Consider the following 144179-nt stretch of genomic DNA (forward strand, 5'->3'; position numbering starts at 1 on the left):
CTTGGAACCAGTAGGTTTGCTCGATCATATTCATGGATTCCTCGTGTGTAAAAGTTGTGGAATTAATTCAAAAAGGTCCGAATACGGACACACCTCAATTGTTTCGATCTCCACCTGAACAAATAGCAGGTGAATAGCACTCTATTCTCATGCTTAAATTCAAGCTCAGAATGTGCAGAGAGAGAACAGTGGGAATTAAGAAGGGAATTACTTTCCATTCACATTCACTTAACTCTGGTCAGAACTGGGCCCCTATTGGTTCAGCTTAGACGGGTGCTGCTCAGTTGTATGAACTATTTGACACATGTACAACATGCATTTGAAGAGCATTTTATTAGATATCTTTCAAATTGGGACATACAGCTGCATTTAATAGAACTCAGGAGCATCTGGGCCATAGTTCACCTATGAAAAGAAATCACCACAGAGATGCAGGTGACCGCTGGTTTGCTATATTTACAACAACAAAAAAAGCAAAACCTCAAGTGAGTGGTATGATACATAAGATGTCAAATGAAATACATTTTAGATGCATGTCAGAGCATTCTTCTGAAGCCATATTTATAGCAATTGAAAAAGGTATACATGGCAGAAAGCCCTCTAAATGGAACCAGCTCACATTCATCTGACTTGGAAAATCTCTTCTAGCAACCGACTCAACTTTGATTGTTGTCAAAGTGGCCAGAGGAGAGGGGCTATAGATAGCGTGGTTTTAGTGTTGTCATGAAATGCCTATGTGTCTTGCAATTGACATTAGCATTGAATTATGATATTCATTCTGTATTTCTGCTTAACTTGAGGCAGAGAAGGTGCCAGTGCTGTGCACACACTCAATCAACTCACTTGTTAAAGTCTTGGTTCCTTGCACACACACACACACACACACACACACACACACACACACACACACACACACGATGCTATTACTGTATTTAAGGAAAGTTACACCCCAAAACTATCTTTCGGTATTTGTTTCATGAGCCCATTGTTGATATAGTACCAACATGAAACAAATACCAATATAGGTTGGGTGGAGTTAACATTTTTACACAGTAATAGCAAATAAATATCTACCCTATGGGCACTTCTCACTGTAGGCATCGCTTCATGCATCTCCAGACACACCTAATTCATGTCCTATAATGCTGAACTTCATTTGAATAGCATATTTGTTGGACCAGGCCGTCATCAAACCATCCAGCCTTTCAGTGCCTCTCGCAGCATTTTCATTTACAACCCAGTCAGCTGGCTTCTTTCACCACACACCTGGGGCTCTATTCTATAGCATGACCGAAAAGTAAAAGGCAATGTCCCAGCTTTAGCGGAGATTGAGCCGACATGCACAGCGCGAATGCCAATCGGAAATGACCTTTTGCATTTCTATTGGGGAATCTACGGATTGAATGGAGCCCTTAAATACAGACAGTCTTTTAAAAGCAGAGTTAGGCATCACCCTATGTCCATACCTTGTTAAACATTTGAGAACTTTCAAAAACACAACACAGATGAACAGACCTAACATTGCAGATACACTTTCGGGTCTACTCCAATCTTATCCATCTAGCCCCCCCCGTAAAAATATATACAGTACCAGTCAAAAGTTTGGACACATACTCATTCAAGGGTTTTTCTTTAGTTTGACTATTTTCTACATTGTAGAATAATAGTGAAGACATCAAAACTATGAAATAACACATATGGAATCACGTAGTAACCTAAATTGTTAAACAAATCAAAATATATTTTATTTGAGATTCTTCAAAGTAGCTACCATTAGCCTTGACGACAGCTTTGCACCCTCTTGGCATTCTGTCAACCAGCTTCACCTGGAAATTCCAAATCTTTCGACTGGTACGGAGTATATATAAAGAAGCTTGAAGAGCATGAAACAAAAAAAAAGACAAGGAATGCCATTTTTTCTTTTTACATCTGTCAAGCTACAATGTAGACTTCAACTGCCAGTCAAAACAGAACCTCTATGGAGTCCGTGCAGGAGGTAAGACTGAATATTAATTTGTAATAACAGGCTGAGAATGCAGACAAATACTTTTTAACTCTTTTTTTTTTGAACACACCACGCTATTAAAGAAGGCACACATTAACACATACAAATCAAAGTTTGGCTAGTATTCTTCCACAGTTGCCTTTATTTACACCAATATCCACAATGTTAATAGCAATATGGTAAACATAAGTACTGACTATTACAGTTATTAAGGGCTTGTCCATAAGGGGGCGCTATATGCCCGTGAGTGATTTCTCGGGACCCTGCTTTTAAGACACTTGAATAGCCTGAATGATTACGCCTCACCGTGGAACCAATTCTCACCAAGGATGAAACAAACGTGTTTTTGAGGTTGCAATGCACTGCGCCCCTATACTCTTCTTCAACGACAGTCATATTGGGGGCAAGTTCAATTCCTCTGGAGTTATCATAGCACTACCAGGTCAAGGATTCTCCTAACTCATCAGGCCCCGAGGCGGCCGCCACCTGTCACGGTGCAGCAGAGCCCCCCGTCATTATATTAGGTATCATGACAATGAACCCCCACCCCCCACCCCCCCACGTGACAAACATAATGGCAAATCTGTGATGCATGTTGGGTCGATACTGACGCGCATGTCTCGTTCTGCAGCATCATTCCATTAACACAGAATGAATCACTTGAAGCATTATCAAAGGAGTCATTTCACAAGGTATGCTGCATGAAGTAAAGTACCTACCCTTTTACCTCAAGGGGTCCAGTTGACACTTAGCTGCACAACGGTAAGTTATTGCTAAATCCCATGCGTCGAGGGATGTAATACCGAACGTGTCTACTGAGTGGGGCCTCCATGTCGTAGAGGGTCTAGAAACGGCTAGGAGTTGAGTCTCACCACAGTTCGTGTAGCTGCTTCATGGGGACGCCATGTGTGTATCTTCACGTGCAGTGCATATGCCTGTACACACACACATACAGTATACACATATTACAGGCAGGGTGTTCGTTCGTGTCGTGAGGTGCTCTCTTAGGTTGAGGGCTTGGGTCCAAGCTAGAACAGGCGTTGTCCATAGCGTCGGTGGTCGACTTGCGATCTGTCCTTTACATTGAGTTCTGGGGCTCCTGTTAATGTATTCTTTGGCCTTACTGAAGGGTATAGAACCGCCCCCCCCCCTCAAAATAATACCACCACATTTTCTATATCCTGTGAATCCATCACCCTTCTGTGATCAAGGAGCATTGCAATAATACCAATATGGTACAAAGACATTCATCAGGTGCGGAGTCTATTCTCGGGCGTCTTGCCAAAAGGTGTGTCAGTCCCAGTAGTTGCCCCCTTTGAGCTCCACTTTCCCTAACTCAGAGGAGTGCGGTTACATCGCCTGTCGTTTCTGAGCCTCTAGGTCCGACTCCTTAGCGCTCAGTAGTTGTACTTGCCTTGCTCATTTACGGGCGAAGTGGCAGGCAGGAAGAGGGGCTTGGGGGCACTTGGGGCTTGAGGGAGGCCGTGCGGCGTACGATGGCTGCGCGGTGAAGGTGGGGTGGTTCGCTGTAGCTGTGCTGCCGTGTCAGGCAGGCACTGGGGATGAGCGGCTGGTGGACCTCACAGCCGACCCCTCCCCCGCCACCACCTGACGAGTTCATCCGGGTGAGCAGTTGGTGGGGCGGTGGCCCACCCCCGTCCTGTCTGAAGCTGTGTTGGCGCGGGACGGCTCCTCCGTTGCCCATCTTGATCATTAAGTGCCTCTGGGATTGGTGGCGAGTCACTGCGCTTCGCTCGGGGATGGACTGCTGCTGCAGTGGGGTGGCGCCGGCCGAGGAGGAGGCGGCGGCGTCCGGGGGCACGTCCAGGCGGCGGGTCAGACTGTCCCTGGGCAGGGTGGAGGAGCTGTAGTACGTGGCTGACTCCGTCTCGGGGATCTGGGGCTGGGATCTGAAGCTGCTGTGGTTATGGCTGGAACAGGAGCTACCCGGTAGGGGGGCACACGGTGAGGTCAGCACAGTGATGCTGCGGCTGCCCGAGGCGCTGACCTCGTAGATGTGCTTGAGGAGCTCGTCCAGGGCCGCCACGTCCACCACCGTCTGCGGGCAGCAGGAGTGGGAGGCCGAAGCCCCCTGCGCACGCTCATCGTTGGGGATCTTCCTCTCCTCAGGCAGGTGCCCCAGGGCTTGGCCGTTGGTCAGGCTGTGAGAGAAGGGGAACACCTGCTGGGTGACGGACCTTGACGAACCCAGGCTGAAGCCAGTGCCGGGGGGTGCCTTGGACTCCTTGGCGTTGTTGCAGTTCTGGTTCCTCTCCCACTGGTTCCGGAAGGCCTTCATGTTCTTGATGGGCAGCTCCGGGGTGGAGTCTGGGGTGGGCAGGCCCGAGAGGTTCTCCCCTTGGGAGAGGTTAAGGTCCGGGTCTCCCAGGGACATCCCATGCCTCTCTGGAGTGTGCTCCTTCCCACTGGGAATGAAGGAGCTGTACATCTTGGGCGTTAACACGTCCAGCTTCTCCTCTTTGGGTTGGCCGTCCAGCAGGCCGTTTAGCTTGGCCAGGCTGCGCAACGAAAGGGCGGGGTGGATGGACGCCTCAGGGTCCTTGCCAAGCCGGTGGGCACGGCGGGCGTTGTGACTGCAGTAGCATGACACCAAGAAGCCAGAGAGGATGGCGCCGAGGAAGAAGGCCACCAGAACGCAGGCGATCAGGAGGGTATAGTGGACGCTGGGGCTGGACTTCTCCATGTCAGGGAGCCTTCGGACACCTAAAGGAGAAAAAGCAAGAACAAAAGAAAGAAAAATACGTCATGACTTAGCCCGTACGAAAATAAAAACCTTCCTTGTCAGGTCCTGTCATGACATCAAAAGGCTTTCACATTCTCTCTCTCCCCCCCCCGCCACATTGTGGCTGTAACAACGGAAACATTGCAGTGTCTGCAAAAACGGAAACATTGCTTTTAAAAATTTCAAATCAAGCTACAACGCGCATCTTAGGCTATACTTCCGCAATACGGATTGAATCCAGCCCCCCAAGTCATTCATTCTTCCCTCCATCAAACACAGAGAGCTATCCTGCCAAGCACTCTGCTACCACTGTCTCAGGAGGCCACAACAGAGAAGCCTCCAGACAGTCTACTCGTTCATCATAACAAACACCCAAATCAGCCCAGACTCTAAACACAGAGCACACAAAGCTTAGGAGGACCCTGGGAGGAAAGCCATGTTTTTTTCTCCCCCTCTGCAGAGTTGATTTGAGTTCATACTTCACTGCAGGTGCACCTGGCTCCTCGCACTGGCCAAGATCAACACTCCCGATATCCAGAAGCTTATCGGGGCTCGAACAGGCACGCTGCAGCCACGGATTTGCAGCTCGGTTATGGCGAGGCTAAATGAGAATGGTGCCCGAGCCTATCCAGCAGAGCAGCAGCTGGGGTTGGGTTTAGCCCAGCAGAGATAATGGTGTCTGTGTCCTCTGGGGAGCTCCATTAAAATGTCATGAAGGTCTAACAGTGAGATCAGGAAGAGTGGATGAGCATGCTGGACCGGGGTAACTCATGAAGCTCTAACAGAGGGATCAGGAAGAGTGGATGAGCATTCTGGACCGGGGTAACTCATGAAGCTCTAACAGAGGGATCAGGAAGAGTGGATGAGCATGCTGGACCGGGGTAACTCATGAAGCTCTAACAGAGGGATCAGGAAGAGTGGATGAGCATGCTGGACCGGGGTAACTCATGAAGCTCTAACAGAGGGATCAGGAAGAGTGGATGAGCATGCTGGACCGGGGTAACTCATGAAGCTCTAACAGAGGGATCAGGAAGAGTGGATGAGCATGCTGGACCGGGGTAACTCATGAAGCTCTAACAGAGGGATCAGGAAGAGTGGATGAGCATGCTGGACCGGGGTAACTCATGAAGCTCTAACAGAGGGATCAGGAAGAGTGGATGAGCATGCTGGACCGGGGTAACTAAAAGAAAGCGTCGCTTGTCACTTCCTGGGAAAAAAAAAAAATAAAATCATATTTTTCATTACAAAGGCTACCATGTATATAGTTTCATAAGATGTTGATATCTTGGGAGTAATTGTTAAAGTGTGAAGTGTGAAACAGCGCTTGGCCCCGTGGTCTTGCAATCAGAACAGATTTCTAGAACTAAACGTTGGAGGTAGAAGAATACACAATAATGACATCCTTTATGCAAAAGGATACCGAAACAAAACACACACATCCCGCCCACCACTAATAGCATCTCCCCCTGGTGAGCACCAACACTCTGACTTTCATCTCATCGTTGTCTCTTTTTTTTCCCTCCAAAAGTTAAAAATAGGACAGGGCGAGAGAGAGACAGATATGGTAATTAGACTCAACCAAAACGAATGTCTTTCTCTCGAAAGCCCCGTCGAGCAAAGCCCTTCCCGTGTGGTTCTCATATAGACTCTTATGTAGGTCACATATTTCCAGAAAGAGTGATGTTCTCAGAGGATTCCTCGCCTCTAATGGGAACCAAATGCATGATAAGCCTCGGATTTCAGCACCGGTTTGAGATCCCGTGCACCGAGCGATATGCTGGCACGGCCTGCCAACCATCTTTAGAGTAGCATTCAAGGGTTAAAACCTAGGGATCTGCTTAGAGAGTCATGGCTTCTGTTGTTGTCAAAACAGTGTTGAATGTGTGAGGTATCTACCAACTCCAGTAAACAGTTATGACACAGAAAATGGATTGGCTTGGATATGCTCCAGCTATCGTTTGACGACAAAGAAAAGTTAATATACTGTATAACAACATCTTCCTTTTGTCATAGAGTACAAATGAATTCAATTAGAAACCAAGCTATCGCACAATCAAAGACATTTTATGACAGGGGCAAGAACAGAGAAAGGAATATTCAGGGTCTGAGTACGTCGGTAGGTACAGGGACTCCAGCACTGGCATTAGATTCTACTCACAGGCCGATGCAGTGGCATTCCCGCGGCGCGAGACAAGGTTTGTTGATGTTGCCTTTGTTGCAGCACACACTGTCCATTGATAGTGTTGCTTAAAAAGGTCACAAACTGCTGACCAATATTAGAAACCCTGTTACCTTTGGCCTAAGAGAGTGTGGCGCACGCACACACACACACACACACAAACTGTTGTCTCTCGTTTCATTCAGCGACCAAATGGTCTTGGCCATTAGTCAAGTCTGATAGATACACAGTCCCAAGTAACCTGCACTTTATTTTGCCTTCCTACTACACCTGCATTGCTTGCTGTTTGGGGTTTTAGTCTGGGTTTCTGAATAGCACTTTGTGACATCTGCTGAGGGCTTTATAAATACATTTGATAACTTTCCATGACACTTCTGGCAATGTCAAGCACAGACCGGTTAATATATCAGCCAATCAAAATGGGACTGTTTGATACTTCACAGCAGTGCTACTTCTGTTGGCAGGACAGCAATGCTACTGTACGTGAAGACAGATAATGAGATGTTGACGAAGCATTCATCTTGGCGTAATTTTGACACGATACGGCGCAGTGTAAGCATTATAGCCCGTGCTAATAAAAGGGTGTGATCGTGCCTCTTTATTTGGCTTCAATGAACAGGACATATGGATATCTGCTGGGAGTGTGAGGTATCCAGATTTCTCTGCTTAGTGCCAATGGAGGCTAGACCAGGCCTCAGGACTTGGCAGGATGTGCCTTTTGAAGGATTACGGAACTGCCGGTGAGAAAAACAAGCATCAGAAACTCTACCCTGCCTTGAGGTGATATTCTGAACAAACGTCCTCTGGTAGATATAGGCAACTGCCAAAATAATGGGTAAGAGGGATGCAAAGTATATTGAAAGCAGGTGCTTCTACAAAAGAGTGGTTTGTGAGTTAGTTAAGCAATCGACATCCCATCATGCTTAGGGTCATGTATAAAAATGCTGGGCAGTCCATTATTTTGTCTGTCATGGCTATAGGATGACAATGCCCCCCTCCATCTACAGGGCACGAGTGATCACTGAATGGTTTTAATGAGCATAAAGACAAATGTAAACCATATGCCATGGCAGTCTCAGTCACCAGATCTCAACCCAATTGAACGCTTCTAGGAGATTCTGGAGCGGCGCCCGAGACGGCAACACACCAAATGATGGAATTTCTTGTGGAAGAAGGGTGTCGCATCCCTCCAATAGAGTTCCAGACACTGTAGAATCTATGTCAAGGTGCATTGAAGCAGATCTGGCTTCATTCATGGTGGCACAAAATTATATTCAGACACTTTGTTGGTGTTCCTTTCATTTGGGCAGTTTACCTGCATATATGTAGTTTGTAGGCCATTTTGTATAAATCCCAATCAAAAAAAAAAAAAAAAATGTGTGCATTTTGTTCTCGGTCATAAATGGTAATTTAACAGTAGAACAGATAAGAGATAATTCTGACAGATGAATATAACATTTAGCACTTAGTGGTGGAATTGGAGTGCCCAGTGAACGCTCCGGTAACTGAAATCCAGATAACACTCAGAATAGTACTATTATGAGTGTGTATATGCACGTTACCTTAACACATGTAAGGCTTTTTGGGATTAGTGGTTGAGGGGAAAGGCATTATGACTAGAGCCCGCCAGGGAACAGAATCGGAGTTGTCAAACAGTTTGCATAATATAATATGTTTCCTAGTTGTACAACTAGAAAATGGTGCATTTTCACGTATCCAATTGAATGGGGGAGCATCTGGTATTTTCAGCAGGTCTTTAAGTTCAGCAGAGCTCCACTTCAGGTTGCTGGGTAATGTATTTCTGCTTGAGTTTATAGTCACACATGTACGTTCTGAACCTGAGCACTCTTGAGCCAGGACAATGGGAATGTTAGGTTTAAGTAATAGGTGAAATGATGTATGCTGGAGAGGCTTGTGATTGGTTAAAATAATCTAACCGGCTTCAAAACCGGCTTATATTTAGTAAAAACGGCTTCGCTCAATTTCTGGTTGGTCACTGTGTGAGAGGTCTAACAGTTAATAAATCTTCTACAAACACTGATCAGTAAAGCCTTTTACTCAGAATTATGAAAAGCTTTAGTCATTCATTGCCATAACATTTTAATTTATTTATTACCATATCTATATGGTACGGGCTCCCGAGTGGCACAGCGGTCTAAGGCACTGCATCTCAGTGCAAGAGACGTCACTACAGTCCCCGGTTCGAATCCAGGCTGTATCACATCCGGCCGTGATTGGGAGTCCTATAGGGAGACGCACAATTGGCCCAGCGTCGATCAGGTTTGACCGTGGTAGGCCGTCATTGTAAATAAGAATTTGTTCTTAACTGATTTGCCTAGTTAAATAAAAGGTGAAAGGTCAGGCACACCTTTTCACCAGCCAAAGAAAGGAAACAATTGGCCCAGCGTCGATCAGGTTTGACCGTGGTAGGCCGTCATTGTAAATAAGAATTTGTTCTTAACTGACTTGCCTAGTTAAATAAAAGGTGAAAGGTCAGGCACACCTTTTCACCAGCCAAAGAAAGGAAAATATTTTCAGTTAAAATCTTCCCCACCCCATCATTAAAGTGAATTCACCACCAGTCCAGCAAATTTCAATTTGTGAGTTTCAAACTCTCTGCTTCCGACCATTAAATGTACTGTACAAGTATGACACATTGCTGTTAGGCCTGTACAACGCCTTGCCTATCTCCAGGATAGATGCCACTGGAATCATTGGCTTTCCCATATGCACACGTCGCTCAACGGGCAATAAATTCATTATCTTGTTTTGCTCGTTTCAGGCGGAGCACCCTCGTCACCACTGTAATGGATGCTGCCAAGCCTAACATGACAGCGCTTCCCTTCAGGATTGATGTTTCCTGCATGAATGTGCCTGGGAAATCACTGCGTCAACAAGTAAAGCCACTAGGCACCCCCAAGAGAAGCTGAATACATGAAAACCTGAGCATGATAACCGGCTCCAGTGACTCACTCTCAGGGTATAATAGAGGTTGGTGGTGTTCTCAGTGGTGAGAGAAATTATATTCAGCCCGGTCTCAAAAGACCAATCTTCCCTTTGTCGGACTCAATCTGAACGTCAATACCAACTGACGATTCAATCGTTTCCCCAGCCTCTTCATTTATTTACACATAGGCGTTTCAATACGGCGTTACACCTGCCACAGTATATGACTCTCTTTATGCCAAGGATTTCCACTAGGTGAAGACGTGCGTGTCGTGTACATTTGTTAATGATACGGCCCGGGCCGCGGCTCCGCGTGGTGCATACTGCTACAAGGTGATAAACCGCGGACGGCTATAGGAAATACGTTAAACTGCCGTAAAAGTAATTAGGAGGTCGGCCTACCACGCGGACGTCCACATAACGCATGCAAATGAGACAATCTGATGTGATTTCTGCTCCGTCTCGGCCCCATAATTGCATACCTCCACCCGAGCTGACGACCCACCGCAGAGTTCCTAAAGTGTTTTTTAATGAGTTGAGGCACTTACAAATGAAGTGTCTCTGTGTTATCTTCCTTGTATTAAAAGGGAAGGTCTATAGCATCAGTTACTGCCAAATAAGTCATAAATTGCCGGTAATTATGATCATTTGCACAGCGTTCGCCCGCAAGACCTTTTTCGAAAGGGGCTCTTGTTCTTTTTAAAGGACCTTGTAGAGCTTTCGGAACAAACCAAGGCCAATTTTTGGACCGGATTGTTCGAGCCAGCTGGCACAACACAGGTCTGTCCAATGTTCTACAGCCGCAGGACCAATCTCTTAGAACACTGCGGACCACTTAGGCTTTGTGGAGTAATCAATAGATGGGCACAAGGCCACTGTAATTTACTATATGAGATGCAGTTCAATAACCAACTGCATTCCCTATGTCCTATTGATATATCTCTAAATTATGTATAAAGTATCCACTTTAGAACTAAAGTTAATGTGTCAGATTTGGGCAGGATTTATGGACAAAGTTCATCCTAACTGGCTTACGGGTATATCAATAATCATTGTATGTAAAGCCACGATAAAGATAATATATTCCAAGTGCAGTGGTAAGTTCTCATGTTATATTTCCATCCTCTCGTTTTAACCAGGATCAGTAAAGCACTGCCTTCATTAAATTGATTTGTTTCATAGGCATTCAGAAATGACAAACAGTCACTCTGACCATTACCTGGCTAAACTTTGGCATGCTCCCTACGCCTAGTCCATCATTGGAGTCAGGACGTTTTCTGCATAGCCATCAAGACCGTTTCAAGGTCTTTGGCATTGCCAGTGTTTCTGGGGGGTTTCAGTGATTGAAAACCACCTTCGCTGTGTTCCCGGTGCTCGTGGAGGGCCACCTTGAACCCTGTGTGCTGCTGCATGATGGGATTGACTGCTAATGAGGCGATACCGCCATGATTTTATACACAGATTGCACCTGGGGGCCAGTCAAAGTTCACTCAAAATAGCATTCTTTTTTAAAAACAGACTCCAGTCAGAATTGGACTTCCCCCAATCGAGAAATCACTTCTCTGACAGACATTCACGCTTGGCTGAGCCACGCCAGGGCCAGGAGGTTAAAGCCCAACGTGCCTGTTGGCAGCCGAGGCTAGTCTCTCCATTAGCCTCTAATAGCGTCGTTCACTCCTTGGGTTAATCACAGTGAATGGCAAAGGCTGGGCTTCTATTACATCACGAGGGTCTTCTCTGGTGTGAGGCTCGCTCTGTGAATTACAATGACCACGCTCAAGTAATATTAGACCTACCAGAGGGGTTTATTGACTTAGGCCATGCCGAGTTATGAATTGCGAGATTGAAAGTACATTATCTATCGGCTACCCAAGGAGATCCTCTTGGTTTAAAAAGTGTATCTGATGTTACTCCTCAGCCTCCAATTTCCAGCAGCAGCAACACGTGTTTAATCTTCTCTACAAGATGTGGAACTAGAGCAATGTTTGTAGCCCTGTGAAGGAGCAAACTGAACCAAACATTACTTTTGAATTTCGAGTCAAATAAAAAGCTATAATGGTCTCCAAGTCAAAAGGTTTAACAGACACGGAAAAGCTTGGGGTACTCTTTCATTTTCAAGTCGTCTAGTGAGAAGCCTTAAAGGGAAAAGACACTTAAACTGTTTAAAAAAAAAATGGTTTCATTAGTCCCACTATTGATACAGTCCCAAAATGTTTGCAAGTTTTCAAGATATTAGACATACAAGAAGCAAAGGGTCAGCGTTCACATCGTCATGGTGTGAAACTACTAATTGCCAATAGTTATAGCAAACTCATTGCATGTCACTCAATTCAAAAGTGTTTATGCTCAGTCATACTACAATAAAACGAATTGGAAAGCAACACAGGGAGAAAGAAAGGGCGAGAGACTGGGAGAAATGGAAACTGACCGTAGGCCGAGTCTGCGGCGGAGTTCTGGTTTCGTGTGGTCGCCAGCACATCTGTTGATGGGAGCAAAACAAAGCGTTAATATGGAGAGAGAAAAGACGGAGTGAATTACATACCGCTCACAAAGACATAAGAAAATAAATGGGGTTTCCCCGACGGCGTGACGTGAAATACAAGTAGTAGGTTCCAAAATGTGACCCAATTGTGGATTCAAAAAATAATGTGCCATTTTCTCCCCTACCATACTTTTCTCTTCATATTCTTGTACTTTTAGTCTGCCTTGTATAAACATGCAGTGTAGCATGTAAATGTGTCTGCAGTATGTAGCCTTGTTGATAGAACTTCCGTGTGTATCTAAGAACATACTTTAAAAAAATATATATTTGTAGGTATTTTCTTAAAACCGCATTGTTGGTTAAGGGCTTGTAAGTAAGCATTTCACTGTAAGGTCTACACCTATTGAATTCGGGGCATGTGACAAATACAATTTGATTTGATACTGTACCACTTCAATGTTAGCTGGCAGATTGACAGGTAGCAAATTCAATTGCCACATCATCAATTAAATCCATAACAAAAGGGGAGGAGGTATTTGATATAACACCATGGAAGCCTGTGAAACCCATTCTTCCATGAAGGAATAGACCCTCTTCTTACAGGGCTAATGTTTAGGTGAGTGGCCTGTTGCCATGGGGACGTTGATGATAGCTCACCGTGGCAGTTTTCAGGGTACAGTGAGTGGTCTCCCTCGATGTCCTGGTCAAAGCCAGCCCTGGGGAGAGAGAGAGAGAGAGAGTAAAAATGGAGGCTCATCACCTGTTTTCCTGTTTGCTGCCACATATCCAACTGTAATTGGGACCTGTGTCATTCACTCCAGGCTGGAAGCCCATTTAGCGCCATCCTGACACAGAGAACTTGCCCGACCTGCCAGTCGTGGAGGAGAGAAGAATTCCTGTAGCCCGTACACTGTGTCAGAGAGACATCCTGCATATGCCTATGACTTCACCATCCACAGACAAGGTGGGTGAATCAGGAGAATGGCACGAACGGAGAGAACATCCATTTTTGCTGTCCAATTAGAAGCCAGCGCCACGACTGATAAAGGTCAGATGACAATAACTCTTCCTATCAGGTGACAGGGGGAGCAGATGTCGCCGGGCCTCATTTGGCAAGGACAGCCTGCATCAGTCAGGAGAAAAAAGGCAGCTATGACTAAAGCCAAGGTCATAATCCAGACCCTATTCAAACAAAATATGTAGCCAGACACAGTGTCTTGCCTGTGCATATTCCAGCACACTTTTGAGGGATGTGAAACACACGAGTGCGGGTTTGAACTATTAAGCGCTGTATTTGGGGCCACTCTCCCCTCCTGCCCACGGAGTGTTCATTCTCATTAGGATTTTTTCAATCAGTGCATGCCGCTTGCACTGATAGCCATCAATAGATTTAGCGTGCTTGTGAATGAGAGAAAAGGTCCACCCACAACCAGATACATTTAGAGTGGCTGGAAGCTAATGGAATGTGCGGTTTGAAGGCAGCACACAAGTGTCCATTATGGGAAGGGGAATGAATAGGATTAGGTTGGATCCTACTTCTGACACCAACGGGCGCACATTCTCTTTCACCCTCCAGCCCTTTCCATCTCGGAGCTACGGAGTCCTTGCTTTGTGTTCATTTGTTTGTTTTTGCTTTTCCCCCTCCTCTCTCGCTCTCGTTCACTCGCTCTCTATGTATCCATTCTCAAAAAAAGTGTGGGATGCATGAGCGAGAGAGCGCTATTCATTTCCCTCGCTGACACTTTAAAGCTCTATTTACTTGTAATGAAGGAGGGCAAAGGACTAGGAGACATACATATGAATAGATGCAAATTCTCAGAAAAAAAGACTGACAACGCATACATGCAAACAACAACCTACCAGAGATGCATACAGACACAGTGATTGAAGTAGATATAAGTAGATATTTACAGTGGTGTAAAGTACTTAAGTAAAAATACTTTCAAGTACGACTTAAGTCGTTTTTTTGGTATCTGTACTTGATTCTTTTTTTTTTCTTTTTTAAAAAACTTTTACTTCACTACATTCCTAAAGAAAATAATGTACTTTTTACTCCATACATTTTCACTGACAGCCAAAAGTACTCGCTCAATTTTGAATGCTTAGCAGGACAGGAAAATGGTCCAATTCATGCACTCATCAAGAGAACATCCCTGGTCATCCATACTTTGATCAATTACATTTACTTTTGATACTTAAGTACATTTAAAACCAAATACTTTTACTCAAGTACTGTTTTACTGGTTGACTTTCACTTTTATTCAAGTTATTTTCTATCAACGCATATCTTTACTTTTACTCAAGTATGACAATTGGGTACTTTTTCCACCACTGGATATTTATACAAATGTTTGCCAATAAAACATATAAAACCGTCACAGGTAGGGACACCCACTCACAACCAAATACAGAGGATTCAGTTTTGGAGTTGGCCTAAATAGAAGTTTAAGTTTAGGAGAACAAGCAACATATTTTAAACCGTGGCGGGCCAGGCTGCAGAGTTCCTTCAGGACCGACTCCTGCTCCATTTAGTTTTTTCCCGGGTTGCCTCACTTGGGAGCTCTTTGGAGCGTTTTGCAAAGACGGCCTGGTCTGCCAAAGCAGCTGTCACATTCACCTCTGGATCAACCCAATTAGTCTCCAGGGAAACCACTGACTCGCTGCCACGACAACAAGGCCCATCTGCTGCTCATCTTAGGGAAGTGGCGGAACCACAGTGTCCTGGATGAGGTGTTTCCAGAACTCTGAAAACTTTCCTCGTCCCACTGAACTCCAACTCTCTATCCAAAATTGTGATCGATACTTTTGAGTGGAACTTCATGGAACTTGCAATAGTCTCAAGTTTGATGAAACCTCATCTTAAACCGCCAATTCCTGTGCTGCTGGAATGAGGAATGTCACGAAACGTTTTCCCATAAATCCCAATATTAGATTACAGTGTGCGGTATTGAATTCATGTTGGTGCACTACGACATTTAAGAAAGCTAAATGACCTTTTTTCAGCATCTAAAAGATTCAATCTAGGCTAAACCGCCAACCCTGGAAGTGCCATGTCGAAACTCAATTCTTCGGCAGTCAAACCAGGCAGACTGCTTTCCGCTCTTCTACTCGGTCCCACACATCTAAAATCTTCACTTTTTACTGACCAAGTAACAAAACAAACAAAAAAGACAAATCTACACTGGGATATTTAAGGGGATCGTCTCATATCAGCGAAACAAAGTGTTGGCAATTTGTTTGATTAGTTGAAATCGGGTGTGATGGCACTAGGTCAGGACAGAAACCAGGATCACTGCTAGGGAATGGGTGGGGTTGTGGAACAAGGTTAACTGGTGGCATGGCCAAGTGAATCACCATAATCGCCCTTTTACACAGCAGCTTTTTCGATAGCACTGGAGCTCAACGATTATGAGTCACAGTGTCAAATGACCCCTCTTCGGTTCATGAGAACTGATCGATGGCAACCCATCAGTTGTTCAGTCATTTCTTATGTTCCAGATAATTAGAGAGACTATTTTCATTTTCAGGAGGTCCGGGGTGAAAACATGTTTTATTCCTGACGATTGCAGTATCGTTCAGCTCATAAATAAATCAATGAACTCAAGCCATTGTGGCTCAAGCGGTTGAGCATTCCTTTCACTTAAAGTGCATTGCACAAGTGGAAACTGGCCCAAGGCCAGCAGATATAATGAAACAAATGAATGCATATTAGCATACGGTGCACCAGAGTATATAACTTGCTGGTATAAAGAAACTGACTAGCGCAAGAAAATGCATCTTTGAAGAGCGGCCCTTATCTGCAGTACAATGATGTCACTCACTCAATACATTCTTCTTTAATATGACTTCCACAGGGTTAGAGATTTATTTGCCTCATATCTTCTACTCTCTAATCTCCTCTCCTTTTATGGGGCCCAATACCGATGATAGATATACGATCACACTCTCAAACCTTTATTACCTTTCAGATTGACGGCTTTCAGCCCGACAGGAAGGAAAGTGACACTTACTTGAACCCTGGCGCCATGTTGGCACAGCTCCCAGTCCGGAGCCAGATGCAGTACGGGTCGCGGGACGACAGACAACTCCTAGAAAAATGACGAGGCAAGAGGCGGTTTAAATCCCTGTATGATATCGCTCCTTGGCGTGCAGGCGATGGGCGCCCGACTGTGTCTACTTTGACACAGTGACACGCCACACACACACACTTGAGCCAAGGATACTGCTGCGGTCTAGTGGAGCGTATTCTGTTGGGGCTATTCCCCAGCTGGTGCTCTGCAGAGCGAGACTGGCTGGCCTGCGTGTGAACTCGGGAGAGGTGATTGTGTCTGACAGTGTCAGTGTGTGTTTTAGCTCTTTCTCCAAGATGACAAGTCTGCCCGTGACAGACCTTAGAGGACAGGTGTGTGCATCGGTTTCTAAATATTTGTGTGTGCCGTGTCATTACGGGCCGCCTGGACGGGTGAAGCCAGTCATCTTTAGTGACAGGTGTCCTCAGTCTCTCTCCCCCAGCCGTGGTGACACACTGACAGCCAGGGCCACGGGGACTGAGGGGGAGCTCTCGGGGAGGAAGAAGGGAGAGGGGAGTGTCTGTCTTTCACTTGCCTATGGGAGGAGGAGAGAGGGTTGTCTTCTTTGGGTCTCTCACTTGTCACTCAGTTCTCGGTTTCCATGAACCCCTGCCTCCCTCACATCCCGCCAGTAGGAGATGATGCACACGGCATCATTGTGGGCTGACCTACTGTGTTTGTGTGCATGCACGTGCAAGTGTGTGTGTGTGTGACAGACTACGAAGGAGGAAATTCGTTTTGTTGTTGGGTGTTTAAATGTTGAATTATTCCAATGGGAGGATTAGTCAACTATACTGATATTCTTAATGTGGTATTCTGTGCTAATGATATCGCAAACATTTCCCCCAACATTTACAGGCTGTTCAAATATTGATTATATGGGCAATTAAGCCACCCTTTTCAATGTTTTGGTTGTTTGCCAAAATATGCTCTCTGCGCCAAACACATTTGGAGAATTTGGTCATTTCCTCATGCCTTCCCTGTGCTCTTCTTGCGCCATTAATTGGCAAAATGACTAGAACAAATATAAATATTTGTTTGTACTGAAATCACTTGACCACAAATTGACATCTAACGAGCTTGGTATCCAGAGACTAAGTATTTGTTATAACACAGAGCAAACCATTTTGAGCAGTGTAAAAGCAGTACTAAATCCTAACAATACTGCATATCCTCCCCTTTGCACTCTTGCACAATCATCTCTGCCTTGTTGTAACTCACTTTTTGCAGGCGCCGTGCTCGGTGCAGCGGCTGAGTGGTACTCTGATGACACAGCTGGTGAAGGCCACGAACAAGGCATGATGCTCCTTATCCAGCTCCATTCCCAGAATCCTCCTGTCCTCCTGCCCCTGAACGTTGCACCTGTGGCAAAATATGGTCACGTGACACGTGAGAACCCTTACAGCACAGCCATACTAATGGATTAGAGTTAGAACCACAGACACGTGAAACACAGTACTATTCATTAGTCACAGGTCGCCTTTGGCCTCCGGGGCTCCCATTTCTATCTGTGTAATAAATGTTCATTTAGTAAGTTTATATACCATTTGAACACCCAATATAGTGTGGAAAATGCAATTACTCTGCCTGTGAACTACCTTAGTTCATATTTTGATCATTTGGTAGGGGTAATACCATAATAATGTAGGTTACAAGCTTCAAAGGAATACTCCGCTCAAAAACTATTTTTGGTATTTGTTTCATTAGTCCACTGTTAGTATAGTCCCCCAAAAATGTGCATGTCAGAAATCAAGTTTTCAAGACATAGGACTTTCACCGTTTTGCATCCTATTATGCTTTTTGCGTCATTATGATGCCGTGGTCAGTATTTATACCGTATTCCTTTAAATCAGGTATAGACTTATTCATTTGGAGACGGCCCCGGCTGAAATTAGACACGGGTGCTTATATAACAGTCAGGTTCTCATTCCATTACCGAGTTTTGCTTTTACTAAACCCGTTATAGACTGACTTATAGAGGTTCTGTACTGACTTAGAGGGGTTATAGACATCAATGTCCTCCAAGAGTTGGGAGCCAAAGGAGGCGTTAGGATGAGTGCTGGACAACACCTTCAGGACCCTGCCATCCTCAGAGCCCAGAAAGACTACCGTGCGGTCCTTAGACGGCCCGGCAGAGGTGTCCACCGCAATCTGAGTCAGCTTGTACCTGGAGAAGGGGAAAACACAGTTAGCGCTGATTGTACGGCCGGCAACGGTAACTAGTCAGCCATAATGTGTCAGTCATTCAGAACAAGTGCACCGCCATGACTGGCATGGAGATACGGATCAACATAGGGTTAGAAATTATTTAGAATGTGTATTTATTTAACTTGGCAAGTCAGTTAAGAACAAATTCTAATGTACAATGTCGGCCTACCCGGGCCAAAACCAGCCAACGCTGGGCCAATTGTGCGCCGCTCTATGGGACTCCCAATCACAGCCGGTTGTGATAGAGGCTGGATTCGACCCAGGGCGTCTGTAGTGACGCCTCCAGCACTGAGATGCAGTGCTTTAGAACGCTGGGCCACTCGGAAGACTTTCAGTTGGATATGGTTTTTCAACCCTTTGTGCTTTCCTGATTTTAACCCACGTGATTCTGTCATTTTCTGTGCACCAAAAGATGGAGTGGAGAGCACACTCAAATGGGGTAGACAGAAGTACTAGACTGCAGCTGCGTTGAAATTTCACTTCTGCTTTCTGCTACTTTCTGGGTGAAATTTGGCACTTTCCCGAATGGTTACTGTTGGTTGCCTAGCAGGATAACAGCTGTCAAGGAAGGTTTTGTAAATGAACCATGATTGCTTCCAGAATGTGCAGGTTCTTCTCTTTGTGTGTTTGCACGTGCATATCTAACGCCAGTTATCTCAACTGGCTGCTGAAGACTGCATAGCCACTGTATGTCATTTTCAGTTTATTAACATCAACTATGCTATAAAATATGTTATTTCCTCGGGTTCATGAACGCAACACACTCGATGAGAATATCTTATGATTTAAACCCCATTTGATCTCCCAATATTTCCATGACTTCACTAGGACTTCGGGACATTTCACCAGGATGTTTCGTCTCTAGATTTGGGAGCAGTGTGAGATAACACGTTCCCCATGCACCCCTGACTTTTGTTGTCATTTACCAGAGTATCACATCAGCTTCCTGCAGTGAGAAGCAGCAGGCGGGTCACCCAGGGGGTACGGCAGGCAGACTCAAACAGCTCATATCACCTTTGCACCGCCAGTAAATGTCAAACTTTGTGGATGAAGCCACAGTCTCCAGTCAAATACACTAGCAGTAGCTAGGCTGAGGCAATTTCTGGGTTTTTGTTCCTGAGCGAGAACCTCAGTTATCTGGTTTGAGTAAAGTGTCATTCATTGACTAATTAGATTTATGGTTGCACTGAAATACTGATATGTGTTAAATTTGATCAAATGTTATATTACATTGCATTATTGTATATTTGTCTAGGTTTCCATTTGTCCACACAAAGAGAAGTGGTTATATTGTTTGGTACTGCCCTACTGTACCTGCTGGTGGTGCGGGTGAAGCAGGGCCGGTCGTTGACGGAGGGCACCGCCTCGTCCATCAGCGGGTAAGACTTGATGAAGGTCAGCGTGTCGTCGGGGAAGTTGATGGATGACTTGTAGGCTGAGGCCGGGCCATCACCGGCACAGGAACCAGGCCTAAAGCAGAGAATAGAGAAATTACACAGGTGTGTACTGTGCTAGCTGGTCCCAGATCTGTTGGTGCTGTATAGCCAACTCATAGGTTTGTTGTCATGCCTGGTCATATGTATTCTAGTGCCCCTTCAGGACAGTCTCATACCTGGGCTTAGGCACCTGTTCCTCCGGTACTGGGGTCCAGGCTGAGTCACTGGTCTTCTGCTCCTTAAACTTCCCATTGAAGGCCTTCTCTATGTCGTCCATGTAGAAGGCACACACTGCTGAGCCAGGGATACTGACGAGGGAGACAGACGCAAAGAGCGTGTTAAAAAAAAAAAAAAAAGAGCCTCGCGGGATTGAGCTGTTGAAAAGGTTTGTTGAAACATGGTTGGCTGGTCAAACAAGGTGAAAATAAGCGACATGATTTGTATCTGGTGAGTACAGCTCTGTGTATAATTAAAAATCAATATCAAGACGTTTCTGTGGTAAAACTAAAATGGTCCTGGGCTGCGAGGAAGGAGGTCCAGTGTGAGTGAATATCACGCTGTTTTTCCAGTTTTAGTGGTGTTGCATATTCTTGCAGTGGAATACCCATTTCAGATAGAAGATGTGGTATATTCTCAAAAATATACTGTATAAGGCAATGTTTATATGACCCCCTTTCGAACAGCCCCTTATTTACTACTTTCTTGCATGTATCTCTCTTTTATACATAGTGGGCAACCGGCAAATTGTGAAGGGTGGGGGGGTGTAGTTAAACCATGGGGGTAGGGCAGGGCTAAACATTAAATTCCAAATGCCTGTATCACAAGAATCTAGGTTCTTGTTTTTATGAGTGTTCGGTCTTTGGTCTCGCTCCTTCTGTGCTGTGTGCACTATGCACCATCCCACTCGCACAGTACAACAAAAGACAGAGTATCTTCTTCCTCTCTGACAGCAAGCAGTTTAAACTCGCTATTTGCATTTGAGGTTTGGTCCAACAGAATCGGTCATATGGACACCAAAATTATTAGACATGATTTTACTGTAATAGACGAGAAGTGAACCTTTTTTTCTCCCCAATTTCGGGATTTCCAACTGCGATCCAATCTCCCCAACGGGCTCGGGAGAGGCAAAGTTCGTGTCACGCGTCCTCCCGAAACATGACTCGCCAAGCCACGCTGCTTCTTAATGCCTGGAAGCCTGCCGCACCAATGTGTCGGAGGAAACACTGTTCAACTGATCGACTGTCGTCAGCTCGCAGGCTTCGATGAGCCAAGGAAAGCGCCCCTGCCAAACCCTCACTGGGCCAAAGGTGCGCCACCATACGGGACTCCCGGTCACGGCCTGCTGTGACACAGCCTGGGATCGAACCCCAGGCTTGTAGTAACCCCTCAACACTGTGATGCAGTGCCTCAGGCCGCTGCGCCACTCTGGGAGAACTGAACCTTTTTAGCTCTCAGCTCCCAACATGTGAAACAGAGTAGACCCTACGAAAACGAGAGTATCAATGAACATGATTGTGGAAAACGTATTGTGGAAACGGAAAACGTTTGTTGTGCACGGCATAGCAGCATTTTAGCCACATACTGTTATGTGCTAGCTTTCTAGTCTGTGTTTTTTTTAAATGTGCAATTTATAAATGTGCAATGAGCATAAAGAGACACGTTTATATAAGGAATTGGAAACTCGTTCTCGTTCTGTGAAATAAGCCTCTTCTGATCCAGGTAGGCAACTTGATTTCAAATCTGAAAGTGAACAGGCTACGTCATTCAAACAGCTGGACAGGAGGGTGTATTCATAACAGTTCAATTGTTCTACCTTGTTAGCAAGCAAATAGATCCAAGTTGGCTAGACTTGAAATATAAAGATTAGCTGGCTACTCGCTAGCATGTGGGCTTGTGCTTGAGAGATTGTTTATGAGACCTGTGTTCATTTTCTATAATGCCTGCTACAAGAAGTTCGTCACTATGAGTGGACGTGCATATTTCTGGTAAAATTTGTAACAAAAAAAGGTATTTTCTAGGACTAATTGAAAGCCAGATCAGTGATTATTGCAAAGAAAAGCAGGTTCAACTATTTTGAGAAAATAATTAAATTGTTAATGGGTCTCATGCTTGTGGAAGGATTTTCTTTAGCTTAGGTATACTTTCATAAACCCTGAATTCATTAGATTATTACTGACTGTTTGAAATGCTGTTTATTGACCTTTAATTGTGCAAGACTATTTAGAGAAAACATGTTGTATATTGTGAATCGCCGTTAAGTTTGAAAAAAAGATAAACAATTATTTTTAGGCCATTTCGCCCAGCCGTACATGGGGGCTGTTTTTGCATTTCAAATTAGGGAGGTGTTGAACAATGGAAGTGTTAACAAATTTACCTTTAATAAAGCAGAGAACAAATCACACAGACCCGATACCTGTATTTTGGTTACATTACTTGATCATTAGGTGGGTTTTAATTGTCCATGTTTTTTTTTTTTACCCCACGACCCCTTTCAGATATACAAAATAGCAGGTAAAAAGGAGAATCCATAGTAAAACAGTAGGAATTCTGTCTGTATGAAAGGGGTATAGGAAACGTATGGATATTGGCTTTGATGGACTAGCGACCAGTCATTTAACATTCATTCACCACTACTTTCTTGACCGCCCGGCTAACCTGTTAGCTTGCGTAGTGAACACTCCCACCACTGCGGGGCGCTGGTTGATCTGCAGCACGTTGGTGAGTGACTGCAGCACGTCGAAGTAGAAGAAGGAGTCGCCGGGCACCGAGCAGTTGAGCCGCGCCTTCAGGAAGGAGGTCCAGTAGCGCTCCAGCACCCGAGGAGAGCCGCCGTTGTCGTTCTTACACACCCGCGCCACACGAGAGAACACCACCTTGGAGCCAAACCAGAAAATAATTAAATATCACAGAATAGTGCTTTACTATTCTTGGCGCTCTTCTCCTGACACCCTGAGACATGGGACTTGAGAGGCTTGAAGCAGCCACAGTTCTAGCTGTCTGGGGTTAACAAGTGCCTTGCTGAAGGGCACACCGGTAGTAGCGGGTACTTGAGATTCTGTCACCAGCTGTTACCATTTCATTTTCAACCTGCCCTCACCTGGGATTTCAACCAGCAACCCGCTGGTTACACCAGACTAACTCCCACAAATGGATGTTATATTTCCCATTCATGATAGCTCAGTGGATCCGGTCCAGAAGGCTGCAGACCTGTCAATATAGTTAATCTCCTATGTCCGACCATAATGGTGCCTTTATTTTTTCACAATGAATCGATCACCCATCTCAACTAGTCTTGATACATCTGATATGGGAACATAGTACATCCATTCTCACGTCTTGCTCTAATGGACAGAGCTGAAGAACACAGACCATACAGTACAGTCGTGGCCAAAAGTTTTGAGAATGACATAAATATACATTTTCAAAGTTTGCTGCGTCAGTGTCTTTAGATATTTTTGTCAGATGTTACTATGGAATACTGAAGTATAATTACAAGCATTTCATAAGTGTCAAAGGCTTTTATTGACAATTACATGAAGTTGATGCAAAGAGTCAATATCTGCAGTGTTGACCCTTCTTTTTCAAGACCTCTGCAATCCACCCTGGCATGCTGTCAATTAACTTCTGGGCCACATCCTGACTGATGGCAGCCTATTCTTGCATAATCAATGCTTGGAGTTTGTCAGAATGTGTGGGTTTATGTTTGTCCACCCGCCTGTTAAGGATTGACCACAAGTTCTCAATGGGATTAAGGTCTGGTGGGTTTCCTGGCCATGGACTCAAAATATCGATGTTTTGTTCCCTGAGCCACTTAGTTATCACTTTTGCCTTATGGCAAGGTGCTCCATCATGCTGGAAAAGGCATTGTTCGTCACCAAACTCTTCCTGGATGGTTGGGAAAAGTTGCTCTCGGAGGATGTGCTGGTACCATTCTTTATTCATGGCTGTGTTCTTAGGCAAAATTGTGAGTGAGCCCACTCCCTTGGTTGAGAAGCAACCCCACACATGAATGGTCTCAGGATGCTTTACTGTTGGCATGACACAGGACTGATGGTAGCTCTCACCTTGTCTTCTCCGGACAAGCTTTTTTCCAGATGCCCCAAACAATCGGAATGGGGATTCATCAGAGAAAATGACTTTACCCCAGTCCTCAGCAGTCCAATGCCTGTACCTTTTGCAGAATATCAGTCTGTCCCTGATGTTTTTCCTGGAGAGAAGTGGCTCCTTTGCTGCCCTTCTTGACACCAGGCCATCCTCCAAAAGTCTTCGCCTCACTGTGCGTGCAGATGCACTCACACCTGCCTGCTGCCATTCTTGAGCAAGCTCTGTACTGGTGGTGCCCAGATTCCGCAGCTGAATCAACTTTAGGAGACGGTCCTGACGCTTGATGGACTTTCTTGGGCGCCCTGAAGCCTTCTTCACAACAATTGAACCGCTCTCCTTGAAGTTCTTGATGATCCGATAAATGGTTGATTTAGATGCAGTCTTACTGGCAGCAATATCCTTGCCTGTGAAGCCCTTTTGTGCAAAGCAATGATGACGGCACGTGTTTCCTTGCGGTAACCATGGCTGACAGAGGAAGAACAATGATTCCAAGCACCACCCTCCTTTTGAAGCTTCCAGTCTGTTATTCGAACTCAATCAGCATGACAGAGTGATCTCCAGCCTTGTCGTCGTCAACACTCACACCTGTGTTAACAAGAGAATTACTGACATGATGTCAGCTGGTCCTTGTGTGGCAGGGCTGAAATGCAGTGGAAATGTTTTTGGGGGGATTCAGTTCATTTGCATGGCAAAGAGGGACTTGGCAATTAATTGCAATTCATCTGATCACTCTTCATAACATTCTGGAGTATATGCAAATTGCCATCATACAAACTGAGACAGCAGGCTTTGCGAAAATTTATATTTGTGTAATTCTCAGAACTTTTGGCCACGACTGCACATACATTTGTGGTTCTATCACTGACACCCTTTTACCTTGCCCAGGGTGGTGTACTCCACTGCAATCTCACTGAGGAAGAAGTAGACATAATTCCCATACTCGATCGCATGGTGGAAATGGGGCTCTGGGGAGGCAAGCAGACACAACAAGAGGGGAGAAGTGAGAGGTGAGATCGAATGAAAGTCATTATGGGGAGTCATCATTTTCTGGGGAGTATCTGTATCTGCCGGAGATGGAGTCCTTGCTGTTCAGGCATTTGCGCCAACCCTGTACTAACACCAGATCCAACTAATTACATACCCGGCCATCACCTTCGTCTTGAGACGTCTTAAGAAACACTCAATGCCATCTCTCCAGACATGTTATGGGTGTCAAGACATGTCTCAAGACACTAATGTAAAAGATTTAGTCTTTATATAGTCTTCATTTTGGAATGTTTAACATTTCAAATTCATGGAACATTCTACTGACAGTTGATATAAGACTCAAATGGTAGTCTGTCAAACCTGGAAGATTTTTTTTTCAACTTGAGGAAAGCATGCAAAGCATTTTAATATGTAATGTACGTTAGCCAAAATAATATTTCGTCAATATGAAGAAATATGTTAGACATCTTGTTTTGGCACAACCAAATGTGACATTGTGCAGACTCTGGTTAGCGAGCTAACAACTGTCATTAGCTAGCAAGTATAGTCAAATCTCTAAATGCATGTCTCTTTTTTTTCAGTTGCCCAATGGAGTCCATGGGGGAGCACAAAGAGGGAACGGGATCATGTCAAAGGTCTCAACCTCGATGCTCGTTCAGCCATCACCACCGATCACCTTAAGATGTCTCAAGACAAAGTTGACCTACTCTCGTTAACCGGGCGACTAATTCTGGTCTTTCCTGTGCAGTTTTATTAAACAGAGAATACATCTAAATGTTACATTAAATAACATCTCCCAAATAAATGGATAAATGGCTGGTGCATTTATAGATGTTTCTTGTTTTATTGATCAGCCCTGCCAACCTCACGTGCTGCAGAGTAGACTGGACTTATAGTGACCTTCATGCATGGATAGGCTGACGAGGTACGTTATGACGGATGCTTGCATCTGCTTTCTTGTTTTCACATGTGCTTTGGTAGTCATTGTGTAATGGACACGGCCCACGTCTCTTTTGTCAGGATACGAGGATGGAAGACATGTTAGCCACCCAACTAAACGAAGGTAAGCGGTCACCCAGCAAATACAAGTGAGAACACCGCATAGCAACAACAAAAAAGGACCAGGACACATGCAACGGTCACTTCTTCCCATGAGAACAGGAGTGCTTAACTGATTCATTCTATTTTCAGACTGGACATAGACAAAAGCTGGCGTCCTATCTGGTGTCAAACGGTAAGACCTCGCGGACGATGGGGCTTTACGCTTCAGGTGAGCTGTTCATAAATATGGTACGCGAAAATAGCAGGGTACCTAATGATACCTAATTACATTTGATTTTCTTACAGATTAAGGAAGAGGATATCTGAGATCCCCAAACAAGAGAAGACTATCTCTGGTTGTAAAGGCTTGAAGACAGGCGTTGTTTGGAGCTCTATACCACCTTCAGCTACAGTTATTTTGTTGCTTCTGAAATTGTTATTTTTGGTCAAAAAATCTTGATTACTTTGATTTTGTGTCCATCACAATTGGGGCTATGGATGTGCACGAAAGTCGTAGAGTGAGTGATTAGTATTTATAATGAATTTAAAAAATGAAAACAACAAATTATAAAAATGTCTTGATATTTCCCATATGTGTTTATAGAGACGTGTCGTCCTTTGCTAAGACAGGTCTCAAGACATTGTGATGGCTGGGTAGGTAAGGACTTGATGATGCAGTGGTGAGTTAAAATGGGTGTTCTGGTACTGGGCTGAAAAATCGACACACCCCCAACCAGGACACTGACAGACACGACATTCACGTGACCGACCTCGGAGCCACTTGGAGTCGTACTTGACGGTCCGCAGGACGGGGCTGTCGTCGCCAAGACTACGGTAGATGACAGCGTCGCTGGCCAGGAAGTCGGTCATGGTGGCAGAGTAGAAATCACCACCTAGAAAATAAAGTGTGTATAGTAAATATAGCAATTAATAAGTAAGATAGTATAAAAAAGCAAGTCATAGTAAGACAATACAATTAAAATAGTTAAGCTTTATATAAAAGACAAGTCCATGTCATATCTATTTACCAATTCATATATGAAACACTTACATTTATGCTATAAGAATGCTCAGATGTATTATGACTAATCGATTTAGCCATAAAACTAGGCTTCCGTCTTGACCTACCTAAAAGGCCTAACACTTAGGCTTTGGACAAAATTGTATTGCTAATGGACTATGGGCAAAACATTGACATTTCAAACTCTAAATGTATAAATTCAGCCACTCACCAGCAAAGAGGCCCAGGTTGGATTGGCCCGACTCGAAGGGACAGCGCGCCTGACCCAACACCTCTTCGCCAACCTGCTCCAGGGTGGTCATCTGTGTGAGCGAGAGGAAACTTAGTTCTCTGTCGTCATTATGGCCTAGGGCCTGGACTGAAACTAGCACTACACAAACCCCTTAACCCCAATACCTCCTTTGCAACATTAGTGGAATTGCTAGCACGACTGTGATTGCTCAGCCCCTTGCTGGCACGGCTGTGGTTGCTCAGCCCCTTGCTGGCACGGCTGTGGTTGCTGGCACGGCTGTGGTTGCTCCCCTTGCTGGCACGGCTGTGGTTGCTCAGCCCCTTGCTGGCACGGCTGTGGTTGCTCAGCCCCTTGCTGGCACGGCTGTGGTTGCTCAGCCCCTTGCTGGCACGGCTGTGGTTGCTCAGCCCCTTGCTGGCACGGCTGTGGTTGCTCAGCCCCTTGCTGGCACGGCTGTGGTTGGCTGCTGGCACGGCTGTGGTTGCTCAGCCCCTTGCTGGCACGGCTGTTGCTCAGCCCCTTGCTCAGTCCCTTGCTGGCACGACTGTGGTTGCTCAGCCCTTGCTGGCACCCTGTGGTTGCTCAGCCCCTTGCTGGCACGACTGTGGTTGCTCAGCCCCTTGTTGGCACGGCTGTGGTTGCTCAGCCCCTTTCTAGCACGGCTGTGGTTGCTCAGCCCCTTGTTAGCACGGCTGTGGTTGCTCAGCCCCTTGTTGGCACTCATAAATGATCTGGCTGCCCCTCCAGTCCCTCTGGGGACAGTCTCCTATTTGTGGCAAAGCAGGAGCAGGAGTGCGCGCACACACACACACACACACCCACACACAGTGCTAGGGAAAACAAGACAACATCTGTCTGATTGGCTTCACCTCACTGCCTTCAATGAGCTGTAATTACCTCTAGTTTCTAATGCTAAATGACAAGACAAGTCATCTTTCTTGGCTTTTCAACAATCTCACTATGTTATGTATGCCAGTTGTATTTTATGAAAATAAACAGATGAATTCTTACAGCCATATTGTAAAAAGTAGTGAAAAATTAAGCATGGCGCTGACTTTCATTTAAAAAAAAGTAATGAGTGATGAAAACTAAGTCAGTCTACATTGACATCATTTCGAAGTGCAAACCGACTGCCCAGGTAGCAATTATACCTTGTCAATGCAAGAGGACTGAACACACAAAAGGCTTAGCAAAAAAAAAGGGGGTGAACGAAGACTCAAATTGTGGCATTGTGATAATGACTAGCTTCGTTGTCTCTGCATGCCCGCAAATCAGCAATCACAGCCTTCTAATTGGAGTGACATTAACAAACGTCAATCATGGCTCTCTAGAATCTAAAGGTTTGATGAAAGAAAGAAATTAACAGCACACATCCCCACCTAGACACACACACACACACACACACACACACACACACACACACACACACACACACCTTGTAGTTGCGGCAGGTGGGGTTGAAGGCATTAGTGCCGCAAGCAAACAGGGTCTCATCGTTCCGCGGTACCAGCACTTTGACATAGTTGTAGCACTCATCCTGGAAAAGAAAAACACAGGATAGATAGTTAAAATAGCACTCAGGCATTACAGGGTATCACAACAATTCACAAATACAATTATGGAGCCTTGAAACCATCCAATTATGTTATAGGGTTCACTTATGTTGCTAGGGAGAGTTTCTCTCCTGACCTCAAAGTAGACACACAAGGAAGATGGTGATCGATACTCACACTGTTTCTACCCCTCACGGTACACTTGGCCACATCCTTGGACCTCCATGTGAGCTTCTGCAATACAGGAAAGGGGTGGGGACTAAATATGACACCACACCATGCTCTAGAGAACGCCCCACCACACCCAGAGTTAAATGAAAGAGACCGGACGCAATCACAGAATGTGCTCGTGTGGCCATAGCCTGTCAGAGGCCTCTCTGTGACCTTTGGGGTCTGCCCGCTGAGAGCGTCACTCGACTTCGCCGCCCCGTCAACAGCGGGGGATTCTGGGAAGCTGATATGAAAAGGGGCTTCTGGGTATAACTACTGGACCTCTGCCATATTGGGGTTACGCTCGAGGGTTCTCCACTGTGGTCTTTCATGTCAAACAGAGGGGGAGGTAGCTGGGGAAGCAGCCAAGCTGAGGGCCATTGTTTGCAGGCAAGTCCATTAGTGAGGAAAACTCACTAGGGGCCAGGCTGTGGTACTTCTACAAACAAATATTATTGATGTTGCAAATAAATTATGGGTACTTTGTGTTTAGAAGAGAACAAGCAGATCAAATGTGTGCAGTAATAAACCACATGGCCATGTTATTTCCTCTTTAGTTTTTTACGTTGTATTCCATCTTGCATAGCCATGTGAGGTTTGATTGACTGTTTGATTTACGTAACTTACCAGCTGGGGGACGAAGTCGTCATCAGCTGTGGTCAGGTTTACTGCAAAGACATGGTCCCTGCGGGGTAAAGACTAAGATTTAGTGTCAGGGTGTGCTGTTACAGTCTCATAAATATAAGGCCAAACCAAGGGTCGGTTTCCCGGATTCTCCATTGAAAATGCTACAGTGTCCGGGAAACAGACCCGGGACTGGTTAGTCTGGTTGTGATGTTTAATTGGTTGGGATTGTTAACATGTGGACCAGAACGGAGGCAGTGGATTGGCTGACTGACCTGGCAGCAATGTAGAGTATGTGATTGATCCTCAGCATCCTCTGGAAGTCCAGGCCTAGTCTGGCTGTGTCATTGTCCGACACCAGCCCCTGGAACCCTGGGCATAGGTAGGAGTCTACAAAGATCATATAAAGAATAGCTGAATTATCACATACATAAAGATTTTTCCAATTCATGACCCCAACTGCTATGGTATTTACATCTTTAATAATGTAGTATTTGTTGGATTTTCAGTTGCTAGTGGCAATAAACGGATATGGCGTAGCTAAACTAAACCAGTCACTCTCTGGTCAAACTCTTTCCATTCTAGTCATGTCTTATTATTTCTGTGGACTGGATCCAGGTTCAGGAGCCCTGCTTGTTTCTAAAGGTCAGACTGGAGGGAAGGTAATGAACAGAAACCTCTGCTAGTCCCCGCTCTCGCCATTTGTGTCCAGTCCTGAGTCTTGTTCATTAAGGCACGGAACATACATTTTTTTGAAAACATGAGCATTTCTTATTGGACAAATCCCTGTTTTTATTGTCCGTTTTCTTCCGTGTGGTGCCTAATGAACACAACCCTGCTGAAGGGTAGATGAAGGTTTGATAGATCCATAGTTTATTTGGCTCGGGATGAGTGAGCCAAGATAAAGTGTCTGCTACTCTAGTTCTGGCGCAAGTAATTTGCATAAATGGCAATTATTAAAACACATACTGTAGCCGTAAGATTAAACTTCTGTCGAAATGCTTTGTTTGGACAACACAACAGCAAATATGATGACGAGGCAAAAGTGTTCATTAAATGATAAGACTGTTGGCATTTCGTCGATGGCAAAGACGACGCCAACCCGCAACACGCGGGGTGAAGACCAAACAAAATGCCCTTGAGAAGTCCACTCTCACTCCCAGTTTGTGTAGATCGGTCTGATGCTGTCATTTACACTGTCCAATATGTCAGGAGATATATCCGTAGTCAAATCGGTTTCAAGGTGCGTTAGGCTACTACATCCGGCAAATAAGAGCTGATCTCGGTCGGAAATGTTCAGCATTTCTCCTGGACTTTGATTTGTGCATACTGGAAGCGCACTAAACTCCCTCTCTCTTTCCGCGATTTGAAGCTGTTGACCGCGCAAACCAACTCCTTTCTAATGCCACTCTCCCAATGACAGCCCCTCAGCGACACTTTCACCTTCGCCTCTCTTTATCCACCTTTCTCACACCAATAATGTATAGAACCTGTCCGGCTCATTAACTCCCATGTAAACCACACCTCCTGGAGCCGATAGACCCCACGTATAGTTAGAGAACTGTGGGAAAACTATGCCCAACACCCACTCAAAATCCAATGATGGCCATTTTGAGTGCACATCTTTGGTTAATCTAATCTTGTGTTTAATTTGCACAAGACCATCCCTCCACACTCATCTCTCGTGCAGGACAACTCTACAGCCTGAGTTCGGCTCATCAATGTATTAACAAGGTAGCATTAGGGCTCTGAGCCAGCCTTAGGCCACGCAAATAGGGTATCGGTTCCTTGCGTGCTGCTGGTGATAATTATCACAGCAATCTTCCTCCCTTAACTCTGGGGTAGATTTATATGTCACATCATATTAGTGCACTAACCACCAGTCCCGTGCTACTAAATTAATCCCCTTATATCACAGAGGAAAAATATGCAACATGACACCACTTGCCCTTTTAAATCACTCTAAGCCAATCAGGGAGCTGGTGGGGCTACTCACGCTCCCATCCGACAACGTTGATTGGCTCCAGGTCCTTGGGGAAGGGCGTGGCCATGGCGGACAGTAGACAGGAAGTGAGTGCGAGGGCTGCCAGCAGGAGACGCCTCCTCATCCGTTTCGGAGGGACCATCTTGAATGAGGAGAAGGGGGTTGGGTAGCAGCAAAGACGGCTTCAGCAAGTCATGGTGTGGGGCTCCGATCCAAGGGAGCCCTGTCTGCGGAGGGAAATATGGACGGAGAAGAGAGGAATTAAGTTCAGTCAGACGAAAAGGGGTCATAGAACACACACACGTTGTTTGACTATACATGAAAACCTATTTCACAGATCATGCAGCAGAGACGGACATGTCATGCAAAATCTGTAATTGCTCAATTTAGGACCTTTTCTCAATTGGCTAGTGATCTTCGCAAATTAAATCGATTTGATTTAAAGAACATTTATTCAGGAGCCGATGTCTATTAATTGAATGATACAATTTCAGGACAAGAGGCATTTTATGCTTGTATTATCAAAAAAAAAAAGCTACAGTTATGATTCATGATAGCCTGATGGCATCTAATGGCAACACAAATCTGCGAGCATAACAAAATGTATTCTTCATTACAATATTTGAAAGAAATGCACAACAATAAAAATCACACAGGACAATTGTTTCACATGATTGTCTCCATGTTCTGGTCTATCAACACATGACACCGTCAGCAGTCCAGAACTCCTAAAACTAAACGTTAAACACTAATAATCACAAAAACATTTTTTTTCTCTCTCTCCAAGGTCAGACTGACACCAGACAGTTTTGGTCAGAAATATTAATGACCGACTTCAGGCTGTCTGCTTTCGTCAAAACGATATCAATGAGGAACGAACGGTCCGAGCTGGAACCCAGATGGTCTGAACGGCTGCCAACTTCAACATCTGCCTCTTAGAGTACTAACATACAGCGCTAACACACACAGCCAGAGCGATGACAAGAGGGAGCCGCTGGCGGGAAAAGGTCATTCTGTCTGAGATACAATACAGATCAGTCCAATGGACCATAGAGACGTGTCGATCGACATTTTGAACGAGTCAATTAATATAGTTTCATTGAAGTTGTTTGACTCATTTTATAATGTCCCACATTAGCTCACAGGAAACGTTTCACATTGTAAACGGCTGCATCAAGTTGATAAACCAAGTGGATTGGACAGAGCAAGATCTAGATTTACTACAACATCATACATTACTAGGTTAACATTCTAAAATCCTGACCCTCTGGACTCGCTCTGACCCTCTCCACTGACTCGCTAGAGCAGGGTTTCCAACACTCGGTCCTCAGGAACCCAAAGGGGGCATGTTTATTGTTTTTGCCCAAGCACTACACAGCTGATTAAAAAATAATCAAGCCTTGATCATTTGAATCAGCCGTGTAACCAAAACGAGCACTCCTTGGGGTCTTGAGGACCGAGTTTGGGAAACGCTACGTTAGAGACAGGATGTTAGCTTGCCGCGCTAACTAACTGCCCTCCCAAAGTCAACAAACAGGAGCTCTCGCCATCAATATCAATTAGCCTACGCCATCCTAGTTTAGATTCCGTGCAGGTGCTGTGCTTAGCCGCGAGGTCAGCCAGTCATGCCCCCCTATAAATGATAAGGATTAGCATTAGCGTCTAGTCGTGTTTACGTTGTGGCTCGGGGTAGCCTCTACTCTAAAGGATTACACCCACAACCTACTGCTCCTCTACAGTCAGACTGAAGATGCATGAATGAGGCAACCTGTGTTGTCATTCAATCCATGTTTGGAGGAAGTAACATTGGAAAGTCTGAGGTAATTTTTGTGATCATATTACATAAAGAGGGGAAGAGTTCAAAACTTCCCCCACTGACTAGCATAATCAGCACGACACATGAAAAGAGGTAATGTTGTAACTGTACAGTATGGAAGGTTTGTTTCCAGAACAACATAATAGAACAAATGAAACAATGTATATTTTTTTCTGGGAAAACCAAGGTCATATTGTATGACTGTGCGCTAAGGCCCAGCTGCTTTTCAGTCCACCTTCAGCTTACCTCACTAGTGAGTTGAGGAGCTAAAAGTGAGAACATGCATTCCCATCTTCTCCAATAGAGTGGTTGTTACGGCGCTGCTAAGAGCTCCCAGCTGGGAAACAACGACCCCGGAGACAAAAACTCACTCTAGCTCTTCAACTTGTTCTCTATTGTGGTGGCGCCTGCCTGAGTTGTGGTAGTCACAACCGTGGGGGACATTTCCTGTCAAGAGGCAAAAGATCAAAAGTACTGTATGAAACCGCAACAGGAGGCGACTGAAGCCATCTTGGATTGATTTAAGAGGTTTGCCTCCGTTTGCTATGCTAAGTGTTGTAAATGTATAAAGACCAGTCACCAGACATGTAAAAATCCAATCAAATTTTTAGGTTTTGGTCCCATATTCTAGGCACGCAATGACTACATCAACCTTGTGACTCTACAGACTCGTTGGACCCATTTGCAGTTTGTTTTGGGTTGTTTTCTCAATAGTAACTGGCATCCTGGAGTCTGGAGTCATAACTGGAGTCTGTAGAATCACAAGCTTGATGTAGAATATGGGATCAAACACTCAACTTTTGATTACTTTAACACACTAAGTCATTTTGTCCAAATATTTATGACAAAAATGGGGACACTAGATACATAAAGTGGTTTCATTCCTAAAACGGTAAAACAGGTATGTATGAAAATACCCTCAAATAAAATAGTGACATTCTGCACTGCCGCGAGTATAAATGTTGGAGTATAAAGTCACATTGTTAGCTTCACTGTCTAAATACATGAGGGGAGTGTAACTTGAGGTTCTTCTGTTCAAGCAAGAAGTTAGCTCCCCTAAGTGGAAAGGAGAACAACTGCAGGAATGAACTATTCTAGAATGATGTTCAGGCTTTAAAAGAAGAGATCTAGCTCTCCCCCTAAAATTCCACCAGAGGCGTGGGTGTCAGTCACCGTACGGTTCAACTTCTCAACCCTCTCTCTGCGGTCACCGGCGCACGCCTGAGGTTTTGGAGGATCGGGGAAAACCTCACTTCAGCTGAGACTGATTACGGTCCATGAAAATCACTCCACACGCGTCCGCCAGCTTCTACACCACAATTACCTAAACACATAATCTCTGTTATGTACTACATAGTTCCAAAACCTCCCCTGCACATTTGGTTTGTGTCAATGTGGATCCTCAGAGTGCCATTTATATCGAGAGACTAGTCCAACTTTTTCCTCACTCTTATTTTTTATTTTGGACTGTACTCGGGCTCTGTGAGAAAAAGGATCGTTTCCCACAGACTACACCGGTGCCATGGTTGAAAAGGGTTATAATGACCTACGGACAAACAAGAGAGTCTTCAATCTACAGACTACAACACGGGTCGCTGCCCTCATGTTTGTTATTAGATCTAGAGACTTAAGAGTTAAGTGAATTGCTTAATTTCCTCTCATTTGCGTCCCATGTTACTGCGAAGTCTGGGGGTTACCCCTGGTTTGAAGTCAAGGGCAAAAAGTAATTATAGTAGAGGAAGGCATCATTTTTACAACCCTACACGAAGGATTCACAGCATTTGTGAGTCTGTTAGAGAGCGGAAGTGACAAGTTTGAACTATGCATCCGGCAAAAATAAACTTGGTTCGGTACAGGCAGTCTTCCTATTTGACTTGCTTGCCACTGGCGGGTGTGTCATTCCATACTGCATTAGATGACTCCCTGCTAGGACAGCCAACATTCATTTCCCACGTACCTACTTAATCGCTATTCATTCCTCAGCTGCAGTTTTTCTAACGCTACAAACGCTCGAGAACAACCCACGTATCTAAGCTAGCGTAAACACAGCCCCCTCGGGACACGCAATGCTTTCTACACCTAGAGGGTCCACAACGAGTTTCTGTAAGTACACCAAGACTAACTCTTCACTACTTGAGTGGACTTGGGGAAAAAGCATCTTGTAACACAATTTCTGGGAACTCTAGGTTGTAGTGAGCTGAGGGGGTGAAATGTTCTTACAATGCATGAGCAATGGAAGGATAAAGGGGGGGCTTTGCCAATATTGGTTTATAGACCTTGCGGGAAAAACTACATGCGTAAGGTAAATCTTACAGCCGATTTGTGGTGATCAGGGCTTAAGTATGTAATCTTAACTGGGAGAGGGACAGCTAGAGGGTACCGTAAACAGCATACCTGTCACTGGTTGGAAGGACCATCTTGAGGCTTAAAGTAATCATTGGCTTTCAATTGGCTTAATATCATTGCTTTCTGTTCCTTTTTAAACCTCAAATATACTTTTTATTTTTTTTTACATTAAGCTTGACATTGACTTCAACAATCAGTGCGGATAGAGCAGCTTGCTATGAAGCGGGCAAGTTACAAGTGTACAGCTCGGGTTGCAACAAAAAAAATGCGGGTGAGGAGAGCGAGATAGGGCGGAGGAGGCTTAGCTAGCTAACACTCTTTGTGTGTGCAGAGCGGCAACAGAATTAAAAATAATTTTACCTTTTTGTAGTTAATAAATCCAATGTGAAACGTAATAACTATAGTATCCTTAACTAGCATTTAAAAAGTGTATCCATGCAGGTAGCATACAAACACTAGCAAAGATTTCCGGCTGGCAGTTAGACACTGTAACATGTTTGTCGGTGACAGAGGGCTTAGCATAGGCATTTCCTATATATTTTTTTGTGGGACTGTTTAAAAAAAAAAAAAATGCCCGGAGGATAAAACATTTTTAACCGATTCCCATGCTTTTAAAATAACGGTTCTGCTCCAGAACAGTATAGACCACTTTTGTTCCTCAAACAATTTAGTCATTTTCAGTTCTGTTCCAACCACCGATCAAGAAAAAAAAATCACAAAGTAATAGTTGGGATAAAGCGGAAATTCAAATCTGTGTTATGTGACAAGACAACGTAATCTTCTAATACCTACCGGTGGATTTCCCTTGCCTCTAGTTCCTTGTGGTGGGCAGTCCCTGTCCAAGGAAATCTTTCAACAGCCTAAAGGTTCTGTGAAAAGCGGTGGTTGGCCCCTAATGGTGCTGGTGGCCGCTAACATGGCTGAACTTTACGGAACCCTGGCAGACACCGTGGCTCATAGATGATCAGAGACAGGGTGTGTTGAAGGCAAAAAAATGTGCCTTGGAACGGCCAGATCAACTGGCAGAGAGCATGAATGAAGGGACAGGAAGGATAGCAATGGCATGACGATGTTGGCAACAAACTCTTACGGAGTATGTGGACTCTGATGATCTACTACCATTTCATCATCAAATAGGAAATGGAGCTTGACACATAACTAATGCTGTACTTTCAACTTATATTTCCACTATTTGCAGAGTCTGAAGAGGAGTTTAAGTCTGTTCCCAAAGATTTCAAGTAATCTTATCTCGTCCTGTATGTGCGGGCACGTTGAAACATTTCGCTAAATTAGCATAATGCCCTGTGAACGGTTGAGAATATTATCAGTGAAACAATCTGAAGCAAGCACTAACATATCACACTCAGGGCTGATCAAAACACGCACACAGCAAATAAGACCTGTATGTGTGTGTGGAGCTTGGCAACCATTCAAATACACTTTTACAACTGTACTGGGACCTGTAAACTCCAAGTGCACCAAAAAGCAAGTGTGGCATTGATATATTGACTGAAAGATCCTGGCATATAAAAATCAGGTTGAACATTTCTACACTGCATGGGTCCGTTTTACGATGGGTTGAACGAACCTGAGCCTGAAAATGAAACAAATCAAGTGCACATGCCCTCTGATGTCATCTAAATGCACGTCATCAGTTGCGTTACGAGTGGTCATTAAAATAACTGGTGGCATTGCATACGTTTCTACTTACGAGCACGATGTTTGGGCTCAGAGAAATCAATGTTGTCCGTAGCACACATCAATGGCTGCGTGTTCTATGTAAAACAAAACTTCTTTTTTTTCCCACAGGATTACTGATCAGATGGTACTGGCCATTGCTCGTGTTGAACTTGAGTAACCTTTCTGAATGAAGCTTGATCAGTGGCCGTGTATGAATTGATGGAGTTGGCAGCTCAGTATTCAATTGTGTGTGTGTGTCTTGCACTGCTCTTTCCCCGGTCTCTGATGATCCATGGGACACGGCTAGCCCCTTTGCTATGCAAGTCAACTGCCTGCCAATCTCTTCCTAGCCACTCGCCACCCACCCGGCAAAATCCAAGTATCGGCTTTGGCGGCAGAAACTAGATCCGTCACGGAACCCTGGCGCGACCTGGGAATATCCCAGTGGTCAGCGGCTTTGCTGGGCTGCGGCTCATTTTGTGCTCATTCCTCCATTTCCTCTCACAGCCCTCAGGGATCATTAGGAGGCCTTTTGAAGATGAGTGCCAGCGTTTTCCTCTGAGCATCACAGCGTCAGCTCTACCACGCACACCAGGCCCAGACAGGATCGTTTTAGGATAATGTGAGGTCTGTGTCTTGTCTTGTGCGCCTGCTTTGTTTTTCTCCCTTGGTCTCCATTTCTTTGTTTTTCTCAACAGGGCTTTGTTTTTATTTTTTCACCAGGTCTATCGGTTTCTCCAATTCTCTCCCTGTCTCGCCCTGTTTTTCATAAACACTCAAAGCTCAAACAAACACTGAGTGATTGTAAATGCATATTTTCTCAGTTTCTCCCCTCTCAGCCATGCTTCTTGGTGTTTCTCACTTAACAACGGAAGGCTTTTGTGCTTAGCAACAGAGGTATTTGCCTGTTCTGTCACAAAGATGATAATAAATAGCCTTGTTTATCAAAAAATTGGAGACAGTACAAAGAAACCAAATCTAGTAAACATGAGATGAAAGAGGGAAGCCCAGAAAATACATTGTTTCAAAAGACATATTAACTTTTTTGCCACACATTAAAATAGAGAAACGGCCTGACCACTGATCTAACAGAATGATGAGAGCAGGGAGGGTATGGAGGAATCAAAGACCAGCCGTTGCTGAGTCTGGAGTTCTGTATTTCCACAAAGAGGCTTTGGAGAATCCTTTCCTCCAGGGTAAAGCAGAAAGGAGAGGGTTTGGTACAAAGCTGAGCTCACCGCTTCCCGATATCCTCCTGACACAATAGATCGATCACTTCGTACGAGTGATTTTCCATTTTAACCGCAGCCAATGTAAATTCACAGGTTATGAATCAATGGGATCTATCTGTGCACTTTTTAAGCCCTCCATTTTGAATACAGCGCTAGGCACCGTAAAATGCCACAACCTCGTCTACTCGCTTCCTGACGCTTTACGCCACGGTGAAGTACTTAATCATTGTACATGCTCTTACATTGTAATGACACCTTACAGATATTACAGGGTACTGTCTGGCATGTTATTAACCGAAACGCATGGCAAGTCAAAGGCTGTTTATCACAAATGGTTTCTAGGAGAGAGGAAAACCAGGTCAAAATGCCTGTTCCTCAGCAAGATCATCCCTCTGGCTCAATAGGCCTAAAATGGATTTGGTGGAGATCAGCCTACGGATAACACAAATCTCTGTTCAGTTGTCTTGATATACAACAAAGAAATCCACTGTGTGTGAATGCTTGTTCTTAAGAGTCCTTCACAGAGAGAGGTGTTTCCTTTGAAAAAATATTGAATACATTGATGATTTGGCAATATTTATGCAATGCATAAATTCTCCATATGCACAAAAAGCTTATTTCTCTCAAATGTTGTGCACAAATGTGTTTACATCCCTGTTAGTGAGTATTTCTCCTTTGCCAAAATAATCCATCCACCGGACAGGTGTGGCATATCAATAAGCTGATTAAACAGCACGATCATTACACAGGTGCACCTTGTGCTGGGGGACAATAAAAGGCCACTAAAATGTGCAGTTTTGTCATACAACACAATACTACGATGTCTCAAGTTGAGGGAGCGTGCAATTAAAATGCTGACTTACAGAAATGTCTACCAGAGTTGATGCCAGAGAATTTGCCAGTACGTCCAACCCGCCTCACAACCGCAGACCACGTGTAACCACACCAGTCCAGGACCTCCACATCCAGCTTCTTCACCTGTGGGATCGTCTGAGACCAGCCACCCGGACAGCTGACGAAACTGAGTATTTATATCTGTAATTTTGCGGGGGAAAACTCCTGATTGCTCCCCAGTGGGTGGGCCTATGCCCTCCCAGGCCCACCCATGACTGCGCCCCTGCCCAGTCATGTGAAATCCATAGATTAGGGTCCATTTCATTTATTTAAATTGACAGATTTCTTTATATGAACTGTAACTCAGTAAAACCGTTGAAATTGTTGCATTTATATTTTTGTTCAGCATAGAGAGAGTGCCTTGAAACAAGGCACTGGACCGTGAGAGAAAAACTGGGATAAGCTTTCATCATGACAGCTAATCCAGCAGCCATCTTTCATTGCCTGGTGTCATGCTGAAGGACAAACACCAAAAGAGCCTTCTCTCCTAGAAAAGAGACACAGAGGGGAGAATGAGAGGGAGGGAGGGATGGAGAGATGGATGAAATGAGGAAAGAAAGCAGTGCTTTGGAGAGAGACCACAGGAGAAAGAGCGAGAAAGTGTTAATCAACAGTGAGAGTACACTCCCAACCACACACACAAACACATCCACACAGCTGTAGAGAGACGGGGGAGACAAACAGTCCTGTTTGTAGCGGGCGGCTAGCAGGCGTGGTGCTAAGCCTTGGCAGAGGGACCATTAAGTGTGAGCATGTGATAAATGCACTGGGCTCCACAGACCTGAAGTTCTCATTACTCTGTGTGCAGTAGAGAGCTGCAGAGCCATCGCTCATGAAGGATGGGGGATCCATTGGCTGTGTGAATGTATGTGTGTATCGGCGTGCATGCGTATGGTGCGCGCGCGCGTGTCCATCTGTGTGCAACTTGACCAACACAACACTATTCATATCAATCAATGACTCCCATTCATATTCTCTCTCTGGCACGGAGGGCGTAGCCTTTTGGGCAATAGGGTACAGTGAGAGGGGAGGTGGAGTGGTAACATAAGCCCTGTGTTATCAAGCCCCTTAGAAACACACACTTTGGGCTTAACGTCGCATTCCTTTGCCCTCCGCAAACTCTATTTCTGCCCTTCTCGTCTCTCTTGGCCGTCATCTATGGAATTTCCCCAGGCGACTCCAAGGCCAGAACCACTTTGGGAACGGACAGACGGACGGACGGGGGGGAGGGGGTTGCATCAAACGAACAGCTAGCGGAAAGAAAGAGCCAACGTTGCCTGAAGGAAGGAGGTACGTTTATTTTTATTTGATGTTTGATATGTCGAAAGCCTGTGCCAGTTGCCCTCAAGAGGGTCAAGTTAGAGGCATAACTCTAAAGTGTGTTCCATGCAAATGTAAGAACATACAGCTTTAAGAGAGCAGGGCTCAAGAAATGATCAAGTCACTATGATTCAGAGCTCTCATTTTATGATTCTATTAACTTTGTTTGGGGAAGAGACAATTAATTCCACATTGGAAATAAAAGGGGGGGGGTGTACTCTGTTTTCGAATCGCATCAAAGTCATTCTATTCGATTGTCAGTGAGAAAACAGGGGAAGGGCAAGAGGCTGTTATTAAACTGTTTGAAAGAGATTCTCAATTAAATCAAAGATGCTGAACAATGAGCGACGGCGGCTAAAGAAAAGAGGCGAAAGATGAACGTCAGATTAGACAGATGAAGGGGTTTAAAATAGGCCCTCACTCATCTTCAGGGAGAGATCAGAGGCAGGACTGGAGGGTCCCTCGTTCTCCCTCCCTCTTTTTTTCACTTCCTCCCTTCTCTCGCAAATCTTTCTCCATCCCCACTCGCTCTCTCTTCCAATGCTCTTTCTTATGCTTCCCTATCTTCAATCATCACGCTTTCTTATTTGGATCTGTTGGACTCTAATATTCAGTCTGGAACTCAAATCGTCGGTCTGGAACTCAAATTGTCAGTCTGGAACTCAAATCGTACTTCTATTGTTTCTCTCCCCATGCCACTTTGCTTTCTCCCCGCTCATCTCGGCCTACCGCTTTGGTCCACTTCTTTGATCGCCTTGTACTCAGAACAGCATAACACCATGCATGTCGTACAATGTTATACGACCCTGGCTTCTGATCCCAGGACAGTTCCAAACACATTGATCCTCCTCCGAGCAGCCAGCTACTGTACCAGTCTCATCTAGGCCATATGAACTTTGTCAACAAAGAATGACATTGCCTTTCTGTACGCAGCCAAGCTTCTAAAACACTGTTGGTGATAGTAGAGCTATCACAAATAAAACGGATTGACCGTCCTCACAGGTATAAACGCAAGCTCTCATTCTCTTGAAACAACCCGAATCTGCAACCTTCCCGAGAGTCCACGTCTGAGCCTTACTGTGTGTGAGAAAGTGTGTGTGTATCTATTTGTGTCCAGCAAGTGTGTGTTCGTGCGAGCCCATAGATTGCTCTATTTTCCTATTAAGTCTCCTTTCACGGTTTCTCGGCGTGTGTCTGTGAGCCCATAGGGACAGAAGCTGTGGCCCCCTTTCTTCTAAAAATAGGCCAGTCTTTAGTGTCCCTAATACTCGACTGGACCGGCTGACACAGCGATAATTGGGGGATGTTGAAAGCAACAGTGAGACATGGGAGTGATTACCAAGCAAGAGGGCTTTGCATCACAGAAGTGCTTCTCTTTCTGGGCTCTGCTCCCTGGTGGGCATGCCACCTAACAACTAGCCCTGTGAGACTTTAGCAAGGTTTAGAGTGATTGGTGTTCACGGTGTGTGTGTGTGTGTCAGAGCAAGTGGATGTATGCCTTTGTGTGTGTGTGAAGCAATTGGATACCCTCAGTTCCCCTTCTGCGGCACTTTGAGAAAAAGGTCATGTCGCGCCTGTGGTGAGGACATCCCAGAGCTGGGTTTCTGCGGTCACTCATTCCCTGGACAGCCGTCTGCTGGGGAATCGATACTTTGACCTCCAGTGCTGTTCTGTGTCAGCATAGAGGTGCATTATTGGACAGCTCCAGGTGCTAGAGTGTGAGAGCTAAGTGCCTGTTATCACCACCATTGCTGTCCCGAGATCTCATCTAGCCACATGCATCGAAAGCCATCTTTCCCCTTATCGCTATACAGTGCCTTTCCCTCTTTCACACCAAGTCGTCCTCCTCTTTCTCCCATTTGCTCTTTTGCGTTCTCGCCGCTCTCCATGTCTTCATCCTCCCCCTTACACCCTCCCTCCGCTCTTTCTCTTTGGATTTAAATGGAGTTTGACGTTTCTATGGCAACTTGAGTGTTATCGACAGAGCTTATGTCTTCTAACCTTCAGCGGTGGCCTCTCCTCAATAGGTGGGCTGGTGTTTATTCAGAAATCCATAACGCGCCATTTTAAGAGCAGTAAGCGAAACCATGGTCTTTAAGAGCTGGTGTCAGTGTCCTTGGGCATTTCTTGCAAGCGGCAGCAGCGCCTTAGCCACTTATCAAGAAGGCAGGCACTTGTACTGCAGTAGAAAGACATCTTGAGAAATGATCCAAAGCACTCCGTTTACAATCTCCAGATGGAAACCTGGGCAAAAGGCCGGTCCTTTTCATACCGTCTCCTCATTTTCCCTCTACCTGTGCTATTATATGGCCAGCATGAAACAAGTATGAATGAGGATTGATGTTGCAACTCCCCTTGGGTTATTGGGAGGGAACAAAATACATAAAAATTTCACTTAAAGCTATGCAGCAGTCTACAGCAGTAGCGGCTTTGTGAGTATTTTGTCATTAAGCCCAATGGTTGGCCTGTCACCTGGGGATCGATGTGCTAAGACTCCGTGACCGTCTCCTCCTCTGAGGGATATAAGGAGGTGACAGTTCCCATGGTTTCCCCTGCCTGCCTCATCGATCGCAGCCGGGGAAAGGAGGTAGGAACGTCGATTCGTGTCACATTTTTTGCCGTGAAGCTGACTCCGAACCCACCTTTCTTGCTGTAGCTACATTCTGAGGAGGCAACCCAACTGATTGGCTCAAACGCATTAAGGAAATAAATTCCGGAAATTCACTTTTAAAAAGGCACACCTGTTAATTGAAATGCATTCCAGGTGACTACCTCATGAGGCTGGTTGAAAGAATGCCAAGAGTGTGCATAGTTGTTATCAAGGCAAAGGGTGGCTGCTTTGAAGAACCTCAAATATATTTTGATGTGTTTAATACTTTTTTGGTTACTACATGATTCCATATGTGTTATTTCATAGTTTTGATGTATTCACTATTATTCTACAATGTGGAAAATGGTAAAAATAAAGAAACACCCTGGAATGAGTTGGTGTGTCCTAACTTTTGACTGGTACTATATATATGCAAAGAAATATGATTTTACTGACTTACAGTCCATGTAAAGATATCAGTCAATTGAAATATATTAATGAATCCCTAATCTATGGATTTCACATGACTGGGCAGTGGAGCAGGCAAGGGTGGGGCCTGGGAGAACATAGGCCCACCAACTTGGGAGCCAGGCCCAGCCAATCAGATCAGTTTCCTTCCACAAAAGGGCTTTATTACAGATAGAAATACTCCTCAGTTTCACCAGCTGTCAGGGGCGCTGGTCTCAGATGATCCCGCAGGTGAAGAAGCCGGCTGTGGAGGACCTGGGCTGGCGTGGTTACACGTGGTCTGCGGTTGTGAATCTGGTTGGATGTACTGCCAAAATCCCTAAAACGACATTGGTGGTGGCTTGTGGTAGAGAAATTGACATTCAACTGCTCTGGTGGACATTCCTGCATGCCAATTGCACTCTCCCTCAAAACTTGAGACATATGTGGCATTGTGTTGTGTGACCAAAAGAAAACTTTGGAGAGTGCATGTGAAAACCCCATAATCAAACAAACACAATATTCATAAAGTACAAAGTGGACATTCTATACAGGGTCAAAATAATGTCAACGTCCTCCCTTTCTGCTCAAGGTGTGCCCCATTATCAAATGATTTAAAAGTGACCCTATGTTGACCACTCAGCTGGGTGTGAGTGAGGAAAGACTACCCCTGCAATTACATTTGAGAATCATCTCGCATGCTTTTCCATTTAGTCATAAACCGTAAGCCCAGCTGAAAATTCAGGTGAGTCAACATTCTATCCAAATACTGACTAAAAATGAATTGCTGTGGAATAATGACTGACAACTCGTCAACACTCTGGCCCAAAACTAACAGGGTTTCCTCACACCTGGGCTGAATGGTCTACCCGTACCTCTGACTGTTACCATGTCTATTTTCACCTTTACTCTCAGCAACCTTCCCTGCACAAAGCCAACCTCGGCACACCTGACAGCGCAGCAGTCCCATTCAATCCCACACAAAGGATTCTGCCAACATGGCTGATAGGAGTACAAGATCCGCGAGGAGACCCGTCTGTCCGAAACTAGAACCTCTCCACAGCCCGTTTGCTAACCGTTTTCTCATGGCTCTCCTGTCCCTCTGCAGCACACGTACGTTGAGCAATAATGTTTGGAACATCGAGTCGCAATGAATAAATAAAAATCACAGTATCGAATCGCAATACATATCGTATCGGCCCCTAAGTATCGTGATAAAAACGTATTTTGAGGTCCCTGGCAATTCCCAGCCCTAGTGACGAGAGAGAGAGAGAGAGAGACCAGAGTAATATCGTTAGGGCCACACACAATTGACTTGGCTAACCATGTCTCCGGAGCTTATACAAGTGCTGCCAATTCAGATATTGCACCAGTAACTGCATCAATGTTGTGATCGGCATTGCAATAGGGGGATTACAATACTTTGGGACTTTGCTGATCAAGTAAAGTGCATAACGAAATCAAAATCACCAGGCTGAGAGATTCAATCACCCAAGACGCCCTCTCCCATGGTGCCATTGCTTTTACCTACTGCTCCCCTGAGCTCAATGAGAAATCTAACCGTCCTGCAATAGGAGGGAAACTCGTTGATACTCACAGTCTTGAACCTGCGGAGACTGGCAGATGCAGCGTGCAATCAGTCACTGTCGTCGAAGTTCACAGGAAGTGGAAGAAACAATGGTTCAGAAAGAAGAGAGGGAGGTGGGGGTGGACCCCCGCAGAGTGGTCCTCAGCCAAGTCCTGTGATGACAAGAAGAACAACATTTATATCAGAAACGTCAACTTTGCTAAACACACAACAAAATGGCACCGTCTCATTTTCGCTTCACCCCTCTGACCGTCCAATCCAGGGTTTATGATTGTCGTTAGGGAGACAGAGTGGGAGAGAGAGGGCCTCCTAATGTAATCAGCATACAAACATTGACAAATCCATCTGTTTGGGGCGCAATGGAGGGCAAGAGTGGTTGACTCATCTTCAATGGTGACCTCAACATGGTCCCCTATTAGTGGGGAATGGCGGTCAGTGGCATTAGGTTTGACTGACGACATCCACGTAAACAGATCTCGATCATAAAATGACGACACAATCTGTCTGTCTGCAAATTTAACCATTCATTCCCCAAAAATATAAAAAATAACTATCATTAGAATAGCATCCTTCCTTACCGTGCTATTAGATCACTATTAAAACAAAAACAATCATGTTAAAAGTAGCCTATTTCCTGGATTTGGCCATTTTTACTGGAGGGAACGTTTTATTTTTGTTGAATAACCTTTACTAATCAGATTTGTTTGAAACGAAGCCTTGGTCCAATTATAATTTAACTTGACTAACGAGCGTGAGCTCCAGAGTTAAAACACACAGCGGCGCCCCACAGGAGACTGGCTGAGGCACTCTAATCTAATCTTACCAGAGAGGAACATGACCACTGAGGTGAGGCCATAGCGCAAACCTGCTACCGTGGCAACGGCAACCCAGAGAGACCACCTGGCCAATAGGAAGCCGCATAAGAGACGAATGGAAAGGCTCTAGGCCCTCAGGCCTCGTAATGGCCCTATTGTTATGATCCATCATCTGTCTGTATTACCCCGTCGCTGCCTTTTTATCTTGTCCTTTCTCCAACAAAACAATGTTTGAGGGTTTTATCCTGATATGCCGCTTTCCCCCCCCATTTCACCCTCTGATGCCTTTCTCATTCTCAATCTGTCCGTCAGCTCGACTTCCTCCGAGTCAGGATTTGTAATACAGATCATTTTTAGATTCCACAACGAGCCCGGTTGTTGCCTTTCTGTTGATCTACAGTCTCTTTATCCATCACTCTTTTACCCAAAGTACAGCCCCTTCATTCCGCTGGCCCTTTCATTTTAGACAAATGCCTTTGTTTATATCGCTTATTCCACGATAATGGTGTTCACTGTATGGTCTTTTTACACTGCCAATGTTTGATTTTATTTTGTACACCAAGTCACAAAATCGCTCCGTCATTAAAAAAATAAAAAATAAATCCATCACAACGGGAGTCGTTTGTACTGTATTTGACAGTGTTTGATGCATGCTTAAACAAGTTGTCTGTCAGGTTGTTTGACTACTGGATGAATTGGATGTTTGGCTGATACCAGGCAGCTATCTGGAGGGGGGACAATAAATTACACCATTGATGCATTTTGGTGATTTATTGTGAGCGGTTTGACTTTGGGAGACAATAATGGTATGTTAGAACAAAGATCAATGCAGCCTGCTCGGCCATATCTCTAGTCCTTCCAAAGACTGGACATACTACCGGTCCTGGAAGGCTTGGGTAATGGAGCCATTTTTCAAGTTGATTTCAGTTTCCCTCTAGGCAAGGCAGTGAAACATAATCTACAATAAGGACACCGATCTGAGAGAATGATTGCGTAAAAGGGCGTGCCTGTGACAGCTACCTCTCATGGCCAACATGTCTACAGGGAATCTATCTGGATTTAACCATGAGCTGAGACAAAGACCAATAAATAAAGGGAGAGGCAGAGAGAGCGAGGCAGAGAGAGATAGAGGAAGAGAGAGAGGCAGAGAATGAGAGCAGGCAGAAATGGGGTGATGCAGAGGTAAAGAAAATGGAAATATGAAAGAATGATGTAGAAGTGTGGTGGTGGGGGAGGGGGTTGAATAAGGATGAATAAGTGGCAGAGAGAAAGACATCCGCAATAAAGAGAATAATTGACTGGGGAAAATGGTTATGAGAGACAGGAAAAGGAGAACAGGTGAAGAAAGGTTAAGCTCAAACAGGGCGGACAGACTTTAAAAAAATATATATATTTCACCTTTATTTAACCAGGTAGGCTAGTTGAGAACAGGTTCTCATTTGCAACTGCGACCTGGCCAAGATAAAGCATAGCAGAGTGAACAGACAACACAGAGTTACACATGGAGTAAACAATTAACAAGTCAATAACACAGTAGAGAAAAAAGGGGAGTCTATATACAATGTGTGCAAAGGGCATGAGGAGGTAGGCGAATAATTACAATATTGCAGATTAACACTGGAGTGATAAATGATCAGATGATCATGTACAGGTAGAGATATTTGTGTGCAAAAGAGCAGAAAGGTAAATAAATAAAAACTGTGGGGATGAGGTAGGTGAAAATGGGTGGGCTATTTACCAATAGATTATGTACAGCTGCAGACAAATCTACAGACAAATCTACATAAAAGAAGATTCTGAGAAAGGAGGCTGCAGTCCCAAACTAACAGCGAAAAGAGAGCGTAGCCTGACAAACAGGCGTCCACCCGGAGAGATGCTGTGGACACACTCCAGCTGACTAAGCTGAGCCACTAACGCGAGCGCAAAGAAAAATAAGTGCCCCAGAAACATTACTCTGAATTAGTCCAATGTTCAGAAATGATGTGGCTAGGTGTATGAGCACCTATTTCCCCCCCGCTTGTTTTAGTTCCTAATTCCGTGGTGCCCATTTTCTCATTTATATTCGAGCCCATCTCCTCTTCAATCTGACTTAAACTACAGCTACACTTCTCTCAATGTGCCCCTCAAGAACAAATATGGTTCCTCAAGAAGCTAGCAGACATGGTTGTGACCAATGATTAATGAGTTCTAACGAGTATCCCGGCCTGCCTTAACCAAGTCCATTTTCTCAATCTGTCCCCGTGGCAACACCGGGTCGTAATGAGGCTCATCCTCGTTAGGCCATGATTCATTGACTCCACTCCCCCTCACACCTAATGAAAACCTCTGCTTCCTTCCTCTTTCCTCCTCCTCTCTTTTCCTTTCCACTCAACTTCTCCCCTTTAAATGTCCATCCCTCTTTCTCAAACAGGCCCTCCTCGCCGGTCCTTCGGTTTGTATTAGGACTGACTTTCTCCCCGTCTCAACCCGGTCTCACTTTCTCTCCGGCGTTCTATACCTTCACTCATTTATTCCCCTCTGTTCCGATTCGGTCGCGTCTTCTTTTTTCATCACTTCTCCATGGCTGCCCAACAGCCTGACAGTTAGGTCGGAACCGTCACTTGTGATCAATTGGCGTGACCTCACTTCCTGTTCTGAAACGAGCACATCAATAAAATGACTCCCAACCAGTCAGGGGATTTCCAGTCTGTTCGGAGTCACAGAAGACATCAGTTCCAATGAACAGTGCTGAACATCCTTGTGGGATAACCGTAACGATTCCCGATTACTCACAAAACATGGCGAAGAGCGTTTCATCACAGGAGGAACGTTTCTACTCCACACTACAGAGCACTAATGATACGATCCCCGCTGATATTTTGCGGATGGGACGCAGAGGGGAGAGAACGTCTATTGAAATTAGTTTGTGTGTCGGGCGTGTGTATGCACCTTCGTGCATGTGCGAACGTGTCCGACGGAGATTACGCATTTCAGCCCCCCTGGAAGCCATTTGCTGGTTGCCCTTGGTAACAGGTAGTGAGAGACCTCTGCTTTAACAGGGTTTAATAAGAATCAATGTCATCACTGCCCAACAGGCGAAACGCCCTCCCCCCAGTCATACTTGAGGGAAACGGACACACACACACACACACACACACACCAGAGCTTCACATGTTCCAGAAGCCCCTCTCCCCCACACACACTCTAGAGCCATCACAGCCACTCCTCTCAGAGCACTTCTACTACAATGACGTGGGGGGTCAGCTGAAGGGAAGGAGCTGATTGGCTGAATCACTGCTGGGATTACAACCGTAGTAAAGTGGAGTGCAGCAAGGTCAAGGATAACCCTACAGACCCTTTGGGGGTGGTTTTGACGTTTTTACAATGGTGGGTGGGTTATTCAAGGGGTTAATTCAGTAACAGAGTGCCATAGGGGTTAATCCTAGGACCCTTCTGTTTTCCACGGGTTCGTCTGTCTGTGTTAACTCTGGGATATGCCATTTGGGACAACGCAGGAGACTACACACGGTAGCAACGAGACAAAGACGCCATGCGCATTCACTGCCCACTATCGTCAGCTGGGTAATCAGAATGGCTTACTGCCTGATGACAAAAAATGTCCGGGCGAACAGAGACACAATGGACATGGTCATAGACATACACAGGCAGGCAGGCAGACAGACACTCAGAGTTCATCCATATCTCCGAATGTATAAACATAACGGTTTTTCTTCCAATGGAACAAACTTAAGGGAGGATGCATTCCAACAGTAAGGGCTTGAACAAGATGTCAAATCGGGACTGAGCAATTGACCCCAATTATGGGGCAAACTGTGATAAGGGGATGAACAAAGCAAGGTCTCATAAGCTCTTTTGTTGCCACATCTCTCCATAACTCTCGTATACTGCAGTCCAAAAGAGGGGGGGGGGGGACGACAGTATTTTTGATGCAGGGAAATTGTCAAAATTAAAGGAGAAGAGGGAGGGTGGAGAGGAAGAGGAGAGGGAGAGGCAGGAAAAGATGTGAAGAGAGGATAAACAAAGACGTCATAAGAAGGAAGAGGGGAGACGAGGAGAAGAGTGCGTGTAAGGAAAGGAGGAGAGAATAACGAGAGAGCGGTGGAAGAGTGCAGGCAGAGATGAAGAAGAGTGGCAGAGATAGCGGAGAGAGAAAGAAGAGGGAGCGAGAGAGATAAAGAAACAGACAGGCAGAACTAATTGAAGACCCACTGGTGAGGTGGAGTGGGTGCCTCTGTGTTGCCTGGAGCGAAGGCTCAAGGCGGTTGTTGCCCAGGAACCCTCCCCCTCTCTCTCTATGGCTGTTGATGGAATTGGCTAATTGGATCAGACAGATTACAGATGTCTAAGGACGCAGGCTAACTGTTTGTGCGTAGGTGTGTGTGTGTCTTTATGAACGTGTCTCTATGGTTGCTTTTGTGACTTATGGAGAATTGTGTTTCTAATTCCCAGAGACCGGTTTCAGATGCAACCACCACTCACAAGAGGACCATTTTATGTGTATCGTGCAATATTTGTGCATATTTGTATGTGGGTAGACGTGCATAACTAGTGTACCAAATATGCTTATGAGTATATAGCTCACACACATTCATGCGGGCTGGTCCACAACTTATATCCTATGAAAAACGTATTATGCCTAGAGTTTCACCGTACAGTTCATTGAACGCTCAAGTATAAACTCCATAGCGCATCACTTTAGGTCAGCGGTAAACTTGTGTGCTCAACGGGAAGTAATAGCTGTACATTTCGATTGGGAAATGCCTAATGGTTGTGTTTTTGTAGTCTTATGATTATGATTGGGACCTACTGGCTTATTATGTCTGAGTGATGCTGTGTGTGGCTGCTGTCTTTCATTCGGCCCTATGCAGTGGTGTCGTGGAGTCTGGAGAAGTGGGTATATTAAAATTGCCAAAATGGCCTGCCCAGCGAAGGAAAGGCACCCTGTGTGAAGATTCCTGTGTTTTCCTATATATTTTAAAATTTGTTTTCCTATATATTTTTCAGTTTTGCCCTCTCAAAATTACACTTTTTTTTATTGTAGAAAAACAACAAAAAAAAATGTGATGTTCTGTCCAGGGGGGGTGCTGAGGAGTATTTTGGTAATAATGTATCATCTTTGTTCAATCTGATTGGGTGGGCCTGGGTCCCTGATGCAAACAGGGCACGGCGACTGAATTGCACATCACAAATAGCTTACTAACTAAGACCTTGGACTAAACTTTTTCAATGCCTTGTTTGCATACCCATTGTTGTCTTAGCATTTACTGGTAGATATTATAACTAAGTTGAAATGTCTTTCCTACCTCCCCTTCCGATGTCATTCTTCTGTGAGCTGCTCCATGCCAAAACCAGTTGAGAGCTGTGCGCTCTTGCTGCCTGCAGATGATATTCCGCTGAAACTAGGCTGTGTGTGGTGCACATGTGAATATATTTCAGGTGCTTTGCGATTGTGTAGGGTACTTTCTGCATGATTTCTCTATTGTACTACATAATTCATAAGTTGTATTCCTCCACTACACTCATTTGATATGTGTCCGTGGGAATTAAGAAGTGAGTAAAAGCAGGGGCGCAGCTTTGATTTTAGAAGTGGGGAGGACACACGCATGTGTGTATACACACACACACACACAGTCAAAAGTTGACACACCTACTCATTCCATGTTTTTTCTTTATTTTTACTATTTTCTACATTGTAGAATAATAGTGAAGACATCAAAACAATGAAATAACACAAATGGAATCATGTAGTAACCAAAAAAAAGTAACAAAAAAAAAGTGTTATATATATATATAAATATATTTGAGATTTGAGATTCTTCAAAGTAGCCTTGATGACAACGTTGCACATTCTCTCAACCAGCTTCACCTGGAATGATTTTCCAACAGTCTTGAAGGAGTTCCCACATATGCTGAGCACTTGTTGGCTGCTTTTCCTTCCTTCTCTGCAGTCCAACTCATCCCAAACCATCTCAATTGGGTTGAGGTCAGGTGATTGTGGAGGCCAGGTCATCTGACGCAGCACTCCATCACTCTCCTTCTTGGTCAAATAGCCCTTACACAGCCTGGAGGTCTGTTGAGTCATTGTCCTGTTGAAAAACAAATGATAGTCCCACTAAGCGCAAATCAGATGGGATGGTGTATTGCTGCAGAATGCTGTGGTAGCCATGCTGGTTAATTGTGCCTTGAATTCTAAATAAATCACACAGTTCACATAGTGTCATTTTTTTCAACTCAACCCACTAAGCCCTAACACTAACAAATGCAAAATTACATTGTTATCATCAGCTCTGGGTACAATAGGCACAGATCTAAGATCAGCTTAAATTGTTCACATCCAAATATGAACAAATAAGTAATCAAATGCAAAACTGACTTTAGATCAGTCTATGGATGACTAACTCCTACTCCCTATTGTTATTACGATGTTGTGAAAGATTTAGGTCTACTTACTGGTAAATGACTAAGCCTCTACAAGGCTTTAGTAAATCTCTCTATAAGACTATAGCAGAGATTATGGCCTCTATTGAGTTAAAGGGGATGAGGGGAAACTATCACTGGGAGTTGAGTGCCTCAGAAAGCCTATATTTAATGTTGTTGTGATGTTTCTTAAAGGGATACAGAGATGTTTAGGCATGCAATTAATCATGATGACTAACAATTAATCATGATACTTAATTTGTGAATGCGTTGTTACAAGGGACATTCATGTTCTGCATTAAAAGACATAGCGAACAAATGAACATTTACATGCAGAAATGCACCTGTCTACATTGTAAATATATAACCATAAAGACGACAACTGGTCTTGATCCTTTAAAGGAGCGCCACACTTGGGAGAGATTTTTTATTTTTTTGGCACAGACCATGACATATCTTCTACAGGTGATGTCAGAGAACCGTAAAGAAGTTAGCCTGAAGCTCTAAATCAGAATGTCCTCTCTTGACACACATGTGCAGGCTCGAACACACACACACACTTTGCCTCAATCCTCACTGCTTCCAAAACAATTGTCACCAACACCACACAACTCACCCTCCTTTAGTTGGCACCTCAGGAGTTTGAGGCATGTTCTAATTGGCTCCTGTGGTGTTCCTGGGACCGCTCTAATTGTCTGAGAGAGTAGTAGGTCTCCTCCTAGCAACCCCATTATAGAGATGCTGCCGACTGACAAGAAAACTTGCCATTGCTGGTGACAAGGTTTGTTTGTCAGTGTCTGGAGGTTATAGGACGAAGAAAATAAAAAATACAATAACATCCGCTTTGCTTGACATCATGAGTAGTGTGTCTCAAATACACTTTTCAGACCATGCCATGTTGACAGGGTCCACTTTATGGCTCGCTTTTTCAAGAGGGCTCTCTCCGCACTATGACAGATACGAGATTCAAACCAGAGCCCTCTGTGTGTGTGTGTGTGTGTGTGTGTGTGTGTGTCCGTTCACTGTAGGCACACTGTGAATATTCACACCCACGCGTTGATATTTACCCAAACTCCTGCCGATGCATCCCATTACCCTTCTAAAATGCCCCTCGCCGCCACCCGGCTGTCACCTGTATAAACACACAGCGTCAACGCAAAACACACACACTACATACACACGCACAAAAAGTCACACACAACGGCAACAAAAACCCATCCACATTATCTGTACATAGAGCTCAGGGCTACATCACAAAAACAGAGATGAACTGAGTCGCATTGGAATACAATATCATATTACAATAGGTCATTTAAGACACTTTTATCCAAAAGTATCTGCTAAACGATGATAATATATATTTAGAACTATTCTTGTGAGCCTTGCGGAAATCAAACTAAGCACCCTTGGCGCTAGCACCACACTCTAACCTACAGTCTTCTGATCCACAACAGTGCCACAAAAGATTCACAATAGATTTCCGTTACAATGATCTGAGGACAGCAGTTATATATTTTTTCCACAAACCCATCACTTAGGAGGTGTAGTGGATTCTGCAAAGACGAAATGTACCGTTGTGACCACCTGAAGTTCCCAATCAGTTTTAATTGAACATTTATCTGACCCTCCATCACGGTGTAGGATAGACTGTACAACTGCTTTCTCCTGGTTTGAACGGGACATTTTGTCTCGATGTTGATTCTGGGGCCAACTTGAGGAGAAAGTCTTACATGGAAGTAAAATACAAGTAAAAACTCCCCTAAAGTATAGGTTCCTGTTCAAAACATGTTACCCCATACCTCCCTCCCTAAAACAACTCTGCAATCCCCGCTGTACTTCTCTCTGTCCAGACAAAGCAAAGATAGTGGTCGAAAACAATCTCAGGCAGTACATGTGTGTGTGTGTTGGCGGTGTGTGTAGAAACACAGATCGGTAGATATGTGGAAATAAACTCCTGCAGTCAACATTCCTCGGCTTGAGACAGTTAATCTCCCCGTGGCATGTCTTCCATCTCTACAAATGTCATAAACAAGCCACGCTCTCGCTCTTCCCCTTCTCCTACTGGCCTCGGCTTCTTTTCCTCCTCCCCATCTGTCCGTCTTTGCCCTCCCACTCACCTTGACATCTCTATGCATTTCTCCATTCCCTTCCTGCTGTTCCCTCCCTAGTCCACACCCACCTTTCCACGTAGACACACTCCATGCTCCCTGTAAACATGGCTGAGCCAGAGACATAGACACCTAGAATCCTCTCCATCTACACTGGCTGCCTTGTGATAGATATGGTTTGTCTTGTTTAGGCATTTAAGATGGGAGACCCTCACTTTCGCAATCACTGATGGCTTACAGTACACGGGCTGAGGCCTAGTGTGTGCGTGTTTTTTTACTATGTGTATCTGTGGCCAAAAAATGCCAACAGGCTTGGCAAGTCTCTACAAGGCCCAGAGGTTCAAAGGTTACAGGATGACCGAGGATACCCTGGAATGTGGACCTAATTGCTCCTCTGCTGCTCAGTGGAACTGACTAATTTATGGTTGAGGTTAGGCAACCATAACCCTCCCAGGACTGACACTGAGAACCTGTTTGTGTGTGTCGGTGTGTGTGACAGACCATGGACGTAAGTGTCTGTCTGTATACGAGTGTGTATGTGTGCATCTACCAATGCATCTGCCTATTTCTCGGTGTGACAGGCCACATGTCTGTAGGCGTAAAGAGAAACACAAAGAGAAGCCTTACAACACACACAGCGCACTCAGAAGTGGAGGATGCAGTGTTAAAAAGGCAGCCTTGGCATGTGTAGCATTTTGCCAGGTTCCAGGGGGAGCCGAAAGCATTGGGGCCCTCGTTCCACCCTAACACACGTCACATGGACACCGTGACGTTTCCTGTGTGGCAGAATTCTTCGCCTGCCTAAAAGACCATGCACCTCCACTAAATCCAATCTACAACAAGGAACTTAAGGTGGAACAAGGTTCATAACACAATTGGAAATGTGATCTGCTGGTTGTCTTGGACCGACGAGCCTGGCAATATTTTGACATGGATAAAATGCTCCGAGATGAGCAGAAACTTGCCGGTGGGGATCTTTTTTTACGCTGTCCACGAGGGGCTGATTCAAAGTGAGCGGTGCGTATACGATGACCGCACAACGTTCATGTGACAAGGATCACATCCTGCGTGTTCCAAACTCTGTGTCATCCATTGAGTAGTTCATCACAACGTAGGAATAAAACAGGTGCCAAATGCTCCATTGTCATTTAACGACTAGTTGAGCGATCAAGTGTTGAGGACAGCCACCAGAACTCTTTAAACATTTCGTCAAAGATATCTGGCTTTAACAGAGCTCCCAGTCATGTTTTACATTGAATAAGCCTCGAACAGCCGCCCATCGAGCAGAGGCCACATTTGGTCTAAGCGCCATTACTTTGAGCTTTTATAATGTCAGCTTTACTGCCTCTTATACACAATGCACACAGCTCAGCAGTGTTAAGTCCTACTAGCCCATATATAACCCTGTCTTAATACCACACAAATACTGTAATCATATGTTATAAATACTGTATATGCATGCAAGCATACACAGTAGACATACCCACACACATACGCACACAATCACAGATGCAAACACACACACACACATGAAAACAGACGTTAACAAAATAATCCACTCTGCCCAGCTACAGTACATTCGGAAAGTACTCAGACCCCTTGACTTTTTCCACATTTTGTTACGTTACAACCTTATTCTAAAAATGATTCAATTGTTTTTTTCTCTCATCAATCTACACACAATACCCCATAATGACAAAGCAAAAACAGGTTTTTAGACATTTTTGAAAAATTATACAAATTTAAAAAACACTGAAATATCACATTTACTTGAGTTTTCAGACCCTTTACTCAGTACTTTGTTGGAGCCCCTTTGGCAGCGATTACAGACTCAAATATTCTTGGGTATGACACTACAAGTTGGGCACACCTGTATTTGGGGAGTTCTTCTCATTCTTCTCTGCAGTTCCTCTCAAGTCATGTCAGGTTGGATGGGGAGTGTCACTGCACAGCTATTTTAAGGTCTCTCCAGAGATGTTCGATCGGGTTCGGGCTTTGGCCGGGCCACTCAAGGACATTCAGAGACTTGTCCCGAAGCCACTCCTGCATTGTCTTGGCTGTGTGCTTAGGGTCGTTGTCCTGTTAGGTGAACCTTTGACCCTGTCTGAGGTTCTGAGCGCTCTAGGGCAGGTTTTCATCAAGGATCTCTGTACTTTGCTCTGTTAATCTTTTCCTCGATCCTGACTAGTCTCCCAGTCCCTTCCACTGAAGAACATCCCCACAGCATGACGCTGCCAACACCATGCTTCACCGTAGGGATGGTGCCAGGTTTCCTCTAGACGTGACACTTGGCATTCAGGCCAAAGAGTTCAATCTTGGTTTCATCATACCAGAGAATCTTGATTCTCATGGTCTGAGAGTCCTTTAGGTGCCTTTTGGCAACCTCCAAGCAGGCTGTCGTGTGCATTTTACTGAGTGGCTTCCATCTGGCCACTCTACCATGAAGGCCTGATTGCTGCATAAATGGGAGAACCTTCCAGAAGAGCAACCATCTCCACAGGGGAACTCTGGAGCTCTGTCAGAGTGACCATCGGATTCTTAGTCACCTCCCTGACCAAGGCCCTTTCCCCTCAATTGCTCAGTTTGGCCGGGAGGCCATCTCCAGGAACAGTTTTGGTGGTTCCAAACTTCTTCCATTTAAGAATGATGTAGGCCACTGGGTTCTTGGGGACCTTCAATGCTGCAGGAATGTCTTAGTACCCTTCGCTAGATCTGTGCTTTGACACAATCCTGTCTCTGAGCTTTACGGACAATTCCATGGACCTCATGGCGTGGTTTTTGCTCTGACATGCACTGTCAACTATGGGACCTAACATAGACAGGTGTGCGCCTTTCCAAATCATGTCCAATCAATTGAATTTACCACAGGTGGACTCCAATCAAGTTGTAGAAACATTTTAAGGATGATCAATGGAAACAGGATGCCCCTGATCTCAATTTTGAGTGTCATAGCAAAGGGTCTGAATACTTATGTAAATAAGGTATTTGTTTGACATTTTTCATATATTTGTTCAATTTTTTTTTTTTTTTACAGTTTTCGCTTTGTCATTGTGGGGTATTGTGTGTAGATTGATGAGGGAAAAATTGTTTTATCCATTTTAGAATAATGCTGTAACATAACATGTGGAAAAAGTCAAGGGGTCTGAATACATTCCGAATGCACTGTATTTGTCACACGAACAGCAGCATACACTACTAGTCTAAACCTTGTAAATGTAAAACACTAACACATTTCCACTATGTCTGTTATTGATATCTGAAAAGCAGGAATTCACACACTAACACCCGAAGCTATATCGTTCACGGAAGTAGTGCAATGTACGGTGTCAATCTTTCAGAACCTGGAATTCACAGTCGCACCATCAAAAGGACTTGTGCAAGCTCTGGTGTTAATCTGTGAAGATACTCACAAACACGCTCATGGACACTCGCACATGCATGACCATGAGTGATCAGCGTGGGAGGGGTCACGGCCAAATATGGTAGTCTTACAAGAGGTTTCAAAAATTGCAAGTATATGCAATTGTTGTACATTCCTAAAAGAGGCTGTGGGATTCATACAGTGCAGTGATAAAGTTATGATTACCGTCTATGTTTTTGCCGTTTTTGTATACAGAGAAAGTGCATTCTAACCCTGGCCCTCATCCATCCATTAACCCACCCACTCACCTGGCACGGATACCATCTGATCTGGGATCTGCACTTGTCGCACATTAAAAAAAATGGCCTGTCAGTAGTCTGTATGGTTGGCACATCTGTCCTAAAGATAAGGCTGAGCCCCGTAACGATGAATGGGGGTAAGACTGGCAACACGCCTCTATGGGATCGATCTGATAAGGGCTTCTCACTAGGCCCTGATTTGGCTCCCTCTGGTCCAGGATTAGTCACAGGCGAGACAGCGTTAGAATAGTCTAGTGCTGAGCGATTCACCAACATTTCTGTTTTTTTTTGTGGTTATTATACAACTAATTGACCGGCATCGGTTCAATTACTTGAAATACTTTGTTCTTTTTATTATTTTTTTGAGAGCCCAACGCGCCGTTTATCTAGAGAGAAATCAAGTCGAGAACTATGTGGGACGCTGGGCGGAAGGGAGTTGCAGTTTTCACTAAGCAAATATTCAACTAATATAGTTCAGCTCAGAAATGTTGTAACAACTGCAATTACCATAATCCATTGCACCGGTTCTTTCAGGCTCGGACAAAGACGGATCCACTTTTTCACCTGCTACATTAGGTTAGACACACACAGACTGCACAAAAGAGGGAGGGATAGAGACAGTTGATGAAAGTATGCCTTTATTAAATGTTGAAGAACTAGTAAAATGATTTTGTCAGACAGCTCTACATTACACTTAGGGAGGCTAGCTAAATAAGATGGCTAAAGACAGTACAGTATGGGGAGTAGTGGCAGAGATAATGTCACGTTCTGACCTTTATTTCCTTTGTTTTTGTATTTATTTAGTATGGTCAGGGCGTGAGTTGGGGTGGGCAGTCTGTTTGTTTTTCTATGATTTGGGGATTTGTATGTTTCGGCCTAGTATGGTTCTCAATCAGAGGCAGGTGTCATTAGTTGTCTCTGATTGAGAATCATACTTAGGTAGCCTGGGTTTCACTGTTTGTTTGTGGGTGATTGTCTATGTTAGTTGCTTGTGTCAGCACAGTCCTTATGATAGCTTCACGGTCGTTATTTGTTTATTGTTTTTGTATTCAGTGTTTAGTACTTTCTTTAATTAAATATTCATCATGAACACATTCTACACATTGGTCCTCCGATCCTTCGCCTCTCCTCTTCAGATGAAGAGGAGGAAGACCGTGACAGATAACGTCAGATGGTTGTCTGGATGCTACTGGCTGAGCAGAGAAGAGTTGACGAAGTAATGAAAAATGATAAAGTCAGCAAATAAAGACTAAGTAATATACAATTTTATAGTAATTTCCTATTGATGTTTACCCAATGTGGACATAACAGACAATGGAATATTTTCAATGTTATGGCAATTGAATGTACACTATTTTTGGCTTTGGAATTTGCATTTAAAAGCTCTAAACTCTAAATTTCATAATGCATTTCATGTTAACAAAAAAATGATTGAAACCGAAAGTGATTAAAAACAATTATATATATATATATATACACATAACAGAAACCGAACAGACCTCAAAAAGCACTAATTGCTCAGCACTAGAATAGTCTGATCTGGATTGGAGTAAATCTCTTATTGAGATTAGACGGTTAGCTTGATTAGGCTTGGCGAGCGGCTCAAGATTAAATCAGACGGCGACTGTTTTTTTTTAGGAGCAAGGGATGAGGAGGATATGTAAGGACATGTGCACAAATACATTCATGAACGCACACTCACATATGAAGACACACACACACAACCTCCTTTGGTGGGGAAACCTCTAGCAGGGAAATATTTCCTCTCTGCCTATCCACTTGATAACCCAGCCTGGTGTTTAACGACGTTCTCATTGTGTTCCCGTCAGGGGATCAATGTCCTGTACCTTGGCTTGAGTACTGTAGAGCAGTGGAGGCTGCGGAGGGGAGGACGGCTCTTAATACTGGCTGGAACAGAGCAAATGGAATGGTATCAAACACACAGAAACCTTATGTGTGTTCAAATACCCATACTAACATTATGTATACTACATACTTAAATGAGTATATACTATTAGTTCCTTTTAGAACACTGTAATCGAGCGGGTGAGCGTACTCTGTCTACCGGAAGTTGATGCTGTTGCTATATGCAACCTCCTGCTAGCATAACAAATTTCTAGCTAGACTTCGGGTGTGTTCTTAAATTTCATCTGGAGTGCCAGAGTGCGCTCTGGGGGTTCATAAATTCAAGGGCATTGTCAGATAGTTCGTTCATAGCGTTTCCCTAGTCTCGGCGCACACACTGGGCGCTGTGGCCGAGGAGTAGGGTTGAGCTGAGCGTTCTGACCGTCACAACGGCAGTAAAGCACCCAAGCTAACTGGCTAGCTACTTCCAGACACAAATGAGAGAACACCTCACTCTGACCATTTTACTCGCCCTAGCAGAGCTGGTTAGGCAGTTGTCATGTTATCCATTACGCTTTTTGCCAATGTTTACTGAGACTGGCCACATTCAACGTGTGTTGGGCGTTTGTAAATTCATCAGTTATTCTGTGCTCTGGCAGTCAGACGAGAGTGCTCTGAAATCAGTAGATAATTTACGAACACACCCAAACCACTATTCCACTTAGCTAAGCAATGAATAACCTGAATAATCAAGTCAATAAACGTTGGGTAATTAGATAGCATGAAGTAAATATACTGGCAAGTTTGATGTATTAGTAGCCAACTTTCGTTACAGTAGGTAGCTAACATACTGCTTTAATGATATGCTATGCGGTTCGTAAGGATAGTGTAGCTAACAAATTGTCAGCCAACATAACGTGTAACCGAACTTATTTGAGAAGTCATTACATTGGTCAACATTTTCTTAACATTTGTCATAATTAGTTAACGCAACGATTTTGTATCTGCTCTCGCCGGACTTCGGCTGCATATTTTCTGCCATTTTCTTAAAATCTGAAAACGTGAAGCCACGCCCATTTTCTGAAGAATTGCATTATGGGGACTAAAAGCACGGAAATAGTCCATTGCTTGTATACTTTGTATTTTGTCGAAAGTAGCACGACATCCGAGAACTTTTGGCATACTAACTAACTATATCCATACTATGACCAATAAACATAGTACAAACTCAATTTACATCACAAATAGTACAGTTACTATGAGTATTCGAACACAGCTCTTGTGTTTGACGTATTTGACACCATTCCACTGATTCCGGTCCAGGCATTACCACGCGCCCATCCTCCCCAATTAAGTTGCCACCAACCTCCTGTGCTGTAGACAAGCCCTCGGGCACTACACACAGCCACCTTATTTACTATATTTTTATTTTATTTAACTAGACAAGTCAGTTAATAAGAAATTCTTATTTACAGTGACGGCCTTCACCGGCCAAACCCGGATGACGCTGGGCCAATTGTGCGCCGCCCTATGGGACTCTCAATCACGGCCGGATGTGATGTAGCCTGGATTCGAACCAGGGTGTCTGCAGTGACGCCTAAAGCACTGATATGCAGTGTCTCAGATCGCTGCACCACTCGGGAGCCACAAAGACTGAAGCTTCAAATGATTCCTACAGACACCACTCTCTGTGCAACAAAGTTAATTTGGAACTGTGATTTTGTGTAGTTGGTTAAGCCCAACTAAGTACAGTTTGCACATACAAAGTAGTTCACAGGTTCATTGATAACCAAATTTGAAATATCTGAATCTACTAATGAAGCTTGGAATCACATGGCCTCAACACAATTCACGTGTGCGTGCATGGGCAAGTAAGTGTGCAAGTGTGTGTGTGGGTGTGCCTTCGTGTGGAGCATCGCTCCCGTCGCTCCCTGAAGACGAACGAGCCAAGAGGGTGGAAATGAGGTTGGAGACACCGTCCAAATCCCCGGAAATCTGATTGCGAGGGCTCGGAAAAGCAGCGGGAATAGGCCTTTTGGAAGGATATTTCCCGTCGCTTAATCTGCTCTCCATCTCCCCAATGTGAGATTAGGCAGGAATTCTGAGATCCGGGAGGAATAAGTAGCCAGACTCTCAGGGCTCACACGGCTGCCGTTTACCCAACCTGTCGCCAGGTTTCTGTTTCAAATTGACCACACACACACACAGAGGAGTGCAAAGACAATTCCAAGCAATGAGCTTTGTTGTAGAATAGTTCTGTTAGTCCCTTGTGTTATTAATTGCTTTATTTCATTTTCTAATTGCCTTAGACCAGGGCTGTCAAACTCATTCCATGGTGGGCCTACTGTCTGCTGGTTTTTAGGTTTTCCTTTCAATTAAGAAAACCAGGTCAGGGGAGTTCCTTACTAATCAGCGACATTAATTAAATCACTCAAGTACAAGGGAAGAGCAAAAACCCACAGACACTCAGCCCTCTGTGGAATGAGTTTGACACAGGTGCCTTAGACAAAAAACAATCAGGGGTCTAGATACACAGACAGCATATTTGACAACCACAAACAGTTTAGAACACTTCTTGAACTTGAACTACAGTCAGCGAAATTGGACTGAACTGAGACTTTATCCAGAGAGAAGGGAACTAGTATGCCAATTAGCATTAGCGCCGGGGGTTTCGCAATACTATACTTCAGGTAACAGACCTATTACGTGTTCTTTGGGCCTTGGTCAGTAGGGCAAAACGTTACAGAACATTCATATATTGTTGACCCTGCAGCTTTCCAAGTCTCTCCATCTGACAGATTAGCTTTAGCTAGCAGGTTTGCGGGCAGCCACCAAATAAATAGGCCCTTTTCCCCCACCTATAAACACAGCCATTTAATATTTGAGTTAGCCGGCCCTCGACAGCCATCAAAAAGTGCCCTCTAAATACAACCAAGTAAAAACCTTTCACATTTTCTCCGACGCCCTTGATAGTCGGTGAATTAGCATTTGTTCTTTCTTAAATGGCTTAAAGGGTTTGTGGGTAGCTGCAACCGCAAAAGCTGCTGAGCCACACCCCCTCCATTGAGAACCTGCTCCTTCTCCGCAAGACTTCCCTCGTGGGGACTATGTGAGTGCAGCCCCCTGGCAAGTGTGCCTGGAGAACATGCAAATGCCACCCTGACACACCATGCCAGACCCACAGGATGCTAAAAGAAACTGATAGTACAGAAAGTGAAGTAGAGACGATTTTTAACATACCTGCGAACCAAGAGACCAGGGCCAGAGGAGAGTCCAGTCCAAGATTCATGGGGGGAAAAAAAGAAGAAGAAAAAAAATAATATTCCAAATTAGTCAAGAGAAAGAATTCCCTGATACTTGTATAGACATTTACATGAAAACAAAGATTTAACTGGCAGAACATTGTACTGTTTATTCTTGTGCATTCACATGTCCATCCATTGGTCACGTTGCTGGTTCAAAAACACACCGACACTGATCAGGGGGTAAACCGCTCTTCAGAGACCGCGTTTAGTGGAAATACTTGGGGCACAACAGATGCAGTGTAATGCATGGCATCTCCTGTGCACACTGAACTGACACTTATTACAGATACACAAAGCAACACCTCGGAGTTTGATCAGCAAAGTGTTAGAGACAGGACAGCCGTCACGCCTTCCTATTTCTAAACATGTAAAATACATTGGAAAAAGTTACCCCTAATTACTGATACAGGGTCAGATACATTTTCGTGTCCTAATAGTTTAGGTTAAGATTGGGGGTAGGATTATCTGATCCTAGATCAGTGGTTATGGCAACATCTACAAAGTCAACCCATTCCTGACCCGGTCTCTTTAAATAACCCCCAATTAATGAAAAGGCTACTCAAATGGCTCCCATTACAGAGTACCACTGATCAATGTCCGCTATAATGACCCTCCAACAGAAAAGGCATTATGCTAATGAGACATGTCCAACCCTAATGGCGGCCCCAGCCCCAACGCTTGAAGTGTCAGAAGAGTGACAAAAGAGACGCGCGCACACACGGACACACTCGTGCCTATAGGGAATGAGAACAGCCCCTGGACAAGCATGGCAGTTCCCACAATGGAGGGACCTAGCCACGCGAGCCAGAGTCAAACGAGAGAAGGAAAGACGAGCTGCAGGGAGAAAAGGGAGGTCTTGCCAGTTGTAGGTTTAACAGGATGTCTGTAGAGCTTTTGTGAAACATTCAGCGTGGGGTCACTTTGTCTGAGACCTAAAGACATATCTTTACCTCTAGGTAGGGTGACCACGTCCCGGGTGTGCGGGACAGTCCAGAATTTTGGCCCTTTGTCCCGCAACCAAACAATCATGTACCGCATTTGATCAACCAATTCAAACACCACAAACTTAAAAAATAAAATAAAAACATATTTCAGTCAGACATTCCAACCTTGCAGTCACGTTGCACTTATGAATAGATATAGAATAGAGGGATGTGGTACTGGTGATGTGGAACACTTCTCCAATCGTTGTTGAGATCTGATATTCTGCGCGTACAGTAGGCCAATGTCATAGGCCGATCGTCAACCAATCACATTTCTCATATCCTTTCGGGCTAAATTCCAGCTAAACTTGGAGGATAGTTACCTATAACTACTTACAAAAACTGTGCTTCTGACGAATAGATACAAAAGTAAGTAAATAACAGTATTAGACTGAAAGAGAAGGTCATTTCATCAAACTTGTGAGGCTCTCCATGCTTATTAGTTGCAAATTCAATATACACGACATTACCAAAAGTATGTGGACTGCTCATCAAACACCTCATTCCAAAATCATGGGCATTAATATGGAGTTGGTCCCCCCTTTGCTACAATAAACAGCCTCCACTCTTCTGTGGAAGGCTTTCCACTAGATGTTGGAACATTGCTACGGGAACTTGCTTCCATTTAGCCACAAGAGCATTAGTGAGGTTGGGCACTGATGTTGGGCGATTAGTCCCAGCTCCCAGTCGGAGTACCAATTCATCCCCAAACTGTTGCCACAAAGTTGGAAGCGCAGAATCGCCTAGAATGTCATTGTATTCTGTAGCGTTCAGATTTTCCCTTCACTGGAACTAAGGGGCCTAGCGCCGAACAATGAAAAATAGTCCCAGACCATTATTCCTCCTCCACCAAACTTTACAGTTGGCACAATGCACAAGTAGTTATAGGTAACTGTCCTCCAAGTTTAGCTGGAATTGTCATCCTTTTGTCCTGTATTTGGGTATTTTAAATGTAGTCACCCTACCTCTAGGTCCCCAACTAACCATTTAGCTAACTGGGTAAAACAATTTCTATGGGTAAAACAACCATTTTCATAATTGGCTCACCTGCAGTCTTTAAACTTTCATACTTGTTTAATTTATTTTTCTTCTCTGTGTGTGCATGAGAGAGAGAGAGAGAGAGAAAGTGGGGCATCCCCAGAATAAAATATATTATCTCTATGGGGGCTTTCTAAATTACCCTTATTCACCTTACATACACTTAGCCCTCACCCCTATTCCCTGATCTAAACCCAAGGGCAGTGCCACACAGAACTCTATCGACTCCAGGGTTGCTCGTGGCAACTGGGTAACATCCCTCCCATTCCGCCTAGTGACATGCCACACCCAACAAAGCCAAGGGATAAGAAAAAAACCTAACACTTCAGAAGCTAGAAGTTAAGAGGAGATAAAGACTTTCTATAAGAAATCTCTCGCCTTCCTCCCTCCAGCCACAGTCTAGCATCCCTCCCTCCAGCCACAGTCTAGCATCCCTCCCTCCAGCCACAGTCTAGCATCCCTCCCTCCAGCTACAGTCTAGCATCCCTCCCTCCAGCTACAGTCTAGCATCCCTCCCTCCAGCCAGTCTTGCATCCCTCCCTCCAGCCACAGTCTAGCATCCCTCCCTCCAGCTACAGTCTAGCATCCCTCCCTCCAGCCAGTCTCGCATCCCTCCCTCCAGCCACAGTCTAGCATCCCTCCCTCCAGCTGCAGTCTCGTATCCCTCCCTCCAGCTACAGTCTCGCATCCCTCCCTCCAGCTACAGTCTCGCATCCCTCCCTCCAGCTACAGTCTCATATCCCTCCCTCCAGCTAGTCTCGCATCCCTCCCTCCAGCTACAGTCTAGCATCCCTCCCTCCAGCCACAGTCTCGCATCCCCGCCCTCCAGCCACAGGCTCGCATCCCTCCCTCCAGCCACAGTCTCGCATCCCTCCCTCCAGCCACAGTCTCGCATCCCCTCCCTCCAGCCACAGTCTCGCATCCCCTCCCTCCAGCCACAGTCTCGCATCCCCTCCCTCCAGCCAGTCTCGCATCCCCTCCCTCCAGCCAGTCTCGCATCCCCTCCCTCCAGCCACAGTCTCGCATCCCCTCCCTCCAGCCAGGCTCGCATCCCCGCCCTCCAGCCACAGGCTCGCATCCCCGCCCTCCAGCCACAGGCTCGCATCCCCTCCCTCCAGCCACAGGCTCGCATCCCCTCCCTCCAGCCACAGGCTCGCATCCCCTCCCTCCAGCCACAGGCTCGCATCCCCTCCCTCCAGCCACAGGCTCGCATCCCTCCCTCCAGCCACAGTCTACCATCCCTCCCTCCAGCCACAGTCTACCATCCCTCCCTCCAGCCACAGTCTACCATCCCTCCCTCCAGCCACAGTCTACCATCCCTCCCTCCAGCCACAGTCTACCATCCCTCCCTCCAGCCACAGTCTACCATCCCTCGCTACCACTGGCCTCCCTAAACAACCTCCCACCCAGATCTCCTCCGATCCAGAAACTTCTGAATTATAAATCATGCACTATATTCCCTCCCTCAAGTTTCTTTCAACCATCTTCTTTTGCTCTCCCCCTTCCTTCGTATTTTCTTTGGTCTCTTTCAATGACTGAGCCTCCCTCCCACGCTGTAGCCAGCCACAACAAGCTCCAACTGTACCCCCTGGTCATTCCAAACTACTGCAGTGTTTCTCTCAGACCACTCTCACCATGCAGCTTCTTTCAACCATCAAACACGACAAAAAAAAGTCTCGCCCACAGCATTTTTTCTTCTTCTCGTCACTTTCAAATGGTCGAAATGAGTCTCCCTCTGGATATACACTGAGTGCACAAAACATTAGGAACGCCTGCTCATTCCATGACAGACTGACCAGGGGAATCCAAGTAAAAGATATGATCCCGTATTGATTTCGCTTGTTAAACCCACTTCAAATCAGTGTAGACGAAGGGGAGGAGACAGGTTAAAGAAGGATGTTTAAGCCTTGAGACGTGGATCGTGTGTGAGCCATTCAGTGTGTGAATGGACAAGACAAAGTATTGTAGGTGTTCCTAATGTTTTGTACAGTCAGTTGCTTAAACTGCAATATAATGTAATAACATGTTATGCCAAGTCAACTAGCAATGTTAACTAACATTCGGTGGCGGCGTCTCTATTCAGGCCATCAAAGAGCTGAAATTCTCCTCTCAGCGAGACTCGTCTTTCAGTCACACCAGACTCCAATGAGTCACGAGAGAAGTCTTGATAATGGGAGATCAGCTGAATGGCGAGCATGTTTAAACCAGCACGTTTACTTAAACCAGCACGCTTACTTAAATCAGCACGCTTACTTAAACCAGCGCGCTTACTTCAACCAACGCGCTTACTTAAACCGGTATGCTAGCAGTGGTCTAATAATACATCTGTTAACCAACTAACATTTAGTGTTGAAACAAGCATTTGCTTTCTTATTGTGTATCATGGGCTATACTGTATTTCGATATACTGTTTTCTCAACCGAAACCCCAACTTGTCATAAATACTTACACTTAACATGCATTTTCTCTATCTGGTTTCTGATCTGACAAAAGTTTGACAGCAAAAGTTAGTTTGAAATGCAGGCAGTTAGCTAATTCAGGAGATTTTCGCTTTGAACTCGAGTTGCCGCTTGCTGTTGCTCTCCCACGAGGCCGTTAAGACCAAAATATTAAAACCATCGACTCGCTTGCATGTGCGTGCCTGTTTCAACGAGGCTGTTTCTGCACTCCTGCCTCTCTGAAGATAAACAGACACATTAAACACGCAATTAATAGTGAGGTGCTCATGTAACAACCCCTGTTTTTTTTTTTTTTTAAAGGAGAGAGGGAGAGAAGAGGGTTGGAATAAAAGACCTGCGCTCTACCCCGGCTGACACGGCTAATTTGAATATCAAAACATGATGTAAAACGGTCATTAAAAGTCAATTAGGGAGGGGGGCGGGGCGGGGGGCAGAGAAAGGAGTATGGAGGGCAGAGTGGGAGGCAGAGAGGCAGAGAAAGATCATATGACGACAAAAGAGAGAAGAGAGGAACGGACTAAGAAAGAGCGAGAGAAGGGAGAGAGCGTGGGGGAAGAACAGTGAGGGAGAGAAAGGGAGCGATCGATGGACAGGGTGGCGACTGCAATCAACAGTGAGACTCATTACACAGGCCAGGGACTCAAATCAATACAATCACAAGTTCAAATGACAAAAACCTTTATCATCAAATCAACCCTAACCGACACACAGCCATGGGGCATTCTTCAGAACTTCAGTTCAGACTGTCACAGGATGGCGTGTGGGTCCACAGGGTGTCCTCTAAGTGGTCTCTCAACGCCACATTCAAATGGTCCCATTATGTAGTTGGCCCCCTGTGATCCAAAGCCAGTCGTCCCACGGTCACTGATCCAGTTTTACTTATTCATGCAGGCATAATGAGGGCTGAATCTGAATTCTCACACTGTGCGTGTTGATGTGTTGGTCTGTGTGAGAGACAGAGGGAGAGAGAATTTGAGTGAGTGTGTGTGTGTGAGACAGTGACAGAGAGAGAGAGAATGCAGGTGTGTGTGTGTGTGTGTGTGACAGGGAGAGAGAGAATGCAGGTGTGTGTGTGCGCGCGCGTCTACACAAGCATCCTGTATCTGTATTTATGAATGTTGGTCTGAATACAGAAGCTTCATTATAGAGGGGAGAATGGATCAGAAACACACATCACGACAGCGCCGGACACCAGAGAGAAGCTTTTCCTGACAGGCAAGCAAGCAGGCAGGCGGCAATCACCCAAACATACACAGGCTCACTAGCATGCCTATGTGTACACACACATTCCCCCACACGTTTCCTAAGCTGCCCGCTTGGTGGTACATGCCAACAACAACAAAAATTGTTAACCCCCAGCATTAATAATTGACAGACAGCTTGAGGGGACGTATATGAATACGACACAACAACAACAACAAAAGACGTCACAGTGCCTGGCAGTACCCGGGCCACATGAAAGGAATGCGCACGGCGCTTAACTAGCATTTTAGCGATGTAGTTTTGTGTTTGAAGTCACTGTCCCACAAGAGAGTGGCTCCACTTAAAACTCGGAAACACAGGGGATGCAGGCTTGGTCTTGACTCGAGTCCAGTCCGTTGACAACAGGCGAGGGTGCTGTCAGTTTGTGCCCCAACCTACCATTTATTGGCCTTGAACTGACAGATTGGAGAACATTTTTTAAATGTCAAAGGCAAAATGGGTAAATACATCCAGAAATACCCAACAGACAAGAGGCAGGACTATAACCGATCCAGAAATAGTGTCCTTTTAATGTGTTTACTGAGGAATGTGCAGCTAACACCCACTGTGAAAGCTGATAAAGGGCTGGTCGACGAAACAGGAGAAAAACCCTACAAACAAACGAGCAGCCGAGCAGTATGTTTGATGTTGACTATCTGTGTTTTGTTTGTTCTTTACCCTGGTCCTCAGGAACACTAGAGGGGGTTGCTGGGTATCTGGATGGCCATTATCTCGCCTAGCGGCTGGAGGGCAGATTAATTGGGGGTGGTTCCCACTTCCTATCCAACACACCGGTTTACAAGGCTGTCCCTGGGAGCCTGCCCCCCCTCGCCCCCCCCAAAAAATGATCGACACTCTTCACAATGATCCCCTATAAAGAAGAAGAGAGGGTACTAATTCTGCTGAAGGATACGTTTAGGGTGCTTGGTAGGGAGCCTCAGCAGAAAGCTTTTGATGGCTCTCTCTCGTGCTCAAAGCACAGCCATTTCTGCCAGCATAGCACTCTCAGAGTTTTTATTTTTGAAGCTTTGTTTCTTAAGTGCTTTTTAAAAGTTTATGAAACAGCCCCTGTGAGGGAAGGCTAAATGCGCCTCTGCGTCGTCGCATCGTAGCGGGAGACTTTGGATTTATTTAGTTTTTGTCACAGCTGCAGAGACCAGGCTGGGATGGACAGCCATATTTGGTTAGTTTCGTCTCGGTTTCACACGCAGAGACCGTTGGAGGAGGGACCAGGGAGGGAGGAAGTATCTGACCCAACGGCTAGGGGTTGTTATGGTTGGTTCTCAGACTCATTCCCAGAACAGTCCAGCAATTAAAATGTTATTATTTATTTATTCCCCTGAGGCGACTGGGCTATAGCCTAGTTTTTGTTGGGCACTGTGTGTGTGTGTGTGTTCGTGTGCATTCATGCGAGCGTAACCACACCAGACACTGTAACCACACTCATATCCTTCCCAAGCACACCACACACTTTCACCTGTCCTCAGTGCTCTGCAGTCCTACAGACAGTAGGCAAGAGCAAAGTCCTCTTGTTCCCACCATTCCATAAAACAAACAAACCGCACTTCCTGGTAGAGCTGGTTCTATAAACCGAAAATGGTCGACAACGACCAAACCACCCACTTACCATGGACATTTTGCTGATATCGTTCAGTACGATAAAGTCCCCTAAAAAGGTTCCTACAAGAGAAATGTGAAGTTTGCCAACATGGGTAATTGTTAAATGGGGCAACGGATAGCTACAACATTCAAAGTAGTCGGAGTTTAAAGGGTCATATTTTTTTAAATACTACAGTGCACATTAATATCATTAAACGTATTGTTGTAATTCAGTCCATTTATCAGGATATGGATAAATGAATGAACCGTGACCAACAACGATGAATCTGTGGGCAGCACCTGTTTTCTCAGCTGCCACCTACCGTGTGTGTAATGCTATCACACATCCGAACCTTCCTCCCACCACCAATCACCAACCGCCCACCTCGACATTACACCACAGACATCGGTCAGAGAGGAAAGACGGTAGACTTTCAGAGAGTTAGTAGACTTGAAACAATAGAATCAATCCACATCGGTGGTGATATGATCAGTGTGACAGCCAGGTATTATTTTGATTTCCAGAGACGGCAGTATGTTCTACGGCTGGGTGATTTGAAAGGCCTTTGCATTAACGGCTGACGCAATATGCATATCATCCGTTTTCAGCACGATATTGGCACATTTCTGCAGGGGTGACATGTGAACTAAATGCTGTTCTCACACGCTGCTGCCAAAGCCACGAGATCAATGGCTTCTAAATTAGAAGGTGTGGCACCTGGAGATTGTCCGAGGCACATTTATGTATTGATAACATATTTCATGGGCATTGATGTTGTCGTATAATGCTCTAACACATCGTAGTCACTTTACTGTAAAGTACAGATTTTTGTCAATACCAGTCAGCCTTACAACAGTTCTCAGAGCAGGAGGGATCAGTCATGCCTTTTAGATCCTAATGATGAGTGAGATATTGACAGGAGGGAGCTGATCCTAGATCAACACTCGGAGATGCTTTTTGAAGACGCGTCCTAGTTTTTTTTATTCTCTAATCTCTACCATAGAGGAGACAAGCACAGTGTCTGGAATCCAGCTATGCAACCACAGTGACGCCTACCTCAGGATTCCTGCGTTGTATCGACTTATTATCCTATTACAGACCGTGTACCGCGCTGGTTCACTCTGACATCCTTGTTGAGATGTCTGACGTGATGCGTGGGACTGCAATGGAAGAGCATGGGAAGCTACTATCCATTCCATACATACAGTGAATGTGTGCATTCACATGTCAGTTTGTGTGAGGGATTGGTGACTTGGTTTAGACAAGATGTCGTCCTAACCGTAGGCTGACAAGACAGAATTAACAAAAGCACAATGAGAAGACAAGATGTAGAAAACAAAACCGTAACCATCACACCTGTCATGATGGGCTGTCAGATGGGACTGGGAAAGGGAGGGAAAGGTAGAGCGAGAGAGAGAGAGAGAGATGAGAACGACCAGAGAGAGAGAGGAGAACGACCAGAGAGAGAGAGAGAGAGAGAGAGGAGAACGACCAGAGAGAGAGAGGAGAACGACCAGAGAGAGAGAGAGAGAGAGAGAGAGAGAGAGGAGAACGACCAGAGAGAGAGAGAGAGGAGAACGGCCAGAGAGAGAGAGAGAGGAGAACGGCCAGAGAGAGAGAGAGAGAGAGAGAGAGAGAGAGAGAGGAGAATGACCAGAGAGAGAGAGAGAGAGAGAGAGAGAGAAAGAGAGGAGAATGACCAGAGAGAGAGAGAGGAGAATGACCAGAGAGAGAGAGAGTGGAGAATGACCAGAGAGAGAGAGAGGGGAGAATGACCAGAGAGAGAGAGAGAGGAGAATGACCAGAGAGAGAGAGAGAGAGGAGAATGACCAGAGAGAGAGAGAGAGAGAGGAGAATGACCAGAGAGAGAGAGAGAGGAGAATGACCAGAGAGAGGAGAATGACCAGAGAGAGAGAGAGGAGAATGACCAGAGAGAGGAGAATGACCAGAGAGAGGAGAATGACCAGAGAGATAGAGAGGGGAGAATGACCAGAGAGAGAGAGAGAGAGAGAGAGAGAGAGAGAGAGAGAGAGGAGAATGACCAGAGAGAGAGAGAGAGAGAGAGAGAGAGGAGAATGACCAGAGAGAGAGAGAGGAGAATGACCAGAGAGAGAGAGAGGGGAGAATGACCAGAGAGAGAGAGAGGGGAGAATGACCAGAGAGAGAGAGAGTGGAGAATGACCAGAGAGAGAGAGGAGAATGACCAGAGAGAGAGAGAGAGAGGAGAATGACCAGAGAGAGAGAGAGAGATAGAGGAGAATGACCAGAGAGAGAGAGAGAGGAGAATGACCAGAGAGAGGAGAATGACCAGAGAGATAGAGAGGGGAGAATGACCAGAGAGAGAGAGAGGAGAATGACCAGAGAGAGAGAGGAGAGAATGACCAGAGAGAGAGAGAGAGGAGAACGACCAGAGAGAGAGAGAGAGGAGAACGACCAGAGAGAGAGAGAGAGGAGAACGACCAGAGAGAGAGAGAGAGGAGAACGACCAGAGAGAGAGAGAGGAGAATGACCAGAGAGAGAGAGAGCTAAAGAGGCCTCTTCGATGAGAGAAGGGGGATGAAGAAATGGAGAAGAATGAAAGAGCAGGGAAGAGCTACTCTCTGCAAAGAGGCAGTGAAACAGGTGAAACGGGGAGGTGGGAGGGGAGTGGGGGTACAGGGACGATCTTTGGAGGTGACAAGGACAAACGGGCTCTTGCTGTGTTCTGCTCAACCCAGTAAATCACCAACACAGTGCCTGTCCAAAACGCCACCCCCTTCCTCTCTACCTTCTCTCTGTCCTTTCAGCTCCACTCGCAAAGGTGCAGACATTCACTCCGAGACAATCACACAGACAGACACACACACAGAGACACACACACACACACAGAGACGTACACACACACAGAGGGAGCGAAGGTGGCCCTACTGTGAAAGAAGATGAAGATTTATGTGTCCCAGCCACACGCATAGCGAGTGAACAGCACAGGTTCCCTGATGCTGTAGAATAGGTGAGTGTGGGTGTTTAGTAACAATGTTCCACAATTTAACCAAAGACAATACAGTATGAAGATGGGCAGAAACTGCCTCTCCAATAGAAATCCCTGATCATACTTTTGGTATTTATTATTAGGATCCCCATTAGCCGCTGCAAAAGCACACGTGCAGGCGATGTCGTTGGCTAGCTAAGCTCACGTGCATGCCGTAAAATCAAAAGGCAAAGTTTTTAAAAAAAATGAAAATGTCAACGTGTCGGTTTGTCACTTTCACGAGGTTGGCAGTAATAACATGCTCGACTATTTAAAGACGTCGTCTCCAATCTAGGTTGTGACTGTAGATTTCAAGATCAAATGAACAACTAAAAAGGAAACATTTTTCACTTCTCTCATTGACTTCTCAAACCCCCGGCCTGGTCGGTTTGGTCCGTTTCGCAAGCATTCCCAGAAGTCTCACGATGTTTAGAAACTCGGGTGGTTTAAACACTGCAAACTGGGCGGCTAAAACTGCACAGTCAGACTGCGACTGCAGCAGAGCCAACAGGTCCCTACTGCGAAGGGATTTGGCCCGTGTCCGTGTCCGCGCCCGTCCAGACCTACGCACGCCTGTATGTGTGCAGGCATCCGTTGTTAAACGAAACACACACAGAGGCAATACACTTCCATTGTCCTTGAGACATGGGGAATATTATATATGACCTCACAAATGGTAGCCAAGTGGATTGTGTGCGCAGGGAGAAGAAGAAAGGGAAGGTAGGAGACCCTCATTTCTGCCTTGAATGTCAATTAGCTTGAGGAATGTCCCCAGGAAAGCTTGCTATCATTATTTGTATGTTAATTATTTCACTAATTGCATTCAACCTGCATCTGTCGAAGCTTTGTGCGCGGAGACACTGAGGAATGAACCCCAGAAGTGTTGGCCCTCAGGACACAGACAGATAAGGGATGTTTAGATATGAATTAACCAACGAGAGATGGCACAGTATCTCACATTTGTTTTGGTGCCATCGTGCCCCATCATATAGGACATACTGAGAGAAACTCCCCTGAAACTGCTTTTAATAAGCTCGGTCATTGTAAATGTCAATTGTTTCGTGTTAAAGACAATACAATTAAGTAAAATCCCTCATGAATTTGTCTCTCTCTCTCTCTACACATGCCTGTGGGCACCTACAGTCTAAGGAGACAAAACAAAACTGAAATTACTATACCTCCCTACTGTACCTATTATTAACATTGACAACATTATAGCCAAAGGAGAACAACTAGACAACGAGCAATGTGGTCACTCACATTCCTGGAGGAAGGGGGGTGAGTAAGAGTGGCCGGAACCCTGAGGGTCCACTTAAGCTAATTAATGGCTTTTGGGGGAGCTCTAAGCAGTCTTCCATTAGACAAATGAGCAGGAGGGAGCTTTCACGTGGGGAGTAATGGCCACCCCACCGTAATCACTCTTTCATTCTAATCAGGATTTCTTTAATGAACACGCAATCGCTTGTGCTCAGGAAACAGAATAGCTGTATTCAATTAAAAGAACTGACCTTAAAGCTATAGGGGGAGCAGGACAATAGGGCTGAGATCAGGTAAGAGAGCAGGGCTATCCATGAACCCGCTTTTCTTGGAAATCTTGGAAGTCAAATTTGTCTTAGTCAACCGCTTGATGTTGTGTAATTTGCATATGCTAAATTGAGATGCTTTATCAAAAAATCAGCCATTCGGCAGACCTATGATATTTCTTGTTTGGGCATTGGGCAAGGTCAAGAGAGAGAACTGTATATGCACGAACCAAGGTTTGGACATCAGCCATTTTGTGCCATGATCCAAACATGCTAATCCAATCATGTTAACTGTGGAGTGTGAATATTGCATAGGCTTAGCCAGGGCACTTCTGGCATGTCTTAAATCATAAGACTCTTGGCACATCTTGGCAGATATGGCAGAGCACCAGGTGTCAGCGCAGAGATTCCCAGAGGATATTGTAGCTCCTATGGGTCACAAAACAAGGGTTGCGCTATAAGTTACGCTGGTGACGTCAAATCAGTGCTTCGTCTCGTCTTCGTCATGCTCTACTTGATTGGAGGAGAACACTACCGGAACTAAGTGTCAAATTGTCTGGGAAAACCTTCCAAGAATAAGGATGGTGAGGTGTCAAGGACTATAGGTTAGAGGTCATGGTGCATTGTTGCCATGTGAAGGTATTTCCCCTAACCAGGAAAACACGAGATGATGTCTGATTAGATGACGTCTGAGGAGACCGATGAGACGGAGATTGGTTCAAGATCACATCATAATCCCAAAAATATAGTAAAAGTTTACAGGTTGAATAATGGAGTTTCGGTTTTTGGGAGTAAAAAAAAAAAATGAATGCAACATGTGTAGTTTGATATCTGCGGTGCTTTTTCCTCCACTGTTAAAATGTCGTCCCAAAACTCCAAAGTAAAAACCCCCAAATGTTTAAAGTTCACAGGATCAAGAAGGTCTAGGCTATGTTCAGACTGGAGGGAAAACGCTAGCTGGTACTCTGTGGTGCTTGATACAGTATCTGGCACAGCACTGTGATATGTACTAGAGGAAGCTAAGAGCCATAGACTATACTATGCCATGGCACATTAAGAACTAGAATCGAATCGCTAAAGGACGCAAAAGGTACGTGACACAGGATTAAATGGGAGGCTTACTTGAGGGTGTAAAAGCCAGAAAATAGTGCTATATTTGGAGTCATTTAGTAGATATATAGGGTGTGGAGATTAATTTCTCAGCTGAGTCATCATATTACATGCGCTGCAAGTGGGGTTCCATCGCTCTGTGCCTTTGAGGAAATTGTTATTTGGGGTTTTTGCTAATAGATTTAAAAATCGTTGACGCTTCATATTAAGGGTTCTAGCTTTGAGGAATGGAGTACGCTTCTTAAAAATGGTTTGTAGGGGGATCAAAGACATGTTTGCTTTCTTTTTTTGCCAAATTAAAGTAATAAGGTGTTCTATAGTGTAAGGTTTAGCCGAACATAACTTTCTGGGACACAGTAAAACTGGTCAATGCTCTGGTAACATATCTTTGACCTTCATCCATACCTCAGAAAACGTGTATCCCTCCCTAGCCCGCTTTCCACCAAACATGGCAGTCTCTAAGGGCTAAATCAGGACAAGTATACCCTCACCCCATTGGTCTAATGCCACCACAACTCTGCAGTGACAATTTAACTGAGGGGAAATACCTTCACATGGCAACAGTCCATCTGCCCTTCTGGGCTGGTTTAATCCACAGACGGATGTAGACCCTCCCTGACAACTGGACTGAGCAGCTCAAGCTTCTATCTCCCCCTTTACCAAGTACAGCCCTGCCCAGGGAGCCAGAACTGTCAGCTTAACCCCTTCTTCTACCAGACCTCCACCATTAAGGATAGGATAAAGTAATCCTTCTCCCCCCTTAAAAGACCTAGATGCACTATTGTAAAGTGGCTGTTCCACTGGATGTCATAAGGTGAAAGCACCAATTTGTAAGTCGCTCTGGATAAGAGCGTCTGCTAAATGACTTAAATGTAAATGTAAAATTAAAGACTTTTAGATCTCAACCCACCATGTGCTTTAAAAAGTTCTGAGCAAAAACATGGAGACTATGAGTGGTTGATGGCTTCCTCTGGTAAGACATATACTTTAACCAAATAGGAATGGTAAATTGATAAGGAAGTATGAATGGGCACACCGGAAACAACTTGACTACTTGCGGTTAAACCCACACAAGCTTTTAATAAGTGTAATGTCCTCTCTGACTCCTCAGACTGAGAATCCCCCAATTCTCCAAAGCCCCTTCTCACAGGTGAGGTCACATGACATGGTAAAAGTCTTGTTGCCATGGACACCAGGCTCTCCCAGACATGACACTTTACCTCAATTACACTTCCAACCCATCTAAACAAGTAATTTGTTAGAGAAACAATGAAGAATTCTTTTTTGTTGCATTTTCACCAAACACTCCTTTCTGAGTCAGCCACAACTTACCAACTTATCACTCAAAAGGATATCTTTCAAAAGTCTACAAACCCCTGTAAACACGCTACAAACACACTACAAACCCCTGTAAACACGCTACAAACACACTACAAACTCCTGTAAACACACTACAAACACACTACAAACCCCTGTAAACACGCTACAAACCCCTGTAAACACGCTACAAACACACTACAAACCCCTGTAAACACGCTACAAACGCACTACAAACCCCTGTAAAACACGCTACAAACACACTACAAACCCCTGTAAAACACGCTACAAACACACTACAAACCCCTGTAAACACGCTACAAACACACTACAAACACACTACAAACCCCTGTAAACACGCTACAAACACACTACAAACACACTACAAACACACTACAAACCCCTGTAAACACGCTTCAAACACACTACAAACGCACTACAAACCCCTGTAAACACGCTACAAACACACTACAAACCCCTGTAAACACGCTACAAACACACTACAAACCCCTGAAAACACGCTACAAACACACTACAAACCCCTGTAAACACACTACAAACACACTACAAACCCCTGTAAACACGCTACAAACACACTACAAACCCCTGTAAACACGCTACAAACACACTACAAACCCCTGTAAACACGCTACAAACACACTACAAACCCCTGTAAAACAGAAGGATGCGCGTAATGCGCACAAAGACGAAAGAAAAGAGTTGTGGACTGACATTTGAAGAATCACAAGCAACAACCATAAGGTTAGTGGTTTCTTCCATCTCCACTGAGTAATGGTCAAAATGGATGTCTAAGGGAGGAGTATTAGACCCATCTTCCCCTGAATAAAGTTCAAAAAGCTTAGAAGTGTTTCTCCATTTCCTTGTGAGCATCAAGTCACCCAAACTATGAGGCACATGCCTCTCCCTCTCATCCTCCCTTCCCCCCACTCACTCCATCTTCCCTAGACCCTGCTAAATCAGATTAGGGCAGAGTGGGTGGGACTAACGTTTCACCCCCCATGTTTCTGATGGCTATGACTAGTCTGAAATGGCCAACAAAGCACAAACCACCCCCTTAACCCCCACTCCCTGCTTGTACATTATGAGAGCAATGTGCCGAACAGAAAGGGAGGAGATGAGCGACAGGAGGTCAAAGGTCAAAGCATTTGAACTAACTGCCCATCCCTCGGGGAGAATGATGGCCCCCTCTCATTGAAGCCACGGAGGTTCAAGGCCTGCCGCGGTACTGCAGGCATTGTTAGCAGAAAACAAATACACATTTTGAAGACAATCATGGTACCAATAATTGCGTCTAACAAACCAGATTTATGTCCTTGAATCAATTATTTAAAAATTGCACAAACTCTGCATGTTATGTCTCCATGAGACACCAGCGACTTAAATTTGGCTGCAATGCACTGTTGAGGTTTCACGTAGGAATGAATGGTTTCACGTGATCGATGGCTTTGTCCATTCATATATACAGTCATTGGTATCCCCAATCCCCACCTTCCCCTGTCAGTCTCTAAGCTGTGATAAAGGCATGTTCTTGATTATGTCTGTCCCTAACTGCTGCACAAAAGCTAGCACTATAATGGCCTATAGATAGGGCACTTAATGTATTCAATTTCAGGTATTCAATTTCATTAATACTTATACCTAAAATGTAAAATATCAAAAGTTTGTGAATGGAGGTACAGTAGAACATCAGACAATTTCGCTTTGTCCCGAGTTTTGGTTCAAATGATGTAAAGTATCTGAGGTAAATCGGAAATTCACTGAAGAAATCCTCGGACATCTTGAAATGAGCAGTCCATCCAAATCCCATTTGGAAAGTAATACACAGGGAGAAAGGAACATTTTGTGCTAATAACTGTAAAATAGGCAGCAGCGATTGACAGTAATTGCTCCAGATGGTAATAGCTCCACAGCATAAAGCCACAATGCTTCAGCCCTTTCATCTGTGAGAGGAAATTAGGAAATGGAGCATTACCTGAGGAGCTGCTGGATAAGAGAACATCTATAAAATGCCACAAGTAATGGGTCTAAAAGACATCTAGTTAGGCATGTTAGATTCAAAGGAATCCGTTAAAAAGGATCCCTGTGACTTTGGTTCTTATGTTATTTGACAATTATCATAAAGTGTACAGCAATTAGGCCTACATTCTACAATTTGTACATTCTGAATAATCCGAATTCCGCCAAAAAGGATTGCAGTTCCATTTGATTTCAGTCACTTTTTGATTTGAATGAAATGTTCTATTCATCATTTGTCCACGGTAGAAGTAGTCAAAGTCAACTTTTTGGACCTGAATGTCAAAACATTTAGGAGATAGAGGTGCTCAAAGTTGAGCCATTTTGCATACCCCAGTCTACCATGAGACATCCATGTCTCCATCACTGGAAAAGAGAAACGGTTGAGTTGGACATTATTTAAAAGCCCCCAGACAGGATTGTCAAAAGTACTGTATTGAATCATTTCTTTAAAAAAAAAGTTTTGTAATAAAAATGCCATTGTTTAACCTTTAATGTAAATTATCGAAAAACATGTCAACTCTGATCATTTTTCATTTTTGCATATGTTGTTAGCTTTTTGCCATTATTTGCCATAAACTGAGATGTTTGTGTTGTGCCCGCCATCGGTTGAGACAGAGCATGCTATTGAACACAGGATGGGTGTCATGTTTTGGCTGATAAATGTACTCTCTCTTTCAAATGGTAGCACAAAGATGGTTGGAGGTCCACACATCAGACATGGTTGACGAACGGGAATAATCAGTTGTATTAAATGATACTGTCAAACTTAAAATAGGAAACCTATTGAAATCATAGAAATATAGATACTAGAATAGACATTCGATGGTGGGTGGACCAGCAGCCATTTTGTGGTAGTAACTGGAAGTGAAAATTTCAATTAAATTAAAATGTCAATGATGTACCAGCTAAATCGCAGTGGTCTGAAGGGATATGTTCATTCTATGAAATATATTTCTGATTGAAATGTCTCAACCGATGGCGGGTACAACACCTCAGATTGTGTCAAATATGCAAAAATATGCTAAAATGGTAGGGTGGGGTATTCTAAATAAGTCAACTCTGAGCAACTCTCTCGCATAAATGTTTTGGCATTCAGGTCCAAAAATTCACTTTCTGACCACTTCTAACATGGGCAAATACGTATAGAAAGTTTTTTCAAATCTAAAATGGGTTCGGTCAAAAGATGATTTAAATGGAACGACCTGTAACAGATTTAGAACAGTTTACGGTTGCAATATGGGAATTGTTGCTTGACTTGATGTGACCACACACCGCACCTGAGAGGTACTTCACCTGGCTAACACGGTTCACATCAGTTGAAATCCCCCACAGCCTAAACGGCTAACGTGCAGAAAAATGTGATCTGAAATGTGATGCCCTAGATAAGCGGCCCTGCTCAACAAACAAATGTTGCTGGATGTGTCCCATGCGGTCACTCAAACAGGTCAGAGCCTTTCCCGTGGGATCCTTGTGGCGCCCTGAGGCAACCTCGGAGACGCAGCACATCTTCAACCCAATAACAGGAGAAAGAGAGGCTTGTTGAGACAAGCACTTTTATCAAAACACACGTTATTGGGTGGCCGCATCAAACAAATTGGCCAGCTTCACACTGGGACTCTGGCTGTCACAGGACACATTTGTACCAAGAAACCCAGAGGCCTCTGGTCCACTAAGCCGCAAGTCTCCATTTGTAGGCCTATTCTTTAGGCATCTCCTCAGATTTCCATCACATTAGCGTTCTCTCGGTCATTCTCCATAGCTTTAAAATGATCTGTTAGTAACACATAAAGAGGAGGACAAAAAAATCACTCTTACCTCAGCTTCTGAATCATCCAACAAAGGCGGTGGGATTCGATGAGCCAAACCGGTACAGAGTGAACATCCAAACCAGGAGATTGAGTAGAAATCCAAATCAGAACAAGATTCTGAATGGTTCCGAGATGGAGGTGGTGTGGGCTGAATTCTTCCTTCCAAATGGCTGAGTACCTGTGGGGAACAAAAGTAAAGAAAAGAGAGCGAGCAAATTAGAGAGAGGGCTTGAGCATGCCAAGAGGCGACACATCCACATTAATCCTTATCCAAACTCATTAAGAGGTTTCCAGTAGCCCTGTTCGAGAGGAGTCAGATTCCTCCGAGGTTGTTTATATCAGAGAACAGTAGCGGTCAGCTTTACCATCGTCCTACTAAAAAGCCCGACTCCTTCAGGAACCACAGCCCAAATAAACACAGCTCAGAGGTGGGAAATTCTGCCACTGAATGGAGTCCCTGTCTTGTTTTATTTCCATCAGTTCAGCACTTCATTGATTGCGTAGGTCAGTTGCAAAGATGTAGGCGAAGGAGTTCCTATATTCCCCAGGAGCACAGCTACACTATATATACACAAATGTATGTGGACACCCCGTCAAATTTCAGACACACCCATTGCTAAAATTGAGCACACCGCCATGCAATCTCCATAGACAAACATTGGCAGTAGAATGACCTTACTGAAGAGCTCAGTGACTTTCAATGTGGCAGAGTCATAGGATGCCACCTTTCCAACAAGTCCGTTTGTCAAATTTCTGCCCTGCTAGAGCTGCCCGGTCAACAGTAAGTGCTGTTATTGTGAAGCTGAAATGTCTAGGAGCAACTACAGTTCGGCCGCAAAGTGGTAGGCAAACACAAGCTCGCAGAACGGGACCGCCGAGTGCTGAAGCACGCAGCATGTAAAAATAGTCTGTTCTCAGTTGCAACACTCACTACATAGTTCCAAACTGCCTCTGGAAGCAACGTCAGCACAAGAACTATTCGTCGGGAGCTTAATGAAATGGGTTTCCATGGCCAAGCAGCCCCACACAAGCCTAACATTACAACACTGTCCCTTGCGCATGGTGAAGTTTTGTAAATCTCGCTGAAATTGGACTACGGAGCAGTGGAAACGCATTCTCTGGAGTGATGAATCACGCTTCACCATCTGGCAGTCCAACTTTTGGTTTGGCGGATGCCAGGAGAATGCTACCTGCCCTAATGCATAGTGCCCACTGTAAAGTTTGGTGGAGGAGGAAAAATGGTCTGGGGCTGTTTTTCATGGTTTGGACTAGGCCCCCTAGTTCCAGTGAAGGGACATCTTAATGTTACAGCATACAATTACATTCTAGATGATTCTGTGCTTCCAACTTTGTGGCAACAGTTTGGGGAAGGCCCTTTCCTGTTTCAGCATGACAATGTCCCCGTGCACAAAGCGAGGTCCATACAGAAATGGTTTGTCGAGATTGGTTTGGAAGAACTTGACTGGCGTGCACAGAGCCCTGACCTGAACCCCATCGGACACCTTTGGGATGAATTGGAATGCCGACTGTTAGCCAGGACTAATCACCCAACATCAGTGCCCAACCTCACTAATGCTCTTGTGGCTGAATGGAAGCAAGTTCCAACATCTAGTGGAAAGCCTTCCCAGATGAGTGGGGGCTGTTATAGCAGCAAAGGGGGGGACCTAACTCCATAATAATGCCCATGATTTTGGAATGAGATGTTTGAAGAGCAGGCGTCCACATACTTTTGGTCATGTAATGTACATATCAGCCCAAAAATGCAGAACATGTATCCATGTTCTGAAGAGAACGAGGGGAAATTGGGGCAATTAGCAGGTCTGTATCTTTTGGATCGGTTGCGTTTGTGCTGGAATCCAACCAACTAGTTGTCTTTCCTAAGTGAACCAGATCCGTTTTATACAGCATGGGCCTCTTTTTTCCCCGCTAAACCGCCACTAGTTAACATAATATATACAGAAACGGAGGCCTCTTTCCACGTGCGGCCCGGGCCAAGTCTAACACAGCTAACTGCCATCTGGATTCAGAGGGGGGCAGGAGCGTCCTCGTTTGAAGTTCCAGAGGCCTTTCAATGTGCCGTGGCGTTTGCCCTCTTCCTGACAGAAACACGCTGCCTTTCCCGTCGACTTCCTGATTGTGTTTAGCACAGGCTTTCAGCACAGCTGCTTGGGATGATCCCCCCCCCCCCTCCTCTCCCCCCTCGCTCCCTTGAACACACTTATTGAGCGCAAGAGGAAATTATTCCCCAAGCAGGGCACCCCAGCCAGACTCGGATATCAGGCGGTTGGCCCCAAACGCACGGCTGTTAAGAGTTGAAGCCAGCCAATATGTCATGGTCTGGGGGAGTTTGGTACAAAGAGGAAATGTTGGGAAGGACATTCTGAACACATTGGGTGGCATTGATAGTGTCATCAGTGTTCAGGGTGGACCCATGATTCAGATAACTGGCCCTTTTAGGGAGTCTATACGTCAGGCCTTTGAAAATTAGCCCACAGGTTGATATGTGATCTAAAATGGAAAGCTGCTGGAAAGTTCTTTGTGGGGGCCGAAATGCATCCTCTGAAATTGGAAAACGCCACAGCCGGAGGAATCAAAGTGGTAGAGTACAGAGAGAGATTTGAAAAATAATTTTAAAAAACTGTATTTGTGCTGAGGAGGGTGAGGGCAGCTGAACATGTGCTCCCTGAAAAGTTTATTTGGCAACCTGTGCCCCAAGACACAAACCAGAGCCTTTGGGCTCAGCTGAGATTTATCAAAACCCTGCCCTCGTGTTCTGTGCTAACAGTTGAGCTAACCTCAACCTCTAAAACTGGGGGAGGGTTGAGGTTAAGGGGAGACACAGAAAACCTTTAGCAGGAGAAATGAGCTATTGTCATGACTTTAAGAATCCTATTTCCACAAAGTCCTTGTTTTTCCCCTTTAATCTGTTCCTAGGTCAATTTAAATCCTTTTCCCCAAAAAAACGTTCCTCCTCTGTCATGGCTTGTTACTTTGTTAGGAGGTGGTTTTGTGTTTCCCTCCAAAAGTAGCTTGCCCGTCAACAAAGGACCTGTCATTGGGAATTAGCCTGGGGCAGGACGTTTCTAGTTGAACTGAATCCGGCACTTGTTCTGGGTCCTAAGTGTGTCCATTGTGGCTCAGATCAGTACAGAAAACAAGGAAATATGATTATCTCGAAACCCGACCCCTCCTCCATCGCTATACGATCAAAGCATGTTTTGCTGTAGGCTGACTGAGCAGGAGGTCAGCCAAGCGGGTCTGGCGTTTAAGAGCATTTCATATCTGGGTCGTGACCGAATTGCCTACACATAACACTAGGACTAGTCAGATGTTTGCCAAAAAAACAATTGCAACAATGGGTGGGATTACAGTTTAAAAGAACAGAACAGTGAAGGATAAATTAGAGATTTCTGTGGACCAAGTTTGAAAGTATTTGACAAACCTTTTTAATTAAATACTTGAAGATTCGGATTGCTACAAAGCCAAATATAATGGCAAATTATTTAATGAACATTAAAATAAAGCTGGAATTGGGATTTCTTCCTACAATTAGTTGGCTATTTTCTCTGCTTCTCACGGGGTGAATCCTCAAAAAGGTCCAAGTTTCTAATAAAAGCTTTATTTTCTCAAGCTTACAGTATCTCACATTCTTTTCAGCAACCACTCCTATTCCAACACAAGTCACACGTACTGCATGACGCCAAGTGGACTTAGGCTTAGAATGGGACAAATAGTGATGGGGGAAAAACGACACTCAAAACATAAATAAAATAGACAAAAATATGAAGATATATCATGCTTAATCTGCTTTGGTTTAGACAACACCAGAAGCATCAGAGTCCATTGTGCATTTTAGTTCAGAGAGTGGGATCTCAAAAGAAATAGGGGGAAAAAAATGCATCTTGGAACACCAGTAGGTGGCGAGACATGTCATACCAACCAAAGCTATTCTTTTCACTAGCACTTGCAGCTACGAAGTCCATAAACATCTTCCTAATTAAGGGAAACAACTTAAGGGAACATGTTAAAATCCTGAAAGAAACCGTCAAACATAACTGTGCATTTAAACGTACTCGTCATTCAATAGAGCCGAGAGTACAAGGAGTAGGCCTACGTGTGACTATCAGGATTCCTGCTTCTCATACCCTACCCTGACCCAGTCTCCTGGTGCTTGATCCAAGATGATGAATAGCTAAGATGTCCCCGTTAGGGAATGAGCGATTAATCAAACAGATGCTGACCTTGGGGGGAGGGGGAGGGGAGAAAGACAGGGTATCCAAGGGTGATTTCTGACATCACCTTGGTGAAAAGGAATAGTCGACCACCTGTGTCCCGACAAGACCCTGATGGTCTTAGTGTAGAGTGTTCTGCAGACACCAAAAAAGACTTCAGACTAGGAACCCAGACGACCAAAGAATGAGATGGCCTTAAATGTAACATTTGAAAGGATGTTCAAGATCCAATACGTCTTGCGTGTCCCGTTCAAAATCAGAATGAACCCAAAGTGAGGAAAAGTCCTGTTAATCTTGGGAGAAAAAATAAAAATCGAACCTCAAACCTATTTTATTTGACAAAAATACAATATTAGCCACCAAACTAATATTCCAATTAGCCCTTTATATCTGACTGACGTGATAATAGGCTACTTCTGTTGGGGAAATGAGCTTTATACCCCTCGAACGAGATCGAATAGGTTAGAAAGTGTGAAATTGAAGTTCCAGAGGCCAGGAAAAGGTTGCAGTTGACCTCATCTCTGAATTTCATCATCAGCTACATGATACAATTTGCCGATGACCCCCTTGACATTTCAGAGAGCCACTGGTTGAACAGTAGCATTTCAAATTCAGAGGGGAGGGAGAGCAAGAGGGAAAAAAAGGAGACCGTGAGAGAATGAGAGAAAGAATGATTCTGAAGGTAGACCGTTATTACATTTCTGTATTGGATATTTATTTGATTATATACAGTACCAGTGAACATTTTGGACACACCTACTATTTCAAGGGTTTTTCATTCTTTGTACTATTTTCTACATTGTAGAGTAAGTGAACGGACGATCTTTGCATGTGTGGTTCCCACCGTAAAGCTGTCAGTGATTTATTTAGAATTCAAGGCACACTTAACCAGCATGGCTACCACAGCATTCTGCAGCGATACGCCGTCCCATCTGGTTTGCGCTTAGTGGGACTATCATTTGTTTTTCAATAGGACAATGACTCAACACACCTCTAGGCTGTGTAACGGCTATTTGACCAAGAAGGAGAGTGATGGAGTGCTGCATCAGATGACCTGGCCTCCACAATCACCCGACCTCAACCCAACTGAGATGGTTTGGGATGAGTTGGACGGCAGAGTGAAGGAAAAGCAGCCAACAAGTGCTCAGCATATGTGGGAACTTCTTCAAGACTGTTGGAAAAGCATTCCAGGTGAAACTGGTACTGTACATATCTTTAGTATTATAGCGTCTAATCTTATTGCTCTCGCTGTTTTTATAATTGTCATTTACTGTATATCACTTCTCTTTGGCAACATCGATCTCGTCATTCATGCCATTAACGCAGATTGAATTTTAGAGAGAGAGGACGAAAGAGAAAGAGAGATGCCTTGCCTTGCCCATGCTGGACTGAAGGACAAAGCAACTTGTTTTCTACAGACGCTTTCTCCACCCCCATCCCAGAGGATTGTGAGATAATGAACAGCGTAGCCTTGCCTCATGTGAACTCAATCCAACTCCCTCATCACCAGCCCAATCTAACACCTGACTACAGACAGAGAGGCTCTTCAGCTTTTCAACATACCACAACCTCCTCTCGCCTAGACAAGAGTTTACCTAGGTATGCCCTGAGAGAGCGAGAGCGAGCGAAATAAGGAAAAAAACAAGCAAAGAGAGAGAGAAAAGCCTAGAGAGAACAGAGAAAGTAGAAAGAGGCAGAAAAGGAGAGAGACGTCAAAGAGACGTCAGGGCCTGACGATAAACCCACATAGTTGACTCATGTGCCAGACAGGCGCCTCTGGACAGAAATGGAACCATATTCCCTAGTGTTGTCATGATACTAGAATTTTGACACCAATATCAGGTTGAGTATCACAATACAATGTATACTCAATACCAAACAATACCACAGCTAAAAAAGAATAAGACATATTAGCCAAAGTCACAGAATTGCACTTGACCCAGACAGAAACACAGCTACTGCTCTGTTCAATCATTAGGCATATTTTGAGTTATATATATCATCACATTTGAACATTATGTAACATTTTCTGTACTGATCAACATTTGCATAGAAGAAGCACTCTCTTTTACAAAAGCGCGTGCTGTCTCTTTAAGAAAGTAATGATGCCGTTCACAAGGCAGAACGTGGCTATGGACTCTGACTTTGTGGCTATGAAATCTCGTGGAAACCAGATGGGAGGCGAGGGAAGTGAATTCGTTTTTGGTGGTGAAGGGAGACGTCTCGAATTAATAACGTTTTTGGTGACAATCAGCTTTGAAATGTGCATATTTTTCATTATGGCGTCACAAACAAAGTACGAGGGTAGTGAATTCAGCTGTTAGCTAGCAAAAAAGGCTAGCTGGAATCTACAGGTATCGACTTGCGATGCAAGTGTTCTGTGGACATTGTGTTGTGAACAGTAATGAACCGTTTCAACATGCTGCGTTGCATTATTCAGGTGTGTTAACCTCTGTGCAGTATGAGGGGAGCTAATAATGTAGGCCCGACAGCTCGAGCAATGAATGAGTCAGTGGATCAGGCTATTTGCTCTTCTCGCTATAAAAAAAGGGGCTGCGCTGATAGACTTGAACCTCTCCATCCCGCGAGGCACATTTGATAGAAGTACCGAACGTAACAAATATTCTGGTACCAAATGTGTTTTTCGTTTGTATCGGGAAAAGTACAGAAGTTTCAGTATACCGCGCGGCACTAATAGGGACAGCTACAAACCAGGGGCACAGAGTGAGCTCCTACAGCAGTTACAGAGTAACATATTCCATGAGCGTATCAGAACTTTTCGCACACCAAAAAGGAGTTGCTATCAAATATGGCTTTGTATCGTCTAAACCACAGCGGGAGCCATAGAAGACCCTCTTCCGTGTTTCAGGAAACACTGTGGGACGTGGATAAAATCGCGACGTTCCATTTGGGCCACGTACAGATCACTCGTCCCCCCTCCTTGCTTCATGACCTAGCTGACCCAGCACGGTGCGGATGCCCTATGGTGGAAAAGTGATTTTTCTTCTGTGTGTGTGTGTGTGTGTGTGTGTGTGTGTGGTTGGTTGGTTGGTTAGTGTGTCAGAGCAGAGCAGCTCAATCAGACTGTCTTGACAACTTGCTCAGAAAGGAATCAAAGTGACTCTTCTCCATCAGTCAACAGAAGGCACAAAGTACGCTGTAATCTTTCCCCCAACACGTCAGATCAGAGGTCAGCTTTGTCCGTTCAGGCCATCTAAGCTCATATCTGGACAGTCTCTATCAAACTAACTTGGCCAATAACAGATTGGTTCTAGAAACCTGAGCTTTTTTGAAGTCACATCTGCCTCCATGGTTGTACCTCAATAGTCTAAAATGGCCGACTCGTTTTGTTTTTCAGATCAGTGCAGATGAAGGAACGAGACAAGAACAAGCCACTGTAGACTATTGTCCATTCTGGTTCACTTTAGCCCAAACCAGACTCACTTCAGTCAGACAAACATGAGCCCAGACCCACGCCACGTGCTCCTGAGCGACCAGCCTCCATAGAGGTTTAGAGTAATAGAAAAACACAGCGGGTAACAGCATATAGCGGTTTGAGGCAGTCTTCCATAAGCTCTCCATCTCCGCTTACCCCATACTGTTTCCCATTTCTGGCACATCTTTCCAAGAAGCTAGTTAAAATAATTGAAGGGTGGGGGATTGGCGGAAAATCATTCTCCACTAATGGTGTGTTTCGTACGATATTAGCTGCACGAGCACCACGAGAATCTGATTAGCTACTCCCGCTACTCTGACATTATCATGCTAATCTAGGCCATAAAAGACACTGGCCCCGCCGAACATTGATTTTCATACTGGCAGGGAAATCAAAGCTCTGCTAAACCAATACAGCCATCTACCCCAATGACTCGGAAACAGCCAAGAGTGTATGGAAAGAGGCAGACGTTAGCGCTAACTGTTAATTAAGAACATTACGCTCCGTGTATGGAAGGATGGAGCCATGATTTGGACCATCATTTTCATTTCAAAATAACCGGAGTGAACTTAGTACTACTTCTAAAACTAATGATTTGTATTAAAGTGTATTCTGTCGCAATTTATTAGGACTATTATTTCCCCGTAAGACATTTGAGTTGTCTTTTAACATTTTGGAAAATGTTTTACATTAAAACGTGACAACGGCCGATGGGCTAAACCCTACGTTGTAACTGCCATACCCACCTTGACACTTCAAAGAGCATTCACCGAACCAGTCAAGTCTTATTGTTCGATTGCCTGTTGTATTTCCCTGAGGTTAGTTCATTTTTATGGCCTTGTACTGCTCCTTGTGACGTGAGTAGTATTTCTGCTTGCTCAATTTATTCCCTGGATTCATCCTCCATACAATTTTAAAGACGAGACATTGTATTAAAAAGGTGCCACACACAAAGACTTTGACCCTTTTGGTCATAGGGCAACATTTACATCTGCCAACTTCCTGGCATAGTAAAAGGGGAGAGTTTATTCTGAATATACTCTCTTAAGAACAAAAACAATGTGAATTCCTCTCTGTCCTTCCTTCCTTATTTCTCCCTCAAAGCGCTCTTTCTCCCCCTTCTCTCGCTCTGTCAATCTCGCCCTCTATTTAATGGTTTCCCTTCTACTGATATGATCGACCCATTATTCACTGCAGTCAGGCCCAGAAGGGTGACATCACAGAGCCAGAGATAGATATTTAGGGAATACTGTGAAGTTAAAAGCATTAGGTCAATCAGCAAATTACCATCATCAATTTGAGCATGCAACCACCATTAACAAACAGGTTGTGAATGTCTGAACCTGAGACCGACAAGCTGCTTCCAGGTGAAATAATGGCAATGATGTTTACCATCGTTGAAATCCAGAGCTAGCAAAATCACTCTCCCTTTCTCCCTCTTCCAGCTATGCGTCATCATCTCTCACAGAATGAGCCTCCCTTTGTCCATCAGCACACCACTGGCGTTGACAAACTCTACATCTCTCTCTCTCCTTGGTTATTTCTCTTTGTCTTTTCCCAAATATGAACACAGGGGAAAATAGTTTAGGGTTTAGGGGGGGTTTGGGACAGGCAATGCTTCAACCCCCCTTTGCAACCGCCCTGTACCCCCTGACCTTTGTCCCCCTTCACACACTCCCAGGTTTAAATATAGACCCTTTTTCCAAACCGAAGCCTGAACACCAGTCAGTCTCCTCTCTCCGCATATAACCCACACTGCCCAAACCACCAAGTCCTAGGAGACAAACCAGATGTTTGGTTCTGGTCCAGCCTGAGCTAGAGAGAGAGAGAGAAGAGGATATGGAACACTCCATCTGTCACCTGCTTCCTGTCTTCCTTCCAGTCGCCAGGCTTTCAACTGCCGTTCCATCTCTTACTGGTGACGCGATTATTTGCTAAAGATGGATTGAAACTGGACCAGCGAATGAAACAGTCCTTGAGGTGATGTGCAACACATGCTGGTAAGGATTGAGGAGGTACTGTAGGGGAGCAATGAATGAATATGAAACCCACTGAACAGCTCTGAAATCCAATATCTGGTTCCTTTCATTTTCTGCCTCATTTCATCTCTCAACCTGATTACAGAAATCATTTTCGAAAATGACATCAGCCGGCAAATTAGCAGCACCAAATCATCAATTTCTCCGTTGTCTAACCGCGCTACTGTAATTATTGTTCCATTAATTGCCATAGAGAGCCCTTGGAACACTTACAGAGACCAGATTTTTCACCCAGCTCCATGTGTTGCACAAAGCCAAGCAACGTTTTAAGTGCTTGGAAGAGACAGCTTGCAGCTGTACGTTTTGGAAAGCTCTTTCTTCTCCTTTTTTGGACTTCTCTCCAGCCTCATCGGACTGGGACAAAGTTAAAGATCTTGAGCGTCCGTGGCCTCTCAAGCCTTCTTCAGCGTGGCTCCTCCCCTCCCTCCCTCACTTTCCCTCTCTTCCTCCCCCTTTCTCTCCCCTCTGTCAAACAGACCCATTTTGGCACACTTAGGAATTCTGCGGGATCTTTCTTCCCCCTCCCTCCCTTCACCCCACTTTGCTTCCTTATACTTTTACATTCCTGGAACGCTTGAGCTAAGGAATTTTGACTGTTGTGTTTGCCAGCACCTGCACTTCAACTTCAAGCAAGCAAACAAGCAATGCGGCGAGAAAAAAAAAAAAAAACAGGAGCAAGAAAGTGGGGGAAAAAAAGAGGGCTCGCAAGAAGAAAGAAGATGATAACTCTGGCAGCCTACATCTACAAATCTCAGCGGAAATGATTTTTAAAAGATGCACGATGCCATTTTCTGGTTAATACAATTTGAATAGTTAGTCTAATTTCAGTTTGTGACAAAACAAGAAAGTATAGTGTAGATAATCATTGTACCATCTAAACCACTGTGATATATTTCCCATAACCAAAAATATTGTATTTTCAACTGGTAAAGGGAAAGGGGGGATAGTTGTACAACTGAATACCTTCAACTGAAATGTTTCTTCCGTATTTAACCCAACCCCTCTGAATCAGAGGTGCGGGGGGCTGCCTTAATCGACATCCACGTCTTCGGCGCCCGGGGAACAGTGGGTTAACCACAACAGTTTTTTTTTACCTTGTCAGCTCGGGGATTCGATTACTGGCCCAAATGTACAAAACCAAAAGTAAAATATGCGAAAGCAAAACTTAAGAACGGGATGCATAGAAATAGCACACAGAACAGATCTACCGCTTCTTAGACTTGCTTTCAAAACCGATTGCGAGATCTATAACACACATCTCTATGTGAATTTGCTCAGGTCACCCAAAAAGTAACATATCGCAGCTTTAAGCGAGTACCAGCGTAGTAACAGGGCACGCACAGAACAAAAACACCCCTACAGAAAATGCGTTCCTCCAAGCAATGTCTTGTTTTATCGCCACGCCTTACCAAACAAGCTCATAAAACAGTCTGTGCTGCATATAGGCAGACACCATCAACCATTAACCTGATTTAGCGACACCCCAATCTCCCTTGAAGCAGGCCAGCCGCAGAAAGGACTCTTCAGCCATTTTATATGCCAACATCTAATCAATGGAAGGAGGAAAGACATGCACTATCATTAAGTGAATGGGATAGCGATAAATTTGGCACAAGCAGCCCCAAGCCCCTTTGAACCTCATTCATAATGAAAAACTGGACCCGGCTTCAAAAGTCTGACGCTTTCTAAAGGCGCTCAGCAAATAAGAGCTTGTATGGAGGGGATGTGTTGACAATTAAGTCATTTGGGGAGAGTGTGCTGGGTTCATGGATGGTAACATTAGGCCAAAGCTAGCTACCGAGCCGGAAACTGTGAAAGGAGTCTTTTCGAAAGATTTGCTGACATTTTTTTAATCAGGAGCAGCAGGGAGGATCATGGGGAGTCTACACGAGCATGCTGGGATTACCGCTGAGCTACAATACGAGGCGTCAACCAAAACCCCCCCCTGACAATGACGACTGCTACAGCATTTCACAGATCCTTCATTTGCACAGGAGGCAATTGCTTCATGGTTTTTATATACTCCGACATGACTTCAAACTGGGCATAAGAGACCCGTTGCTTCCGAATTGGGAAAACTAATCACCTCGCCTCAACATAGTCTCTTACCAAATACAGCCCTAAAACAGCAAAACACCATAAAAGACCTGGTTTTATGTTCCTCCCACGTGATGCAGTAAAGATAGTGTTATGAAACGGTGTGGATAGAACCAACAACAGCGCAATAGGGGAGAGTGAAAAGGTGAGGAATATGTGGGGGAACGTTTGAAAAGCTGGAGGTACAAAAGAGAAGAAAAGATGAGAAGAGACGAGGAGAGGGGAAGAGAGGAGAGAGAAAAGTATATGGGTGAGAAGAGTAGGGCTGGGAAATACCAGGGAATTCACGATAAGCAACATGTATTGCAATTTGATGTTCCAAACGTTGCTCATTACATGTCTGCTGCAGAAAGCATGAGAAAATGTGTCCTGGACAGTCATGGAAAACATGTTGGATCACTATTTAATAAGATGGTGAACAAGCTTTAGGATGAAAAATACAGCTGTTTTAGCGCAGGTACAGCCAACTAGCGCTAGCTAAAGCTACCTAGCTAAAAAAAAAACGTATTTTACAAATCGGTACTTGGAGTCAAAGTATCTTTATAATTATTGTCCAAAATAATATTGCAATATGTAAAGTGCCTTCATAACCTATTCGTACCTTTTGACTTATTCCATATTTTGTTGTGTTACAGCCTGAATTCAAATTAGTTTTGTGCTATGGGGATGCTTTTCAGTGGCAGGGACTAGGAGACTAGTAAGACAGGGAACAATGAATGGAACCAAACAGGTCTTGATGAGAACCTGCTTCAGAGTACAAACAAACTTAAGACTGTGGCAAAGATTTACATTCCAACAGGACAATGACCCCAACCAAACTGCCAAAGCAATGCTGGAATGGCTTCAGAACAAGAATGTGAAAGTCCTTGAGTGGCCCAGCAAAAGCCCAGATATGAATCCCATCAAAATCTGTGGAAAGACTTGAAGATTGCTGTTCACCACCACTCCCCATCTAATTTAACAGAGCTTGAGAAAATCTGCAAAGAAATAGAGAAAAATCCCCAAATCCAAATGAGCAAAGCTGATACCCAAGATACATTTGCAAAAATTTCTAAAAGCATGTTTTCATTATGGGGTTTTGTGCGTAGATGGATAAAAAAGATTTATTTAATCCATTTTTAATTCAGGCTGTAACAAAATGTAGAAAATGCAAGGGGTATGAATACTTTCTGAAGGCACTGTAACTATCTATCCCCCCCCATCATTTGAGAAGAGAGGAAAGGAGACAGAGGAGAAAACATGAAGTAATAAGGAACGTAGCGCAGAGACTAGAGGCACCTGAGGGGGAAGGCTATTTCAGCGCTCATTACCTCTGGGGGCATTAGGCGCAACAGACCTTTGAGGACCTCTCCACCGGCGACACATAATTCAGCAGCCAATGTCTGGACAGAGACAGCCAGGGGGGGGGGAATAATCACACCCTGGACAAAACTGACCATTTCCCAGGGTGCTTCAGCATCTGCAGGCCCATCAGTGAGCGGGACACAATCTTTGGGCAAAATAAAAAAAGCTACGAGGGCAGGGTCAATGGAAGCCATCACGGCTGGCAAGCAGAACCCAACCCGGCTGGTGAATGGAGAGATTAGTATTGACAAACAAAGGAAGTGGATCTTTTCCAAATCCTCTGGAGCTACAGAGTGGAGCAACAGACTAGACGTTAGACTGATACAGATATTAGGCCAAAAAGACACACGCACACAAAGCAACCACACAACAGGCGGAATGACAATCACACAGGCATATGTTCACTTGTTAGTGACCACACTGGCTACTCACCCAAACTATCCACGCCATGAATCAAATCCAACACAAGCATTGCTCTCTCTTTCACCCTCAAGAACACACACACACACCCATTCTCATCGGAAGCATCCTCAGCTTCCCACGGAGAACTTCCCACATCCTGCTCTTCTAATTCCCTCATCTCAAAACTGGCTAGAGACAGTTCCCCTGTCATGGTGCTACGGTTCTCCAACCATGACCTCACCACTCCCACTGTGTCACCCTCAGTCACAGCAGAGCGACGGGGAGACGGCAGTGCAGCCCAGTGGTCGGGGAGACAGATGGTGTGTCAGAGAGCTAGTGTCCACAAGTGTGGATGTCCCAGCCAAAATAAAAAGACACTGCACTATACAGACAATAGTGCCACTATGAAAACAGCGATGACATCCCAAGGTGATGTACAGACTGTTGCACTCAGCACAGAGGGGTGGTTTCACATCCAAGCTGAGATAAACCTGTTGGGAGTTGTGTGCTGGAAATTCAAGCTGGCAGATACAACTGTGCATTTTAATGCTTTTATAACCACATTGACAAAACACTGTAGGGGTTCCATGCTGATTAGGCCTAGACTTTGTGTAAGTGCAAACGCATTCAATGCAGTACTGATGTTTTTCAAACTTTGTCGAAGCCATGTTTTAAAATCAGCATAGACAGAATATGGCATGATCTGTGTGCTCAAGTCCAGCCACATACACAACCCGGTCCAACGATATGAAAACGTATGTCAACAAAAGCCCACTGAATAGATTTAAACATTATACACAAGCAGATGTGTCATAGTTCAAGAAAAAAAAACGAACAATTCCCAGCGAGATAGATAGGTGTTGAAATTAATGAAGCCAACAGGCTAAAGATACGACTCTCACTAAGGGGGAAAGGCATCAACATAACACCGACTAAAGACAGCGCTCACATTTGAGTTCTATTTTAAGTGAGGCAAAACAATGAGGCTCGTTTTCCTTTGTAAAAAAAAAAAAAAATAGTTAAAAGAGATGTAGGCCGATGACACCGAGGCTTTTGTTGTGGCGCCAGCTAACGATGCCCCTTAGGTTGTGAACCCAAACTCCTTATTATCAGTTAGTCAATTAAGGCTGTCGCCAAAACCGAGAGCGCGTACCAGAAAACTGGCTTCAGTTCAGATAGATCAGCTGTTTGTAACACGGATTCAGTGATCTACAAATCAACTGCCTGGTTGACACACACACACACACACACACACACACACACACACACACACACACACACGGTCTACTGTGATGGTGGGTAGAGGCCTAGAGAGAAAGACGTGTGTGGTAGGATGTGGCAGGGATGGAGTGATTTTCCTAGAGCGAGGTCACCTATTCACAGCATCAGTGACTTCGTCAGTCATGCAACACGTGACACACGCCCACAGCGAATACATATGCATGCAAAAAGTGAACGTGTGCTTACATTGACATACACACAGAGTGCAAATTACCAGGGGGCAGGGGGTCTAAACCCCCCTTGAATGAAATATGACCCTCCCCTAAATGCTAGAAAAGTCAAACTTCTAAATAATGCAATTTACTGCAACAGCGGTAAATATTAAAATAAAATCTTATTCCAAATTAAACTAACACCCCCACATCAGTCGGTTTTTATATTTGTATTATTTCCATGTGGCTGCACCCATCATCCCGGTCCCGTATTTCAGTCCCTTTTCAGGTTTTTACTTTTCTTTTTACAAAAAAGGTCAATGTGTCAGCAAGACGCGTCAATTCATTCGGGCTACGAGATACTCGCCGAATGTCACTGTGTTCTGTAAAACGGTGCCTCTTTTCATTCATCAAAAGGCGTGTGCACAGAGAGCACTGTTTGAATTATTTGAGTGGACGAACTTGCACAGGTAACTTATTTTTGTTGAAGGGATTTGTTTGACAATCAGATGAAAACATGACTGGTTGTGTTTATGCCACGTTTTTACAGTTTGCCTTTACTATTACGCCCAGATGGGATGGTCCCATTCAAAAAGAGACCCCCAAATGTCACTGTATAAGTCGCACATACACATCAGTCTGCAGGCTCCAACACAACATCCTGCCGAGGTGAGATATATGATGGCTAAACTGAGGTGAGATATGATGGAAAAACGTGGGGTTGACACACGATAGCTCTCTCCTCCAGAGAGTGGGGAAGTGTGGTCGATTACAGTAGCCTGTCCTATACACTGTGTGCATTGAAGCCTTAAATATCTTATACAATTTTAACAGTGCATAAATGTTTCAGATGGCTCTGTCAATAGAGAACGTTTCTCTTGCACTTCAGGTTGCCAACTGCGGAATTCTGTGCGAGTGAGCATTCAGTTAACAGCCTGCTGCCTACTTCATTTTCACGGAACTTTGTTGAGCTTGTAATAAGTCTTTCCATGTTACAATTGCATAAGATCTATATAGGCCTATTCCCAAATACAAAGAGGGAGGACATGAAGCATTGGCATAATTGCACGATAACAAAAGACGGACAAAAGATTTGAGGAAAAGACAATGCACGCAAGGCAATTAACCACCTGAAGAGAGCAAGCAACTTCGATTATATTGCCCTATATCTGCCAAAACGTGTGTCATACAATCTGTTATTGCGTAAAGGCTTTGTTTGAATAAAAGCATAAAACGTGCTAATTTAGACTGTTTTCGCAGGCAACTGCAGATGGCCAGACTGGATTTAAATCGCTAAATCCGGGTTTTGATTGTAAACCAGTACGGTGAGAGAAACGGATTAGGACAAAAGGCGAGTCCCGCGGCAGAGATTTCAGGGGAAATAACAGGCAATGACAACCGTTGGTTTAGCAGAAAATATTTCAATGATCGTCATGTAATATCATTTTTACAACGCCCCCTCTGTGTTGAAACATGATTTTTATTACAAACATTAAGTGAGAAGATTATTCTAAATGGTATTCTATGATTAGATCATGACATTTGTTTTTTTTGTTGAAGAAACAGGTACACAATTTACACAGCCTGAACAAAGCATTTCGTAACTGATATGATAACTTTGAAAGCCTCAATAGAATGAATGATTATTGGCTACAATACACACCAATTATATGTAGGGTGATATGTCACTTCAAGTTGACGACTTTATAGGCTTAGGCAACTTTACATCCCTGACGCATTCGATATTTTTGTAAATGATGTTTGTCATACACTGACAATCCTTAGAAGTTGTCCCCATCGATATTCATTGATGACTTGGGGTACAATGACGGGGCACACCTTTGTGGGCAACCATACCTACGACCCCGCACCCTATAAAACTTGAATAGCTGGGCAAAGAATTGTACATACATTATAATCACAAACTACAAGAGTGACCATCAATCTGGAAAGTCATCAAGTGCCCTAGAATAAAGATGTACACGACTTGGAAAACACTAAACTAATAAAATAGGCTATCATATAGCTTAAAATGAAAGGTTGCAAGCTACAAAAACCGGACACTAGAATAAATGCAATGTTTTTCTCATTCACATTTTTATTTGACACCTTGTGTGACAGTCTCACTTGGATTGATATGTCAGACGTGTCAAACCAGAGCGCCGTGGGTTGAAGGTTTTCAACATTTTAGTTCGTAAATTCAGTTCAGTGGGTTTGCAAAGACAGAAAACACAGAACCCACAACATATGTTCTGCATGAGGACCGATCGTTCAAACATTTGAACCAAGCGAAATGTACAGAGCGAGCAGACACAGATTGTAAGCGACACACACCGCACAGGGGCGACAACACAGAATTTACCTTCTCACAAATTAATCCCGCTAAATATTTCCGAGAGAAATAATCCAAAATTCCAGCAAGTGTATCGACGAAGAGGGAACATTCAGAAAATAATCACTATTTCACTCTTAGAACGTCGTAATTCCCAGAACGCACGCTGTTGTGTTTGCATTCACTACATACACTAAAGCAGCGGAAGACCTTCCCAGACGCGCTGCTGTGGTCTCGCCCAGGACACACCCTCCTCGTTTGCATGAAAGAACCTTTACGACCAATTAGGGGGCGCAGCACGGTAGACGATGCAGGTGGCACCTCCCACCCCGTTCAAACCATGGTCCAGATTTTGGACTCCAGTCCAGACTGTAAGCATAAAAATATTCTCTGAGCTTTTTTCCCCCCACTTTTCTTTTTAACACTTAATTAAAATGTCTAATTGTTGACACACAAAAAAGCAACGTTTGGTAAGAATTACGTCAAATATTAAGGCAAACATGAAGCATCTTATTATAGATATGTACTATAAACTAAACTTAGCAAAAAAATAAACTTCCACTCACTGTCAACTGCGTTTATTTTCATCAAACTTAATGTGTAAATATTTGTATGAACATAACAAGATTCAACAACTGAGACATAAACTGAACAAGTTTCAGAGACGTGCGACTAACAGAAATGGAATAATGTGTCCGTGAACAAAGGGGGGGTCAAAATAGTAACAGTCAGTATCTGGTGTGGCCACCAGCTGCATTAATAACTGCAGTGCATCTCGTCCTCATGTACTGCACCAGATTTGCCAGTTATTGCTGTGAGATGTTACCCCACTCTTCCACCAAGGCACCTGCAAGTTCCCGGACATTTCTGGGGGGAATGGCCCTAGCCCTCACCCTCCGATCCAACAGGTCCCAGACGTGCTCAATGGGATTGAGATCCGGAATCTTCCATGGCCATGGCAGAACACTGACATTCCTGTCTTGCAGGAAATCACGCACAGAGCGAGCAGTATGGCTGGTGGCATTGTCATGCTGGAGGGTCATGTCAGGATGAGCCTGCAGGAAGGCTACCACATGAGGGAGGAGGATGTCTTCCCTGTAATGCACAGCGTTGAGATTGCCTGCAATGGCAACAAGCTCAGTCCGATGATGCTGTGACACACCGCCCCAGACCATGACGAACTCTCCACCTCCAAATCGATCCCGCTCCAGAGTACAGGCCTCAGTGTAACGCACATTCCTCTATGATAAACGATAACTTGGGCAGTTGTTGTTGCCATCCTGTACCTGTCCCGCAGGTGTGATGTTCAGATGTACCAATCCTGTGCAGGTGTTGTTACATTTGGTCTGCCACTGCGAGGACGATCAGCTGTCCATCATGTCTCCCTGTAGCGCGGTCTTAGGCGTCTCACAGTATGGAAATGGCAATTTATTTCCCTGCCCACATCTGCAGTCCTCATGCCTGCTTGCAGCATGCCTAAGGCACATTCACACAGATGAGCAGGGACCCTGGGCATCTGTCTTTTGGTGTTTTTCAGAGTCAGTAGAAAGGCCTCTTTAGTGTCCTAAGTTTTCATAACTGTGACCTTAATTGCCTACCGTCTGTAAGATGTTAGTGTCTTAAGCATGGGAAACAGTGTTTAAACCCTTTACAATGAAGATCTGTGAAGTTATTTGGATTTTTACTAATTATCTTTGAAAGACAGGGTCCTGAAATAGGGACGTTTCTTTTTTTGCTGAGTTTATGATATACCATATCATCTTATTTTGATATAAGGATAAGCATAGTCGCAAGCAAGTAGGAATAACCAGCAACAATATTAGGGAAAAGAAAAATGCCTAGTTGTGCATTGCATAGAGTTTGCTATGGCTTTCTCACTTCTCTATGGATCAAATACAAATCCGGTCTACTTTGACCATAACGCGTTCTCTCCCTATATCATTAATATATGTGAGACATTACACAGTCTCACTTGGAGGGTTCTGATCAAACACTTAGGCACTCACCTTGCGAACTAAGTCATTAAGTGTTATTATTCTACATTTTAAGCTATAGTCCAAACATTGCTTTGCCAGCAATCAAAGCATTTCGAGCACACCGCTCAACTCACATTTCAATCTCGGAGATCAATGTCCCAACATCCCCGGTGAATTTTCCTGCAACCGCCGTTTTCCATTTCACAACAACCTCTGGTGAAACAGCAAGAAATAGCCGCGTGCTGAACCCACATTGTGTCATTCAAAGTCGGCCGTTAAATTTCAACAAAAGTTATTCATTCAAATTAAATGCCGTTTTATACAGGGAGTAAAGACGCAATGGGTTTATCCAGAGTGAGAAAAATACCTCTTTTTTTTTTATTAACATGAGCCACATTCTTTAAATTATAGGCCTATTTGTTATGAAAATTGTTGCATCATGGGAAATCGTTTTTTTTTGGTCAAAGTCAAAGCTACATGATTATACTGTTACATGATTATACTGTAGCCTGATGTTTATTTTTCCTTCCTCTCGCCATGGTGCTGTCTATTCATAAAAAGGTCATGTTGTTATGTGGACACTGATGCAGTGTTTGTATTGCTTTGTTAACCCAAGCATGTAGGATCGGCGTCCATTTCATCATTGAGTTATTCAGACTGATGGACAAGTTTGTGAGTGTAAACTCAACACAAGTGCCATTAAGGATGGAGAGCCATTTGCAGGCAGCAATAATGATATCAGTGACATGAGAGAAATTACTGTTTCGTCAAAGCCACCAGACCATAAACTATCAGCAGCAGCCGGAAAGGGGGAGAGAGAGAGAAAGAGAGTAAATATCTGATGATCTGAATGCATTCTGAAAATGAAAAACTGAAACCCTGTAGTGTACATTTGTATTTACAATTGGCCCGTATTTTAACAATTAAAGCGCCATAATTGCAAAGTCTATTTAGAAAAGCACTATTTTATGAGGGAAGCTATTACCAGGGTTATAATTGCACAGTTACCTGGGGGAGCCGCTGGGCACTCCTAAAACAAATCAGGACATTCTCATAAGCAGAAGAATACTAAATACATCCTCATATTATAATAAGCATTACAAATACATCCCACATATGTAGAGCACCCCAAGAGTGAATGATGCATCGAACATTGGTTTCTGGTTAGTGTAACTGAGGTGGTTCGTTGAACTATGCTCATGTGATGATGAGTAACCTTGCTTGTTGAGAAGGCTTGTGTTAGCTCCCTGGGCTAATGCCTTAGCTTTAGCTCAGCAGGCTAACACAGCATTGTGGTGCATTGGCCCCATGTTTCTTATATCATTTATGTTGATTCAGTAAGTAAATTAAATGCCCTCAACATGCATAGACTGCATTCTGTTCTGCATCAAGTGATGCTCAAACTCAGAGCCATCTGCACAACAGTGCAGGCTACTCAAAGCCAACCATCTAAGCCAACAGAGCAAGAGACTATTCTCCCACTCCATGAATGACAGTACAGTAGGTCTCAAGGAAGGTGACAGCACCGATATACTCCAGCCAAACATGTTACAGGCGAGTTTCATGTTCACCACACACTGGGCACTAGAATCTAGCTGCACAAATAACATCCCCATTGCATTTTGCCAAACAGCTAAAGGGACTTGATCATCATGAGCCAAACAACTTGGTAACTTCACTGTCTGTATCTTCTGGGATTGCTAAGTAGGAATAGATGGTGATTACTTGAAGACAGACTGAATTACGCTGAGTTTCCCCCTGAGCAGTGGGTCACTCAGTCAGCGCTTCTCTGGACCAAGAGCATCAGAGTTGGCAGCATATCTGCCCCGCCCCCCTGCCATCCGACTGGCATCACTTGCCCTCTGAGGATCTTTCAAGGGGAAATGATCTGCCTCCTTATAGTTGTCCTAAAGATAGCGACCAATCACCAGTGTTCCTGTCTAAATTCACAAGGGCGCCAATAAATATAATCAATCAAGATACATGTACGTTTATTGATTAATAGATGACTACATGATCAACGTGGTTTGGAACAGATCAATGGTTTATGGTTTACGCAGTTGACTTTATTCCCAATGAATGACGTTACTAAGTGTTGAAGAACACAAGTTAAAGCACATAACAGCCAACTCTACGAACCTAGAGGAACTTCCATTCTCATCAACTGTCCTCGAGGTCCTGCTACATCGAAATGAATGTTCTCAATTATGTGTTTAGAACGTTGAGGGCCTACATGGGCTGCAAACGAATCCCTATGTTTATAAGAAAGCAATCAGTAAATATTTCATGGGTCCCTTTGTTTGTCCTGTGGGAGGCGGGAGGAGGCCTTGAACAGAAGGCAGGGAGAAGGTTCAAATTCATTTTTCGGGAGGGTCACACAATCCGAAGAAGAGAAGTGACACACAACTCCCAGATGGATTACAATGAAATCTAAATTGATTTGCCCCACGTCCCACCCAAAAAGGTAGTGGAGAGGAGTCAAGGGCGTAAACATCACCTTTTTTTTTACAGGATTGCACGAGCAAACACACAGAAACACACACACACAGTATCTATAGCCTGCATAGACTTCCGTGCATGACCGACTGTGGACATTACTTTGTTCAGTAACCGACCTCAAACCCTTTTAGAACCACTTTAACCCAATACAGTCCTCATGTCTTCTCACTTGTAGGCTAAAATGTAAATAAGACACAGTCAGACACTAGAGAGAAGAAGGGAATTGGGCTCCCCAGAATAACAACATCAGACAGACCACAGGCGGAGGGTGACACGGTGTGAATTAAATCACGCTGGCCAACGGCCCCCTTGAGTCCCTTCTCCACAAATCAGAGGGACAGGATCACTCCACCCCCACTCCCACCCCCATCACCCGTCACCCTAGCAGAGATGTCAGTGTGCTTGAATGTCGTTAGCCATCCTGAGCTAAATAAGGCTAACGAAGCTGTCAGTTTTTTCGTATGAACTTGCATTTTAGCTGAACTATTTATTTCTGGTACATTTTGGTATCATGTCTATATTACACTGATAAATGCCCAATGAAGAAGTTTAAACAGTACAGTCCCAATTCAGATACATTCCCTGGTGATAGTTGCCTGCTTCATGCAAACCAATGGATGTACAGTACCAGTCAAAAGTTTGGACACGCCTACTCATTCAAGGGTTTGTCTTTATTTTTACTATTTTCTACATTGTAGAATAATAGTGAATACATCAAAACTATGAAATAACACATGAAATCATGTACTAACCAAAAAAGTGCTAAACAAATCAAAATGATTTATATTGGGATTATTCAAAGTAGCCTGCCTTGATGACAGCTTTGCACACTCTTGGCATTCTCTCAACCAGCTTCATGAGGTAGTCACCTGGAATGAGGAATGCTTTTCAAACAGTACTGAACTAGTTCCCACATATGCTGAGCACTTGTTGGCTGCTTTTTCTTCACTCTGCGGTCCAACTCATCCCAAACCATCTCAATTAGGTTGTGGAGGACAGGTCATCTGATGCAGCACTCCATCACTCTACTTCTTGGTCAAATAGCCCTTACACAGCCTGGAGGTGTGTTTTGGGTCTTTGTCCTGTTTGAAAAAAATGATAGTCCCACTAAGTGCGAACCAGATGGGACGGCGTATCGCTGCAGAATGCTGTGGTACTGTAGCCATGCTGATTAAGTGTGCCTTGAATTCTAAATAAATCACCAACAGTGTCACCAGCAAAGCACCCCCACACCATCATACCTCCTCCTCCATGCTTCATGCTTCATGGTGGGAACCACACATTTATTTGCCCTTTATTTAACTAGACAAGTCAGTTAAGAACAAATTCTTATTTTCAATGACAGCCTAGGAACAGTGGGTTAACTGCCTTGTTCAGGGGCAGAACCTTGTTCAGCTTGGGGATTCAAACTTGCAACCTTTAAGTTACTAGCCCAACAATCTAACCACTAGGCTACCCTGCCGCCCCAATGCAGAGATAATCTGTTCACCTACTCTGCGTCTCACAAAGGCAGGGCAGTTAGAACCAAAAATCTCAAATTTGGACTCATCAGACTAAAGGACAGATTTCCACCGGTCTAATTTCCAATGCTCATGTTTCTTGGCCCAATCAAGTCTCTTCTTATTATTGGTGTCCTTTAGTAGAGATTTCTTTGCAGCAATTTGCCTATGAAGACCTGATTCACACAGTCTCCTCTGAACAGTTGAGGTTGAGATGTGTCTGTTACTCGAACTATGTGAAGCATTTATTTGGGCTGCAATCTGAGATGCAGTTAACTCTAATGAACTTATCCTCTGCAGCAGAGGTAACTCTGGGTCTTCCTTTCCTGTGGTGGTCCTCATGAGAGCCAGTTTCATCATAGCACTTGATGGTTCTTGGGACTGTATTTGAAGAAACGTTCAAAGTTCTTAATGTTCCGGATTGACTGACCTTCACGTCTTAAAGTAATGATGTACTAAGCCTCCCGGGTGGCGCAGTGGTTAAGGGCGCTGTACTGCAGCGCCAGCTGTGCCACCAGAGACTATGGGTTCACGCCCAGGCTCTGTTGTAACCGGCCATGGCCGGGAGGTCTGTAGGGCGACGCACAATTGGCATAGTGTCGTCCGGGTTAGGGAAGGTTTGGCCGGTAGGGATATCCTTGTCTCATCGCGCACCAGTGAGTCCTGTGGCGGGCCGGGCGCAGTGCACGCTAACCAAGGTTCCCAGGTGCATGGTGTTTCCTCCGACACATTGGTGCGGCTGGCTTCCGAGGTTGGATGCACGCTGTGTTAAGAAGCAGTGCAGTGTGTATTGGAGGATGCATGACTTTCAACCTTTGCCTCTCCCGAGCCCGTACGTGGATACCACGAAAAAGGGGTACAAAAAAAACAAAAAAGTAATGGTGGACTGTCTTTGTTTATTTGAGCTGCTCTTGCCATAATATGGACTTGATCTTTTCCAAATAGGAATTTCTTCTGTTCTTCCTTGTCAACTGATTAGCTCAAACGCAATAAGAAGGAAATCAATTCCACAAATTAACTTTTAACAAGGAAAACGTATTAAGTGAAATGCATTCCACCTCATGAAGCTAGTTGAGAGAATGCCAAGTGTTTGCAAAGCTGTCATCAAGGCAAAGGGTGGCTACTTTGAAGAATCTCAAATATAAAATATATTTGAATTTGTTTAACACTTTTTTGGTTACTACATGATTCCATATGTGTTATTTTGATGTCTTCACTATTATTCTACAATGCGGAAAATAGTAAAAAAATAAATAAAAGTACCTTAAATGAGTAGGTATTTGACTGGTACTCTATATCATCAGGAGTGTTGTAGCCCAGAAATAGAACCATAAAGGTCTGAGCTGAACTAAAGCTGTCTTTCAAGCCATGCCATTTGCCACATCCCAACTGTGAAAAACTTAACATATCACTTCAAAATGCATGGAACTGTTACAAAAAAGTGTCTTGGTAGACCTCTGTGGTATGGCTTCTCCCTCGATCCATATTCCTTTTTCAACATTCACAGTGTGCGAGAACCCTTGGATGTGGATCAGTTGACTCTCCATCTAATGCTTTGAGACCTGCATGTAGTTACAAACATGGTGTCCCTATATCCAACCAAAACGATACTTGCTCACATGCACACCATTTCTCTCTCACAGACATGGAATGCCATTACTCACATGCACAATGACACACACTTCCTTCTTCTTGCATGTATACGGCTGTCACGACTTCCGCCCAAGTTGGTTCCTCTCCTTGTTCGGGCGGCGTTCGGCGGTCCACGTCTCCGGCTTTCTAGTCACCACCGATCCATGTTTCATTTTCGTTTTGTTTCGTCTTCATTATACACACCTGGTTTACATTCCATAATCAATGTTCCTTATTTAACCCTCTCTGGCTTCCCTTTCTGTTTTGTGCGTGATTGTCGTTGTCATGTGGGTTTGATATTTTGTGCTCTGGACATTTGTGTATTTCCTTGTTGGAAAATTGCTTCAATTTTGAGTAAATTCTCTGATTATTACTCATACCTGTGTCCTGCGCCTGACTCCGCCTTATCCATTCACCTAATCGCTGACAGAATCACGCACCATAGAATGAGGTCAGCAGGTGCAGCCAGCCCTCCTCTCCCATTGGAGGAGCATGTTCAGCAGCAAACCATGGACCGATGGGAGAGAGGGGGTTTTCCGGTCAACCCATCAGCACCTCTCCAGCTCCCACAACAACCGACCCAGATGTCCACACTTCCTTCATCAGAATCCTGTGGGATTCGGCTCTCTCTCCCGGGAGAGTATGACGGAACGTCTCCCGGGTGCCAGGGGTTCCTACTCCAGCTGGAGCTCTACCTGGCAGCTGTTCAGCCAGCCCCTTCGGGACGCGAGAGAGTGAGCATCCTCATCTCTTGTCTGACGGGTAAAGCACTGGAATGGGCCAACACCATCTGGGGAAGGGAAGGCCCGACGTTGGACAATTAGGAGGATTTCACCCGCCACTTCCAGGCAGTTTTCGATCATCCACCTGAAGGGAGAGCGGCGGGGGAACACTTGTACCATCTAAGATAGGGGATGAGGAGCGCTCAAGAGTTTGTGCTGGACTTTAGAACTCTGGCCGCCGGCGCGGGATGGAATGAGCGGGCCCTGATCAACCACTACATGTGTAGTTTACACGAGGACGTTCGTAGGGAGCCTTGACCAGCTGGTGGACCTATCCATCCGGCTGGATAACCTGTTGGCCTCCCGCGGACGTCCGAATCGGGGTCCGTCAGTTCCGTCCGAATCGGGGTCCGTCAGTGTGCCTACTCACCTGGATACCAGGTGAGTAGGCACACAACTCACCCAGAGCTCCCTGTTGCACACATGTGGTTATATATAGAATTTCCTGAGTTTTCCCCGCGTTCCCAGCATAAGGCACTAGTAGATTCAAGCGCAGCTGGGAACTTTATTCCTTTGCACTTAGATTAGGGATCCCTATTGTTCCTGTTGATGATTCTCTTCCCTGTACATGCCTTAGATAGTCGTCCTTTGGGGTTGGGGCTAATTAGGGAGGTCACAGCTCCACTCTGTATGATAACGCAGGAGGGTCATGAGGAGAGAATTAGTCTCTTCCTGATCGACTCTCCTGCGTTTCCTGTTGTGTTGGGCCATCCCTGGTTGGCCACTCATGACCCCACTATTTTGTGGCAACAGAGGGCTCTCAAGGGATGGTCCCGTCAGTGCTCAGGGAGGTGTGTAGGTGTTTCCTTAGGTGCCAATATGGTGGAGAGTCCAAACCAGGTTTCCACCATGCACATTCCCCCCGAATATGCCGATCAGGCACTCGCCTTCTGTAAAAAGAAGGCGACTCAATTACCACCCCATTGACGGGGGGATTGTGCGATAAATCTCCTGGTAGAAGCTGCACTTCCCAGGAGTCACGTATATCCTCTGTCACAGGAGGAGACGGCGGCTATGGAAACATATGTCACTAAATCTCTGGGACAGACATACATTCGGCCTTCCACTTCACCTGTCTCCTCGAGTTTCTTTTTTTGTGAAGAAGGATGGAGGTTTACGCCCGTGTATTGACTACCGGTGAGACTGCAGTGGTCAGCTGGGGTGGACAGGGCTTTTAGTCACCTGAAGGCTCTGTTTACCTCGGCTCCCGTGCTGGCTCATCCTGATCCCTCCTTAGCGCTCATAGTTGAGGTGGACGCATCCGAGGCTGGGATGGGGGCTGTGCTGTCTCAGCGCTCAGGTATGCCACTAAAGCTCTGCCCCTGCGCTTTCTTTTCGAAGAGCAAAACTATGATGTGGGGGACCGGGAGCTGTTGGTTGTTGTCGGGGCTCTGAAGGCGTGGCGACATTGGCCTGAGGGGGCTAGACACCCTTTCCTCATTTGGTCTGACCACCGCAATCCGGAGTACATTCGGGCAGCGAGGAGACTGAACCATCGCCAGGCGAGGTGGGCCATGTTTTTCATCCGCTTTGTTTTCACTCTATCCTACAGACCAGGTTCTCAGAACGTTAAAGCAGACGCACTGTCCCGTATGTATGACACAGAAGAGAGGTCCGCGGATCCCACTCCCATAATGCCAGCTTCTTGCCTGGTGGCACCGGTGGTATGGGAGGTTGATGCGGACATAGTGCGGGTGTTACGTGCGGAGCCCACTCCCACACAGTGTCCAGTTGGGCGTCTGTACGTTCCGTTTGATGTCCGCGATCGGTTGATCTGTTGGGCCCACACGTCACCCTCCTCTGGTCATCCTGGCATCGGTCGGACAGTGCGCTGTCTTGCTGGGAAGCACTGGTGGCCCACGTTAGCTAAGGACGTGAGGGTTTATGTTTCCTCCTGCTCGGTGTGCGCACAGTGCACGGCACCTAGACACCTGTCCAGAGGGAAATTACAACCCCTTCCTGTTCCACTACGACCATAGTCACACCTATCGGTGGATTTCGTGACGTCACGGGGCAACACTACGATCCTGGATGGTTTTCTAAGTCCTGCCGTCTCCTTCCTTTGCCCGGTCTCCCTATGACTGAGGAGGCCCTGTTCACCCACGTATTCCGGCACTACGGGGTGCCTGAGGATGTAGTTTCTGATCGGGGTCCCCAATTTACGTCTAAAGCCTGGAGGGCGTTTATGGAACGCCTGGGGGTCTCGGTCAGCCTCACCTCAGGTTTTCACCCCGAGAGTAATGGGCAGGTGGAGAGTCAACCAGGATGTGGGTAGGTTTCTGCGGTCCTATTGTCAGGAACGGTCGGGGGAGTGGGCGGGGAAGGCCCAAATCTCCCTCCGCCACTCACCTTTTCAGTGTGTGCTAGGTTATCAGCCGGTCCTGGCACCGTGGCATCAGAGCCAGATCGAGGCTCCTGCGGTGGATGAATGGTTTTGGCACTCGGAGGAGACATGGGACGCTGCCCATGTGCGTCTACAACGGGCCATCAGGTGGCAGAAGGCGAGTGCCGACCTCCACCGCAGTGAGGCCCCGGTGTCTGGCTCTCGGGGGTTTGTGGGGCCATTTAAAGTCCTGAGGAGACTGAACGAGGTTTGTTATTGGTTACAACTCCCCCCTGATTACCGCATTAACCCCTCGTTCCATGTGTCTCTCCTCAGGCCGGTGGTGGCTGGTCCACTCCAGCAGTCTGAGGTGCGGGAGGTTCCTCCGCCCCATCTGGACATCGAGGGGGCCCCGGCATTTACTGTGCGAGCCATCATGGACTCAAGGCGTCGGGCGAAAGGCCTTCAGTGCTTCGTGGAGTGGGAGGGGTACGGTCCGGAGGAGAGATGCTGAGTGCCGGTGGAGGACATCCTGGATCCGTCCTTACTGCAGGAATTTCACCGTCTCCATCTGGATCGCCCTGCGTCTCGTCCTCCGGGTCGTCCCCGAGGCCGGTGTCGGCGCGCGGCTGGAGCTGCGCGTCAAGGGGGGGGGGGGGGGGTACTGTCATGACTTCCGCCGAAGTTGGTCCCTCTCCTTGTTTGCGCGGCGTTCGGCGGTCGACGACACCGGCTTTCTAGTCACCACCGATCCATGTTTCATTTTCGTTTAGTTTTGTCTTCATTATACACACCTGGTTTCCATTCCATAATCAAATGTTACTTATTTAACCCTCTGGCTTCCCTTTCTGTTTTGTGCGTGATTGTCGTTGTCATGTGGGTTTGTTATTTTGTGCTCTGGACATTTGTGTATTTCCTTGTTGGAAAATTGCTTCAATTTTGAGTAAATTCTCTGATTATTACTCATACCTGTGTCCTGCGCCTGACTCCGCCTTATCCATTCACCTAATCGTTGACAACGGCAATATGTATTCTAATGCACACTCTCCCTTTCACATACATACACAGAGCCCAGCTATTTCTCTCTCTGTCTCGCTCTCGCACTCACAAGCACATGCACGCACACACACACACACGCCCCCCTAAATCCTATTTTGTTTTAATATCTCACAGATGCTCATATGCAATAACCAACCGGCATTTCCCCCCAGGTTCTCCCTGTTCATATGCGAATAAGGCCCCTTTATTGCTTCTTTATTGTAATTCCAATCAGATTTCAGATCAGTTTCTCTATTTACTGACTTTCTCATAATCACTGCACTTGTACTGGGGGGGGGGGGGGGTCACCTTGATCCCAGAGCATGCCTCAAATGGAACAAACACTCAACAAAAAGGAAAGGTTTTCCGATGACATCTAAGGTGACGATAATTGGGGTTTGCCATCTGCATTTGGTGTGGAGGAGGTTGATGGGGTTTTATAACAACATTATGAAACACAGTACAGCTCAAAGCCCTCTGAAAGAGGGTCACCATGCAAGACTTGTATTGTAAGATTCTTAGCTGGGTCTCAGTGTTTCTCCTAAGAGGGCATGTCCCTCCCACTGCCAATATCATATGGGCTAAAGGCTATAGATGCATGCGCTTAACTTGGATTTTTAGCATAAATCACGCATGGATGTCAATGGAAGATCTGTGCGAAAACTCAAGTTACTCAAACAGATCTCCAGTTAGGATCGGGGCCTATGTGATTAGCACAGGAGGTTGGTGGCACCTTAATTGGGGAGGAGGAGCTTGTGGTAATGTCTGGAACGGAGTAAGTGGAATGGTATCAAATACATCAAACACATGGTTTCTACTTGTGATTAGCTAAGGTCTAGGGAGGGGTGGCAACAGAGTGGGGGTGGTCAGGGATGGGGTTAGGGCGGGGTGTTGTTAATGAGGCCAGGGATGTTGTCACCGACCCTTAGTGTTGACATATCCCTTCAATCCACCGCTGCCCCTGTGTCACGTCCTGACCATAGAGAGGTCTTATTTTCTACGGTGGAGTAGGTCAGGGCGTGACTGGGGGGGGTTAGTCTAGTTTATTATTTCTCTGTGGGTGTTCTAGTTTTCATGTTTCTATGTTGGTGATTTGTATAATTCCCCATTTAGAGGCTGCTGGTAATCGTTGTCTCTAATTGGGGATCATATTTAAGTAATGTTCGTTCCCACCATTGTGTTTGTGGGATTTTGTATTTTGAGTAAGTGTATGTAGCAACTCTGTAGTCACGGTTCGGTGTTCGTTTATTGTTTGTTGTTTTTGTTAACTTTCCACTATTAATAAATGATGTGGAATTCAACATTCGCTGCACCTTGGTCCGTTTCTACAAACGATCGTGACACCCTGACAGTACAGGAGGGGAAGCTAAATATAACCAACGCCTGGACATGTCTAAAATAATTAAGGGAGATTTGTATACTGAATCTGTGTGTGTTTGTGTGGCTGTGTGAAACGGTGTGACTGTGTGTATGTGACTGTGTGCGTGTCTGTTTTCCTGCCCTCCAAACCTCAACAGAGTGAAAACGAGGGGATTTGAAGGCATTCCCGATCTATGACCGTTAAGAATGGAGAGACATGCAACACCCCCACGAACTCAAACGCACTCGTGTGTGACGCGTTTCCATGTGAGAAAGGGCGGGAGAGAAGTAAACTCTTCGAACCGAAGTAGTCCCCTTAGTATTCACACAGAGATGCGTCGCTCAAGGGATTCGCTATTTCAGTGCATTTGATTTAAGTTCAAGAGGACAAGCGACCTACCTCAGCAGATTTTTTTTTAGCTCGGGGTCAAACGTGCAGTATTACTTTCTATCTCCCACTATTAACCTCTTTTCCTTTTGCATACTCTTTCAACATCATGTTGGATGTTACAGTACGTCACAATAATCCACCATACCTGTCCAGACCACAGCCAACCGCTTGACCAGTGACCATTTTGAGGCTTCACAGGTGAACGGATGAGGCTTAACTGACCAAATCGTACTTGACTTCTCCAGAAAATTCCAGAAAACATCTTGCACAGAACCAACCTGGTTTTGGAGATAAATCATTGAAGCATATGGGTTTGGGGAACTTTATTCTAAAAGGGTCAGTCAGAGGCTACAAATGGGTCAGAGGCTACAAATGGGTCAAAGGTTACCAATGGGTCAGAGCTTACAAATGGGTCGGGGGACTAATGACCGAAGGTTTAAATAAGCCTCTGGTATCAGTAAGTAATCATTTCAAAACATTTACACTACATTCTCTCGCTAACTACCATAATTCTGGGAGGATGGGAGTATTGACAATGGATTATAACCAGAGCCAAACACGCTGCATAGCTCTAAAGTGCCCTGTTTTTTAACAGCGGTTAGGATTAGAGTGATAGGCTATACCATTCACCCCCTCTCTGGATCTGCCCTATCCATCGTCCTCCTGGTCCCTTGTTCCTTTACTTTCATTTCATCCCTTGATGTTTGTTTTTTTAAAGAGGGAGAGAGTAGCAGTGAGTGGGATTTATAGGTTAACCTCGCCGAACCTCCAGTGGCTGACTGTGGATGTGACTGGCCTACTCCACAATGACACAGGACTCATGGGTCATTTACGGGAGCCACTGTAGGGAGCCAGATTGGACTAAATAAAGAAGGAAATAACTGAGGGGGGGGAAGAGAGAGGAGAGAGAGAATCATTAAAGAATACAGAAACCAGGAGAAATGGAGTTAATGACTACTGAACAGAGGGGACGTGTGAAGGTGATGAGAGAAGCATATAGCAGACATCAGAAAGAGTTTGGAGGAGTCGGTTAGGAACTGAACCCAAAGGGAGAAATTAGGTTTGGTAACATCAGCATATATTATCCATTAAGACTTACATGAGATTACATACTTCACACGAGGCACAACCATAATCATAAGGGCTTCTTGGTGTGTTGCCATGTCAGCTACAGTAGCATGAGACACACACACACACACACACACACACACACACAGGAGGACAGTTCGGGGAATATCACTAGTGGAAAGTCGTTTCAAAACAGTGTGACGCTGCCATAACAATACCACCACATAAGACCGGTGAAGCCGGGGAACTCACTCGATCCTAATTAGGGACGACATGTAATAAGGAGAATCATTATTTCAGCAGTAAGAAGAATGATAATTAGTCCTATTTTGCATTTCTGCTCTCAGAGTAATGAGGCCCCACATGGCTAGCTTCTATGATAACCAGACAGAGGGGGTGAACTTCAAACAGAGGAACTTTTCAAGGTGATGCAGAATGGAAGGCTCAGGCCCTTTCTTCTTCTTACGGCCCACCAGCTATCCATATGGTGTGATGCGGAGACAGGATCAGTTGGGTGGACACACTGAAGGGCGTTTCACTGAGGGGAATGTGTCTTTCCTCCTTTCATATTCTCCTCCATTTTTTACATACATTTTTACCGGGGATAGTGAAAATGCAATAAATTGCAAGGGTCATTGTAGTAAATGACTTAATTAGGGCTACGTTGCAATATCCACACATGCCACTTAGAATGTTACAATGTATTGGAAATGCATTAAAGAGGGTTGCCAGTTGATGTACGATGCTTCCTGGCAGCCATGTTGGAAGACCACCACAATTATTTAGACAACAACAGCTGAGTGGCTACCCCAAGCTGCATGATAGCAGTTCCTAAAACGAGTTGATTCATCACCACGGTATATTTATGTGCAGTATTTGGTTGCTCTAACAAGGCAGGAAAGACAACTGGAAAAATATTTTTACAGATTATCCGCAATCATGAAACCCCAAGGAGATAAGACTCAAGAACTGTCATAAAAGGGAAGACACCTTTTTGAGCGTCAAGACCTGAACCCAGACAGCTGTCAGTACAATGTCTGCTCCGTCAAGACCTGAACCCAGACAGCTTTCACTTCAGGGTCTGCTCCGTCAAGACCTGAACCCAGACAGCTGTCAGTACAAGGTTTGCTCTGTCAAGACCTGAACCCAGACAGCTTTCAGTTCAGGGTCTGCTCCGTCAAGACCTGAACCCAGACAGCGTTCAGTTCAGGGTCTGCTCCGATCATTTCATCACTGGTAAGTCTAATTGATGTTGAGTTTAGTTTGGCTGTTATGCTAACCAGGTGTTAGCAACAAGACTAAGTTCGCCAACATTAGCTAGCTAGAAAGCTTGTGGCCAACATTATTCAGCTAGATAGCTTGTGGCCAACATTAGCCAGCTAGATAGCTTGTAGTCTAGCTATCAGCATGTGTAACTTGAGTTTCAAGTTTTGGGAAGCAATTTTTTTCACCATATAAATAAATGCACCTTTATATCAAAGGATTGCATACATCTATCATCACATTTGCAGACTAATGTAAGCCTACTATTCCTAATGTGATGAGTAGATTGGATAGTCAATTTAGGCTATTAGTGAGCGCAAATTGGCTTAGGCCTATAGGCTACAGTGGAAAGAAAAAGTATGTGAACCCTTTGCAATTACCTGGATTTCTGCATAAATTGGTCATAACATTTGATCTGATCTTCATCTAAGTCACAACAATAGACAGACACGGTGTGCTTAAACTAATAACACAGAAGTTATTGTATTTTTCTATATTGAATGCATCATTTAAACATTCACGGTCTAGGTTCGAAAAGTATGTGAACCCCTAAGGTAATGACCTCTCCAAAAGTTCATTGGAGTCAGGAGTCGGCTAACCTGGAGTCCAATCAATGAGACAAGACTGGAGATGGTTAGAGCTGCCCTGCCCTATAAACACTCACACAATTTGAGTTTGCTATTCACAAGAAGCATTGCCTGAACCAGGTCTTGAACTAAAGAGATGACCTAAGATTATGAAGACCTAAGAAGACTTCAGATTATGAATTGTTTACTTGCACAAAGCTGGAAAGGGTTACAAAAGTATCTCTAAAAGCCTTGATGTTCATCAGTCCACGGTAAGACAAATTGTCTATAAATGGAAAAAGTTCAGCACTGTTGCTTCTGTTGATGAGTCCACGATAGGTAAAACACTTAACAAGAAAGGTGTTCATGGGAGGACACCACGGAAGAAGCCACTGCTGTCCCAAAAAAAAACATTGCTGCAAGTCTGAAGTTTGCAAAAGATCACCTGGATGTTCCACAGCGCTACCGGCAAAATATTCTGAGGACAGACTAAACTAAAGTTGAGTTGTTTGGAAGTAACACACAACATAATGTGTGGAGAAAAATCACAGCACACCAGCATCAAAACCTCATCCCAACTGTAAAGTATGGTGGAGGGTGAATCATGGTTTGGGGCTGCTTTGCTGCCTCAGGGCCTGGATAGCTTGCTTGACAGAAAAATGAATTCCCAAGTTTATCAAGACATTTTGCAGGAGAATGTAAGGCTATCTGTCCGCCAAATGAAGCTCAACAGAAGTTGAGTGATGCAACAGGACAACAACCTAAAACACAGAAGTAAATCAACAACAGAATGGCTTCAACAGAAGAAAATACACCTTCTGGAGTGGCCCAGTCAGAGTCCTGACCTCAACCCAAGTGAGACGATGTGGCAAGATCTCAATAGACCAGTTCACACCAGACATCCCAAGAATATTGCTGAACTGAAACAGTTTTGTAAAGAGGAATGGTCCAAAATTTCTCCTGGCTGTTGTGCAGGTCTGATCCGCATGACATTTTATGACCAATTTATGTATAAATCCAGGTAATTCCAAAGGTTCACATACTTTCATAGTTTCTTTCTTTCGCATGGGAAAAATGTGGTCTTTGATAAACACTTCATGCCATTCTACTACACTTACATGATGGGAGACAGCAGACTCTTTTTTTAATAGGGTGGTAGCCTAGGCCTACTGTGACACTGACAACAGATCAATAAAAACGACCTTGTCGTGATTGCAACCATTTAATCTAGGCCTATGAATTGGGTTCATGGCTAGAAGGGATCCAGCTTTTGTTAAATTAACCTAAAGTTTTTTAGTTTTTTAGCATTTTAGCTAACCTTAACCCTTTTCCTAACCTCAACCTAATTATCCTAACCGGCTACGTTAATACAGTTTGGACACCTACTTATTCAAGGTTTATTTGTATTTTTTTAAACTATTTTCTACATTGTAGAATAATAGTGAAAACGTCAAAACTATGAAATATCACATATAGAATCATGTAGTAACCCAAAAAGTGTTAAAGAAATCAAAATATATTTGAGATTCTTCAGAGTAGCCACCCTTTGCCTTGATGACAGCTTTGCACACTCTTGGCATTTCAATTAACAGGTGTGCCTCGTTAAAAGTTCATTTGTGGAATGGATTTCCTTCTTAATGTTGTGACATGGGACATTTCAAGAACTTTGAAAGTTTCTTCAAGTGCAGTCGCAAAAACCATCAAGCACTATGATGAAACTGGCTCTCATGAGGACCGCCACAGGAAAGGAAGACCCAGAGTTAAGCTCTGCTGCAGAGGATAAGTTCATTAGAGTTACCAGTCTCAGATTGCAGCCAAAATAAATGCTTCACAGAGTTCAAGTAACAGACATATCTTAACATCAACTGTTTAGAGGAAACTGCGTGAATCAGGCCTTCATGGTCGAATTGCTGCAAAGAAGCCATTACTAAAGGACACCAATAAGAAGAAGAGACTTGCTTGGGCCAAGAAACACGAGCAATGGACATTAGACCGGTGGAAATCTCTCCTTTGGTCTGATTAATCCAAATTTGAGATTTTTGGTTCCAACCGCCGTGTCTTTGTGAGACGCAGAATAGGTGAACGGATGATCTCCGCATGTGGTGTTCCCACTGTGAAGCATGGGGGGGGGGTTGTTGACACTGTTGGTGATTTATTTAGAATCCAAGGCACACTTAATCAGCATGGCTCCCACAGCATTCTGTAACGACACGCCATCCCATCTGGTTTGCGCTTAGTGGGACTATCATTAGTTTTTCCACAGGACACTTTCCGGGTGTGTAATTGCAATTTTACCAAGAGGGAGATGGATGGTGCTGCATCAGATGACCTGGCTTCCGCAATCACTTGACCTCAAGTTAATTGAGGTGTTTTGGGATGAGTTGGACCACAGAGTGAAGGAAAAGCAGCCAGCAAGTGCTCAGCATATGTGGGCATCTCCGCCATCTCCACCGACGGAGATGGAGGCCTTGCGACTGGCTCTTAGGAAACTTTGCAGTATTTAGTTTTTTTATGTATTCTTTTTTATATTATTAGCTCAAGAAATGTTTTGTGTCATTACATACAGCCGGGAAGAACTATTGGATATCAGAGCGGCGGTAACTTACCAGAACTACCAGCATTACGACCAGGAATATGACTTCCCCGAAACAGATCCTTTGTTCGCTCTCCCCAGGGCAATTGAACTGATTCCAGAGGCCGACCCAAAACATCGCCGGCGGAGGAGAGGCACTTGGAGCGGCTTGCTAGTACGACTTAGGAGGCGCACACACCACCCACCACTTCCGAGTATATTACTCTCTAATGTTCAGTCTTTGGAGAACAAAGATGACGAACTCAGGGAAAGGATTTCTTTGTTTCACGGAAACATGGCTCTCTCTGGATATTCTGTAGAAATCAGTCCAGCCAGAGGGATTCTCAGTTCATCGAGCAGACCGTAATAAATATATTTACGGGAAGCAGAAGGGCGAAGTTGTGTGTTTCATGATTAACTACTCATGGTGTAATTGTAGTAACATACAGGAACTCAAGTCCTTTTGTTCACCCAACCTAGAATACCTCGCAATCAAATGACGACCGTATTATCTCCCAAGAGAATTCTCCTCGGTCATAGCCACAGCCATTGATATCCCCCCCTCAAGCCGATACCACAACGACCTTCATAAAGTCCACTGGACTTTATGCAAACTGGAAACCACATATCCTGAGGCTGTTTTTATTGTTGCTGTGGATTTTAACAAAGAAAATTTGAGGACTAGGCTGCCGAAATTCTGTCAACATATCGACTGTTGTACTCAGGTAAAACACAGGTAAAACACTAGACCACTGCAATTCAAACTTCCGGGATGCTTACAAGGCTCTCCCTCACACACCTTTAGGCAAATCTAACCACAACTACATTTTAAGCTCCTAAGGACTAAGCTGCTAAGGACTATTCAACGATGGTCTGACCAATCAGAATCCACACTTCAGGATTGTATTGATCACGTGGACTGGGATATGTTCTGGATAGCTTGCAAAAATAATTTTGATAAATACACTGAAACGGTGAATGAGTTTCAGGAAGTGTATAGGAGAGCAGTGTATAGGAGATGTCGTACCTACTGTGACTTTTAACCTACCCTAACCAGAAACCATGGATAGATGGCAGCATTTGTGCAAAACTGAAAGCACAAACCACAGCATTTAACCATGGCAAGGTGACTGGGAATAAGGCAGAATATAAACAGTGTAGTTATTCACTCCCGCAAGGCAATCAAACAGGCAAAACATCAGTATAGAGATGGTGGAGTCGCAATTCAACGGCTCAGATATATGTGACACGGACTACAAAAGGAAAACCAGATACATCGCCGACACCCACGTCTTGCTTCCGGACAAGCTAAACACCTTCCTCACCCGCTTTGAGGATGACACAGTGCAACCAACACGGCCCATTACCAAGGACTGTGGGCTCTCCTTCTCCGTGGCCGATGTGAGTAAAAAATCTAAACGTGTTAATCCTCGCAAGGCTGACAGCCCAGAAGGCATCCCTAGCCTCATCCTCAGAGCATGCGCAGACCAGCTGGCTGATGTGTTTATGGGCATATTCAATCACTCCCTATCCCAGTCGCTGTCCTCACATGCTTCATGGTGGCCACCATTGATCCTGAACCCAAGAAAGCAAAGGTAACTAAACTAAATGACTATCGCTCCGTAGCGCTCACCTCTGTCATCATGAAGTGCTTTGAGAAACTAGTCAAGGATCATATCACCTCTACCTTACCTGCCACCCTAGACCCATTTCAATTTGCTTACTGCCCCAATAGATCCACAAACAATGCAATTGCCATCACTCTGCACACATGCTCAGCCTACTCCTGTACTCCCTGTTCACCCATGACTGCTTGGTCAAGCAGGCCTCCAACTCAATCATCAAGTTTGCAGACGACACAACAGTAGTAGGCTTGATTAACAACAATGACGAGACATCCTACAGGGAGGAGGTGAGGGCTCTGGGAGTGTGGTGCCAGGAAAATAACCTCTCACTCGATGTCAACAAAACAAAGGAGATGATCGTGGACTTCAGGAAACAGCGGAGGGTGCACCCCCCTATCCAAATAGACGGGCCCGCAGTGGAGAAGGTGGAAAGCTTCAAGTCCTTTGGCATACACATCACTGACAAACTGAAATGGACCACCCACACAGATAGTGTGGTGAAGAAGGCGCAACCGAGCCTCTTCAACCTCAGGAGGCTGAAGCAATTTGGCTTGGCACCTAAAACCTTCACAAACTTTTACAGATACACAATTGAGAGCATCCTGTCGGGCTGTATCACCGCCTGGTACGGCAACTATCCGCCCTCCAGGACACCTACAGCACCCGATGTCCCAGGAAAGCCAAAAATATCATCAAGGACATCAATCACCGGATCCACTGCCTGTTCACCCCATTATCATCCAGAAGGCGAGGTCAGTACAGGTGCATCAAAGCTGGGACTGAGAGACTGAAAAACAGCTTTTATCTCAACGCCATCATGGTGTTAAAAAGCCACCACTAGCACATTAGAGGCTGCTGCCTATAGACATAGACTAGAGATCACTGGCCACACTAAGTATTGGAACACTAGTCACTTTGATAATGTTTACATATGAGATGAGTAATGCAAGATATGTATTTACTGTATTCTATATAATTCTACCGTATCTTAGTCACTTTAATAATGTTTACACATCTTGCATTACTCATCTCATATGTATATACTGTATTCTATATTATTCTACTGTATCTTAGTCCATGCCGCTCTGACATCGCTCGTCCATATATGTATATACTCTTAATTCCATTCCTTACTTAAATTTGTGTTTATTGGGTATATGTTGTGGAATTGTTAGATATTACTTGTTAGATATTACTGCACTATCGAAGCTATAAGCACAAGCATTTCGCTGCACCTGCAATAACATCTGCTAAACACGTGTATGTGACCAATAAAATTAGATTTGATTTGAACTTCAAGACTGTTGGAAAAGCATTCCTCATGAAGCTGGTTGAGAGAATGCCAAGAGTGTGCAAAGCTGTCATCAAGGCAAATTTGTTTAACACTTTTTGGGGGGATACTACATGATTCCATATGTGTTATTTCATAGATTTGATGTCTTCGCTATTATTCTACAATGTATAAATAAAGAAAAACTCTTGAATGAGTGGGTGTCCAAACTTTTGACTGGTACTGTAGGTTCCCCATAATCCATGGTATACAATGATGTACCCTTATTCTTTTGGAACATTTATTGGGACCTCTTCATCTGCAGACAGGGTTCCACAGGTCTCTGAAACCCTGTCTACAGAGAAAAAACGAAACAGGCTGCATTATACTAAAATTAGACAGCACTGAATATTATGTTGCTATATGTCTCTGTCGTCAGTTTTTCTCATTAAGGAGGCTCTTTTCCTAATGCCCTCCCACAAAGGTGCCTGCCCTATCCAGAGTAACCTACTCTCCCTTCTCTGACAGTTGGAACTGCTAGCTAATCCTCTCACCCTCCTCCATGGCTGTTAGCTAGCTACAAATGCATTTTGAGTTACAATGATAAATACCTCAAGATAGCTAGGTAACTAGCTAATATGAAATTAGCTAGCTGGTGATAGCTTAATTCATTTAGCTAACTATACAGCATGTAAAGTTAGCTAACTATCTAGCGAACATTACGTTAGCAGCTCAAACAAAGTTCCTGTAGCTATATTTTTTAAACATATATTTACTTACTTGAATAGGTTCTCCCATGCCTCTGTTTTCTTTATGAAAATGCAGCCAACCATGTGGACAATTGGAGAAATTCCACCAGACTGACTCTGGTCTTCCAACATGGAGCCTGCTAGGTGATTTGTGACTTGCGGAGGCTGCTGAGGGGAGCACGGCTCATAATAATGGCTGGAACGGAGTCAATGGAATGGCATCAAACCATGTGTTTGATGTAATTGATACCATTCCACCAATTCCGCTCCAGCCATTACCACTAGTCCATCCTCCACATAAGTGGTGTGCTAGTATATAAATTGGAACTCCTTGAGTCAACCACCGCATCTTGCTCAAGAGGTAGATTAGTAAAAATGCTCAGTATTGAAATTGAATTGACAGCATCACTTTAGGTAAACAAAATACTGTCTATATCATCTACCACTGTATGTCTTCTGACATTGAATGACTTGTCGCTGCATTTGTCCAAAAAAGCCTTCGGGTGATTGGGTGATTGGTGATACACTATGTGTGAGACAGTATATCATGAAAATAACACAGAAGCTGCATTAATGAGTCATGGCAGTGATCTTGTCATTTTACGACATCAACCCCCCCGTGCTAAAGCATTAAGTGGTTGTGGTTACATCTGTATTAGGGAGTCTTTATGTTTGATGCCTCTAAGTGAAGTGTTACTGAATGATTTATTTAAGTCTTGCATGTGGCAGTAGCATGTAGGCTAGCAGAATAGCAGCTCAATTTAAGCCATGAACATAAAACTAGCCCATATTGAGATAGGCGAGAAGCTTTCCCATTGACCATCAAGTTACTGGAGTTACATGTAGTAGGGTCTCAGGGTGAGAGAAAGCAGGAGCCGACCGACCACATTTATAACCGTTGATTACCCCACCATTACTGCATGTTCGCATAAGCCCATTCAACTTGACACTGCCACCATGCAGGACATTCAGTGGTACACAGGATGGGAGGCCCTAAGGGTTAACAACCTAACTTATCATTCATCATCATCATCTCAGCAACGCTTCGGGGGTAGGAGTTTACAATTCTTGTGGAGTTCAGTTGTCAAGTATAGCTGTGTGTGCAGTTTTTCCTCATGTCCACTTAACACAGACTAACAAGTAGGTAGTTTAGTGGAAATACAGTAATTATGCTAATGTACCCTATAGTAGCTAAAACTGTTAAAATGTTCAAACCAAACTAGATGTCTCAATGAATACAAAACCTCACTGAACATACTTACAGCTAACAAACAGACCATTATTCATTGAATCAGAATGAGCAATTAGCATTAACATACAACTATCATCCGAACCTCTGTTCCACATTCACATGTTTTGCCCTTTCGAATTAGGTTAGAAAAACTTCATGAGATTTCATTATCAATTGGCAGGCACTCGGGGTTGATTTAAGTTATGGTAATTGTCTCTTCGGATTACGAGATCGCTCAATGGCGAACCACTCTGTGCACTATTATAACTCTACAGCTGGTTAGCATTGGGCTATTAAACATAAACTCTATAAAATGGTGGAAGGTTTTTGCCAGCTCCCTCCCTCCCACTGCCTTGGGGTTTGGTTTGAAAAAATACAAATCTGTGGGACCACGCTAACCCAACATACCACTGAATTCACATAGCGTGGATTATTCATGTTCCACAAACACTGGCCTCACACATTGAGAGCACGTCTTGTTTGGGTGCGTATGCTCGGGAAGTTGACAATGACAAGCCAAGACTCAGTGGTGGAAAAAGGACCCAATTGTCATAATTGAGTGAAAGTAAAGACACCTTCATAAAAAAAAGTGAAAGTCACCCAGTAAAATGTTACTTGAGTAAAAGTCTAAAAGTATTTGGTTTTAAACACACTTAAGTATAAAAAGTACATGTAATTGCTCAAATATACTTAAGTATCAAAAGGAAAAGTCAAAGTAATGAAGAATTTCAAATTCCTTATATTAACTACACCAGATGGCACAATTTTTTTTTTTTTTTTTTTTACAGATAGCCAACACTGACATCATTTACAAATGAAGCATTTGTTTTCAATGTGTCCGCCAGATCAGAGTTAGTAGGGATGACCAGGGATGGTATCTAGATAGATGCGTAAATTGGACCATTTTCTGTACCGCTAAGCATGAAAAATGGGTGTCAGGGAAAATGTATGGAGTAAAAGTCCATTTTCGTTAGGAATGTAGTGAAGTAAAAGTTGTCACAATATAAATATTAAAGTGAAGTACAGATACCCAAATAAACAACTTAAGTAGTACTTTACTTTTACTTAAGTACTTTACACCACTGCGAAGAGTGGGGGAGGGATATAGTGCCCAAGCAATGACCTTGGGGGGAAATACACCATCATCATCATCTAATGATAATGATATGAGACATTCGTTTATACACATTCTAATACTGTTTTTTTCTCTCCCTTTTCTCTATCTTAATATGTGTAACTTGTCTCAGAGCCTCTCAACCATATGCAAATGTTTCCTCTCAACTGTGTAGGCATCTTTCTCTTTCACCAGTTCATACTTTAAGCCTTACATTTGTGTCTTTCCAGACAATTGTATTGGTCAGGCATTTCTCACACACAAATGCACGCGTACACACATGCGTACACACACACGCGTACACACACACACACACACACACACACACACACACACACACACACACACACACACACACACACACACACACCTGAGTGCAGGCACACACACTTGATACTGTTTCATCTTTCTCTCCCCCTAATTCAGACACTTTCTCAAACAACACATTTTTATGCTCCACTCTGCAGTTTGCTTGTGACCTTCCAAAGCCCCCTTTTCTTCACTTCAAATGGTTGGTTTCTACAGCTGTGCTCAGAGCCACACTATTAGAGGGGTGTCTGATCAAGAGCTACGTTCACTGAAACTAGAGGGGCTGAAAAACCCAAATGGAAATTCACATTTATCTCCATTATTGTCCCTCGTGTCCATTGCTTCCGTGTTTATAGCAGGAAGGATGTGAGGTAGACTTCCGTTGCAAAACTCACTCAATACTGCACCTCAAGTCTTCGCAAGGAATGTTATGGCGTGTCTCAATTTTCAGGTAGCACAAAAGTATGTGGAATGCCGGAGCATATTACAAGTAGCTGCCCCTTTGTGATGGAAAACAACACTGCATTACTCTCCGAACCTTATTTCTCGGCAGAGTATAAATCAGCCTATAGACGGGTGTCTGATGATCTGATCTTGAGCTATATTTACTGAAACTAGGGTTGAAAAATACTTAAATGGAAATTCACATTTATCAAGATTATTGTCCCTCATCAAAAAATGATTAAAAAGGGTTGGTATAAGGGAGGGAAATTCAGAGCAATGTCAATGTCATAAAATAGAATTGTAATATTTTAGCAGATGCTCTTATCCAGAACAACTTACAGGAGGATATAGGATTTAGTACCTTGCTCAAGCGCACATCGAATGATTTTTCACCTAATCGGCTCGGGAATTCGACCCAACGCTCTCAACCACTAGGCTACCTGCACCTCGAGATAAGCAAATGTCCACAAGGTCTTTACTGTCTATCAATGATGAAACCCTTGTTAAAAAAAAACACATGATATAAAGTTTTTGGAACACTTGTGTAGTTTCATGTTATCACATGTTGCCTCACATGTTGTCACATTAACTTCACATAAGATCACGTGTTCAAATGAAATTCATGTGTTTTTTCTTTAAAGGAAGACCCCTGATTTTCACAAATGTCTGACCTATCACATTCATTTCAAGACATGTTGTACTTAGTTGTTTTTTTTACTGCAAGAAGCCCTCAATCAAGTGACATTTCATAATTCATAAAAAGAAACCAGTTAGAATTTTACATTGCGCAATATCCCTTAAAAAAAAAAGTCAAATTTTGTTTACAAGTGCTCACATACTTTCCATGTGTGAAATGTGCAGAGCCACAATGGACTTTGAAAAGGAGGGTGTTGATTTTGAGAAATGCTCTCTCATCTCTCTGTGTGACTCATGGAAAAGTCTTCTTTTACCAAGTATTTGTGGTGAAGGAGACAGACAAAGCCGTCCTTCTTTCAGAATTAAGATCATGGGCGCCTCAGTCAGAACGTCATCACAGAGTGCTTCTCTTTGGCAGCCGAAACACTCCACACAGTCTGAGCAAGTAAAAAAAAGTGGAACACCAGAACTCGATGACACAGTATAAAGACAGTATTAAGGGAAAGGAGCAATGCATTTTATGGGTTTATAATGGGAACGTGTAGTACACAGTCATTCCCGAATGTACAGAATCATGTACAGAACTAAATAATCACGGACAGAACTAAATAATCACGGACAGAACTAAATAATCACGGGCAGAACTAAATAATCACGGACAGAACTAAATAATCACGGGCAGAACTAAATAATCACGGACAGAACTAAATAATCATGGGCAGAACTAAATAATCACGGACAGAACTAAATAATCACGGACAGAACTAAATAATCACGGGCAGAACTAAATAATCACGGACAGAACTAAATAATCACGGACAGAACTAAATAATCACGGGCAGAACTAAATAATCACGGGCAGAACTAAATAATCACGGACAGAACTAAATAATCACGGACAGAACTAAATAATCACGGGCAGAACTAAATAATCACGGGCAAAACTAAATAATCACGGACAGAACTAAATAATCACGGACAGAACTAAATAATCACGGACAGAACTAAATAATTACGGGCAGAACTAAATAATTACGGGCAGAACTAAATAATCACGGACAGAACTAAATAATCACGGACAGAACTAAATAACTAAGAACACACAATACTTTTTCGCCAAGTAGTCATCCACAGGTGTAGAGACAATGTGAAGACCACACTTTGAGCAGACAGACAATATGTCTTTGCCTTTTGGCGTGTGTCCCATCTTGTTCATCTATATCTATTCATTCAGTGCAACTCGGTTTTTTTTCTCCCATTCTCTCTCTCTCATTTTTTTTCTCTCTCTCCCTCCGAAGCTCATTAAAATTCAAAATGATTTTTTTTCTGAATGTCATCTGCAATTATAGGACATGTCAAACATCATCTATCCGAAGAAGTGCACTAAGAAACAATACGCTCTCCCTCCCTTTCTCTTTCTACAACTTTCTCTCCTTCCCCCTACCCCCTATTTGCCCCTTACTCTCTGCCCTGCAGCATCACCCTATAAGCTACTGCCCCAGGCAGTCTGGTAAATGATAATGAATTATGAAATACAGACATGGAACCAGAGGGTACAAAACTGTGTTCATGGAGTGAGGGAGGAAGGGAAAGGGGGGAAGGGATGGCGAGAGAAGGGAAGATGAAGGGGTAATTACTGTGATGTCGCCTCATCCCCACGAGGCATGGGGATGGTGGTTGATAGATTGTTTGTATGGGACAAATGTAGAAATGTTTTTAGGAAAAATCATTTGAAACATAAAATGTAATTTAAGTAACTGTATTTATTGGTTCTCGTAATTTTGCTAGAAGTTTTAGAGTTGATTTCCTGCAGTTCTACACATTTTGCCATGAGGCTTAGAAAACATTTTACAGTTTTAAAGCAAGTTTGCTGCAATTCTACATATTTTGGCATTGGCGGAGAGAAGATTTAGGAATTTTACAATTCATTTCATGCAATTCTACTAATTTGGTTGTGAGGGGGAGATAAAAATGTGTAGTTTTACAGATAATTTCCTGCAATTATACACATTTTGCAGGTTAGAGAGAAATGGTTGGAGAGAAATGTTTAAAAATGTTTTTAATATGATATCTGAGTGAGTAACAAAATCAAATGGGGCCCCCGGTCCTTAATTCGACCATGATTGCTACAATTTTAGATAACTGGCTAGACTAACTTACCAATCTAAAAATATTTAGCTGACATGGGCTAATTGATTGACTGCCAGTAACTAAAATAACAAGGGAAAAACTGCTGATGCACAACAAATATTCAAAATTGCCGCCAATTCCCATCCCTGTAGTAGACTGTGGACTTCTCACAATCATTATAATAACTGGACCAAAGCGCAGCGTGATCTGGGTTCCACATCTTTTTATTACTATGTGACACTCACAGCAAAACAAAACAAAAAATCTCAAACGAAACGTGAACCTAACAATGGTGCTAACAGGCAACTATACATAGTCAAGATCCCACAAAACACAAAAGGGGAATGGCTGCCTAAATATGATCCCAAATCAGAGACAACAATAAACAGCTGCCTCTGACTGGGAACCATACCAGGCCAACATAGAAATATAAATCACCTAGATGACCCACCCTAGTCACACCCCGACCTTACCAACATAGAGAATAAAAAGCTCTCTATGGTCAGGGCGTGACAGGACTCCACAAGGGATTTCCTGTATTACCACCTGTAAACACTAACACCAGCTGGAATTGTCCTTTACAAGGTTCCATAAATAATCTATTAACAGTCCATTTTCTACCTGTTAACTTTAATGAGAGTTGAAGAGATGGCGAGAGGCTAGTAATATGAATAGTGTTGTTCGTCTGCACAAGGGCACTCTGTTTGGTCTTTCTTAATATGGCATTGATTGTATCGACTCCCTTGTACAATATGACAGGGTGTAAAGGAGGGAGAGCTGAGCTCCTCAAAGGTTGGTAAAGAAAGGCAGACATTTGGGATGTAGACAAACTCAGTGGCTCTCACAAAGGTCCTGTGAAATACTTGGTGAGTGACTTTGACTAAGACCTAAAAACATGCGTAAGCACCCAGACCTAATGCCTACTTGGGCTTTAGCCTTGTGGGATAACACAGTCTAACACAGAGACCTAGGTTCAAACATCCAGCTGGTCATATATTTTACAACCCAAAGAGGAAGAGAGAGATCTGGTTTCAAACATCCAGCTGGTCATATATTTACAACCCAAATGGGAACACAGAGATCTGGGTTCAAACACCCAGCTGGTCATATATTTACAACCCAAATGGGAACACAGAGATCTGGGTTCAAACACCCAGCTGGTCATATATTTACAACCCAAATGGGAACACAGATATTTCAGGTGGGACACAATGATAAATGTCAATTATCTGAAATAATGATGATTCTATGACACCGAAATAGTGGTAGGCCTACCATAATATATTCATCAAACAGACATATACATCTTACAAAACATTGTAAGCCTCACATCGTTACATCACCTTCCATAACCAAAAGCCCAACTTACTTCTTTAGAACTCCCCCTGGGGTAGTTGTAAGATGGGTGGTTACATTTATATCTGATACACTATCTAATGCGTACTGACTTCTAGTCAAAGAGACACACTGTATCCTCTGAGACTTCTCTGGTTGTGCTTCATTGCCCCCACTGAGGGAGAGCTCTCACAGCAAGTGCAAGAGCTCCAGAAATGAGAATTTACCAAGGAGCTCAAGCACCTTGGTGGGGTTCATCCAATTGGAGAGAAATCAAATTACTTCAATAACTCCTGCAATTTGTTTGAAACTCGGATGCTTTGAAAAGTTACCAACATAAAAGAGAATACTACTGTGCTCATTAAAAAAAATACAAAAACACAGAGCATAATTTTGTCTCTCAACTTGTTTACTTTTTAATTACAGATTCATTTAGGAGGTAGAGGTAATAAAGTATACTCTACTTTGATGTATTTTTCTGAATTCTTTTCTGATCTTGTTTGCTTTTACGGTTGATATGTTAAATGTGCAACCAGAGGGAAACAAATTCTAGATCACCTGTACTCCACACACTGAGACACGTACACAGCTCTCCCTCGCCCACCATTCGGTAAATCCGACCACAACTCTTTCCTCCCGATTCCTCCTTACAAGCGAAAATTAAAGCAGAAAGCACCAGTGACTCGGTCTATAAATAAGTGGTCAGATGAAGCAGATGCTACTACAGGACTGTTTTGCTATCACAGACTGGAACATGTTCCAGGATTCCTCCGATGGCATTAAGGAGTACACCACATCAGTCACTGGCTTTATCAATAAGTGAATCGAGGACGCCGTCCCCACAGTGACTGTACGTACATACCCCAACCAGAAGCCATGGATTACAGGCATCAAGCTAAAGGGTAGAGCTGACACCTTCAAGGTGCGGGACTCTAACACGGAAGCTTACAAGAAATCCTGCTATGCCCTGCGACAAACCATCAAACAGGCAAAGCGTCATTACAGGGCTAAGATTGAATCATACTACACCAGCTACGACACTCTTCTTATGTGGCAGGGCTTGCAAACTATTACAGGCTACAAAGGGAAGCACAGCCGTGAGCTGCCCAATGACACGAGCCTACCAGACAAGCTAAATCCTTTCTATGCTCGCTTCGAGGCAAGCAACACTGAGGCATGCATGAGAGCATCAGCTGTTCCGGATGACTGTGTGATCATACTCTCCATAGCCGACGTGTGTAAGACCTTTAAACAGGTTAACATACACAAGGCAACGGGGCCAGACGGATTACCAGGATGTGTGCTCCGGGCATGTGCTGACCAACTGGCAGGTGTCTTCACTGACTTTTTCAACATGTCCCTGATTGAGTCTGTAATACCAACATGTTTCAAGCAGACCACCATAGTCCCTGGGCACAAGAACACAAAGGCAACCTGCCAAAATGACTACAGACCCGTAGCACTCACGTCTTGAAGCCATGACGTGCTTTGAATGGCTCACATCAACACCATTATCCCAGAAACCCTAGACCCACTCCAATTTGCATACCTCCCAAACATCATCAACAAATGATGCAATCTCTATTGCACTCCACAATGCCCTTTCCCACCTGGACAAAAGGAACACTTATGTGAGAATGCTATTCATTGACTACAGCTCAGCTTTCAACACCATAGTACCCTCAAAGCTCATTGCTAAGGTAAGGATCCTGGGACTAAACAACTCCCTCTGCAACTGGATCCTGGACTTCCTGACGGGCCGCCCCCAGGTGGTGAGGGTAGGTAGCAACACATCTGCCACGCTGATCCTCCCCAGGGGTGCATGCTCAGTCCACTCCTGTACTCCCTGTTCACCCACGACTGCATGGCCAGGCACGACTCCAACACCATCATTAAGTTTGCAGACGACACAACAGTGGTAGGCCTGATCACCGACAATGACGAGACAGTCTATAGGGAGGAGGTCAGAGACCTGGTGCCAGAATAACAACCTCTCCCTCAACGTAACCAAGACTAAGGAGATGTTGTGGACTACAGGAAAAGGAGGACCGAGCACGTCCCCATTCTCATCGACGGGACTGTAGTGGAGCAGGTTGAGAGGTTCAGTTTCCTTGGTGTCCACATCAACAACAAGCTAGAATGGTCCAAAACCACCAAGACAGTCGTGAAGAGGGCACGACAAAGCCGATTCCCCCTCAGGAAACTAAAAAGATTTGGCATGGGTCCTGAGATCCTCAAAAGGTTCTACAGCTGCAACATCGAGAGCATCCTGACTGGTTGCATCACTGCCTGCTACGGCAATTGCTCGGCCTCCGACCGCAAGGCACTACAGAGGGTAGTGCGTATGGCCCAGTACATCACTGGGGCTAAGCTGCCTGCCATCCAGGACCTCTACACCAGGCGGTGTCAGAGGAAGGCCCTAAAAATTGTCAAAGACCCCAGCCACCCCAGTCATAGACTGTTCTCTCTACTACCGCATGGCAAGTGGTACCGGAGTGCCAAGTCTAGGACAAAAAGGCTTCTCAACAGTTTTTACCCCAAGCCATAAGACTCCTGAACAGGTAATCAAATGGCTACCCGGACTATTTGCATTGTGTGCCCCTCCCAACCCTCCCCCAACCCCTCTTTTACGCTGCTGCTGCTCTCTGTTTATCATACATGCATAGTCACTTTAACTATACATTCATGTACATAGTACCTCAATTGGCCCGACCAACCAGTGCTCCCACACATTGTCTAACCGGGCTATCTGCATTGTGTCCTGCCACTACCACCCACCAACCCCTCTTTTACGCTACTGCTACTCTCTGTTTATCATATATGCATAGTCACTTTAACCAAATCTACATGTACATACTACCTCAATCAGCCTGACTAACCGGTGTCTGTATGTAGCCTCACTACTGTTATTTTTCACTGTCTTTTTACTGTTGTTTTTATTTCTTTACTTACTTTTCTTTACTCTCACCTAATACCTTTTTTTGCACGATTGGTTAGAGCCTGTAAGTAAGCATTTCCCTGTAAGGTCTACACCTGTTGTATTCGGCGCACGTGACAAATGAACTTTGATTAGATTTGATTAGGTGCACCATATTCCCTAATGTTTTATTTAGTTGAACAAAAAGTTCGTAGGAATGACATTCATAGGTGAGTTAACAGGGGTAAATGCAATATTATAATCCAGTCAGTTGGTTTATGTATCCAGTGAACCTGGTATGTGAAACCTAATTGGCATCACATCCATTTTGCCATATATCATTAATTCCTGAGAGTCTTATTGTGTGTGTGTGTGTGTGTGTGTGTCTATTCAGACCCCTTCACTTTTCCCACATTTTGTTAAATTACAGCCTTATTCTAAAATGGATTCAATTGTTTTTCCCCCATCCTAAATCTACACACAATACCCCATAATGACAAAGCAAAAACAGGTTATGAGACATTTTTGCACATTTATTCAAAATAAAAAAATGGTTGATAGTTCGTCGGACGCTACAGACGTTTTCATGAGATTTTCGGGACGTCTCATGGTCTGACCAACACCTGGCTCAGCCAACTTTCACCGCAGATGCGAAAGTGCGACATCGGCGGATGCGGTGGTTTGAAACGTGTCCAATGCAGGAAAAAGATGTCCCCAGCTTAAACTGATGTATTTTGAAGGGGATTTGTTTTATTATCAATCAAATGGATTCATAAAGCCCGTTTTACATTAGCAGATGTCACAAAGTGCTATACAGGAATCCAGACCAAAAACCCAAACAGCAAGCAATGCAGATGTAGAAACATTTCAACATTACATCAATCAACTCTTAGGGGGTTAAAAACATCGGTGAAATGTCAGAAGTAGCTACCTAATATGTACAAATAGGTTTTTATAATCTGGCAGACAAAATTCCATAGACTAACTGGCAGGTACAGAGCAACGAGTCAAAAGGACCTGTGAATACAAGGAATACACTAAATCAGACACGGTAAACCCCATAGGCTTACGGTCTATTTTGTAAAAAGACAATTCCGTATACCAAAGACAAACAGAGACAACATTCCATCTGAATATGTTTCAAATGTTTCAATATTCATCTGTTAAATGGAAACACAACAAACGACACTATATTTTTTTGGACTCAACAGGGTTTGGTATCGGCTCGCTGATGTAGGAGAGGTTTCAAACTAACTCTAAATAACTTGAGCTAGCTCTCTAACCAGAGGTTTCAAACTAACTCTAAATAACTTGAGCTAGCTCTCTAACCATCTTGGATAACTGCAGGGTGAAACGTTTCAGTTATTTACAGTTACTTTGCAACCACACTGCTGTTTGCTAGCAAACGTAACACTGCCTCCGAAACTGATGTGGCTCCGCTGATAACGTTAGAATGTTTGTAACGAATGCTCTTTCCAATAGTATTTATAACTCATCAGGGCCATTTTCCTATTCTCCCATTTCCTAAATACTTAGTCTACAAAAGGAAATTCTATCACACCTCCTCCCAATTCTGTGAAGTGGGAACACGTCCAGCTACTCGTCAAAGGCGACTTTTCCCATTCTCTATGGATCATTGGAGTTGAACAACGTGAAGCTTGTGGTTTCTGATAGCACTGCAGATCCGACCGCCGCTTCTCCTTTAATTAAGCTCAGCACTCCGTCCCTTTTCCCAGGACGTTCCTGCCTTGACATCAAATGAGCAGGAAAATTAAAATCCTGCATCAGATGACAGCCCCAAAGAGAACCCGGTCGTCTCTCTCTCTCTCTCGTTCTCATTCCCTCTCTCTTTCTCCTTCTCTTAAAATATAGCTAGCCGTGAAGGTTAATTAAAACCGATGGAAGACTTGGAGAGGTGTGAAGCTTCCATGCCGACGAGAGACAGGGAGGGGCTTTCTGGATTTTCCTCTGCTCTTGGTAAAATAAGAGTCTGTTTTTGTTTAAACAAGCGTATCAGATACTAAAATGTCCTCTTTCTCTGCATGTCTATCCACATAAACTTGGGTGTTGTTGTTGGAACATTGATTGGATGTCTGGAGTGGACCGTGTTGTCTTACCCTATCAGGGTGTACCTCCAACCTTATCGGGATGTGCCTTTCTAGCACCAGTGGCCAACGTAGGTCTGATTTGTACAGCCATAGAAGAACGGCTCTAGCCTACGGTGCATAGAGGGCTGCAAGGCCCATTGGTGAAGTAAAAGCAGAAAGAATCAGTTCAGTGGATCTCATGTAATCATCAATAACATCCAGGTGGTCCGGGGAAACGGTCCTGAGCGACAACGTGTCACTTGTGGTCCTCCAAGACGTGTAAAGGCAACATGAGTCACGTCTCCTATCGTAACCCATGTATGACACGTGTGGCCCTCCTCTGTATAAGAACTATTTTGTATTTCCCTTAGCAAGGATTCAAGGCAGTCAGAGCTCGCCACCGTTTGTGACGTGTTTAACTTCAGTAGCAGGCCGCTGTAGAGGGCCAGAGCAATGGAGAACCATGGCACGTTATCTTTAAGGTTAATAAACAAAACGGGTGTCATGTGTGAGGCCTCTTGGGGAGGTGTGTGGAGGGGGTGCTGGACCTTGTCTGCTGACTGATATTTATTCAAGATTTATTGACAGATGTGGTGGGGGACTGTCACACACGGACGAGCCATGTCCTACCATATAGTGTGGGGTGCTAAGAGACATCTTAAAAACAAACATGTCCATAACAGAGCAGGACGTTACTTTCTAGGTGTTCACAAGTTTGCACCTGTACTTGCAATAACTGGGGACATGGGCTGGGGATCCTGAGGTGAGATGGAAGGCGTGAAAGGGGAGTCTTTGGAGTAGACTATTGGATATGCCAACTGCCAGAATAGCTAGTCAAGTTTTTCAATGGGGTCTATCATAGGGGGGACACTGGGCATCCGAAATATCTAACCTTTTTCAAAAGTCTGACTGTGAAAATATGTACAAAAAAACAAATGAAGGGAAACATATATAAAAAACAACTCTTGATTCAATATGGAAAAAAAAAATAGGTGGAGGAGATGAATCATAAACCCAAACTGAGAACCTTTTGTTTGATTAAGGGTGAAATCGTGTGTGAGAGATATATTATGTACAACCTACCTAGAAGCAAGTGATCATTATCTGCACATGTAAGATCAGGGATATTTCCTCTGCGTATTGAAACAGGTAAGATCAGGGATATTGCCTCTGTGTATGGAAACAGGTAAGATCAGGGATATTGCCTCTGCGTATTGAAACAGGTAAGATCAGGGATATTGTCTCTGCGTATTGAAACAGGTAAGATCAGGGATATTGTCTCTGCGTATTGAAACAGGTAAGATCAGGGATATTGCCTCTGCGTATTGAAACAGGTAAGATCAGGGATATTGCCTCTGTGTATTGAAACAGGTAAGATCAGGGATATTGCCTCTGCGTATTGAAACAGGTAAGATCAGGGATATTGTCTCTGTATATTGAAACAGGTAAGATCAGGGATATTGCCCCTGCGTGAAACAGGTCAGATCAGGGATATTGTCTCTGCGTATTGAAACAGGTCGGTATTGTGGTGAAATGGAAGAGGAAAGCCTATGTAACTATTGTGACCTCGAAGAAATAGAGAAAGAAACTCATTTTATCCTCTATTGCCCTTTCTACCACGATATGCGCTTGCTCTTATTCCAGAAAGCACACCAGATATACCCTGGTATTATGTGGCTGAGCGATGAGGAGAAACTGAAAGGTTTTTTTGTCCATTGTGTATTTCCATTTGCAACTTGTCTCCTATATGAATCTTCTCTTTGTGCAAGACTGGGTTCAAATGTCTGCTGTTACATTTTTCTGTATTTGTTTATCTGTATATATATATACATTTTTTAAAGTATTTTATTTCATCTTTATTTAACCAGGTAGGCCAGTTGAGAACAAGTTCTCATTTACAACTGCGACCTGGCCAAGATAGAGCAAAGCAGTGCGACACAAATAACACAGAGTTACACATGGGATAAACAAACGTACAGTCAATAACACAATAGAAAAGTCTATATACAGTGTGTGCAAATGTAGTAAGATTAGGGAGGTAAGGCAATAAATAGGCTTTCGGGGCGAAATAATTAAAATTGAGCAATTAAACACTGGAGTGATAGATGTGCAGAAGATGAATGTGCAAGTAGAGATACTGGGGTGCAAAGGAAATAGGAAGCCGATTCTAGATTTAATTTTGGATTGGAGATGCTTATGTGAGTCTGGAAGGAGAGTTTACAGTCTTACCAGACACCTAGGTATTTGTAGTTGTCCACATATTCTAAGTCAGAACCGTTATGTATGTATGTATGTATGTATGTATGTATGTATGTATGTATGTATGTATGTATGTATGTATGTATGTATGTATGTACATTTACATTTACATTTAAGTCATTTAGCAGACGCTCTTATCCAGAGCGACTTACAAATTGGTGCATTCACCTTAAATTATACCTTTATGTATGTATGTATGTATGTATAGTAGCAGTCAACAGTTTGGACACCTACTTATTCAAGGGTTTTTCTTTATTTTTACTATTTTCTACATTGTAGAATAATAGTGTAGACATCAACACTATGGAATAACACATATTGAATCATGTAGTAACCAAAAAAGTGTTAAACAAATCAAAATATATTTTTTTATTTGAGATTCTTCAAAGTAGCCACCTGGGACGCTTTTCCAACAGCCATGAAGGAGTTCCCACATATGCTGCTTTTTCTTCACTCTGTGGTCCAACTCAACCCAATCCATCTCAATTGGGTTGAGGTCGGGGGATTGTGGAGCCCACAGCACTCCATCACTCTCCTTCTTGGTCAAATAGCCCTTACACCGTCTGGAGGTGTGTTGGGTCATTGTCCTGTTGAAAAACAAATGATAGTTCCACCAAGTGCAAACCAGATGGAATGGCGCATTGCTGCAGAATGCTGTGGTAGCTATGCTGGTTATGTGTGCCTTGAATTCTAAATAAATGACTGACAGTGTCACCAGCACATGCAGAGATCAATCCGTTCACCTATTCTGCGTCTCACAAAGACGCAGCGGTCTCCAATTTGGACTCATCAGACCAAAGGACAGATTTACACCAGTGAAATTGAGTGTGCAAAGCTGTCATCAAGGCAAAGGGTGGCTACTTTGAAGAATCTAAAATCTAAAATAGATTACCTTACATTTGAAAAAATCTTTATGCGATGCACAATGCTGAGAACACCGGAAGAAGAATTATCATTGAATTTACCACCGTGAATTATTGTAATGTTTGTTTATGTGTCAATTAATCCCATAAGGTATGGGTTGCCAATATGCAATTTGACATGAAAAATAACATGTCATTGATATAGTCCAATTAAAGGGTCTTACATGACAGCCTGTGATATATCAGGCATATACACACATTGCCCAACAATTCCTCACAGGCAGGAGTTATTCTGTATTGAAGAGGGCATGAAATGGTGGCCAATCTCTACAAACCCTTTTATTTGCCGCTATTCCAATAGAATACATTTGATTGTTGACTCAGTGATAGCAAGTCATAACAGACCATGAAAGGCAATGACCTAATGATGGAAGGGGTCACCACGGGCCCCGGTCAAAAGTAGTGCACTACAAAGGGAATGGTTTGCGATTTTGGGAAACAGCCTTTGACTAAAACACTCTGAATGAAGGAGCGAGAGAAAGAGCGGGATGGATGTGACAGAAGACTGCCAAGTGCCACCTTGCAACAACGGCTGTATTTCGATGGGCGTCACGATGACCTCACAATGTCACACAGTTCGCTTATTCTACATGGACCAATCCTAACTTGAGATCCGCACATATATCCCAATATAATCAATGCATGATATACACAATTTGTGCATAACTCTGTCCTATGGATTCAATGAGTCGTATCTTGTCACTGCATTTACTTAGTGTTCCCCCTGGATGGCATAATGATTCGTAATATTCTGAGAGTACATAGAAAAACATATACTATTCGGAAATGGTGCCCCTGGTTAGATTTTGTACCCATTGATACTGACAACCATCAGAGCAGAGCACCTCATGGAAAAGAAATAACCCTCTTCAATGCTTTTATTTTACCCTGCTGTAAAAAGAATAGCGGCGTCCTTATCCGTGGAATGAATGCTTTTCCGGTGTCAAGATTGAGCGAGGTGCTGTCATCGTCATATTCACTGCTGTTATGCTGGCTAATCGAGGGTTTCAAATCCACATGGCTGGAGTACAGAGCCAAAACAACAGAAAATGTGTCACTCTCCTAATACTTTTGGAGCTCACTGTATGTACTGTGTATAGTATATACAGTACCAGTTAAAAGTTTGGACACACCTACTCATTCAAAGGTTTTACTTTATTTTTTTCTATTTTCTACATTGTAGAATAATAGTGAAGACATCAAAACTATGAAATAACACATATGGAATCATGTAGTAACCAAAAAAGTGTTAAACAAATCCAAATATATTTTATATTTGAGATTCTTCAAAGAACCCAACCTTTGCCTTGATGACAACTTTGCACACTCTTCGCATTCTCTCAACCAGCTTCATGAAGTAGTTACCTGGAATGCATTTCAATTAACAGGTGTGCCTTGTCAAAAGTTCATTTGTGGAATTTCTTTCCTTCTTAATGCGTTTGAGCCAATCAGTTGTGTTGTGACAAGGTAGGAGTGGTTAACAGAGGTTGACATATCTATCATCATGATGATCATCAAATCGAATAAAATATTATTGGTCACATACACATATTTTGCAAATGTTATTGAAGGTGCAGCGAAATACTTATGTTTCAACAGTTCAGTAATACCTATCAATACAAAACAATTCACACAAATTCCCCCCCAAAATAACAAAATGAAGAAATATTGTATCGAGCAATGTCAGAGTCCAGAATATAAATATATTTTATAATTATGCAAACATCCGGAGGAGGATCAGTAGTTGAACCTACGCCCCGGTTTGTCATTATATAAGAAACAAACATAACAGGTACCGACGTTGATGCACCTGTACTGTCTGTGGCTTGGGTCCTTGATGATCTTTTTGGCCTTCCTGTGACATCAGGTGCTGTAGATGTCCTGGAGGGCAGGCAGTGTGCCCCCAGTGATGTGTTGTGATGACCGCACCACCCTCTGGAGAGCTCTGTGGTTGAGGAAGATGCAATTGCCCTGCCATGAGGTGATACAATGCACTCACACTGATACAGTGCATCTGTAGACGTTCGTGAGGGTCTTAGGGACCAAGTCAAATTTCTTCAGGCTCCTGAGGTTGAAGAGGCGGTGTTGCGTCTGTTGCGCATGTTGCGCATTCCTCACCACACTGTAGTGCTGCGTGATTAACATCAATGTTGGTTATTTTTTGGTTAAAAAACAAACAAATTGGCGGAAGTCGGATCAATTATTTGAATTTCACTTCGTTCTGAGCTCAAAGCGCACATTGAGAGAAATCGCATTCCGCCTGGACTGTGCAATCTATTAGGGAGTTGTAGTTTTCAACAGGCCAATATTCTACATAATTTGGCGCATAAAACATGGTAATTAACTACAATGACCATAATCCATTGCCCATCTACTGTACTACAGAAGAGACAAGAATGCGCGATCGTGAGGGGATATAGAGAGCAGCTTTTGCTTCGTGAGGTATCTCTACCTGAAAATACACGATCAAAGTGATTGATAGTTGGCATTCAGCAGTCATAAAAGTATGCCTTATTTACTAAGAAGAACTACAAAATAGTGATTTTGCCAGACAGCGTAGACAGCAGCTCTATAGAGATGAGATGATGACTTGGAATTAAATAATAAAGTCATCAAATAAAACAAATGTAATATACACAACAACTGAAATATTTTATTAAAGTAAAGTAATTTGAATAAATTATGGTTAATAAGTGATAAGCAGTAATGGGCATTCACTACAGTCATGGGACTTTTATTTAAATGTTTTTATTTTATTTTTTTAACCAAAACCTAACTGACCTCAAAAAGCACTAATCGCTCAGCACTACCATGCTGTCTGTGTGAAGGGACCATTTCAGGTTGTCAGTGATGCGCATGCCAAGGAACTTGAAGCTTTTCACACTCTCCACTGCAGCCCTGTCGATGTGGATGGAGGCGTGCGCTCTCTGCTGTCTCCGGAAGTCCGCGATCAGCTCCTTCGTTTCATTGAGGGAGAGGTTATTTTCCGGGGACAACTCCATCCAGGTCCCACACCTCTCTGTAGGCTGTCTCGCCGTTGTTGATAATCAGGCCTACCACTGTTGTGTCATCAGCAAACTTGATGATTGAGTTGGAGACGTGCGTGGCCACCCAGTCATGGGTGTACAGGTAGTACAGGATGGGCCTGAGCATGCACCCTTGTGGGGCCCCCATGTTGAGGATCAGCGTGGCGGAGGTGTTGTTGCTTACCTTCACCACCTGGGGTCAGCCCGTCAGGAAGTCCAGGACCCAGTTGCACAGGGCGGGGTTCGACTCAGGGCTCCAAGCTTAATGATGAGCTTGGAGGGCACTATGGTGTTGAAGGCTGAGCTGTAGTCGATAAACAGGATTCTTACATATTCCTCTTTGTCCAGATGGGATAGGGCAGTGTGTAATGCAACGGGGATGGCATCATCCGTGGATCTGTTGGGGCGGTATAAAAATTTTAGTGGGTCTCTAGGAAAGTGGTCATCAACCAGTCAACTACTGCACTGGCCAATCGGATAGCTCAAATCACCTGCCTACAAGTTTGATACTAGCCTGCGTGAGATGTCATAACTTTTAAAAGCATGACCGGAGAGAGATTGTCAAAGAATACAGCAAAGAACTGCTGTTTTTGTGAGAGAGTTCACGTTCAATGTTTTATTCAGCACTGTCAACACTGTTTTTATTAAACACTTTCTCTACTCCCACTCGCACTTCAGCTCGACTTGAATGAGTTGCCAAGTGTAACGATAGCCTTGGTTTGTATTATTATTAGCAGCTTGTCGTGTATATTTTAATATTGAGGAATATTTCACTTTCTCCGGTAATAGGAACAACATGAATTTGTGCTTGAGGGAGATGCAAATGTGGCGTGACTCAAGTTTCGCAATCAGCTGGAAGACTGTGTCCCCTCTCTCTGTTTAGCCTCACCAGAGGAAAGGAAGGATACATTTTTACTTTATTTAATTCCCCAGCTTCAATAAATGCAGCCTCAGAATACGCGGTTTCCAGTTTGCACAATGTCCAGTGTAGTTCCTTGAGAGCCGTCATGGTGTCAGCTTGCGGGGAATATACAGTACACGGCCATGACGATGACCAAAGAAAATGATCTTGGGAGGTAATATGGTTGGCATTTGATGGTGAGGTATTCCAGATTGGGGGGGAACAAAAGGACTTGAGTTCATGTACGTTCCCACAATCACACCACGAGTAGTTAATTATGAAACATACACCACTACCTTTCATTTTTCCGGGGAGTTGATTCTTCCTGTCCGCACGATGGATGGAGAACATCGCTGGCTGAATGGATGGGGACAGTATATCCGGAGAGAGCCATCCTTATCATCCATGTGGTGTACGGAGAGTGAAAACAACATCATTACTTTTTAATAGGGTGTCAAACACTATTCATTATACGCAAAATAATTGCAGCACTTGTCAATCATGCTTTTCTTACACATGGTAATTATTCACATTGTATCCACTTAAAAATGGAAAATGAACTGGTCTTGTGTGGCTTCTAAAGAGCTTGCTCCACTGGACCACATTATCAACAATTATTTAATGAGAAGTCGTCCTTCAATGCTTGTCTGGGCTTTAACAGTGTATTTAGGGGCTATAGGCAGTATGAACTTTGGACCCTGTACATGACCCTATTGTCTTAAAGGGATATAGTTTACCCAATTGACAAAATAAAATTGAATCCATTTTCAAATTCAGGCTGTAACACAACAACATTTTGAAAAAGTTAAAGTGTGTGAATACTTTCTGAAGGCCCTGTATGTCTTTTTTTTTACTGACAAATAAATTCAATCAATCAGTTCATGAAGAGCTGGGTTCAAATGGTGTTTGCTTTCTTTTCAAATACTTTAGCTGCACTTGATTGAGCATCCCTGGCAAAATGGAAATAATTGCATAGCCCCAAAAGTACAAACTGAACCATCTGGAAATCAGGCTCAATCTTACTGCTCGAGGTATTTGAAAGAAAACAAATACTAAGTGAACACATGTCTGCTATTGGTTCACATAACCATCATCATCCTGATCCTGACTGTCATCATCATCATCATCATCATCATCATCATCCATGTGTCAAACAGGGTGTCAAACAGTAAGCAGTACACACAGAATAATTGCATCATTTGTTAGTTATTCCTGTCTAACACAAGATAATTATCCACATTGTATCCACATAAAAATAGAAAATTAGCTGCTATTGTGCGGCTTTAAGAGAGCTTGCTCTACTGGATCTCATCAATAAACCATTTCCCCCACAAGAAGTCACCCTTGAATGCTTGTCTGGGTTTTAACAATGTATACATGGGCTATAGGCAGTATGGACGTTTCCACCTGCTTGGAACCTACTGTACATTATTACCCTGTTGCCTTACAGGGATATAGTTCACCCAAATGGCAAAATAACTTTTTGTTTTCTTATCTTGAAAGCAGTCTATGGACAAGGAGTCTTTGAAAGAGATTTGAAGGATATGATTTGAAGTTACTTTGTGATGAGTCAGGATGCCAAATGATACTAAATGAAGAACTGTTTATGTCACGTAGAAAGTTAAACCACGAAATGACTGCCTAAAGTTTTGCGAAAGGCACTAATGTTAATTGGTGCACATGCCACCACAGCAACAACAACCCGAAATAGACCTCTCTAATCAACTCATCAGATGGATATTTGCTCAATAGGGAGAGCAGCAGATTTAATTAAATCTATAATTTCCTATTTTTCATTCTACCACCAGGGGAGAACCCACACATGGCATGGAACAAAAGGTTGGACCTTCAAAATGCCACCTGACAAGTTTCAGCAACAACTAATGCATACAGAATTTCCTTGTTCTCTATGGCATATTCCTAACTTTGAGATCTGCAAGCGTAACTCAAGGTGTCACGCATGTTTCCCATTGTAATCAATGTCCGAGTTACACAATTGTGCATACTGTAACCCTCATATGGTTTCAATGAGTAGTAACTTGTTACCACATTTTCTTATTATTATCCATGGAGGATAATTTATTCTTAGAGTGTATAACAAAAAAAGAAACATTCTGAAATGATTTTTTACCCTTTCATTCTTTCAACTGTCAGAGCAGAGCACCTCATGGGAAAAAAACAACCCTCTTCAAGACTTTTATTTTTCCCCTCCTGTAAAAAATAATAGCAGTGTCCTTATCAGTGGATGAATGCTTTTCAGATGTGAAGATTGACGAAGCGTTGGAATCATCATATTCGGTGCTGTTATGTTGCATTATCGACTGTTCTAAAAGATGAAGGGGGAAAAAGCTTCACTGATCATTTTAGCCCAGTGAAGTGTTCAAGTCAAGAGGTGCTGAGATGAATCAAGGGAAGAAAGGGCTTTTAAGCTGAGTGACAAGGATATCAGGATACTCCTCTTGTCTTCTGAATCTTTTCCTGTCTTTCGGGTTCTTTTGTAAGTGTTACAAACTCCTTGAAGGAGTGAAGAGAGCTTTAGGTGCTTTGACTCGACAGGGTCATACTGTAAGTTCACAGGACCACAATGGAAACAGGTCTCCGATTTTATTGTGCTATGCCAGTGTCGTGTCTTTGGCTATGCCGGATTAAGTGATATGACATGCTATTCTATAAAATAATTGATCCGTAATTAATATTACCTGATTGAGCTAATCATGTAAATGTCATTAACTAGAGAGTCGGGCACCACAAAATAATATTTATAGAGCTGTCATCTTCCGAATAAACTCTTAAAGACCTAGTAATATTTTACATCAATAGCAGTCAATATTAATCGTCATCTTAATTCAGTCTCATCTGAAAGTTATAAATTCTTGGTTATCTGCATGAACCCTGGTTAACAATTTGAATCAGCAATACAAAATTGGG

The 144179-nt window shown here is 44.1% G+C and overlaps 1 protein-coding gene across 1 annotated transcript; it reads right to left on the reverse strand.

Annotated features, from left to right (window-relative positions):
* Positions 1 to 2118: 2118 nt before the first annotated feature.
* Positions 2119 to 99536, reverse strand: LOC115128426 (semaphorin-6D-like). The gene is given in 22 exon segments (XM_065017751.1): positions 2119 to 3461; positions 3464 to 4729; positions 12302 to 12352; positions 13013 to 13071; positions 16366 to 16443; positions 17647 to 17787; positions 18419 to 18592; positions 19948 to 20103; positions 20246 to 20377; positions 22725 to 22942; positions 25050 to 25138; positions 26972 to 27094; positions 27434 to 27524; positions 28890 to 28991; positions 29185 to 29241; positions 29845 to 29902; positions 30117 to 30231; positions 31838 to 32052; positions 45748 to 45890; positions 47952 to 48005; positions 82020 to 82190; positions 99358 to 99536. Coding segments are annotated over 18 exon segments (3099 nt in total). The 5' UTR covers positions 31968 to 32052; positions 45748 to 45890; positions 47952 to 48005; positions 82020 to 82190; positions 99358 to 99536; the 3' UTR covers positions 2119 to 3402.
* Between the last annotated feature and the right edge of the window lie 44643 nt (positions 99537 to 144179).

This window comes from Oncorhynchus nerka, linkage group LG4 (genome assembly GCF_034236695.1).
Source record: "Oncorhynchus nerka isolate Pitt River linkage group LG4, Oner_Uvic_2.0, whole genome shotgun sequence".
Taxonomy (NCBI): domain Eukaryota; kingdom Metazoa; phylum Chordata; class Actinopteri; order Salmoniformes; family Salmonidae; genus Oncorhynchus; species Oncorhynchus nerka.